Source organism: Heloderma suspectum, chromosome 12, assembly GCF_057233095.1.
Source record: "Heloderma suspectum isolate Gila_16-S chromosome 12, 16-S_ref, whole genome shotgun sequence".
NCBI lineage: Eukaryota > Metazoa > Chordata > Lepidosauria > Squamata > Helodermatidae > Heloderma > Heloderma suspectum.
In genome coordinates, this window is record NC_139469.1 from 35,997,301 (window position 1) to 36,119,196 (window position 121,896).

Consider the following 121,896-nt stretch of genomic DNA (forward strand, 5'->3'; position numbering starts at 1 on the left):
CATGCTTTTATCACCAATGGCGCAATTGTTTCACCTATCTGCTGGACTAACAAGCTGGACCCCTAACAGGAGAAATCCTCGGGGGTGGGGGAATACATAGCAGTGTTTGGTTGTGGGTCCCCACTTGTCATCATTATTGGCCAAAGCTTCAAAATGGCCCAGTTAGCACAAGAGCTACAGCTTAAACAAGCCCCACACACCACTTGCTTAAGCTGTGGTATGTGCCAGGCGCCATTTGCCAGGGGACACAGCCTGTCCTGTCATCCAAACCCAGGTGGCATAGCGTGTTTGAGGGAGAAACGCCCTTCCAAAACCCATGGGCTGCTGTTGAGTTATTGGAGGGTGGTTTTCCCCTCAGACAAGCCATGCTGCCGGGTTAGGCAGATGTCTAAGCCATGGTGATCATGCGAACCGGGTCAGCGGGGTGGCAGAGGTGGGGCCTGGGCACCTTGTCCAAGTGCAAAACCCTCACCTTCTTTGGTTGTGAGGGGGGCAGGGCTATGCCACAGCTGCTATGGGCTACAGAAACTATCGGGGCGAGGCAGTCTTTTAAAGCAGGGAGGGGGGATGTGCCGCACTCTCTTTTGGCAGAGACGATAGGGCAACGCAGAAAACCCCATTCCCTTGGCTTTGGCAACACTCTGACAAGCGCCCACACATCCCTGCCCAGTTAGCCCTGCACTCTGGTTCTGGACAGAGCAGGCAGTGGGCCCTTGTGCTTGCCCTATCGGGCTGAGACGCCCCGCCCCGCGGTCCCTCCGGGAGCATCTATGGTCAAGTCCCACTGTTACCACCACGCACTGTGCAGCTTTGATTCTGCAGCTTTTATCTCGTTCTTTGGAGTCTTCAGTGTTTGACAGACATCATCCCAACAGCAGCTTTGCCCGTAGGCCAGTAACACGCCCATAGTGAGACGGAGGATCGAAGCTGAGAGAGCAGCGGCTTGCTCTGCGGAGCTGTCGCGCGAGCGGGGAACCCCACGTGAAGTCCTCGCAGGGCGGATTGTATGGAAAGGGCCCAACCCCGCAGGGAAGCCCCCCATCCCGCCCGGGCTGCAGCGAGCGGGCGCCTCCGGCCGGCGGGATCTGCAGCAGCGGCTGTCCGCCCGGGCTGCGGAGCCGAGCCAGCCCTCCCGCCGCCAGCCCCGGCCAGCCCCGCCAGCCCCTCCTCCCGCCGCGGGATTGGCGGCGCGCTGCAAGCGCCGGAGGCCGCAGCGCATAAAGCGGCCGGCCGGCCGGCGCCTAGGCTGCGGGCGGGAGGGAGGAGCTGCCCGGCGCGCCGGGGTCCGGCCGCCCCATGGCCCCGCAGCCGGAGGCGCGGGCGCGCCTGGTGTTCCTGGGCGCGGCGGGCGTGGGCAAGACGGCGCTGATCCGCCGGTTCCTGCAGGACGCCTTCGAAGCGCGCCACCGGCGCACCGTCGAGGAGCTGCACGTGCTGGAGCTGGGGCCGCCGGGCCCGGCGCTGCGCCTCCGCCTGGAGCTCCTGGACACCAGCGGCAGCTACAGCTTCCCGGCCATGCGGCGCCTCTGCATCCGCCGCGGCGACGCCTTCGCGCTGGTCTACTCGCCGCACGAGCCGGGCTCGTTCGAGGAGGCGCAGCTGCTGCGCGACGAGATCCTGGCAGCCAAGCCGGGCGCGCCGCCGCTCGTGGTGGTGGCCAACAAGAGCGACTTGGGGGCCGGCCGCGAGGCGGGGGCCGGCCTGGCCGACACGGTGCAGCGCGACTGGGGTGCCCGCTACGTCGAGGCGTCGGCCAAGCAGGGCCACAACGTGGTGGGCCTCTTCCAGGAGCTGCTGAGCCAAGTCGGCGCGCTCCGCGGGCGCCTCAGCCCGGCCCTCCGGCGCCGCTCCAGCCCCGAGCCTCTGGCCGAGGAGCCGCCGCGGCGCCGCCCCGGCAAGAGCCCCAGCTGCGCCGTCTGCTAGGCGGAGCGGCGGCTCGCGGAGGGTTCTGCAGCGGCCGCCACGGAGGCAGCGGACGGGCCGCGGGGGAGCAGGGCCGCTGCCGTCGGGCGGGGGAGCGGAGCCGCGGCGCTCTCCAGAGCAGCAGGCGAGACGAGCGGCGCCGAGGATCGCGAAGGCGCCCCTGCCGTCCAACCGGCGCTTCGCCGCCCGGGGCGCGGCAGAATCCGGCCGGCTCGGCACGCAGCTGAGGGGGATGCGCCCCCCACCCGGCGCCGGGAGGGCATCTCGCGGGGGCGGCAGCCCGCCCAGCCCCCGCCGCGAGCACCGCGCCCCGGCCGGCGCCCGAGAAGGGGCGGCGTGCGCTGGGCCGCAGCCTCTTCCTCGCGCAAGGGCGGCCGCTCGCCCCTCGCCGCCTGCTCGCGGAGGGACTGCCCGGCGCCAGCCTGCGCTCAGCTCGGCCGGGCCCCCGGACTTGTGCCCCGCGAGGCCGAGGGGGGAGGCCGGGCTGCGGCATGAAGGGCGACGGGAGGGGCCCGCCCACCAGCTGGTCGCGCTGCGCCCTCCTCGGTCGGGGTGGGGCGCGGAGGGGCCTGGTCGGGGCTTTGTGCTGCTGCCTTAAAAGACTGTTGTGACCCTGACCGAGTCCCGTGATTTCTCCGTTTCCCCTGCGATGGGGGATCGCACCCAGTGGGGGTGGGCGATGCTGGCGTCTGGGAGCCTGGGCTTGCCCGGCCACTGGGCCTCATGCCAGGGGGTCTCACCAGGCTATCAGTGGGTCACCCATGACGAAGAGCAGCTGCACAAGGAAGGGGCAGGTGGGACTCCTGGAGCTTGGGCCGTGGCACGCTGACCATTGCTTAAAGCTGGGGGAGGCAGTTGCCCTCCAGATGTTTTGGACTGCAACTCCTGTCAGCCCCAGCCATCATGACCAATCACTGGGGGGCTATGGGAGTTCTTGCCCAAAACATCTGGAGAGTGCTGTGTTGCCTGCTGCTTTGAAGGCTGGGAAGGGCAAGACTACACTCCAGTTATGGGAGGGAGGGAGGGAGGAAAGGAAAGCAGTGTAAAAACAGTTGATGCAACTCCCGTGACTGGAAAGCTTGCCAGTGCCCCCCAGTGAGGGGATGTGCTGGTGATTGCACCCCCCTGCCGCCCATACTCAGAAGAGCCAATGAACCCACTGCAGTGGGGGCCTATCCCCAGCACCGCCCACGCCCAAGGATGCCACCGCATCCCCCACTGCAGCCCAGCGGCACAGCCAGCAATGGCCCCTGGAGGGCAAGGCATGGGAGGCTACCCAGCGCAGCACCCGCAGGGTTGCCCGGGCAGGAGCCCTGCGGAGGGAGCACGCGGCCCTCCTGAGCCAGCAGCTCAAGAGCCTCCCGCGAAGGAGAGACCAGACAGCCAAGGAGTGGGGCCAGGGTGGTGGCGGCAGCCTCCAGGCTCATGGCAAGGGTGGGGAAGCAGGAGCCCCACCAGCGGGAAAGAGGCAAACGCACCCACTCACCTCTTGGGGGGGGCAGTCCCATGGGAGACAAGAGGGAGCAGAGGGGCACAGGAGGAGCCCTAGCTGGATGGGACAGGGTATGCCTTATACATAGGGGGCCTGGGTTCACACTCAGAATAGAGCCCCACACTCAGAAAGGGCTCACCCCCAGGCATACCTGACCCACCCAGGAGGAATGCTGCATGAGCTCCGCACAGCCCTTCTGGGCCCCCCTCTGCTTGGCAGCCCGTATGACCAGCCCCCCTGCCCTGCCCTGCCCCACCCCGCCCCCACTTTGCCTGATGGGCCAGCTCTGCTGGACAGCATCCCAGAAATGCTCCGCCCACCTCCCACAACAGGTGGTCTCCTGCACCCTGGCAGCAGCAGCACCACCCCAGTTCTGCTCCCTGAGAGTCCTGGGAACCTGAGTGGGCAGCCAGTGGAGGGGCCACAGCCCACCAAGCTCCCCAGCCCAGTCCCATCACAAGGCTGCCTGAAGCCAGATCAGACGGGAGTGGGGGAGAAGGAATCCCTGTCCATCAAGCCATGGCTCAGAAGCATTGCTCCCAGGCCCTGCCCCTTGCTGTCTGGCTGAGGCAGAAGCCATCCTGAGCCCCATTCTGTGTTGACCGTGAGGGAGGCCCAGCCCATGGCCAGCAGCAGTGGCGGGGTGCTCCCGGCTCTGGCTCCATGGGGCTGACAGCAAGCTTGCTGCAGCAGGCCCCTCCAGCCTCACATGCTCTGTGACAGGCGGCTGTGCAACGGGGTGTTCCTCGCAGGACGCCGCCCCCCCCACCTGTGGAGCCACTGCCAAGCCCCGCTGAGGCAACTGGCTGGCCACCCCAAGCAGGTCACACCCTCTCAGTCAAGTCCAAATCGGCTCCCAATGAGTAATCACGGGTGTAGAGAAAACAGTGGATTAGGAACAGACTTTTACTGGAGGACTAATGAACTTGCACCTCAAGGTCAGCATCACTTGCAGGAAGAAGAGGAGAGAGGGAGGAGACAAGGAAAAGGCAGAAGGACCCCCCAGAGATCCCCCTCCCACCTCACTCCGGTACACGTTAACCCTTCGAGTTCAGGTTAAGTGACTCAATAGTCCTAGTCCCGCCAACACCCCTTCTCGAGGGCAATGGGTCACTGCACTAATCCTGTGCCCATCAGGTGGGCACATCTCCCGCCATTTCTACTTCCATTCAGTCATCTCCTGCTCTACTAAGTCTTATCAGGTGCTGCCTCACGTCAAGGTGCTTCATCTGTGTCTCGGCCTCGGCCTCTTGCTTGATGCCAGCTTCAGGCACCCCGATTGTCCTCATAGAGCACCATGGTTTGCATGTTCTCCTGTCCAACATCGGTGAAAAACTCTGAGCCAAATCACTTCCTGACATGTGCTGGCTGCTGCCACATTCTCTGCCTCTGTGGAAGACAGGGCAACTGCCTGCTTCTTCCTGGCCCAACTGATAGCCCCGCCATTGTATGTGAACAGGTTTCCTGATGTGGACTTGCGGTTCGATTCATCGCCCGCCCAGTCTGCATCCACAAACCCAGTCCATCCTGCGTGTGTGCTGCCTGACAGTTTTGAGCATTGCATGTGCATCAGATGCGCCACTCCATTCCAGGCACACTGAGATGGCTTGGCCACTTTCCTGCTCAGGATGCCCACGGCTGCAGCCATGTCTGGTCTGGTAACTGTTGTGATAAATAACTGCTTACCGATCACCCTTCGATACTGCTGATGATCTGGCAGTGGAACGTCAACTCACCCCTGTGGTCATGGGAGTCTTGACCCCCTTCGCCTCTGCCATTCCAAACTTCAGCAGCATCTCCTCCCTTCTCAACCTGCATACTCAGATAGGGCATTATTGGGCCCAGGTCCTTGACTTCAAAACTGTGCTTCTGTCTGAGCATAATTTCCGTGCCATTGCTTTCCCGATCATAGCACAGGACCGAATCGCCACATCCACCAGTGTGTATGCCCACCTGCCCTGCTTCTGCCTGGTACAGTGGCAGGGGTCTGCTTTCCCCTTGGTGAAGCCCAGGTTTACTAGGGCCCCATTAATTTTCTCATTCCAGGCCCTGGCAGCCTGCTTGAGTCAGGAAATACTTTGGTGCAGTTTGCACGCTTTGCTTGCCCCTTCTGGATCCGCAAACCCTGGCGGTTGCACCATGTACAGGTCTCCCTCCTTGTACAGGTCATCATGTACAGGTCTCTCTCCCCCCCCCCCCCGGCGGTCTCCCTCGTGTACAGGTCTCCCTCTTTCCCATGCAGGAATGCTGTCTGGATGCCTGGCTGCCTACTTGCTCCTCCCTGCTGGCCGCCATGCTCAGCATTGCTCGAATGGTGGTGTGCTTCCCCACTGGGCACGTGCTTCACTGGCGTCCTCCCCACATTTTTGAGAGCGACCCTTCGCGATGATCCTGGTTTTGTAGCGTCGCACTTCACTGTCGGCATTGCACTTCACTTTGAAGGTCCACTTGCAGCCAATTGCCTTGCGACTGGGGGCGGGGGGAGTTCAGTCAGGGTCCAGGTCCCATTTTCGTGTAGTGAGTCCATCTCTTCCTTTGCCACCTTCCACCCGTCTGCCTCATCCTTGGGTGAGAGGGAGATGTCCTCCCACCTCGCTGGCTCTTGGATCTGCTGTGCTCTGGCTGCAAAGTAATAGTAGCCATACCTGGCTGGCAGCACACCTTTGGTGGTCCTCTCCGACCTCCTGGGTTCTTGCTGCTGTGCTGCGTTCAGCTTGGTGTCCGGCGTCATCGGCCTCACTGTTGGGATTAGGTGTGTCAGCTGCCCTCTTCTTCGGGCACTGTGGGCTCTCCTTCTACACTCTCAGGTGTGCTCAGGTTCACCTCTATCAGCTCCATAGTCCTGGGCCTTGTAGTCTCATCAAACTGAACACTTCAGCTGACTATGATGCTGCAGTCTTGGGGAATAAGAATTCTGTAGCATTTATGGTAAGGACTGTATCCTGCCAGAACCCCTTCGATGGCTATCAACCAGCTTGGTCCTTTTCTGTTCTGGGACGTGAGCATAGGCCTTACACCCAAACACTCTCAGATAGCCGACCTTTGTCTTGGCCCCATGCCACAGTTCGAAAGGTGTTTTACTAGTGCCCTTTACTGCAGCCCGGTAAGTAACCACAAGTGTAGACAAAATACACTTGAATAGTGGATTAGGAACAGGCTTTTATTGGAGGTCTAACGAACTCACATCTCAAGGTCAGGTGGCTGAGGTCAGCATCACTTGCAGGAGGAAGAAGGGAGAGGGAGGAGACAAGGAAAAGGCAGAAGGACTTCCCAGAGATCCCCTCCCACCTCACTCGGGTACCTATTAACCATCTGAGTTCAGGTAAAGTGACTCGTGGCTGAGTCCCACCAACACTCAAGACCTCCTCCCTTTCAGATGCTGTTCAATAAAAGCTCCAAGGTTGCTCTAGGTATGGTTGTCTGGGAGTGGGTAGAGAGGGGACCCTTTTCCCCACCCAGAGGAACTGGCTTCAGGATGGGTTCTGGGGGAGAATGGAGTCTGATGATGGCCCCTCCCCTCTGCTTACTCAGGTTTCCAGGATTGTGAGGGGGCAGGCTGCTCAGGGGGCACAGGTGGGGTGGGTGCCGCCTCCAGGGTATACAAGGCCATCGGTTGGGGAGGGGGTGATGGGTAAAAACAATGCGGTCTGCTGGGAGGTCTGGCCTATCAGGCAACATAGGTGTAGGGTGGCCCCATAGGTTGCCAGAAGCAGGGGTGGGGGGCACTGGGCATCTTGTGTGTGGTGATGCGGGGCAGCATGGCCCCTTATTGTGGGTTTATTGCCCCCCACTGTCTGGGTGGTGCTGCTGCTACTGTCCCTGGCTAGGTTGCCAGTGTGTGTGTGCGTGTGTGCACCTGTGTGTGCACACGTGTGCATCCACCCCTTATTTTCTACCTATTTTGGCTCTTACTGGCATGGTGCGCATGCTTGACAGTGCCCTATGCATACAGAAAGCTTTGGGCCAGACATGACTCAGCACCATCTGGTAGAGGTCACACTCCTGATTGTGTGGGCATAGGACTCTGGATGGCCCAAAGCTTATTCCAGGGTGCACAGCACCAGCTCCTTATGTTTTTCTATGTATTTTAGCTATGTTTGGCATTATGCGCCATGCATGACAGTGCCCTGCACATATGGAAAGTCTGGGGCCAGACTGGGCTCAGTGCCCCCGTGCAGAGGACACGCTGCTGAACATGTAGGTGCGTGATCTGGGGTGGCCCACGCTTGCCAGGGGCGCACAGCCGCAGTTTCCTAGCGGCGCTCGCCATCTGGCGCGAGCACACGGCGCTGCGCAAGCGGGGCCGTTCGGGCTCTTTCTCCGTCAGAGGCCGCCTGCCGAGCACGGCGCGCCACGCGCAGCTTCGGGGGCAAGACCGGCGAAGCGCCAGGCGCGCCCCCCGCCCGCCCGCCCGCCCGGGCTCTCTTCGAAGCTGGGAACCAACGGCCGCCTGCGACCAAGGCGGGATGCCAACGCGCGGCGCCGGCGCTCCTCGTCGCCCGGGGCGCCCGCGCGCCTGCTGCGGAAGGGCCGGCTCCCGGCGTGCAGAAGGCGGCCGGGGGGCGCCACCGCCCCGCCGGCAGCCCGCGCCGGCTCCCCCCGGCCCCCTGGGGCGCAGCCCGACGCCTGTTCCGGGGGAGCAAGCCCCCGCCCCGCGGCCCGGCCCGGCCCGGCCCGGCGCCCCGCGAGGCCGCGGCCCGCAAGCGCAGGCGGAGAGGCGCCGCCTGGGCGCGCGCCGGCTCCCGTGCTGCCTCGCGGCGCGGGGCGGGGCGGGCGGGGCGGGGCGGCGTTCAAATCCGCCGGCCAGCCAATGGGCGCGCGCTCGGGCCCGGCAACGCTCGGCGCGCGTTTGAAATCGGCGCCGCGGCCGCCCGCCGACCAGCGCAGCGCGCAGCTCCGGCGGCGGCGGCACTCGCGGGCGGAGGATGAGCGCGGCGGCGCCCGGGCGAGGGCCCCGCGCGGCGGCGGCGCCCGGCGGCGGCGGGAGCGGCCGCGCGGCGGCGAAGGAGAGCAAGGCCGTGCCGGAGGTGCTGCTGGACCCGCGCAGCCGGCGGCGCTACTCGCTGGGGCGCTTCCTGGGCAAGGGCGGCTTCGCCAAGTGCTACGAGATCACGGACCTGGAGAGCCGGGAGGTCTTCGCGGGCAAGGTCGTGCCCAAGGCGCTGCTGCTGAAGGCGCCGCAGAAGGAGAAGATGTCCATGGAGATCGCCATCCACCGCAGCCTCCTGCACCGCCACGTGGTCGGCTTCCACGGCTTCTTCGAGGACAGCAGCTTCGTCTTCGTCGTCCTCGAGCTCTGCCGCCGACGGGTAGGCCGGGCGGAGGGCCTCGGCGCCCTCCTGGGCGGGCGCGTCCGGGGGCGAGGCGGCGAGGACGGCGCCTCTGGGCGGGCTGCGGGGGAGGAGGCCGCCCCTCCTCGGGGCGTTCCTGGTGCCCGCGCCTCTCGGAATGGGGGGAGCTGCCTTCCCCGTTCTGAGTCGACCGCCCGCCCGGCGGCTCCCACCCCGCCAGCCAGGGGTCGGCCGTCTCCGTGCGGCGTGTGGTGGCCCCTCCCTTGTTAGGAAATGCAGCTGCTTCAGGAATGGATGGGCCCATCCGTGGCAGGAGAGATCACGCGGTGCGTGCTCGACGGACTAGTCTGCATGCGTGGAGAAAAGGAATTCTGGCTAAGTGTTATGTAACGAGACACGCTTGGGTTCAACCTAAAAACAACACGATACAAAAAAGGGGAAGAGGGCTCATCCGTAGTGTGCTTTCAGCTGCTACCCCGCCCCATGGAGTGGTACCGCACCGGCAGGCTTACACGCTCCGCTGGCTGTGGAGAGGCACGCACCATCTGCACCGCCTCCCTAAAACCCGGAAAGCCTCAATAGCTTAAAGCCACAAAGTGGAAGTTTGGCTTCTAGCCATGAGAGTGACTCTTCTGGGAAGGTCCCATGGTGATCAAACTGTAGGCCAGGCCTTCTCCAACTTGGTACTCTCCAGGCGTTTAGGACTACAGTTTCCATCATCGTTGACCACTGATTATGCTGGCTGGGGCTGATGAGAGCTATAGTGCAAAACATTTGGAGGGCACCAGATCGAGTCATGCGGCTGCTGGAGGCTTCTGAGACATCTTGTCCCCTGCGAGTCTCCCTTGGTCACATTTGCAAACATTCAACTGAAGAGCAGAAAGGTGTCACCAAGAGAACGTTGGTAGCCAGTGTGCCAAAGCTCAGTGTGGTTGGGAAAATGACTATGCACAGGAGCCATGTGGGTGAGGAGGAGTCCTGGGTGGAGGCCGAGATGGCAGAAAGCATGGTGGGAGAAAGTTGTAGGCAGCGAGAGAAGGTGGGTCTCTGTGTTTGTTAGCCCAACTCTACTCTCCTTGCATTGGTGACTTCTTGAGACGGTGTAGACCAGGACTGGGCAACCTTTACAAGCCCATGGGCACATTTGACAATTTGAAAAAGTGTCCTGGGCGCCACAAATTGCTGTCAGGGTAGCTGATGCTGATTGCAAAATGTTGGGAGCCCCCCCCCCCCCATTGCACAGATCCTATATAATCCAGATCCCGATGCGCAACTAGCAAAAAGAAAGTACCTGCAGATGAAATAGCTGCACATGACTCAAGTGCTCGACCCAAGCTGTGCACTGCAAGGAAAGACTAAAATAGAAAGACTCCTGGCCCATCTGACCCAGGAAATAACTTCCTGCACCCCAAAATAAGGCAACTAGGCAGACGTTGAGCTTCGGTGAAAACCCACCCCCAGGAATGGTCTTTTGTTCTCTCTTTCTCCCTCTGGTTTCAGCCCTTCCTCTGTGCCCCCCACGCACCTTTCCCAATCCCCAAGTATGCCTGCCGGCCCCTCTAGTGCTCCCCTCCGCTCCCCACATCTTCACTCAGGATTTCCTAACACAGCAGGAAGCTGGCAGACTGGAAGGTGAAGGAGCAGCAGGAGTCTCCAGCTTCCTGTGAGGGGCAGGAGTGAACTTGCTGGGGGGGAAGGGAGGCCCCGGGCAGGAGTGGAGGGGGGAGCACAAGGGGTTCCGGCGGGTGCCGCACTGCCAACCGGTGGTGTATGCCGCAGTCAGCAGTGAGCTGAACGAATGGGTTGGAGGGCCGCACCCTCCCAGATTAACCATCGTCCCGGGGTCTGGCTCTTGTGAGCCGCCGCCGAGGAGGAGGAGGCTCCCTCCAGGTCCCGGCTGCCCTCTGGACTGTCCTGAGCAGAGGGGGCTCTCTGGCTGGGGTCCAGGATTCCCCCTCTCACAGCCCCTCTTGCTGCTGTTCCTAGTCCCTTTTGGAGCTGCACAAGCGGCGGAAAGCGCTGACGGAGCCTGAAGCGCGCTACTACCTGCGGCAGATCATCCTGGGCTGCCAGTACCTGCACAGCAACCGAGTCATCCACCGCGACCTCAAGCTAGGCAACCTCTTCCTTAATGAAGACATGGAGGTGAAGATAGGTGAGGGGCTTGCATGGCGCCTGGGCGGCTCCTGCCTCCTTCCCTGGCGCTGGTTGTTCCAGAGTCCCCACTGCCTGGGAGGTAGGGTGAAGAAGCTTCTTCGAGCCTGAAAAGCTCAGGGCTTAGTGGGCCGGGCTCCCTCGTGATCTGGCGCCAGCTGGTTCTGCACACCTTTGGTCTGCTTCATTCCCAGATGTGCACCTAAACTTGGCAGTTCCTAAAACGTGATCATGGCACCTGGGCTCTTAACTGGAATTCAGGCACGGATATTTGCAGTCTATTGTATTTATTCCCAGAGGGTCTGCTGCAAGAAATAAAATGGATCTAGGAATCTAAGTGCTTCTCAGGACCAGGCTTGCAGGCCCCTGGCTGCTCACATCTTAGGAGCCAGTGAAACTCTCCTGAGGCCTGGCCTTGTACACTGTGAGTGGGTCTTCCCTAAACGTGCTGCTTTCCGTGATCCAGAGACTGAACCTGCCAGCAGCACAGGCGCTCTGCCCCTGAGCTGCGGCTGGTAAGGAAGCCAGTAAATGCTTCCCTTGGGGGGTATGTGGACTTGCAGACAAAACCTGCTGAAGTTGAGTCTCTCTTGGTGAGCCTCCCTGTTGATGTCTGTGCAGGCGACTTTGGCTTGGCAACAAAGGTGGAGTATGATGGGGAGCGGAAGAAGACCTTGTGTGGGACACCCAATTACATCGCCCCGGAGGTGCTGGGCAAGAAAGGCCACAGCTTCGAGGTGGATGTCTGGTCCATCGGCTGCATCATGTATGTTTGGTGTCCGTGGGTGGGAGGGCTTCCTGGGCTGGTGGGGGAGCACGCGCACGTGTGTGCATGCGCACACACCCATCCCTGGTGTTGTAGCATAGGCCTGAGTGAAAACACTGAGCTTGGTGATGCTGTCTGGGGGGGTACTCGAAAGAGGTTCTCCCTGGCCCACGTTACTGTTGCTTTGAAACAGGTGGAGGAATCGCTGGGGGAAGGCTATTCAGTGCAGCGGCGGGGAACCAGCGGCCCTCCAGATGTGGTTGGACTTCAACTCTCGTTAGCCCCCGCCAGCACGGTTAATGGTCGGGGATGATGGGGGTTGTATTCCAACAAGACCTGGCGGGCCGCTGCTTCCCCACCCCTGATTTAGTGGCACAACCTGCAGGTTTTTTCCTCCCTCCCTTCGCAGAAATGGTGACTTTTCTTCTCTCCTCAAGAAGCGCCCCAACTCCTTTCCAGGATGTGCCTAATTGTAACACTTGATGGTGGCCCCAGTCTGGGTAGGGCCAGTGGTCCAGGACCAACATCTGGTGCACGCCTAGGCGGAGCGTGTCCCTTGTGCGCACTGTCTGTTTGTTCCCCTCTTGGCTTCAGCACAGGCCATTTTGAGCAGCAGTGCTGCAGGAGAGGGCTGATCTTCTCCCCGCCCTTCCCTGGTCTTTCCCATCTGCTGCTTAGTGGAAGTAGCAGCCGAGCTGGGGAGCTGGTAGGATGTGTTGCTCCACTCCTGTGCAGGTATCCCTGTTCTGGGCACAGGAGGAAGGGACCGGTGTGCGAGGGAAGGGACAAGCAGCGGGTTGTGTTTACAAAGGCAGATAAGTTTGGGTGGTTCCCCAGATATCGCTGAAGATGTTTCTAAATCTTGTAAACGGTGCTGAAACCTTCTAGGAACAGGAGTGCGCTCTCCGTTTCTCGAGCACCATGCTCAGTGCATTCCTGTGCGGCTGTCACAGTGTCACTCTTGCTCTGCGCTCCGGAGTGAGCAGCCTCAAGCTCTAGGATGGACACAGGTACCCTGGGCAGAGGTGGAACAGCTCCTCCACCCCACTGAAAGAGGAGCTGTTCTCAGAGAGCAGATCATGAGTACCAACTATGCGTGTATGTGTTAATAGGGTGGGGTAGACAAAAGTGTCCGTGTAGATCTGGCTTCATACCACTCGAGAGAGGAGGTGGCTAGAATCCTTTGTGAGCTTCTTCAGCTTTCCTGGACAGCTCTGTGGTGAAATGCTCTCTGATGTGTGTCCCTCCTCCTCTTCCTCCCCCCCTCATCCACATGTGATGGGTTCCGTATGGTTTCTCTGGCAGGTACACCCTCCTGGTCGGGAAGCCACCCTTTGAAACTTCCTGTCTGAAAGAAACGTACATTCGGATTAAGAACAACGAGTACAGCATTCCAACGGTATGGCGCTTGCAGGGCATAGAGGTAGCCTGGAATGGCGTTGGGCTGAACACCATTAATTCCTGTAACTGTTGGCGGTGGTGGCTGGCTTTATCACTGGGGCTTGCTTTAAATGTTTAGCTGTTCAAAAAGGTAGTTCTGCTTAGTTGTTTCTGTTACTCTGCTTTAGTTTCTGCTTTACTCTTTTTAAATGTTCTAACTCTAGGCTGACCCTGTTCCTGGACATAAGCTAAAGAGAATACTTCAGTGAAATATTCAGATTTATAAAAACATTACCGGACACTGTTGATCCTCCTAAAGCATTTGTTTTGACGGTATCAAACTTCTGTTGGGGTCCAATGGAATTGAAGACATGACTGATTTCAAAATGACTCCAGTTTAACATTATTTATTATTACATTTATATCCCACCTTTTTTCTTCCTTAAGGAACCCAAGGCGGCTTACTCAATCCTCCTCCATTTTATCCTCGCAACAACCCTGTGAGGTGGGTTGGGCTGAGAGTCTGTGACTGGTGAGGTTCCATGGCCGAGCGGGGACTAGAACCCGGATCTCCCGGCTCCCAGTCCAACACTCTCACCACTACACCACACTGGCTCTAGTGGAATGCAGTACATTAATGGTACTGCATTCCAAAAACGTACTCTTGACAAACCAATGGGTACATTGGACCCTATAATGTTATCTTACATTTTTAATGCAAACTAGGCAATCCTCACTGTACTATTGGGAAGCGCTGGAGGAGAAAGCAAAAACCTAAAATGCCTAGATGGAATACTGGGCCCATAGTAAATGGGGGGCGGTGTCCAGTGTATCCCTATAACTTAATAGGGTGGGGTGTTTTTTTTTAAAGAACACCACAATGAAGAAATCAGTGTTGCAAGTTTTCGCTGTGGAAGTGTTAGTTCTTGTGTCAAGATAAAGCTTGGAGCGGAATTAGTCTCTTAGGGTAAAACGTACTGCTCACTGGATCCTGCAGCACTTTGTAATGGGGTTTTTGTACTTGTTTTTAAAAACAAAATCTTCACCAGTGCTCCTAAAGTGGTATGGCCACACAAAAAATGGAATTCGTGATACAGGCAAAATGCCAAGTTATTTTCCATACCCCATTTTGAAACGTTGCTGGGGATAGACCCTGATTAGCTTAAGCATTTTCTCCTTTCACTTCTCCATTTGTTTACATTTAAAAACACTTGGTCTCCTAATGGAAAAATACTTGAAATCTGCCTGTACTGCGTCTCCGGCTGGGCATCAGCCATGGAGTCCCTTTCTTTGTGCCCCTATTAGGGAGACCGTCTCCTGCACAGGGCCTTGGCTGTTCAAAAACTCAGCCGGTTTCTTTAGGGTTGCTGCCCCCTCAAGCAACAGTGGCTGTTGAAACCCCCATTCTGTGCATGCCAGCGTCCTTAGGGAGAGCCAGCTCTCTGGTCCCAGCCCCATCTGCAATGTGAGCATCTCGAGCTGAGTGGTGGAGCCCCTGGCCTGGCGCAAGAGACAGACGACGCACGGCGACTTGTGCTCCCAGTGGCTGTGGTCAATCCATTCATGCACGTGCACATAAGGAACGATGGCAGCCAGAACTGGGAAGTGGGCAGCTCCCATGAGCAGCCAAGAGGAGTTAGTCCAGAGGGCCTCAAGGTGCTTTGAGGGCTAGGGGTTTGTGGCCAGGGCTGCGTTTGGGGCCTGTCGCTGTTTGGAGCTGGGGCCTGTTCTGCTTGGACCTCTGCTCATTTCTGTTCCTTCCGCCTTCCAGCACATCAACCCCCTTGCAGCTAACCTCATCCAGAAAATGCTACGGTCTGACCCAGCTGCCCGCCCCACCGTTGACGAGCTGCTGAGTGATGAATTCTTCACAACAGGCTACATCCCGTCACGGTTGCCCACCACTTGCCTCACGGTCCCTCCCAGGTTCTCTGTGGCCCCAACTGGGTTTGAGGCCAGTGGGAGAAAACCACTGACAGTGGTTAACAAAGGTGAGTGAAGTTGGCAGCCTAACTTGCACTCAGGGTGAGGGGTGGGAAGAGAAGACGGTGTACAGGTGGCCCAGGAAATGAGCTGTAGCTAATCTGGAGGGACTCTGTAGAGGATAGCCTGTCAATCAGCTGAATATGAGCCAACAATGTGATGTGGCTGCAAAAAAGGCACATGCTATTTTGGGCTGCATTCATAGAAGTATGGCTTCCAAATCCCAGGAAGTTCTAGTCCCCCTCTACTCAGCACTGGTTAGGCCTCATCTGGAGTACTGTGTCCAGTTCTGGGCACCACACTTGAAGAAGGATGCAGACAAGCTGGAAGGGGTTCAGAGGAGAGCAACAAAAATGATCAGGGGACTGGAAACAAAGCCTTGGAGGAGAGACTAAAAGAACTGGGCATGTTTAGCCTTGAGAAGAGAAGACTGGGGGGGAGATAGGATAGTGCTCTTCAAGTACTTGAAAGGTTGTCACAAGGAGGAAGGCCAGTGTTTCTTCTCGATCATCCCAGAGAGCAGGACCCGGAATAATGGGTTCAAGTGACAGGAAGCCAGATTCCGGCTGAACATCAGGAAAAACTTCCTGTTAGAGCAATACGACAATGGAACCCATTCCCTAGGGAGGTGGTGGGCTCTCCCACGCTGGAGGCATTTAAGACGAGGCTGGACAGCCACCTGTCAGGGATGCTCTGACTTGGATTCCTACACTGAGCAGAGGGTTGGACTTGATGGTCTCATAGGCCCCTTCCAACCCTACTATTCTACGATGGAGGCTTTCCTTTCTGTCTCATGCTTCTGGAAGAAGTGTGGGTCTTGCTGAGTCTGCACAGGAAGTGTCTGTAAGCTGCTGAGGTTGGAATGAGTGATTGTGAGGCTGCCCTGCCTCTGATCCTTTCCTGTCCTAGGACCGGAGAGCCCCACGCTAGATAAGGCGCCTGAGAAGGAGGAAGAGGTTGTCCTCCGCAACCCAAGGGAGCTTGTGGACTGCCACTTGGCTGATCTGTTACAGCAGTTGACCCTGGTCAACTCGTCCAAGCCCTCAGAAAGAGCCCCAGTCAGACAAGGTGAGTGGTTCTTTGGGGGAAGGCGCTGGACAAGAGGCCTTTGAGCCATCCTATCTGTTCCACGGGGTAACTGTACTTCTCTTTTGCAGAGGAAGCCGAAGACCCCGCCTGCATTCCCATCTTCTGGGTTAGCAAATGGGTGGACTACTCGGATAAGTATGGCCTAGGTGGGTAGCAGCTGGCACGGTCTGGGCCAGCCGCTGTCCTCTGGAGGGGCTGTGGCTCCGTGGGGAGCCCCTGCTTGGCATGCCAGAGGTCCCCGATTCAGTCCCGGGCATCTCCAGGTAGGGCTGGCACTACTCCTGCCTTCAACCCTGGAGAGCCACCGCTGCTGGTCAGTGTCGACAGTACTGGGCTAATGGAACAAGGGTCTGACGCGGTCTAAGGCAGCTTCCGGTCCTGCCCTTCAGCGTGGTCTGGGCAGGGAAAGCTTCGGGAACACATCTGTTGAATCCAGAAGCAGCCACTGCCCCTGGCTGGTTCTTTTCCTTCCCGTTTCGCTGGCGCTGCTGCCCTTCCTGCTGACCAAATGAAGCAGCACCTGGGTGAAGAGGGGCGGCTTCTGAGGCCCGCTTGTTTTTCAGGCTCACGGCTCAGTCGCAGTCCGTGCGTGGAAAACCGGCGTGTCGGATTCACTGCCACGGGGGCGTCTCTAGCGAGAGACCCGCCCCGGAGAGCTGCCGCCACCCACAGCCGGTGGCCTGACTCGGTATGAAGCAGCCTCAGACGCTCCCATGTCCTCTCCACACAGGCTACCAGCTGTGCGACAACAGCGTGGGGGTTCTCTTCAATGACTCGACGCGTCTTATCATGTACAGCGATGGGGACAACCTGCAGTACATTGAGCAGAATGGTTCCGAGTCGTACTTCCACGAGTGTTCCTGCCCAGACACCTTGATGAAGAAGGTCAGTGCCCCAGAGGCGCGGCGCGTGCAGCGAGGGACGCCTCAGCTGCTGACCCTTCCCCCCCTGCAGAAGAGCCCCAAGCGGCGCCTGCCCCCTGGCGGTGGAGGGCCTCCTTACAGTGATGAGCCCTGCTGCGTCCTGGCTGTTTCCACTTCAGGAGGGGGCAGCAACACGAGGATGAGGATCCAGTATCAAGAAGGGGGCTAATGGCCCTGAGTGGCTCTGAGCGGAAGGCTACTGCTGGGGCCAGCCAAGGGGGAGCGGGTGTGATTACTTGCAAGCCCATCCTGGCAAAAGGCCCAGTGAGTGGAGGGTCCTTGAAAGAAGGTTGGGGTTCCGTGGGTACCAGCCAGGCTCGGGCTGTCTTTTGTTGCCAATAAAGGTTTTTTTGTGAACCGCCCAGAAAGCTTCAGCTATTGGGCGGTATAGAAATGAAATAAATAAAATAAATGGGGGAGCGAGGGAAATCTTGCAGGGTCTTCCCCGGAAGCAGCTTTCTGAGGCCTGTCGCTCTGTTATGAACCGACCTATACACTACGCTCTGTATCTAAGGCCCTCCTCTGGGAGCCTCCTCTGAGGGAGGTTCAGAGGGTGGCAACAAGGGAGAGGGCCTTCTTGCTGGTGGCCCCCCATTTATGGAATAATCTTCCTGACGAGGCCCACCTGATGCCAACATTGTCATCTTTTCAGAACCAGGTTAAAACTGCCCTCTTCTCTCAGGCATTTGGCAGCATATAAGGAGTCTCCTTGCTTGTCTCTGGCTGATTGTTTTAAATTGTTTTAGATATATGTTGTTGTGTATGCTGTTTGTTCTGTGTCATTATGTGAATGGTTTTATAATCTATAATGTAATTTAATGTTTTTTTAATTTTTGTGAACCGCCCAAAGAGCTTCGGCTATGGAGCAGTATAGAAATATAAATGAATAAGTGAATGGAGTGAATGAATTCCGGCTTTCCTCTGCCATGCTGCAGGCTCACTAATGTGACAGGGCACTGTGTGTCTCCTGCAGATCACGCTGCTGCAATATTTCCGGAACTACATGAGCGAGCACTTGCTGAAAGCTGGAGCTAATATCACCCCCCGGGAGGGTGATGAGCTGGCACGGCTCCCTTATCTGTTCACCTGGTTCCGCACACGCAGTGCTATCATCCTGCACCTGAGCAATGGGACAGTGCAGATCAACTTCTTCCAGGTGACATAACGGGGATCCTCTTTGCCTAGCTTGCCTTTTCATAGAGGAGACACATGAAAGGGTTGGGAACTTGCATGATGGGTCTCTTCCTCCACCTGGCTGTGTGTGTTGAGACTAGTTTACAAGAGGCAGAAAGATCCAAAGCTGATACTGGGTAGTTAGGATTATATCACTGGAATTTCTGTGAAATTCTGTTTATCCTCAAAGTTAAACTGATTCATGTATTTTTTACATGAACTGGAACATGCATTTGATTTAACGGTGGCTGTTCTGCTACCCATATGGCATTAATATAATTTGCTGCTGCCCTCCCTTGAAGCAGAGCACGAGACCGATGATGCTAAGCCTCTTGCGTGTTCCCCACCCTCTGCCTGCAGGACCACACCAAGGTCATCCTCTGCCCCTTGATGGCAGCCGTCACCTACATCAACGAGAGGCGGGAGTTCCGCACCTACAAGCTGACCCTGATTGAGGAGTTCGGTTGCTGCAAGGAGCTGGCCAGCCGCCTCCGCTACGCCCGCACCATGGTGGAGAAGCTGCTGAGCTCAAAGTCTGGTGCTGCCTGCGTGAAGCCTCCCAGCTAGGGCCCGGCTGCAAAGGGCCATCTTCCCATTCCAAAACTGTTCAGGGCCCTGCCCTTGCTTTCCAGCCCGGCCAGAGCCACCCTCACCGACGCTGTCCTGGTGGTCGGCACGAGCCCAGGCCCAGCTCTCAGCCGGGGACCAAGGGGCACCTGGGTTAGGAACCATGAGGTTTCCGTTTCAAGGGATTTGCCTTCTCCTGATTTTGGTGGAGAAAAAGCCTCCTGTCTGTCCCTCCCTCCCTCCACCACCACATTCAGGCTTCCAGGGCCATTAGCTGCAGATTCAGGCTTTAGCAGCAGGGTTTGGGCTATCATGGAAGTCATGTGTGCGTGGTCTGTGAGCCTTGTTCTGGGAGCTCTGCTCTCCTTCCTGTAGTTACTATGTCTCACTTATTTGTTCTAAGCAAACAAACTTTTAATATTGATACTAATCTGCATCAAATTAAACTCTTTTGTACATACTCACCTATGAATAAAGAGGATTCTCTCGAAACCAAACAGTGTTGTAAATTACTCGAGTTGAGCGATAAGCCACAGCAAGCGTTCATCATTAAATAATCCGAGGTCAAGAAGCCAAGAGTATCAGTCCAAAGCCAAGGAAAATAAAACCAGATATAGGCATGCACTGAAGAATAGTCAAGAGTCGTTCTGGGCTTGAGAATGATCAGAGCAGGATCCAGGAGCTGGCAGGAATGTTTTCTGCCATGAATGAGCATCAACAGTTGCTTCCAAGACCTGAACTGGGTTTGAGGCTTGTCTTTGATGCAGAGGCTGCTTGATAGGTGAGGCCTGCTGGGTCGAGCTGCAGATGTGTGCCGCCTGCCCAATGTGCTGGCCCTTCCCCTAGCGCACTCTGGCTGAGACATTCTGTGTCATCCCCCATCCCAAACGAAGGCACAACACGGAGGTCCTCGGCACTGGCTTTTGTCCTGCTCAGTAAGGAATCTTCTGCTGGGCTTGAAATCAAAGGCATCTTTATACGTTGCTGAGAGTCTCCGGAGCAGAAAGGCCAGGTCCCACTTGCTGTAGCCCTCTGGAGTGCCTCTTCCTGCCAAGCTGTGGGTTTCCTTTTCTTTGCAAGGGCTGCTTCAGGGAACCATTTCCAGCACAAATTGCCTCCCTGGTACCTTCCCTTTGACTGTAAGAAACTGCATGCCCTCATTGGTGCTGAGCAGTGGCTTCTATGCATGTACACCGAGAGAAGCATTGCAAAATGGGCCCTGCCCGTGGCACATCAAGCTGTAAAGCAGAGGTGGAGACCTTCTTTGCTTTTTTTTTTTTAAAGCAAGAGCCACATTCCCTTGTGGGCAGAAATCAATGGGGAGTTCATATTCGCAGTGGGCAGAGTCACAACTTGAATGTTCAGCTGTCCATCTGCCCAGGAAGTGTACCAGAAAAAGTTTTCCCATACTAGCAGCCCTTTGGGTGGGGAGAACCTCCATGCCCCATCAGGGAGGGGGAGATGCTTTGTCCACTGCCAGAGGCCAGATTCATAGGTGCCTCCATGACTAGAGGATGGGGCTCATAGAGGAGCCCCTACTCTTCCTCCTTCAAAGTCCAAAACTGGCATCTCGGGCTCCTTGTCCCAACTGAGCATGCAAGAGCGTGTGCCCACACTGCCCCTTTCATGCCATTAGGGTAGAGAGGGCACCTGTTGGTGGCAAGATGCACTCCTATTTCCCTGTGCCCCTCTTCAGTTAGCTCTACTTTGCCAGCCCCCACCCCCCCACACACACACACCAAGCAACTCTGGCCGTCAAATCTGTTTGCAATGGGTGGTGGGAGGGGACTGAGTGGAGCTGGCTGTGGATAGCAATGTTTGGGTGGGAAGGTGATCCACAAGGGAATGTTCAACAGACGCCCCATCCTGAAGGTTGCTGGGAGGCAGGCTGCTTTCCTATTGACCTCTCAAAGGCAAGCTGGGTCCTTCAGGTAGGGGCACCATATCCTTGGTGCCAAAGCCCAGTGGCCTCTAGCACGCTGGGCATCCTAAGGCACCTTCACCCGAGTTCTCTCACATCCTCAAGGCTGCGCAGGAAGAGCAGGCAGGCAGGCAGAGCCTACTAGCTTGGTCAAATGGTTTTACACGCTTACAGTTTTTCACCACCATGTCTTAGGAAGTTGTAGCTCATTGAACATCTCTGGCTGACGTGCAGGCTGTGGGCCCATGGCCCATGGCCTGAGGCGGCAGCTTCTCCACCAGGGCTGGGGTGCTAATTTGGGTCTCCCCAGAAGAATTCACGGTGGCAAAGATACTTCCTTCAGTGGACTATAATAAAACTATTTTTTCTGGCTAGTCCCATGAAGGACAGCCAGAACTAGAGATGTTGGAGAAATCTGCCATGGAACCAAATGAGTCTGAATTTTCATGAATCCAAACCATGGATTCTGCAGCAGACTGGCTTCTCCCCTGTCAGGTGGATCCCACAGATTTGCAGACCAGTTTTCTAACTTTCCCAAATTTTGCACAAATTTTGTTGTAGAAAAATATGCAAAATAAAAGCCCAGCCAAAAATGCACATCTCCCCCATAGGCTAAAAGTGTGAAAATGCACATTTGGGGGGAAATTGCTCATTTCCACACCGGTGAATTTGTGCTACTTTGGAAACAGAAAAAGGTCTGATTCCGTTCATGGGCGGATAATGGAATGAAGTGTGCCTGACAATTCACAAGACACAGCAGGATGGGCTTCACACAGTCCGTCCACACAATCCATGCACTCCTAGCTGGAGCTGGCCCGAAGGAGGGGCTGTTTCCAGCAAGGGAGCACCAGATCCATTCGAGGCAGGGAGCGTCACTGTGGCTGCCAGAGGGGCCAGCTCTCCACTTCGGTGGGCAGCAGGAACTCCGAACACAACAGGAGGAGCCAGTAGCTTCTGGCTGGGGTGCTGCATCTTTCCAAGCCCTGAGGACCCATGGGACGTCTCATGGGCAACAGCGGAAGAGATGGTGGAGCTCCTCTGGACAGCCTCAGTCAATGAATGAACAGGCCAGGCGCCCATGTGCAGGCCGAAGGGTTCCCCTAGGCATGGATGGTCCTGTAGCTGCGCCAGCTTGTGGCACTGTGGTTCCACAAGTGGTGGATCAAACTAGCAAAGCCAGCTCATCCCAGGCAAGTCTCCTGAGGCCTCCGCCTTGGCCATTATAGGGGCATCACAAGGTTCTGACAGAAGGGGCTTCAGACGCTTCCACAGACCATGGCACTCAAGAAGGTGGTTGTCTAAAACTGACTGGTTTTCAGTATGTCTGTTGTTCCTCCGTAGTCTTGACTTCAAGGCAAAACATCTGCATTCGCTGAAGAAATTTTACTTCACATATATCCGGCCTTTCCTCCAAGGAGCTCAAGGTGGCATCTCCCCCCCACCCCGCCCTACGTTTTACCCTCACAACAACCCTGACCCTGTGAGACCGGATAGGCTGAGAGTGTGTGTGACTGCCCCAGGGCTACCCAGTGACCTTCACGAGGTGAGAAAGAACCCAGGTCTCTCTGGCCCTAGCCAGACACTCTAAGCACTGCACCACACTGTCTCCTTGGACCTCAGGATACTGAACAGGCCTCTTCCAACCTTATTCAGCTTATTGATCAGGTGCTTCTCCAGGAAAAATTCTCAGCTATTTACTCCATTTTCTTTTTTAAAGAAGTGAACAAGCACGCAAATTCTCAGGACAGCAGCATCAGGATCTCCAGCAAGGGAACTCTTCTGCACAGAAGCATTTGGTCATGATCTCCCTGCTCCACAAGCCCCGCAGGTAACAGCTGTGCTCATAGAAGCCATTGTTACTGCTAAGCTAATTCCATTCCAGCATTCTGCTGCTCCAGAAGTTTTTTCCCCAAGTTGATGGCCTCCTTAAGAGGCCCACCTGCACCTGCAGGAGATTCACACCAACCTATATTCGTCTAATCATTGCATACACAAGCGTATCCAAACAACCCTGAAATGCAGTGCTCATGAATTTCCAGTGAACAAGTAAAAACATGGGTTTTTAAGTCATGCCAAACCAACCTTATCTCCTTTTTTGATACAGTTGCAAGTTTAGTGGATCAAAGGAATTGTGTGGACATAGTAGATTTTGATTTCAGCAAAGCCAAAGGTTTCCTGTGATATCTTGTTGAAAGATGGTAAAATGTGGTTTGGAAGCTAATAGATGGTTCAACCACCCAGAGAGCTTCGGCTATGGGGCAGTATAGAAATATAAATGAATGAATGAAATGACTAGCTGACTGAGTGGCACTATTCAACGAGCGCTCATTAATGGTTCAGCATCCTCCTGTTGGGAGGTCTGGAGTGGAGTGCTGCAGGGCTCTGTTCTAGGCCCTGTGCTGCTCAAAATTTGTATAAATGTCCTGGATGGGGGTGTAATGTCTTACATTTAGGAACACAAAATCAAAGGTTGCTTATCAAATTTGCAAACGACAAGCTAGGAGGGATAGCCAGCCCCACAGAAGACAATATTCAAAAGGACCCTAGCAGGGTGGAACACTGCACAGAACCTAGAAAGATTAAATTTAACATATTAACGTTAAGCTTTACATTCAGGTACACAAAGGTATGAATATAGCAGGGTGGTGGTGGAATCTGGCTTGGCAGCAGTACATGTGAAAAGGGCCTGGGTGTTTTTGTGGATCACAAGCAGCATATGAGGCAGCAGTGTGAGGTGGCTGCTATAAAGCGAATGCAGTCGTGCATGGCCTTAACAGAAGCCGAGTGCCCAGATCATGGGAGGCAACATTTCTGCTCTCCTCCACATTAGTCAGGCTGCATCTGGAGTACTATGTCCAGTGCTGGGTGCCACACTTTTAAAAGGACATTGTTAATCTGGAGTGTGTCCAGAGAAGAGCAACAGGATGGGGAGGGGTCTGGAAACCGGGTCCAATGAGCAGCAGCGGAAAGACCTGGGCATGCTTAGCCTGGAGAAGACCAGATGAAGGGCAGACGTGATAGCGGCCTCCAAAAATCGGCTGTCATGCAGAAAAGGGAGCAGCCTTGCTCTCTCCTGCTCCAGAGGGCAGGACTGGAACCAAGGGGTGGAAATGCAGGGAAGCAGAGTTTGGCTAGAGGTTAGGAGAAGCTTTGTAAAGGCAGGAGCTGTTTGACAGCGGAACAGCCTGCCTCAAGAGGTGGTGGGTCCTCCTCCACTACAGCAGTCTCAGCAGAGGCTGGGCAGCTGTCTCAGGGGTGCTGTGGCTGCAGCCTGCATTGGAGAGCCAGCAACAAGCAGGGGGTGGGACCAGCCGATCTCTGGGGTCCCTTCCAACTCTCTGATCCTATTCTATGAAAACATTTGTCCAGTCCCATGCCCCCTTGACAGGAAAAAGAAAGGGTCCAGATTCCCATCGCGTTGATCGCATATACAGGCCCATCTGTGAGCCTGCACAGCTCATCCTCTTACCCAGATTGCATTGACATTGGCTGTACAACTGACCAGCATAGGTTTCAGTCAGGTGAAGAAACTCCAGGCCTCCTGACTGCTGGTAGTGATCTGTCCTGTGGGCCAGATTTCATTCCAGACCTCGGTAGCTGCTCAGCCAACTTTATCAGTGTCATCTTCATGTACCACCAAACACTGGGTGTGATGAGTGGCTGACTTGAAGATATCTGTCTCAGGGAACCTGCTTCAAGGATATTCCAGACCCAGTTATGAATGGATATACAGTGCCTTGCACTGTATTCAACCCCCTTTGACTTTTCCACATTTTGTTGTGTTAGAACCTGGAATTAAAATGGATTTAATTGGCATTTTTACCATTTGATTTTCACAACATACTTAACAGTTTGAAGGTGCAAAGTATTTTTATTGTGGCATAAAAGTTAAACAAAAACAAATGGGCATTTGTTGATTGCATAAGTATCTCCCCCCGCCCCCCAGTCAACTTGGTAGAAGCACCTTTGGCAGCAATTACAGCTGTGAGTCTTTGGGGCCTCTGCCAGCTCTGCGCATCTGGATCACGTGAGACTTGACTTGCACACAGGTGAACTCCATTCAACTAATTATGTGACTTCCGAAGGCAGCTGGTTGCGCCAGAGCTTATTGGGGGGTGTCACAGCAAAGGGGGTGGATACTTATGCAATCCAGACTTTTCAGTTTTTATTTGTGAATCATTTGGTAAAATAAGATTTTTTCCCCACTTAGACATTATGGACTATTTTGTGTAATCAGCAACAAGAAATCCTAATTAAATCCATTTTAATTCCAGGTTGTAACACAACAAAATGTGTAAACGTCAAAGGGGGTAAATACTTATGCAAGGCACTGCAAGGCATCTTGGGTTGCGGAACCTATCAGATGCTTCCAGACAAGGCTTTTATCACACCATCGCCCTGCTTCATTTACAGGGGGTCCAGACGACGTCATCTTCCACTGGTAACCCTCCCATGTTCCCCACCACTTCTTCCCTTCCCTTTTTTTTCCTTCCACATGCACACACTGTTAATCTGGTACACACAACTCTGTTAAGGAGGAAAAGATGGGAGAGCTGCACGATGCCTTTGGCCGTGCTGTGCCAGGAGCTGTCTCTGGAAGCGCCTCCACTTCCAGCTGTTGCAGTGATGCTGTAGGGTCTGTGCATGTTGGACCCAAGACCCCTGCTGTAGGGAGGGGGCAGCGAGAAGACAGCACCGTGGCCAGCTCGCCTTTCATTAGACACACACACAGCTTCCCAAGAAATCTTTTATTCACACCATTCTGTTGCAAAACCCCTCAGCCAGCAAGACCCACTCCCTGCATACATATAAACCAGTCCTTGTCCTTTGCTCTTCAGTAGAATGCCCTGTGAGAACAGTCATCCTCAGCAATTTATCAGGCGCTCCAAGGGGATAGCCTGGCGGAGGCACCCCAGCTGAGAGCCCCCGGCTGGCTTCAGGCCTCGGCCAACGAATGGCATCTCCTGCAGGGGGACTTCTGGGTGCCCCCCACAGCACCTCTGCAGCAGGGCTGGGCCTCGCCCCAGTAAGAGGGGGTGCTGCCTCCACTGCGGTGCACACCAGCTGGGCCGCTGCGGCGTGAGCAGGCAGAGAGCCCGAGGGCTCACCCTGCCCATCAGCCCAGTGACTTCAGTCTGATGCCTCCGCAGTTCCACTGAGGCAGGGGTTCAAGGGAAGATGACACAGCCCCCTCTTTAAGAAGGGGGCCTATTCTCTCCGACCCGCCTTTCCACCAAGGCCTGCTCTATTCTGCCCTCGGAAGGCACTTTCTGCTGTAGAACCCCCCCCCCCACCTCAGAAAGCACAGAATGCTACTGGGGTGACTGCTGAACAGGGTTCTGCTGGGGTGGGCCACACTCCTCAGCAGGGGGACTCCAGACAGTTCACAGAGCACTCTGGGGGGCACCAACGTAGCTGCGTTCCCTGTTGGGTGTGTGTGTGTGTGTGTGTGTGTGTGTGTGTATGACAGTCACTCCATGGCCAGGAGGGAAGGGATCCACAGCCGTTTCTTTTGAGGTCCCCCCATCTGCGCAACGTGTTCCAGCCAGTTCCAGCCTGAGCGGTCCTGAGTGCTTCATGAGTTGTGGCAGTAATATGTCTGCAACAGCCTCTCGCTGGCACACAGACGCATGGCCTGGTGAGTGTGCAGCAGCAGGCGGGGGAACCGGGTCGTGAAGTACTTCACGAAGTCGTGTGGGGCGGCCCCGAGGGTCTCTCGCACGCTGCTGGGCAGTTCACGGTAATGATGTTTCTAGAGAGAAAGACTGCTCTGACACCGCTGCCCCCAGAGCACGAACCACGGCAGACAGGAGGAAGCAGCTGCAGGAGGAAGGCCAAGGAAGGCGAGCAGGAAGCACCCAAGCGACGGACGAGGGGAGGGCAGAGGTGCGAGAGAGAAAGAGAAAGAGGGCCAGGCGGGAGTCCTTGCCAGTCTTGTTACCTGAGGCCCTTTTAACTTGGACTGAACATGGGGCGGCGCCTATGCACAACATGCTCTCTGAGTAGCGTGGGCTGCAACTCAGCGGTAGTGTGGAGGACTTCACCTCAGCCAAATGTCCAGGGGCTGCAGCTCAGTGGCACAGCACCTCCTTGGCATGCAGAAGGTCCCAGGCAGGGTTAGGGAGAAGCCCTGGAGAGCGGCCGCCAGGCCGTGTGGCAGACCAGGGGTAGGCAGACCTGACACTTCCAGAATCGACTTCATGTCATACTGGAACCCCAAGATCCCCCAGCTGGGCCTGGTGCAAAAGACAGACATGGAATTAAAGTGTTCTGAGCCCAGGAGTTTGCTTTGAGCAGCGGAACTGAATGGAGCTCACAGTCCTTGCACACAAAACCCCCCTCCTGGTCCTCCCCCCACCATGTTTTCTACACGTCAGCAGTAGAATTGGGGGCAGCAGGGAGTCATTTGTTCCTGCTATTATTACAGAACGTGGAGTCAGAAATCCTTGCTGATCCCCTGCAGATCACCCAGAAATGTCCCACTGGATCCAGATCTACCTTCTGCCCACCCCTGCAAAAGACATCATCGAGCTAGAGGGAGCACGGGTCTGATGCAGTACAGGGCAGCTTCTGATGTTCTAAGGTTTTTCTGAGCAAGGCGGACAAAAGCTGCAAATGGCAGGGAGAGCAGGTGGTCGGTCAGGCCAGAAGCGCACGAGCGGGCAGGGAGAGGAGCGAGAACAATGCACGGCATAAAATCCCCACCCCACCCCGCCACTTCCAGCCCCACTCCTGAGGTTCCCCACAAATGCACACCTCTCCACAGACATCAACTGGGGCTAGCAATGGGTTTTTTTACAAGCTGGGGTGGGGAGAGAGAAGCGGGGTTAGATTCTGAACCAGCCAGCCGTGCTCGCAGGGTGGCAGGCCCTGGGAGGTGAGGAATGCACAGACAGGTCCTGGGGAAGTGACTCTCTCAGGCAGGAAGAGCCCTGGATACAGGCTGCGATGATACCTTATTCCTCATGGCCCTCAGGAGGTCGCGCACCGAGCTGCCTTTGTAAGTCCGGAACTTCCTGAGGTCTGCGGAGGGAATGATGAGAGGTGAGCCAGGGCAGCTGCTTTCGCTTGGGACTCGGCAGTTCTGGACGTTGGGCAGAGATTCTTTTCTGCTGCCTGTGGGTCAGAACCGACAGGCGGGGGAGGCCAACCCAACCTAGTGATTTCAGAGAGGGAGCCATGAGCGCCAAGCCTGTACCTGCTTGCAACGGCACAGAGATGTGCATCCGCCAGTTGCCTCTCACCACGGCATGGCCTCCGGCCTCCAGGGCACTGACAATGGGCCCGTCGGCTGGCTCCTTGTCAATACGGTCACTGACGTCCTAAGTGCAGAGCAGAGGGAGGTGGCAGAAGGCCTCTGAGCCCGCAGGCACAGCCAGGCCGAAGGCACTTGCCAGGAGAAACAGCACCAGTTGGATTTCTGCCAGGATTGCAGGCAGTAGAATCCGTCCTAAGCTGGTCTTCCAGGGCACTCACCTGGAAGAACTGCAGTTGCTTCTCCCAATCCCAGAAAAAGGGGTGCACGAGGACCTGCATGGCGGGTGGGCGCAAGTGGGGGTCACTGCTGATCATCGCTTCGACCAGCTCCCGCCCAACAACATTGTCTGGGGTGGCAGACAGAACACGCATGAAAAGCAGCTCATGGTGAGTGGCTAGAAGCATTTCACATACATTCTTAATCACCCTTACAGCACGCTTGCAAGGTAGCCACTATTATCATCCCCGTATTTGACTGGGAGAGAGGGGCTGAGGCTGAGAGAAGTGGCTTTCTTAAGACCACTCGCTGAGTCCACGTAACAGAGGCAAGATCTGAACCAGAGCCGCCACGAAGCCACACACCCTAGGCCACAAAGCGGTAAGAGCCAGGGGCGCTCCGTGGGTCCCCTGCGACACGGGGCCCTCCTCCTCACCGTGCGTCTCCTGCTGAAGCTGCCCCAGCTGGTAGGTCCCAGTGAGGATATTGGCCTGGCGATGGAAGCCGTCTCCAAAGGGATGCTGCCCGCCAGACACCACATAATAGAAGATGCAGCCAGCCGAGAAGATGTCCACCGCACACGTCTGCAAGAGGAAGGAAGGGCCTGGTGGCACTGCCTGCTTCTCTCTGCCAGAACTCCCACAGGCCATGCTGCTGCCGGGTGAGGAGGTGGCCTCTGCAGGCTGAGCAGCTCAGCAAAAACCTGGGCGGCTTCCCCTCGCCTGTGCCACGAAGCAGCCAGGCAGGAACAGACTGGGCCAGCACACTCACAGGGTTCTCCTCTGGGTCCTCTCTCAGCATCTCTGGCGCAATCCACCCCTCGGTGCCAGGAACGCCTGAACGGAGACTGAAGCTGTGGCGCCCCCCATGCAACCTCTTGCACAGGCCGAAGTCCGAGATGACGGCGCGGGGCCGCCCGTGGCTGCTGGGGGCCGAGATGAGGATGTTGCAGGGTTTCAGGTCACGGTGGACTGAAGAAAGGAATGCCCCCCGCACCACACACAAACACACACGCACGCAAAGCCCAGGATTAATGACACGAGGAGGCAGCAGCCTGCTCTCAGACGCCCCCCCACCCATCACCAGCATCTTCGTGCACGGGGGGCGGGGGCAGGTGGGGTTGCCCTTACCTATGCCGAGGGAGTGTAAATGAGCCAATCCAGACATGGTCTGATGCACCAGTGAGACTGGATCCAGACTCTGGTGGCCGAGGGTGGTGCTCTCCACGTACTAGAGGTGGGCAGAAAGGCAGGACAGAATGCACTTGCTGGGAAACCGAGGCAGGAGGCTGCCCACCCTGCACAGTGCTCAGAGCACAATCTGAATCACAAGCAATCATGTGTGGTTTGAAAAATAGTTCTGAAGGAAACTTGCCACAATCAAGAGATGTGGGTGGAGTCTTTAAAAACAAAACTCCAGAGCCAAATCGTGTTTTGGAGGGGACCCCTGCAGCTGGAGTGTTTAAAGCAAGCCACATTCTAATTGATTAATCAATGTTTACTTTCAGGACTAACATACAAACTTGGATTTTTAAATGTGTACCACTTACTTTTAACCTCCACTTTTATCTGAATATTTGAGTTGGTGGAAATATGAGCCAAAGTCTTGATTTTAACATGGCAAGGAAGTAGGGATAACCCCACAACCCCCACGTGCCCCTGACGTGTCTGGGTGGTGGAGGAGGCCCCACACCTGCCCCCTCCCCTCTTAGAGAAGGGGGCACACATTCCCAGGCCCCTGTGCGCAGGGCAGACGTGAAGGAGGCGTCCAGAGGCACGGGCCCCCATCGCAGCCCTGGCCCGCTCTGCAGACATAAGCCAGGAGGGGGGCCCCACTGGCGCCCCCTCTTCTCAGGGCCCCACAGCAGTGGTTCACCTCCTGCAGCGTGTAGGAGCACAACTCAGTGGCAATGTAGTGGAACTGCTGGTCTGTCTCCGTGCAGAAATAGCGCACGACGTTGGGGTGTTCGTCCGACTCACGCAGCAGCTGCACCTCACGATCCACCAGGCGGACGCACTCGGGCAGCAGGCGCTTCACTGCCACGTTGCGCCCATCAAAGCGGCCCCTGGGGGAAGGCAAGAGGCTGCTGATGCCCAGCCCGCCCGAGAGAGCCACCGGCACGCCCCCCGCCTGTACCCCCCTCCCCGGCCCCCTTCCTCTCCTCAGGTTGATTTGGTTATTTGGTCATTTATCCAAAAATGAATATCCCACCCTTCTGGTGTTTACACACCACTCAGGACAAGTAAAACCAACAGTACAATGCAATGACATTCCAACCACCACCACCACATAATAAAAAGAGAGAGAGGTGCATGCAGCAGTTAAAACAGAGGCACTGGATAAAAACACGCCTCTCTGATAAAAGAAACACCTGCCTGTGCGGGTTCCAGTTTCATGAGCAGGCTAACAAGAGCAGATGACTCTTTGCAGAGGCCCACATGGCTCCTTGGAAGGGGTCCTTCACAGGGAAGAACAGACCCTCCAGGGCACGACCACGGCGCAGGCTGCCGCCAGTGAGAGCAGCGCCCTGGGTGCCCTGCTGCACAGCACATTCCCCTGCTGGCCTCGGACGCCTCGACAGCCTTCCGGAGTGTCTTGGGAGGAAGCCACAGCAGTTCTTTGGCACTGGGTGGCATTTGCAGGTGAGCTCCATCGCACTGCCGACACCAAAGCCCTTTCTGAGCAAGGCCTGTGGCACTCTGGCACAAGGGAGCGGGCTCAGGGCAGCACCTGTGAGCTCCTCCCCACACTTGTGTTCCGTAGCAAAGCAGAGCACACCTCGTAGCCACTCCTCACCTGAACACAAAGGTGCCCCCTGACCCACGGCCCAGCACTTCCTTGGGATGGAAGGAGATCTTCCCCACGACGATGGTTTCCAGGTCAGCACCTGTTGTGAGGCAAGAGAGCAGAGAACAATTCGAGACAAGCCCCCACCGGGCTCAGCGTGCCAGACCTTGCCTCCTGAAGACGCCCGTGTGCCCCCCCCCCCCCCCGGACACCTTGCACACTTGGCTGCCCCAGCCAGTCCACACCAACCTCGGCTAGTGCCTTCTGCAAGAGGGCTCTGGCTGGACCCGCTGTTGCCCAATTCTGAAGAGGAGGAGGTGCCCTCGCCCTGCTCTGGCTTCGAGGAGCTACCTGAAGTTGCTCCTGGGGAATCGCTGGAGGCTGCTGGAAGGTGCTCCCCAGAGCTGTGGCCAGGAAGGGGCTGTCCCATCCCTAGCTGCTGCAGGAGCTGCAGTCTCTCCTCCAGCTGCTGCTCTAAGTACTGCTGCTGCTTTCGGTTCTGCTGCTGCATTTGTTGGGGAGGGGGTAAGAACAGGGGGGAGACACCACACGTCTTTAGCACCAGAGCTTCACCATAACGGAAGAGAGGATGGGATGGCCTGAATCCTGTAATCCTGCCATGGCCCACACAAGCTTGGGATTTGACATCTGAGGCAGAATTTCTCATTCTGAGGACCTTTTCAAAGGAGAGCAAGTTTCTAGCCCTCATGGTTGTGAAGATAGCGAGGTTCTTCCCTAAGGAGTGGATAGCAAGTGAAGAGGTTGTTATCAGGGGTCCCCAGCAGGGGCTGAAGAGGGAGACTGCATTGCCTGGAGCTTCACCACTTCCCACAGTAGGCCTCAAAGGGGAGGCTGGCCAAAGCCCACTCACCCAGAGCACGAGGAAAAGGAGCACCCCGCCCCCAAGCACCGTGGCAACTCCAGCCACTGCCAGCTCCCAGCTGCCAAGCTCGGGGTAAACCGCTGTCTGCTCCGTCTCCAAAGGGAGATCCGCCCTGTACCGGCCACCATCAGGGTGTTCTTCCAGGATGCGTGGGGCCAGGAACTGAAACACACACACCAGTGGGGTTTTCTCGCAAGGGTGGGCTGGTGAAGGTGGCCCGAAGCCCGGCTCCAGCCCCAGCATGAGGCTGCCTTGGAGCCTCTGCCACACGAGCCCTTCCTCCTGCCCCAGCATGGATTGTGGTGATTGGGGGTGGGGTGGGGATGGGGAAGAGGCACTTTGTGCATTCTCCTCCCCACGCCCTTTGGGTTGGTTTGCTGGGTGCTGGACCATTTCCCTTCTGCTTCTGTGTGTATTTGCGTGGGATGGCCTGCTTTCTGATTCTATCCATGGTTTTATGTCTTCAGGTGCTTCCAGATGAGGCCTTTAGGATGCCATCACTGCTCTGCCTCATTTCCAGATTTTTACAGGGGCTCCAGACATTGTCATCTCCACACTCGTCTCCCTCCCATGTTTCCCCACCACTTCTTCTGTCTTTTCTCTTAGCCCAGAAAATCCATTAAGGATAAAAAGACGAAATAGCTGCAGAAGGCCTCTGAGGTGCACAAGATTCTTTCCCGCTACCTACATCATCAAAGAGGGTCCGGGAAGGGGAGTTGTGGGGCAGGGCTGCCTCAGGGCTCCTCCGCAGGGTCTCGGGAAAGGCCCTCAGCATGGTCGTGTGGACTACCGGGGGCAGCTCGTGGTGTCCTGCAGGGAAAGAAAGAGGAGAAGGAGCTCAGCACTCCAACAAACCCATGCTGAGCCCACTGTGGGCGTCTGTTCAGGCCCAGTGGGAACGTCGCCATATCGGCAAGGTGGGGGAGGGGGAGGAGTCTCTTCTGAGGTGGCTCCACCCCCAAACTGGGCATGAAGGCCACACATGCCAGAGCTGCACAGACCCATAAGACAGCAGCACGTCTGTCCAAATGTATCTGCTCCAGCTAAGAATGGAAGAATTGCTCTCCTGAATCAGACTGAGGTGGGTCCACCTAGTCCAGCCAGCCCTTTCCAACACTGCCCACCCAGACAGTTCTGGGAAGCAAACCAATGGGGCATCAGGGACAGCAGTGGTCTGTGGATCTGAAGGTGCCACGTGGCTACGATGGCTAAGAGGCATCCTCGAATGGCCTTGTTGGGTGAAGCCAGGGTTTCCAGCCATGGCCACCCTAACAGCTTCTCTGTTTGGCCTTCTGTGTTCTTAGCCTGAGCAAGGCCTCGTGGCACTGGGGACAGGATGAAGGGCTTACAGTCTAGTGTCATCGTATGTCTAGTGAATTTTTCCGCTGCTGTTGTGGCCCAATGGGATTTTTTTTAAAGAAGATGGGTGGTGGTGGTGGGAGGGGAACACGTTTCTGAACCCTCTCCACAATGGAGAGAACTTGCAATGGGGGGCTGCGTCAGATGACAGTGGGGGTGCCGCTGCCCTGGGATGTCTGGCCAGGCTGCCCACATCTCTCCTTAGAAGGAGCAGAACAGACCCCGCAACCGAAAGACACGGAAAAGAGGCAGAACTCAGTCAGAACGGAGGTAACAGTCAAGGGCACCCGATTTGGCTGTTCTCGGCTGTCTGTCTGTCCTTAGAGGGCATCTAAGGTCTGCGTGGGGTGGGCAGTGTGTGCATGCGTGTGAACACATGCGCTAAATTCAGGCTCTCACACAAGCCTGCGGAAAAGAGAAAGAGGGGCAGAGGGCAGGGCTCCGTGGGCAAACCCCGCACACACCTGCATCCATCTGGATTGTGCCCTGGGGAAGTAACTTCCTGCCACTCCGTGTGTTGGGGGGTGGGAGGCAGATTGGCCTATGATGAAGTAGAAGGGGGTGGTGGAGTGGAACACGCCACTTCAGATTGTCGCTAGGGATGCTCCCCCCTGTAAAAACCTCCCTGCAAGTAAAACATTAACACAGTACGTGACTGAAAGGTTGCCTGCACTCATAAAGCCCACTGACAGGGATCCCTTTCTTCTCATCCATGTGGGTACAAATGATACCGCCAAGTGGAGCTATGGAGAAATCACGTCAGACTTTGAAGTTTTGGGAAGGAAACTCAAGAACTCTGGGGCCCAGATAGTTTCCTCATCCATCCTTCCAGTAGTTAGAAGAGGGATAGAAAGGGAAAGAAAACTACCCGGGTGAATGACTGGCTATGAAGGTGGTGCCGACGAGAGAGATTTGGATTCTGGGACCACGGGCTCTACTTCCTGGGAGATGGGCTGTTGGCAAGGGATGGGTTGCACCTCACAAAGGATGGGAAGAATGTGTTTGGCCACAGCATGAAGAACTTCATCAGGAGGGCTTTAAACTGAAACCTACGGGGAAGGGAGATGTAATGTTGGGGGTAACAATGGATGTAGGTGCATGCACTGCAACGGAGAGAACAGCTCTGACAGCGCCCAATAATAGTCTTTAGACACATGTAGGAAGAAAGCCAGACTATGAAGCACATGGTCTTCGATGTCTATATACTAATGCCCAGAGTATGGGAAACAAACAGGACGAACTTGAACTCTTAATACAGGAGGGAAATTATGACTTGATAGGGGTAACTGAGACTTGGTGGGATGACTCTCATGACTGGAATACAGCAATTGAAGGATATAACTTGTTCAAAAAGAACAGGAGGAACAGAAAGGGAGGTGGGGTTGCACTGTATGTGAAAAATACATATGTCTGCACAGAAATACAGGAGGATGAGCTTGGTAGCCCCAGCGAGAGCATCTGGATCAAAATGAATGGAGCAAAGAATAAAAGGAACCTGGTGGTCGGAGTCTACTACCGGCCACCCAATCAAGGAGAAGACGAGGATGAAACTTTTGAAAAGCAAATAGCCAATGTTTTGAGGAAGCATGATGTAATAGTAATGGGGGACTTCAATTTCCCCGATATTTGTTGGGAGACAAAACATGGCCCCTCCAGGAAATTCCTGACTTGTGTGGCGGATAACTTCCTCCTACAGAACGTAGAGGAAGGAACTAGAGGATCGGCTATCCTTGACTTGAGCCTAACCAACAGAGATGACTTAGTGGATAAAGTAGCAGTTACAGGAACTCTGGGAGAAAGCGACCATGTTGTACTTCAGTTCTTGGTTCTAAGGGAAGCAAAAGCCGAGTGTAGTCAAACGCATACCCTGGATTTTAGGAAAGCCGATTTTAATAAACTCAGAACAATGAGCAGTAAGGTCCCATGGCATGCGACGCTAATGAGAAAAGGAGTCCAAGATGGATGGGAGCTTTTAAAAAAAGGAAATTCTCAAGGCACAATTACAAACCATTCCAACAAGAAGAAAAGGTGGAAGACAACAGAAGAAGCCAATGTGACTTCACAAAAAGCTTAGAGATGACCTGAAAACAAAAAAGGACACACACAGGAAGTGGAGAGAAGGCCAAGTAACAAAGGAAGAGTGCAGGCAGGTAGCACAGAATTGCAGGGGTGGCGTCAGGAAGGCTAAAGCTGAGAACCAGCTGAGGTTAGCGAGGGAAGCTAAAAGCAACAAAAAGGCTTTCTTCAGATACGTGCATAGTAAAAGACAGAGGAAAGAAAGGGTGGTTCAGCTATTAAATAAGGATGGCAAAATGATAAGAGATGACAAAGGAAAGGCAGAAGTGCTCAATTCCTACTTTGGCTCAGTCTTGTCCCAAAAGAAGGTCTATGACCCCCCCTGGCAAAGGCGAAGTACAGGCTGAAGGGGCAGGATTGCAGCTTGAGATCAACAGGCATATGGTCAAGGAACACCATATTACTTTGAGTTCAAATCTCCAGGGCCAGATGAACTGCATCCTAGAGTCATAAAGGAACTGGCAGAAGAACTCTCAGAACCACTGTCTATTCTCTTTGAGAAATCATGGAGGACGGAGGAAGTGCCAGATGACTGGAGAAGGGCTAATGTGGTTCCTATCTTCAAAAAGGACAAAAAGGAGGAACCTGGGAACTACAGACCAGTCAGTCTAACAACAATCCCTGGGAAAATTCTGGAGCAGGTGATAAAGCAATCCATCTGTAAGCACCTTGAAAACAATGCCGTGATGACTCCAAGCCAACATGGATTTGTCAAGAACAAATCCTGCCAGACAAATCTGATCTCATGTTTTGATCAAGTAACTTCCCTTGTGGACTGTGTGAATGCTGTAGACATCATATACCTCGACTACAGCAAAGCTTTCGATAAAGTGCCCCATGATCTCCTGATGAGCAAACTAGCTCAAAGTGGGCTAGATGGAACAACAATCCGGTGGATCCACAGTTGGCCACAGAATCGGACTCCAGTGGGACCTTCTCCAGCTGGGGAGAGGTAACGAACAGGGTACCACAGGGCTCAGTCCTGGGCCCAGTGCTCTTCAACCTTTGTATTAATGACTTGGAGGAGGAGGTGCAGGGAATGCTGATCAAATTTGCAGATGACACAAAATGGGGCGGGATAGCTAATACTTTGGAAGACAGAAACAAAATTCAAAGTGATCTGGATAGACTGGAGCGCTGGGCAGAAAACAACTGAATGACATGTAATATGGATAAATGCCAGGTTCTGCACCTAGGAAAAATAAACCAAATGCACAGTTACAAGATGGGGGATACGTGGCTCAACAACACTACAAGTGAGAAGGATCTTGGAATTGTTGTCGATCACAAGCTGAACATCAACAATGTGATGTGGCTGCAAAAAAGGCACATGCTATTTTGGGCTGCATTAATAGAAGTATAGCTTCCAAATCCTGGGAAGTACTAGTTCCCCTCTACTCAGCACTGGTTAGGCCTCATCTGGAGTACTGTGTCCAGTTCTGGGCACCACATTTTAAGAAGGATGCAGACAAACTGGAGAGGGTTCAGAGGAGGGCAACAAAGATGATCAGGGACTGGAAAAGCCCTATGAGGAGAGACTGAAAGAACTGGGCATGTTTAGCCTTGAGAAGAGAAGACTGAGGGGAGATAGGATAGCGCTCTTCAAGTACTTGAAAGGTTGTTCCAGAGAGGAAGGCAGGATCTCTTCTCGATCATCCCAGAGTGCAGGACACGGAATCATGGGCTCAAGTGACAGGAATCCAGATTCCGGCTGAACATCAGGAAAAACGTCCTGTCTGTTAGAGCGATACGACAATGGAACCAATGACCTAGGGAGATGGTGGGCTCTCCCACACTGGAGGCGTTCAAGACGAGGTTGGACAGCCATTTGTCAGGGATGCTCTGACTTGGATTCCTGCATTGAGCAGGGGGTTGGACTCGATGGCCTTGTAGGCCCCATCCAACCCTACCATTCTATGATATGATTCTGTGATATTGACACTGAAGAAGAAAGATTTAGCCCCGCTCTTTTAGTATTGCAAGGCCTGTCTGCGTGTCTTTCTTTTTGATGGAAGAAAGAATTTAGAAAAGTGATTCCACACCTGTCATCTGAAGCGGTACAGACCCCCATGCTATCTCTGGGCTATCCCACTGCATCCCCTCCCCATGCCACGGCCAGTGCAGAGAAGCCGCTGATGAGAGGCCCCTGCCTGGGTCTGTGTGGGGGCAGAGGGAGGCCAGGGACGTACCTTTCAGCAGCCACTGGCTGTGGGGAATGGTGACGCTCCCCTGTGGGTACTTGACGTCCGTGGCGGGCATAATCTCGCACTCGCCAGACTTCTGGAGAGTCACACCCTCGGTGGTGGGGCCATTGCTCCGTGCCAGAGTCACCCCCTGAGGCTGCAGGAGGCACAACAGGCAGCCTGTGAGCACCACAGCCGGCCTCAACCACGCCCTCCACCCAGGGCAACTCGAGGGGGAAGCCGGGTGCTCACCACAAGAGCCACCCCCTCGTGCACCAGGGATGTCACCGCGTAGAATCCTGCAGTGCCTTTGCCCACGTACAGCGTTGGCCTGAAAGAGAGGGCGGGGAGGGGTGAGGGGCCCGGAGACACGCCGCAGGCAATGCTCAAGCTGGGCAGCATGGAGCTGTCTGAACAACAGGAATCTTCCCCTTGCTGTGGAGTAAGTCTGTGGAACTCACTGCTGCAGGGCTGCCAGCTAGGCTCAAAGAGGAGCAGGTGACATCCTAAGGCCAGAGCTGGTCAGCTGCAGAACAGGCGGGGGCGGCTCGCCTTTGTGAGAGGCCGGCACAGCATGGCTGGATGGTCATCTGCCGGGAGTCGGAAGCCGTTGCCTTCGGCATTGTGGACCCGACCTCGCGCCTCTCTGCCCCCAGCCATCCTGGCTGCTTCTGTTTGCCAAGAGAAGGGGAGATAAGGCCCCCCTCCCCCAGCAGCCCCCGTCAGGATCGCTGTCCTGGCCCTGCTGGTCGTGCTGGAGCAGCACCCTCTCCGCAGTCCAGCTGGCCAGCTGGGATGCCTGGGCGGTGCCCTCCTGGGCTCACGCAGGCCACACAGAGAGCAGCCTGCGGCGTCCCCCACAGCCCCTCCCAGCTCTGAAATACTGTGAGTCTGCCTCAAGATGAAAGTCTATCATGTGAACTAGAGGCAGGAGGCACAGCTGAAGACTATTTTCCCTGAAGGCAAAAGGAGTGATTTGTTTGGTAATAACTATCCATCTGGGCCATCCCAGGAGTGGATTATATAGGTCTGGGTTAATAAAGAAGCAGAACAGAACTGTCAGACACCCAACATTTCTGCCCCACCATTTGCTTTCATAAAAAGCAGGCAGCAAGTGGCTAGTCCTCATTGTTGCAGTAAACAGCTCAGAAATGGATGGTCTGTGCCTGCTGCAGCTTTGAGAATCCCACACAGCTCCTTGTCCCACATCCTGCTTCCCATCGCCAGCCCTGCGGGGCCGGCACCTCCCCGTGGTCTCTGCAGCACCATCCTCCTCTGCAGCCCTCCCTGTCAGTCTGCTCTTTGAGGTGCTGCCTGGTGCTTAAAGAGACAGGCACACCTGCAAACGGAACTCGGCATGCCTATGGCCCCTCCTCACTGGAGCTTCCATTTTGCCACCTGGAGCCCCCCCCCCTCTCCCCCCCCAGACAATACCCACAGCAGCCGAGCCTTGGTCATGAAGTCCTTTGTGGACGGGTAGCTCCAGTTGATGAGACGGATGTCCTGGGAGCGCAGGATGAGGTAGCGCAGGCTCTCCTCGGCGATGTTGAGATGGGGTGCCCGTCGCAAGCTGTCCTGGCGCCAGGTGTAGACGCCAACCACGGGGGAGCCATAGTCCTGCATCCAGAGCACCTCTCCACTCTCCACGCCCACTGTCACCAGCAGCCCGTCTCCACTCGAGGCAAAGTGGGCCATTTCTGTGCAGAGGGGCCGAGGAAAGACCGTGAGTGGCATACCTGTGCAATATGATTGAAGGCTGACCCTGCCAGATCAAAAGGAAAATGCTTGGCAGCAGCGTTGCTAAACCTGCGCTGCTAGATAGACCAAGCAAAGAGCTACTGCACAGAGGTGGATAATAAAGGCCCAAAGTCTTACATTTCATGTGTCTGACAAAGTGTTGATAAATGAGTAAACTACTCAGGGTGTTAATTCAGTTTGGCAGGGTACACTGAATATAGCAACAATACCAACAGCTTGGCAATAGGAAGTTCTGGTTTGGGTTTTTTTGCAGAGACTAAAATATCTACATACAGAGGCCAAACTGCAAAAAATATATCCATGACAATTCTGTGCAACGCTTAAGATAAGCAATAAAGGCCTAAATCCTTTTTTAGGGCTTTAGTGCTTATTAGCGGCAGTAACTGGTGATAACACCACCACCTAATTTTAATAGCACAACTGCCAACTGAGGACAATGCACCTGATGCAATAGAGTTTATCCCACAAAAGTGAATGCTACAATCCACCTGTTATTCTTCAAGATGCCACAAGACACTTTGTCTTTAAAACATCTACTATGTTGCCCTGGCTTCAGTCACTCTTGGTGGGTGGGTCCTCCAGGGTCAGGGGCAAAGCCTAAACCTTCCCCTTTGGATTGTTGCCCCCCACCATGATTGCAGGCTCTGTGCCAGCACCAGGTGGGCACCTGGAAACAATGCCCTCATCTCCTTCGAAGCCCAGCTGCTATCACGTTGCCAGGCCTGGTCAGCCCTCGCCCCCCCGTTCCCCAATTACTCACTGTAGTTGTCGCTCTGATCGTGAAACGGGGCAGAGTAGTCCAGGAAAGTGGCATTCCAGCGCAGCTCACGGGATTTGGTGTCATACATGGTGATGACATACTCTGCAGGCAGAGGGTGAGAGTGGTCACAGAAGTCTGTTACAGCCAACACAGGACACAGACTCACACACCTCCCAAGGAGCAAGGTACATTCAGGGCTCATGTTTATTCTGCATCTGCCTGATTTTTATTTGTGTATACCGTGCCTTTCAGGATAAAAAATCCTTCCAAGCAAGACAACAGTACATTAACAAAAGCCACCATTAGAAGTCGCATCTCATAAGGGTCCGTCCCGCCAGGCAGCTGGTGGTCCTGTACCTGTGCGGGGAGGGGCCAGTCCAGCTGGAGCAGGGGCCAGAGGTGATCTTTGCCTGCTCTTCAGTTCTGACTGTGCCAGAACTGGGTATCTGGCATGGAAATTGGCACCCTAAGGGACAAGGTTATACAGAAGATAACCTTGAAAGCAAGTGCTGAGATCCAGAAGCTCCGATTCCCTCCCGCTACAGTTGAAGAACAAACTATTCAAAATAAGCATCTCTGTAGAAATTGATTTGCACTTGTTCTCTAATTCACAGAATTTGGCTCTGAAGGCGTATCATTTGGAATTCTTTCGCTCCGACTACACAGAGCACTGTGTAAGCCCCCTGCCCTGCCCCAGAACTCCAGGGGTGGGCAGCAGCTATCCATGGCAACACAGCCTGTTCATAGAAGATTGCTCTGCTGAAGGCATTACTCATCGTGTAATACCTCCATGTTCAGAGGCAGCCTACCTTTGACTACCAGGCACTGTGGACAGACAACAGGGGGAAGCTCTTCCCCAGCTTTTGGGCTTCATAGCAGCTGGCTGCTGTCAGAAACAGGCTGCTGAGACTAGATGGACCTTCCTTGGCCTGTTCTGACAAGGCACTAATGATGTTCCTATAGAAGTCGTTTGGGGTAAATCCTGCTGGGAAGGTGAGGGGAGCGCAACGGTGCTCTTCTCATCAGCAAGCACCAGGCTTGCTTGGCAGCTCCATCCTGGCCAAATGAGGCCTCAAGCCCCAAAGGGAGAACAGGGAACTGTGACTTACGGGTGCGTCCGATGTACAGCAATGGAGTTGTTGGGCACAACCCATCCGAAGCCTTGGTTGACAGTGTCGTCTGCTTCTGCCCTGACGCCGGATCCACAACAAACCACGTGTCCTCCTTTTTCCCTGGGAAATGGAGGGGACTTTTCACTCTCTGACCCTGGCATCTCTCCTGCCTGAGGCATCACCTCTCTCCCCATCCCCATTGCACAATGGGCCTCACAAGGCCTCAATCCTTCAGTGCTTAATTTCTAAAGTAAGGAATGAGGCTCTGGGGCTCAAATCTCCTTCCAACCTGAAAACTTTGCCCCTCTTAATCTCTGCAGGTGCTCAATGGTGAGGGGAAGGCACTCTGCACATCCTTAGGGGCACTCATAACTTCACATGCAAATTGCCTCAAGACCAAGCCACAATAGCCCTGGCTTGACATTTTTGCTCTGCCATTCTGAAGCTGATTGTCGCTGCTCCAAAGCCATCTCCTTGGCCCCACAGCTCCCCGCCCCCTCCACACATATTCCCCATCTTGTACCCGTGTAGATAATGCCATCGGAGCTTCGGCAAGGAGAAGACTGCACCAGCTCTGGGATGGTGAAAGGCAGCTTCTGAAAGGAAGGAAGGCAGGCAGGCAGGCAGGCAGGGGTTCATACCAGTTCAGGCTGTCAAACCTTCTACCCTTGTGCCCCCTTCCTCCCCCTGTCCACCCTCCCCTGTGTCCATTTGTCTGCAGAAGAGACCCTGTGAAGATTCTGGGCAGGGCTCTAGAGTGCATATTCTGGAGAGCCAGCGTGGTGCAGTGGCAAGAGTGTTGGACTAGGAGCTGGGAGATCCGGGTTCTAGTCCCCACTCAGCCATGGAAGCTCACTGGGTGACTTTGGGCCAGTCACAGACTCTCAGCCCAACCCACCTCACAGGGTTGTTGTTGTGAGGATAAAATGGAGAGAAAGAGGATAATGTAAGCCACCTTCGGTTCCTTGCAAGAGGAAAAAAGGCGGGGTATAAATGCAATCAATCAGTCAATCAATATTCAGGACTTGTGAGGTGTACAAGACTGATGTTGGTCAATACTTCTCACTTCCTTACTCACATGAAAGTTAGACACAGAGCTCAATGGGAAGATTTTAAAAGGAACTGTGATTCATATTTCCCTTCACCCCTTCACTTTGGGTTACCCTGTATCACATAGCACCACATTTCAAGAACTACAAGAATTCTCTCTAGCCAAATTCAGGGTGGTGGTGTGCATTGCTCTTTATTGTGTGAGGCCCCAGATGCTTACAAATAAAGAACTGGGGTGTGCAGGCCCCGAACAAAGCTTGGGAAACATTGGGAGCTCTTGCAGATCTTGGGCAGTTCCTCCAGTCATGGAGACATGTGATATTGGGTAGCCCAAAGTTTATTCTGGAGCGCAGGGATGCAAACATTTCAACTCCTTGTTCAGCTCTGTTTTGGACTGTCATACAAATGCCATCCATCCTGTCTTCTGCACGGCCCTCTTGGAATGAACAGGAGCTGCACAGCAGTGCCACCTTGAGCTCCAAAGGGGATCTGGATCTCCCCAGCATGTCCAGCCCTCTATCCCTCTCACCCCACTCAGAGTTCTGAAGAGCACCCAGTCCTCCCTTGTAGGCCCCTTCCAACCCTACTATTCTATGATTCTCCCCATGGCAGAATCAACCGTGCACAACGAAGGTATGGAGACACATTTTCAAAGGGGCCTAATTTATCCAGGTTGCAGAATTCCACCCCTGAGGACTGAAGGCCTTTTTTAATGCAGTGTCCCAGCCATTTGTGTCTCACCACATCAGGGCCCTGGGTCCTCCGTGGAGGAATTCTGTCTGAGGAAGCCAGCCCATGGAGCTCAGTCTCCCCTAAGGAGCACGGTAGTCAGTCGCACCCTGGGCTGGAGACCCAGCCTCTCCCAGAGCCCACAAAGCTTCCTCCCCCAGACCACTCACCATCAGACCCTCTTTGTGCTTGCCCCCCATGACATACAAGCTGCCATCATTTGGGTCTGGAAGAAATGCTGGCCTGCAGAGAGGACGAGAGAAAGGAAGTGTCTGAGGGGGTGCTCTGTGCAAGATTCCAGCCAAGGCCTCTGTGAGCAAGAAGGCCCAAGAGCCCGTGTCAAAATACTTACATCATATGTAACAAAAGGTTTGACTATGGGAACATCTGACAAAAGTTGTAGCATCTCAAAACTGCCAGTCTTATGTGTAACTGCTGGGGCTTTTAGGGGGTGGCAGAGCCCCAAAGCTCCTTTTCAGGGCCAGTCATTACATCATACAGGACATGGCTGAAACAAGCAGCATCTGTTGGGGAGGAGTGTATATCACTCCAGACCATCAATCTGACTGACTCTGTTGGGGCATGCCCCCTTTCTCACCCCTCCCAAAAGGGCCCCCTAATCATGTCATAAGGTACATGGCTGCACCTGGTACCATTTAGTAGAGGCCACCTTCCTGTATCCTAGAATATCCTGTCTGACTGCTTTATGTGGGAAAGATCCCAAATCAGACCATTTGCTATGATCCATGTCATAACAATTTCCAGTATACTTCATTATGAACTATGTACATCGGTTCTGAAATTATGAACTATTTTAACAATAAAGTCAAAGTATTTTTTTTTTGCTACAATAATACTTCTGTAGTTATTTATTTGTTATGAAAATGCTGAAACAATCAACATGCAACCCCCAGAAAAGCCCAACCTAAGCCCGTTTCCTCCTCGTACGCTGGCCCTGCGGCCCTCGTGAGGACAGAGCAGCCCACGCGCATTCCTTGCCCTCCCTTGAAAGGGCTGCTGCGGAGCAATGCACAGGGGTGAGCCCAATGTATCTGCTGGCTCTCTCACACCTGTGTGCCTCAAATTCTTCTTTGACTGCCAGCCTATTTCCATCCAAACATTTACTTCATCACTTAAGAGTAAATGTTTCTCAGAAGAGCAATCAACCCATCTATGGCTTTGTACGCTGTGACAATGTTACTTGGTGAGGTACATAACACTGAAAGATGATAAATCTCTTGGAAATCTGGCTCTTCGTGGGTACATTCAGAGGAAATCTCTTCACTGCATTGTATACTTCAATGCACAGTATGGAAAACAGAAGTCATTTCTTTTAGGGTTCCATGCAATACCTTGAGAGTGAGAATTATGTAATCATCAGATTTCCACTTTCACTGGAAACGAAGTTACAATTCCTTAGTGTGCCAATGAAATCGGAAGGTTGCCTAATTTCTGCTCCAGAAATTGCATACTGCTGGTCACCGCAGCTAATGGTGGCTCTTCTGTCTCAGTGATTTCACTGATAAAGTAAGTGTCCTGTCCAGCTCTGATATATGCCAGGCAGATGTGAAAACTACTAAGCATTAGGAACAACTTGTCAAACTTAGGAATTTCATCTGCTTTGATTATAAGTGCAAGTTTCATAATAGCCAAATCATATAATAATGTGCCTCTGCTGGCACTCCTCAGCTATTTTGTGGGATCTTTTAATGGTTTCTGACACAACCTGTAACCATGTTGGGTACTGTTGATTTCTGGGAAATACCTGGTTTTCTGCTGGAGAAGGTTATCTGCTAGAACTCTGGAATTCCAGCCTGCCCAGATTGGAGCTCTCTCTGTCTGAAATGCCAGTGACAACATCCACATAGTCTCAAGCACAATGAAATCTTCATAAGTAGCTAGAATCGCAGATCTTTTGCCATCATCAAGTGGTACAAATCTACTTGTTGATAGATCAGTGATGCTTCCAGACAACACTTTTATTGTGAATCACCCTGCATCATTCATGAACATCACAGATATTCAGATGTCATCATCTTCCGTTTGTAACACTCCTGTGCTTTCCTACCACTTCTTCTATCTTTTCTCTTTCCACAATAAATCTACTGAAGTAAAAACACAGAACAGGTGCACGATGTCTTTTGAGTGGTAGTGCTAGGAGCCCTCTGTGTGGAAGCACCATTGGTTTATTCCCGACTCGTTCCAATTCCAGCCAGAAGCTGGGAGAGGCCTTCTCTTCCCTTTTGCTATTGAGGGCTTTGGTAAAATGTTAACTGTTTCTTCTTCTCAGGGTTCCCACGCAACATTTTGAAAACAGATGCCATCTGTGTCATGGAGAGCTCTCTTTCCAATAGCAGTGTTGACATAGGCATCACATCCCAGGCAACTCCTGTTATTAACTGTGGTTATAATTTCATTGCTTCTGAGGTGGCCCTCTGCTCATCAAGTGATGCAAACGTTAATTCAGTCCCTCTTTTTTCAACAGCTGAAAGTGCCCAAGATGTTTAAAAATATCAAGGATTTTCCTGTTGCCAGTGATACTGTTCATTGCAACACCAATTGGAATTTTTTTTTAATGGCTTCACATACCCGTTTGTTACGACATACACAACGTCTTGATGAAACAAAGTTCGGTGTTTCCAGCTTGTGCCTGTTAATGACATCACCCACTAGCAATCTGCTGCAACGGGGTTTCATGGCTCCCTGTCTGGTAATTGCTGGGATTATGCTAGGGATGTCAGAGAATTCCGCCACGGATCTTGGTGAGGCCGAATGCCAGTGCATTCGGCCCCCTGAACTCCGTGGTGGAACGGCCTGCCACCCCCCCGCGGATCCCCCCCGGGACAAGACTTACCTGGGGTGGATGTTCCGGGCGGCAGCGGCTGTGGCAGCGGCTGGTCTTCTGACCGGCTGCCGCCACCGCCATTTGCAGTCTTGTCATGTTTTTTTTTTTTTTTTTAACAAGATGTGATAGGCTATGTAAATATTTACGTAGCCTATCATGGCTGGGTAAAAAAACAAAACAAAACAAAAAAAACCGCTTACGCAAATGGCAGTGGCTACGGCCGCCACAATTTGTGTTCCTTATTTTTGGCCATCTTAGTCTACGTAAATATTTACGTAGACTATGATGGCAAAAATAAAGGGGAACGCAAATAGCGTAGCAGGCGCTATTTGCGTCCCTTTTTGATTCGCCGTTTTAGCCTACGTAAATATTTACGTAGGCTAAAACGGTGAATCAGAAAGGGACACAAATAGCGCCCGCTCCGCTATTTGCGTTCCCCTTTATTTTCGCCGTCATAGTCTACGTAAATATTTACGTAGACTAAGGCGGCCAAAAATAAGGAACGCAAATGGCGGCGGCCATTTGCGTACGGGGTTTTGTTTTTTGTTTTTAACCCAGAGCCCTCCGCAGCCAGAAATCCGGCTGCGGACGGCTCTAGCCTGGGCTTGGCCGGCTGCTCCGCAGAGCTGCCGCAGAGCACAGCCGGCTGTGGAGGATTCTGGGGGGGAGGAACGGATCGCTTCCCCCCCCGCAGAGGATTCCGGGGGGAGGGACAGAACGCCTCCCCCCCCACCATCAACATAATCCGCGGAAAGGTAAGTGACTTTCGTACATCCCTAGATTATGCAGACTCCTTTCCACAGTAAGCCCCCCCCCACCACAAAAAGAACCCCAGACATACCACTACATTTCTGGAGCTGTGATATCAACTACTTACTTTTGTAAGATGCGCAGATAGTCAAACCTTTGTAGCTTATGACTTAAGTATTTTGGACTAAAATGGGTGCTTTTCCACTCTCAGAATCACAATGCAACAGATTTTCCCCCTGCCCCCCTCCTACAGCAAAGAACGACCCTCTGATCCCTCCACCTCCATCCCATCCTGCACTGGGCATCTGGTGCGTATTTAGCACTGAGAGGAGTCGGAATTCATTTCTTAGAAACACTCTCCTAGACCTCATGGAGCTGATCCTTATAACCATTTTTCACTTTCCCCAAGTCTTGGCTCCCCATGTCCAGGAAGGGGCCTTTGCTGCTTGCCTCCGCCCCCCACCATGGGCTGTCACTGCCCTCCAGTTCTTCCTGGCCACCCAAGAGCCATTTCCAAGCCCTCCTGTTGTTCTGCTCTCTCCTGCAACATCCCAGGTGCGCTACAGTAGAACTGCATCGTGGAAACAGGGGAAATGGTGCGACTTACAGAGTCTGGCTTCCTTTAAGGTGGGAATGTTGAACTCTTTCAGCTCTCAGGGGCCACGTTCCAGTGGCAAAAGGGGTGGTACCAAAAATACTCAAGATACCAGCCTGTTGTAGCTTGAAGCTCTTCCTGCCAGTCACTCAGCCTACGGAGAGGCCGCTCAGCCTTTTAGAAGGGGAGGGGGGCTGCACCAAAGCTGGGGAAAGGGGTGGGGCAGGGGAAGGGGCGTGGCCATCTGGGCAGCCCTGGAAGGCCAGATTGGGACCGCAGGAGGGCCAGATGTGGCCGTGGGCCTGAGGTCCCCCAGCTCAGCTGGCAGGCACAGAGCTGGTGTGTTTGGGGCTGTCGTGACCCCTCTGCTGGCTCGGGCCTCGCCAGACCCCTTGCGGGAAGGGAAGCCAGCCACTCCACCCCAGGGGGAGGCGTAGCATCACCCCAGCCAGCCTGGCTTGAGGAGACCATTGCCCGAGCACCCCCTTCCTGCCCCTGGCTCGCTCCCCTCCCTTTGCTGGAGCCAAACCTTTGCTGCCATTCCACCGGGGGCGACACTCACTCTGCCCTGTAAGTCGGAACCTGCAGCGCCGGACCTGAAAGGGGAGAGGGGGGTGCAGCCAGAGAGCCAGTCAGCAGCCTCCCTGGACACCCCCATGTGTGGCACCCAAGAAGAAAGTCCCAGAAAAAATGTCGGGCTGCTGCATAGCACCCCACAGTCATTGAGACGCCAAGGAGATGCGGCAAGTCTCTGACGCTGGGATTGTGGCCCTTGGTGAGGGACGGGAAGCTGCCCCAGGGTGCCCCCCACCTCAGCTCAGACTGACGAGGAGCCCAACGCAGCTCTCCTTCACAAGGAAAGAAATCTGCCCCAGCCCCCTTGTGCTCACCATCCTTCAGGATCCACTCGATGTCACCTGTTGTCTTGCTCACTGCATGGAGGTTCCCATCCAGGGTAGACACAAAGACCAGCATGTCTGGAGCAGTCGCTGGGCTGCCAGCAAGGCACTGGGAAGGTGGGCAGGGGAGAAGTCCGGCATGGAGGAGTTAGGGGTAGAGCCACAGAGACAGAAAGATCAGAAGAGTCGTCAGGCCTCGGCAGCTATCGTGGGGCAGGCCGGCCACCCTGGCAGCCCCAAGGACCAGGCTGCCCAAATCAGGCCAAGCCACAAGCACAACTGCCTCCTCTCCTATGGCTATCCCCCCCCCCCGCCTTCCCGTATGGAACTAGGCAGTGGGGAAAGGCTCCTAACTGCCCATGCGGTGAAATAAGTCCGGGGAAGAGGGTTGGTGGGTTTCTCTCCTCCCCCCTTATGATCCAGTCAGTATAAAAAGTAGACCCCCCAATAGGCGGCCACATGTTTAATTCCCCCCCCCCCCTGGTCTGGTTGGTCCTCACTGAGCCCAGATTGTGTTGGATTTGAACCCCGCTCCAGCTCTTAATCTGCTGGACAGCAACTGTCATGAGGAGAAGAGGCAGAGCACGTGAGTGGGAGCTGCAACAAAATGCCGCAGTGGGGGCTCCTGCTCGGGCTCCAGCCAGCCAGGCCTTCTTCCAGGATACTCCATTCCATTCCGCTTCCGCATTCTGTGGCTGCTGGGCATGCTCGGCCCTCATGCGGCTAGGGTTCTGCGGGGGACCGGGCGGCGGAGAGGTCTCATTTCCGCCCCGAACCTTTGCTGTCCTCCCGCAAACCTTGGAGCCCCCGAACCTGCCTCTTTCCCCGCAGCAGCCCCGTCGTGGGGCCGCCCTGGCTGCCCGCGCCAGCGAAGCTCGCTCCGGGCGGGGCGGGGCGCGGCCTGCCCGGGGCCCAGCCGGCGTCTCTGGCGGGCCGGGCGCTCGTCTGAGGCCCCGCAGCGCCGCCGCCACGGAGCAGCTTCCGCGGCGGCGGGCCGCCGTCCATGGGCCGGGCCGGGCCTCCCCCGCCCCCAGGCCTGGCTGGGCGACCTGCGCTCCGCCGACGCGCGCCCCGCGGCGACTTCCGCGGCGCTGCCCCGAGCCTCGCGCGGAGGAGCGCCGGCCGCACCCGGCGACGTGCCTGGGCGCGGGGACTGCGCCGAGCGTGCGCCTGCGCCGCTCCCCCTTGGCAAACAGCGCGCAGCTCGGCGGCAGCGCGGCCCGCTGGCCCCGGGGAAGCGGCGGGCCGCGGCGGCGGCCCCTCCGCCCTCGCAGCGCCCGGCCGGCCGCCGAGGGCTCGCCGCCCGGGCCCCCCCGCGCCGCCCTCCGCGGCTCACCTGCGCCAGCAGCAGCGCCCCGAGCAGCAGCCAGCGCGGCGGCCGCGCTCGGGCCGGGCGGGCGCCCCGCCGGGGCTTGTCCTCGACGTCGCCCATGGCTGGCCGCGGCGCGGCGCTCCGGCATGCTGCCCCGCTGCCGGGGACGCCCGTCGACGCCGCTAGCCCAGCCGAGAGCTCCGCATGACCGGCGCCGCAGGCTCCGCTCCAGCCGGGCCAGTGCGAGGAGGGAGGGGCCGGACTGGCGACGCCCGGGCCCGCCTGGCGGGGCCTCCGCCCCAGATCCGGCTCCCTGCCCTGCCCTGCCGGAACGCCGCCCGGCGGGGACTGCCCCTCGCCGAGCTCGCCCCGGCCCCCTCGGACGCCCCCCCGCCCCCAGCACGTCTTTTTCGCAAAGGACCTGTCCGGATCTGCTCCCCCGCGACAAGAGTGCACCCTGCACACGCTCAGAGGCCCTTCGATCGTGTCGCATCTTCTCGACCCATGCCACCTCCTGGGCCGGCCGGCAGCTCTCCCGGGGGATCTGCAGCCGACCCCTGCGCGCGGACGGCGCAGGCGCTTCGGCGCACGGTCACTTTAGAGGGGCCGGTGGGGTAAGAGAGCCCCTCGCCCAGCACGCCAGTTACGGCCGGGCGCGGACTCTGTTTCCCGGAGCCTGCTTCCCGCGAGGAGGAAGGCAGTCAACTTGGGCGGACGCTAGGCAGAAAAGGGGCGGGTGGGGAGCGCGACCGACCGCGGAGGGGCCCTCTGCTGCAGCCCGTGTGAAGCACCACTGAGCATGTGCAAAAAGCCTTTCCCGGGTGAGTTATTCCGAGAGACAGGCGCCTTTAAATAGCTGAGACTCAGTCCTCCGCTGGCTTTTCAATGCCGCTGAACAGGCATCTTTTGTGGGGGGGAACCTTCCAAGGAGGTGTCCGCAGGCAGATGGCGTCCACGCCCCTTTTGCGCGAGGCTCGGTCTACTAACCACCGCCTGCCCGCAGATCTTGCTGGCAGGATCTACCCCACATACCTCTGTGCAGCTATGGAAACAAGTTGGACGGGTTCTTGTGTTGCACGTCAGCTGCCCCAGAGGGTCCGCAATGTGAAATTAACACCACAGTCCTCTGTCTACTCAGTGGCAAGTGCCATTGAGGTCAATGGGACTCATGCCCTGGTTACTGGGTGTAGGAGGGAGGCCCGTCCAGATAGCTGCCTCGCATTCCCTCCGTACTGCTATTTTGCCCATTGAGGAACTTGCAGATTTGCATATAAACACCACCACATATGTTGACTGGGTTCACACAACCCCTACTCAAGGTCGACAATTAATGGTTTGTTAACCAAGAACAACCCATGAAGAGAGCCCATGGTTTGTTGTTGGCTTGTGAACTGTGAGTTGGTCATCACGGTTAACAAGCCATAGTTAGCTAGCACAGCTGGGTGTGCTAAGAGGGGGAAGTGGATGGTGCCACAGGGAGGGGCAAGAGCTCCGACAATGTCAAGCTTCCCACTAGAGGAAAGTCCTTGAAATTCATAAGCCTGGCCAGAGGCTGAACATCGCTTGGCTGGGGGGGTGGGGTATGCGGCAGTGAGACTGAGGGAGGGGGGGAGGAGGAAGTGCTAGGGAGAGGGCAGTGAAGACCCCGGCCCTTTTACTCTCCTCTTACACTCTGGCTTTTGCAGGGGAGCAAGCATGGACAAGGCTATTGCTGTGTCTCAGGCACTGCTGGGCTGGATGGATACTTGCTGTGTTCCAGTAGGGCCCTTCTAAAAGGCTTACACATTGATAGCTGAATTCAGGAAGGAGGAGAGCTCTAACAATGCCCATTAGCCATAAAGCTAAATGGACAGAGGCACTCAGCCCCCGCAGAACCAGATGCTGTGGGGGCAGAGGGCCATCCAGTCATGCTGGATCAGACCCAGGGTCCCTCCAGTCCAGCATTCTGTTCACACAGTAGCCAACCAGCTGTCAACAGGGAAACCACAAGCAAGACACAAATGCAACAGCCTCCTCCCGCCCATGTTCCCCAGCAAGGAGTGTACAGAGGCTCCCTGCCTCTGATGCTGGAGGCAGCATAGAGCCATCAGGACTAGTGGCCAAAGAGCCATCATTATCTTCACGCCTTGCTGCCTGTGAGCTTCCTGGAGGCATCTGGGTGGCCATTTTGGGCCACCTTTGGTCTGATCCAGCAGGGTTCTTATGCAGCCAATTCAGCTGCTGGCCTCTGAGGGTCGTCTTGAGGAATGTAAGGGAAGGGGAATCACGCTATTACAGAGAAACTGAACACTTCTGTATGGTTACTACAGATAACATGACAGACTTATTGTATAATTTCATTCATCCAGGGGCTCTTAATCTTTAAACTCCCCCCCCCCCTGCAATATACATTGTCATCACTGAATGCCCCCCAAGCCTCAAGGAAAAAATTAGGATATAATAGCAGCACTCCAGACCATGCAACTTTATTCTGAGATACGTGTATTTATGACATATGCTTTGGCACACAGATCTCAGACATATGCATCCTGACTCTTTAATGTTCAGTTTATTTGGCACTTTTTGGAGAACCAGTTCCTCCCTTGTTTTGGTTACCATTACATTGCCCCTCTGTTTTCTCTCTGGTAATTCATTACACATGCTTCATCTCATTGTAAATAGATGGGATGATTTTTGTTGATTTTGCCCTAAGCAGGGAGAAGACATTCCTGCTTAATTCCTCTTTGCTGTGTGCCGCTTTAAGGACCTGGGGTTTTATCCTCAAGACAAGGTGAGCAGTATACAGCTGTCCTCTGCTGGCTGCCAGAAGCCACTGCTCAAGGGGAGAAGGGGCTGCCTGTAGTCCCAAATGCCCTCCAAATCTGGAGATCACCACCCTGGGGTGGGGGGCATACTGCCCCGGTTAAGAATCACCTATTTAACCCTGCCATAGCTTACATATGCTGCAGTCAGTCATACTGGTTTTATTCAAGTGGCACAAAGAGAAAAGCACCTGCCTGGATTACCTTTCAGGGCAACAATTCAAGGCAAAATCACAATATTAAGGACTTCGTAAAACATAGAAGCATCATCAAAGAGGATTTGGACACACAAATTTTAGGTATAGCAATGGGAGTTTGGGGCCACAGAACCTGTGTGAGAAGGAACCAAAAGGCCATCTAGTCCAACCTTCTGCCCATCTATCTACCCTTGCCCAGCCCAGCTTTAGCCATTCAGACTACGATGCTGCAAGCTCAAACAGATGCTGCAAGAGAAGCCCCCCCCCCCAATCACTAGCTAACGTGCCCCTGGGAAAATTGTTTCCCAACTTCAAATTCAGTGGTTTTCCCAACACTGAGATCTGACAAAACCGAAAAACAAAATTATCCAGGGCAAAGCCCCTCCCAGTGATTGCTTGGCTCTTTCACTTCTGATTCTGGGACTGTCAAAATGAGATACGACATCGAACCCATCCTCCCCCACGAAGCAGAAAGTGCAACACCATCCACAGCAGGTGGCATCTGAGAAACAACTCAAGACAAAGGAGTTCATTATCAAAGTTTAATTGACAAGACTGATTGACCTTACAGAATAGAACAAGGAAGGTAAAATAACTCGACAAGGTTACAGTTAAAAATATTCCAGCCGTGCAAGTCTAAGACTACGTGCTTACTCTGCCTTTTCCCTTCCTCCTCCAAAACTGGCCCCAGAACTGTTGCTCTGCAGAAGAAGTACAGAAACTGTTTGGATACATGCACCACCTGCCTGGCCTCTGGCCACACAAGAACTCTGCCAAAGATTCAGAGAACACAGGCATTTGTCAGGAACTTACACTGGCATGGAGCAACTGTTCATACAAGAAGGGATACTGGGTGAAGTAAAAGATTTCCTGAAACTGAACACCAGGATCCCAGCCCCTGAAAACATCCGTATCAGCATTAAATGGTGTGCCAACCACAACCTGGTGTGCCAACCACAACCTGTCCAGCTGCTTTCAGAGGCTATCAGTGCTTTAATCCTGGATGCCCTGTTTGCATGGCAAACTGCAGTTATGCACATGGGAGAGACTCTGTGGGCATGATGGAGCTGGGAAGGCGTCTCTCACATATTGAACAGCCACAGCCTAGCGCACCGTCCTTCAAAGAGATTAAGTTGGAGGTGGAGTAGAGTAGGAACTAGTGGTGAAAGGTGATCCTGCAACACCAACCAGCCAGCATGTATATTGGGAGGGGGGGGGTGTCCAACCCTTGGCTGCAAGTTAGAATACTATCGGAATATGGCACTTGGATGGAGGAGATATATTGCAAAAGTAACCCTAGTTCTTTGGCCTTGGACCCACTAACACTAAGAAAAAAACCAAGTCCTGTTTCCTGTCTCCTAGCTGAGCAGAGCAGAGGAAGCTGATCCAGCTGGTCTAGGGGTTATACAAGCAAGCAATCTCCCACAGAGCGAGCAAGCAAACAGGGAGAGCAAACGGGAGCTTGGCAGGGGAGTTGCTGTGGAAGAGGAGATAAAGGCAAAGCAGTGAGTGGGCTGGAATAAGCCCACAGGCTTTCCATTCTCAGTTTCCATGTGCTCACCATGTGCTCCTGAGAGCTCCAATTGAATTGAAGGGGCGTGGCCTAATTACTCAGCAGCTGTGTGAGCAGGGAGTTTCAGTCTGTTTCCTGACTCATAGCTGAGCAGAGCAGAGGAAGCTTCCCCAGCTGGTCTAGGAGCTATGCAAGCAAACAAGCTCCCAGAGAGCGAGCGATCAGAGCGCACAAATAGGGAGAGCAAACAGGAGTTTGGCAGAGGAGTTCAGCAGGGGAGGTCAAGGGAGAAGTCCCTAACATTTATTTATTTATTTATTGCATTTATACCCCGCCTTTCTCCCTCTCGCAAGGAACTCAAGGCGGCTTACATTATCCTCCTCCTCACCGTTGTATCCTCACAACAACAACCCTGTGAGGTAGGTTGGGCTGAGAGTCTGTGACTGGCCCAAAGTCACCCAGTGAGCTTCCATGGCCAAGTGGGGACTAGAACCCGGATCTCCCGGCTCCCAGTCCGTCACTCTCACCACTACACTACACTGGCTTGTTCTTGTATCACACACTTCCATACCTGTGGGACTCTGCTGTTAACTTCCAGTGAATAGAGGACAAACCACGGGCTTTCACAGTACAATCAGAAAGCTAGAAACATAAAGGGAAAAGAGGCTATGGAAGGACAAGACTCCAGTGGTGGTGACCTGCCAGGTCTGTACAATGTTTGTTTTCTTGCCTGAGATCAACATGGCCTACACATGCAACAAGTGCAAGTTGATCACGCTGTTGGAAGAAAAAGTAAGAGGACCGGAGCGGCGAGTGTCGACCCTCCATGGAATAAGAGAAGATGAAGAGTTCTTGGACAGAACGGTGGAACTACAGCAGCAAAGCGAAGTACAGAAGCTAGAAGAGCAGCAGCAAGCTGAGGCAGAAGAGGAAAATGCTGAGGCGAGGAAAAAGGCAGTAGAGGAGACTCCTTGGAAAAGGGTGACAGGAGCAGAAGAACTAGGAGCTACTCTGCACCAGTGGAAGCAGTGGAACTACAGAACCATTTCCAGGTACTTGAGGACGAGACTGGTGGACAGTCTGCAGAGGAATAATTAGGAAGAATCACAGGGGAACCTGAATGAGAGTGAGCAAGAAGCTGAAGGTCAGGCAAGCAGAGGCGATGAAACCAAGGCCTACAACAACAAGAAAAGAGTAGTAGTAGTGGGAGACTCCTTGCTGTGTGGGATTGAAACCCAAGTATGTCGCAAAGACCCATGGACTCACCAGATATGCTGTCTCCCAGGGGGACAGATTAGAGATGTGACTGAAGGGTTGCCTACAGTCATAAAGCACACTGACAGGTATCCCTTTCTTCTCATCCATGTGGGAACAAATGATACCGCCAAGCGGAGCTACGAAGAAATCACGTCAGACTTTGAAGCTTTGGGAAGGAAACTCAAGAAATTTGGGCCCAAATAGTTTTCTCATCCATTCTTCAAGTAATTACAAGAGGGATAGAAAGGGAAAGAAAAATAATCAGGGTGAATGACTGGCTACGAAGGTGATGCTGATGCGAGAGATCTGGATTCTGGGACCATGGGCTATACTTCCTAGATGATGGACTGTTGGAAAGGGATGGGTTGCACTTCGCAAAGACTAGCAAGGATGTGTTTGGCCACAGCATGAAGAACTTCATCAGGAGGGCTTTAAAGTGAATCCTACAGGGGAGGGAGACGTAAAGTTGGGGTAACAATGGAGGGAGGCTCATGCACCGCAACAGACACAACAACAGCTCTAATAGCACCCAATAATAGTCTTCAAAAACATGTAGGAGAAAAGCCAGACTATAAAGCACGTGGTCTTCGAGGTCTATGTATATATGCCCAGAGTATGGGAAACAAACAGAACAAACTTTAACTCTTAATTATGACTTAATTATGAGGGAAATTATGACTTGATAGATGTTAACTGAAACTTGGTGGGATGATTCCCATGACAGGAATACAGCAACTGAAGGACAGAACTTGTTCAGAAAGAACAGAAGGAACAGAAAGGGAGGTGGAGTTGCACTATATCTTCTCTCTCTCTCTGCCTGCCTGCACAGAAATACAGGAGGAGGAGCTTGGTAACCCCATCGAGAGCATCTGGGTTAAAATAAATGGAGCAAAGAATAAAAGGAACTTGGTGGTTGGAGTCTACTACCAGCCACCCAATCAAGGAGAAGACGTGGATGAAACTTTTGAAAAGCAAATTGCCAATGTTTCAAGGAAGCATGATGGGGGACATCAATTTCCCTGATATTAGTTGGGAGACAAATTCTGCAAAACATGGCCCCTCAAAGAAATTCCTAACTTGTGTTTCCTACAGAAAGTGGAGGAAGGAACTAGAGGATTGGCTATCCTTGACTTGATCCTAACCAAAAGAGATGACTTATGGATAAAGTAGCAGTTACTGGAACTCTGGGGCAAAGTGACCATGTTATACTTTATTTCTTGGTTCTAAAGGAAGCAAAAGCCAAGTGTAACCAAACACGTACCCTGGATTTTAGGAAAGCCAATTTTAATCAGACCAATGATAAGCAAGGTTCCACAGCGAGCGACTCTAATGAGAAAAGGAGTCCAAGATGGGTGGGAGTTTAAAAAAAAAGAGAGGAAATTCTCAAGGCACAATTACAAACAATTCCAACAAGAAACAAAGGTGGAAAACAGAAGAAGCCAATGTGTCTTCACAAGATGACCTGAAAACAAAGAAGGTCACATCTAGGAAATGGAAGCAAGAGTACAGGCAGGTAGCACAGAATTGGAGGGATGGCGTCAGGAAGGCTAAAGCTGAGAACGACCCAAGGTTAGCGAAGGAAGCTAAAAGCAACAAAAAAGGCTTTCTTCGGATACATGCATAGTAAGACAGAGGAAAGAAATGGGGATTCAGCTATTAAATAAGGATGGCAAAATGATAATAAATGACAACAAAAAGGCAGAAGTGCTCAATTCCTGATCAAAAGATGATCAGGGGACTGGAAACAAAGCCCTATGAGGAGATACTGAAAGAACTGGGCATGTTTAGCCTTGAGAAGAGAAGACTGGGGGGAGAGATGATAGCACTCTTCAAGTCCTTGAAAGGTTGCACAGCGAGGAAGGCCAGGATCTCTTCTCGATCATCCCAGAGAGCAGGACACGGAATAATGGGTTCAAGTGACAGGAAGCCAGATTCCGGCTGAACATCAGGAGAAACTTCCCGACTGTTAGAGCAATACGACAATGGAACCAGTTACCTAGGGAGGTGGTGGGCTCTCCCACACTGGAGGCATTCAAGACGAGGCTGGACAGCCATCTGTCAGGGATGCTCTGACTTGGATTCCTGCATTGAGCAGAGGGTTGGACTCGACGGCCTTGTAGGCCCCTTCCAACCATACTATTCTATGATTCTATGATCCTACTTCAGCTCAGTCTTCTCCTGAAAGAGGGTCTATGAACCCCCTGGCAAAAGCGAAGTACAGGCTGAAGGGGCAGGATTGCAGCTTGAGATCGATAGGCAGATGGTCAAGGAACATCTAATTACTTTGAATGAGTTCAAATCTCCAGGGCCAGATGAACTGCATCCTAGAGTCATAAAGGAACTGGCAGAAGAACTCTCAGAACCGCTGCCTATTATCTTTGAGAAATCATGGAAGACGGGGGAAGTGCCAGATGACTGGAGGAGGGCTAATGTCCCTATCTTCAAAAAGGACAAAAAGGAGGAACCTGGGAACTACAGACCAGTCAGTCTGACATCAATCAAACCATCTGTAAGCACCTTGAAAACAACACAGTGATTACTCGAAGCCAACATGGGTTTGTCAAGAACAAGTCCTGCCAGACGAACCTGATCTCATTTTTTGATCAAGTAACCTTCCTTGTGGATTGGGGGAATGTTGTAGACATAATATACCTCGACTTCAGCAAAGCTTTCGACAAAAGTGCCCCATGATATCCTGATGAGCAAACTAGCTCAAAGTGGGCTAGATGAAACAACGATCTGGTGGATCCAAAGTTGGCTACACAATCTGACTCAAAGAGTGCTTATCAATGGGACCTTCTCCAACTCGGGAGAGGTAACGAGTGGGGTACTGCAGGGCTCAGTCCTGGGCCCAGTGCTCTTCAACATTTGTATTAATGACTTGGAGGAGGAGGTGCAGGGAATGCTCATCAAATCTGCAGATGACACAAAATTGGGCAGGATAGCTAATACTTTGGAAGACAGAAACAAAATTCAAAGTGATCTGGATAGACTGGAGCACTGGGCAGAAAACAACAGAATGACATTTAATAGGGATGAATGCCAAGTTCTGCACCTAGGAAAAAGAAACCAAAGGCACAGTTACAAGATGGGGGATACGTGACTCAACAATACTACAAGCGGGAAGGATCTTGGAATTGTTGTAGATCACAAGCTGAATATGAGCCAACAATGGGATGTGGCTGCAAGAAAGGCACATGCTATTTTGGGCTGCATTAATAGAGGCATAGCTTCCAAATCCCAGGAAGTACTACTTCCCCTCTACTCAGCACTGGTTAGGCCTCATCTGGAGTACTGTGTCCAGTTCTGCGCACCACATTTTAAGAAGGATGCAGACAAGCTGGAGAGGGTTCAGAGGAAGGCAACAAAGATGATCAGAGGACTGGAAACAAAGCCCTATAAGGAGAGACTGAAAGTACTGGGCTTGTTTAGCCTCGAGAAGGCTGAGGGGAGATAGGATGGCGCTCTTCAAGTATTTGAAAGGTTGTCACAGAGAGGAAGGCCAGCATCTCTTCTCGATCATCCCAGAGTGCAGGACACGAAATACTGGGCTCAAGTGACAGGAAGCCAGATTCCGGCTGAACATCAGGAGAAACTTCCTGTTAGAGCAATACGACAATGGAACCAGTTACCTAGGGAGGTGGTGGGCTCTCTCACACTGGAGGCATTCAAGACGAGGCTGGACAGCCATCTGTCAGGGATGCTTTGACCTGGATTCCTGCATTGAGCAGGGGGTTGGACTCGATAGTCTTATAGGCCCCTTCAAACCCTAGTATTCTTTGATTCTAAGTCAGTGGGAACAAGATTAGACTGGGAAAATATTCCCGCTAGTTGCAGTGTCAGTCATAAAATCACAGAATAGTAGGGTTGGAAGGGGCTTACAAGGCCATCGAGTCCAACCCCCTGCGCAATGCAGGAATCCAAGTCAGAGCATCCCTGATCCAAGTCCTTAACCATCAGCACAGCATTTCTAGGCACATGGGATGTTTCCTCCCTCGAATGGGCATATCGTCCACTTTGCGGCTGGATGCTGAGCCCAAGGGACACATTGCACGCACTGTTGTGGGTTTGCTTCTTTTACCCATCTTTAAAAATAAAGTGGAAAACAGCCTCAGGGACTAGAAAACTGAGGGCTGCAGGATGACTCTGCCCGTCCTCACCATTCCTCTGCTCCTGGTGGCAGCTCCCAAGGCTGGTTTTCCATTTTAAAAAATGGTTAGGGAGAAACACACAAAGCTGTGTGACTGCAGAAACTTTGTCCTACTATGCTCCCCAAGCCTCCCATTAGGAAATGACAAGCCTCCCATTAGGAAAAGATGCCTCTCTTGCAGCAAAGGTTACTTCAAGAGGGTACAGAGAAGTAGATGTTTCTGTACAAGGCTGCCTCAAGATTATTAAATACCCAGGCATGATCTGAAGATACACCCCTCTGTAAACACTATGGGTTGGATCCAGACTTAGTCATACTTAGCAGACCCAATGAAGTCACTGCGATTTAAGTTAGCCGTGACTATCTTGTCCCATTGATTTTAATGGATCTACTTCAAATATGCCCAAGTCTGGATCTAATCCTGAATCAGGGAGGTCTTTGGGATGAACAGAAGCTACAGAGACAATCATAGAATAGTAGGGTAGGAAGGGGCCTACAATCATGGAGAAGATATTTCAGTCAGAAAGAAGCAGAGGCAAATTATACTGACTGATATTTCAGTCAGGAGGATGGTATCCAAGGCAGCTGGTAGGCAGGAAATGAAAAGCCACCCGTGAGGTAGTTCGCTCTACTGGGAGCATCCAGCACAACCTTCCGCATTCATGATACAGTCACACTCTTGCACAGATAGTTAGAAGAATCCCAATAAAGAGCAGCATGCTAAAGAAATGCTACAGAAGGTTCAGACCCTCTTCCAAGGATACAGGATGGGCTGTTATAACCATTCGAAAAACCATGAGCAGCACAGGTGTTCAGTATCCTGCTTTCCAGAAATCTTCACTTCTAATCTCAGAAGTCTCCAATAAGAAAAGATACCTACAATCCCAGAGTTAGAATGCACAACAGGGTCCCTAAAATGTTAACAGGAGCCACTCAGGAAGGAGCAAGACCTTTGAGGACAGCCACAGAGTGTTCCACTACACATGGCTGGGTTAAGAGCCATCCTTTGCCAAAGTGCCACTGATATCCTCACAGGCTACAGACAGGGGTCAGTCACGCTGCTATCAACATGTATTCAGCAGAAGGGTCCTACGGGTGAAAGGCATCTGACATGGCCTGAAAAGGATGTACCTGCACGCTGTTGCCAGGAGCACGCAGCTCATTTAAAAAGCCACTTGTTATGAAGGTCAGTACCTGAAGGAGGAAGACTCCAGTTCCTCTCAACTAAAATTGATAAGCAAAACTTTTAAGATTTGTCCTCAGGAGCAAAGAAATAATACCAATTCATGACTGGGTGGAGGTGCATTTTAAATTCCCAAAGGCCAGAATCAAACTCAATCCTGCCTGCAAGATTTACCCCTTCTCACCATGAAATCATGCCCTAAAACCTCACATATCTTTTGGGGGTGGTGGGAGGGAGGAATTTGCTAGGTTAAGGAAAAGGCACTCTGCATATGCCCAGAGGCACTCACTGTGGGGTTTTCCCCCCAGGGCTTTGCCTTGGCATTAAACAGAGGTTCTGGGAGTACATTCGGGGTGGGAGGAAATAACTCAAACCCCATTGCATATGTGCCTAGTTGAGATGTTCTCATGGCTGAGCTAGGAAAAAACTCTGGGCCCTCAGGAATTAATTGGTGGCACTGAGGAAATGTCCAAATATTATTGAGCCTTGAGGAAGGTTTGAACTAAGAATTTGTGGCTAGCTCCTAACAAGGGAACACACAACTCTGCTGGCACCTCGAAGTTATTGTCCCATCCTACACAGAGGTGCCCCCACCCACTGCAGTAATGTCCATCACACATAAGGCAGAAAAGCAACCCAAGGAGTCAGCACAACAGCAGCTCCCTTATAGAAGGGAAGCTGTTCTCAACCATGTTATCTGCACCTGCATACCATTGCAAGCAAGCCCTGCCTCAGCTGTGCATTTTGGAAATTAACAGCACCTTCTCTTCCAGCCTAGGAGTTGCAAGCACATCACCTACTCTGAACAGAATGGCTTTTGGAAAGCGTTTAAGCTGGTTCAGTGCTTATGCTGGAGAGAAATCAGTCTAGCTCATGTCATGGCTGCAGAGAGAGAAAACTCTTAACCTTACTTTTTTTGAGCCATGTTCCAGCAAAACCTTCCCTCCACAGGCTATCTTTATATCACTGACCCAAGAGTCTACAGCTCTTGAGCTTCAATGGCTGCATTCAGACACATAAAGCAGCTTTCAGCTCTCTGGTGCATTTTACTTTTGTGCTGTTCACAATTTGTTCCACACCTTTCTGCCCCGCAATAGCACATCATGCAAGACTATTCCAGAATTCTCTTCTCTACCTTTTACAGAGGATGTTACAGTGCCCACATATAAACAAACTATTTGGAAACTGGAATATATACACATCAAACTCACTTAAACTCCTTGTTACTTTTACCCAGTTCCTTCAGTGGAACAACCCCTGAGAGCGTTTTGACATTTCTTCCCGTTTTGCAGAGTGAGTGGGAGGTAAGGCTCCCCGCAACTGGCTTTGACAAGAAGTCTGCAACCCTCCTCCCAAACCATTTGTTCAGGTGAACATTCCTCTCTCAGCACTTCCCAGAGCACCAGAGAGAGGGGACCTGTTTTTTCTCTAGACAGCAAAGTAAAGGAGAACTCCAGAAGAGCAAGCAGCCTAGAGTATCACTCCATACAGCCCTCCTTGTGGGGAAAAGAGGCAAGGAAGGTGCTTGTGACAATACAGAAGTAGCACACACCTTTCCACATCCTGCCCTCCAGGAGTACCTAGCACCGTTTGCAATTACATGGACACACCCGGTAAAGTCACGTTAATGGAAACAGAACAGTAAGGAATACATATTCGCAGAAGGCAGATGACATTCTTGCATCAGTTCCATAATATTTGGAAATGCTCACAGCAGTCGTCTTCTAATCAAGCAAAGTCTGGCTCAGCCTCACTGTGCAACACAGATGGGGTACCAAAGAGATAAAAGGAATTCAGAAAACCTGAGAGGTGGGCTTTGAACTGAACTGCAGCACCAAGAAACAAAATCCTACGGCTGACAACCTTGCTTCAATGGAGCCTGGATAGAAGGAATACGGTAAATGGCAGACAGCCCCATCAATATTAAGGTCAGTTACTGGTAGAGATGTACAGAAATCAACAGGTTCCCACACCGAGTTACTGGAAAAATTGGACATTTGGGGGAAAAACGGGGAAAAGTGCTATGCAATATTTCCTCTACAAGGATGAGTAAAGTACTTTTATAGTAGCATTTAAAAAATAACATTGTTACAGCCAGTTCACTCCCTACATCCAAGATTCAAAGATAGTATCAGCTTTGCTACTGTGCTTGATTGGATTATTAACCAAGCCAACACCCGTAGGACTTGATGTTGGCAAAGTAATTTGAGAAATTGCAGAATGCAGAGCATCTTGATTGATTTGGTCCAAACTAAAGAGTCTGCCAAACATTTAGCTCCTGAAAGGTGGTGGCAAGGGCTCTGTCCAGTAGTCTCCAATTCTAAGACTCTCATGTGCCTCAGATTTCTTCATCTTCTGCATCGAGTGGAGAACTGATGAATGTTTGAAAATGCACACCATTAAAGAACTACCAACCAAACGGAAGAGTTACACGTCTTTCAGTTCATGCAACAATTCTGTTTCCTGAATTCCATGAAGCTCGAAGCGAATGTTCAGGAATAAGACCCTACAGTCTTGGGGGCCTATGAGGAATAAATGGGGGGCACGTTAAACAATTGGGAAATTCCCTCCCTAGAACATGCATAGTGTTGTACTCTGGGGCTAGCTTAGGAACCTCAGCAGTCCAGTACTATAGCATAATCGGCCTCTAGTCTGACTACTCAGAGCTAAGGTTAAGTAAGCAGAAAGCTGCTCATCTCAGTCCAGACCTGAGTGAGACTCAGTGCGGGAGGGGGTATTTGCAGTCAATTGGCAAGGATTTCCAACTCCCAACTGTTGAACTATAGCAGCAACAAAACGACTCCTCTCCTGCCCTGAATTATGCTACTGGTCCAGAAGTAGATTTTTTTGTGGGAGGACAGTGAAGTCTGTTCAGTTCTGGTACTCAAAAGAATTCTGAGCCTAGGAATTTGTTTTCATTTGAGGTGTATGTCCTGGTAAAAAACAAGATAGATCTTGCAAGCCTGGTTGGCCTACTCCTGCTGAATAGGATGACATGGGGAAGAGAAAATTGGCCTCGTGACATATATCCCCCAACCCCATATTCACCCTCAGTTCTAGGATATTTTAAGCTGTAGGGTAGGTGTACAGGGCCTGGTACCCTCCTGATGTTTTGGACTACAACTCCCATAATTCCTGACAATTGCCCATGCTGGCTGGGACTGATGGGAGTTGCCATCCAAAACACCTGGAGGGCACCAGGTCACCTGCCCCTGCTGTCAGACCTCTGCTACTTTCACAGCTGAGAGAATGGGGTGGGGGTGGGGCGCTACTTGAAGAAGCATTTCCCTTCCAATTCTAATTAATTCCCCTGAATCCTTTATGCTTCAAAGAGGTCAGCACCCTTAAAAGATATTAGCATCCTGGAATCAGGGGAGGATGCATGCCGCCAATTTCCCCTCCCCTCCTACCTGGTGCAGGGCCTAATCAGGCCTATCAACCCACTCCCTGTTTCACTGATCTGCCCTCAGCACTCCATGGCTCTTAGGATGGTAATAGCCTTCATCAGGACATTTTAGGGCTGGCTATATTTCTTATTTTAATATTGCAAACTAGTATTTTTTCCCAGTTTTGCCCAAAAGGCATGGGACCACCATGTTTGCTAATAGAACAGAAGTAATGAGAATGATGGATCTTTCAGATGCTGACTGAAGAAATAAACTTGAGTTATGCTAGTAATTTCAAGGATATATTATTTGGCTGAGATGGAGTGGGATACTGAAAAAAACACATAGCTCTGGATAGCTCATTTTTTGTCTAGAACTATGGGCCCTTTAGCTTGCAAGTCCCACAGAGTCTAACAAGGCTCATTCTCAATTAATTGTGCATCAGATTGCAGCCAGAGTGTGATGAAGACATACTTGGGCTGCAATCCTTTAGGCAATGACCTGGGAGAAAGTCCTACTGAGCATAGTGCAACTTACTTCTAAGCAAACATGCATAGGATTGCATTGTTAGACTTGGACCAGATTGCTTATTGGGTGACCTTGGGCTGTGTTTCCAACCTAACCTGCCTCACAGGTACCCCACCCTGATTCCTTCGTGAAAGGGCAGAATAAAAATGTACCAAGTAATAATAACATACAGTTTGACCAAATATCCAAATTTATTGCCACTCCTTAATTACATTATAGGAATGTTCATTTTCTGAGCCCTTCCTCTAAAAATATGAATTTCATGATAATGCTTAGGTCTATATACAGTTTCTAATCCCAGATGACAAAAACTTCCTTTGTTTACTACAGGGTTATAGTTTTCAATTTTCAGTTCTCATTTTACTTCCCCCTATTTCTCCTACTTGCAAAAATTAGGGTATACTTGCAGTGCAATCCTCTGCATGCCTACTCAGAAGCTAAGTCCTACTGAGTTCAATGAGACTTACTCCCAAGAAAGTGTGAATAGGATTTCAGCCTTAAACATCTTAGGATGCAGCATCTTGAAGTGCCATAACTAACACTAGGTATGCTTTAAATATTGTAGTTTGAATAAAATTAAGGCATTTATGCATTTATTTGTCATTAATATACCAAACAGCATAATTTTATGTGCTGAATTATACAGAATAAATTTCATGATCTTAGGTTAGTAACACAAGTTTAGTTTTGATATGAAATACTGCATATTTAAATTTTCCCCAAATGTCTGTTTTTTCCCCATGGAAAAATGGTTCTTTTCCCTTGGCGTTAAACTTCCTAGAAGTTATAGATCACTAGTCACTTGGTTATGTTCAAATAAGAAGAATGAATCAGCCACTGGTCACTTGCATGCACAAAACTGGTTTGCATCCAAGTTGATACTACCCCACAGTGTGTTTTTTTTTAATTTGCCCCACCACATGACACTAGATGGATACAACAGCAAAAGCAGAAAGCAAGATAGCCAAACTCAGCCTCTAGGCTCTTCTATTTTTTTTAACCCTAAGCGTGCTTTTCCTGAATTAAAACCCCTGGAACAGTCACTCTCTGGCTCTGTTTCCACTTGGACAAATAAGAATTGCCACTCCTTGCTTTTAAGCCACTCCCTTCAAATCACAGACTACATATCTATGCAAGGGACACTTGCTTGGAAGGTCAATTACTTCCTAGAACACTAAGCAGAACACAAAGTCTTAAGCAATTTCTTTATGCTAGATTAATAAACCATGACCATCCTCAGCCACCACCATGTATCAGAGCTCTGGTTTAAATGAACAAAAAGATACTACCCACCACTTAATTCAATGTTAACCACCATTTCTTGTTTCCAAGGAGGTTACAGTGCAACTCACTCTTGTTAAAGGGTACTTCAGAGAGCCACCTTTCTGCTGTAGACTACAGCCCAGTTCCCAGCAGCTTTAGAATGTACATGGGGCCACAAATATTCTCAGACTGCCCAGTCTCTTTAAACATGAGGGGGACCATGCTCGGCACATGGAGAATTCTCCTCAGAGGAAACTGGAGAAGCACAGGTGACATCACCTGCATGCACACATTGGGCCCTGCCAGATGCTGGGATGGTTCTAGGTGAGGAGCCTACTGGCAGGACAGACAATAATTGGCATCTAGACTGGGAAAAAAAATGCCAGATACCAAACCCACAAGTCAGTTGCAGTAGCAACATAGCTGCAAAGTGATCCTGGTGGCCAAGAAACGCTCCTTAAGGCAGTCTAGATCCCCCTAATGATGGCAGCAGAAAGGGGAAAGAGCAAGAATGGCAGAGCACAAAACACAGCAAGCAACAGGTCAACCTGGCTGCAAGTTCCCTTTGTGTTCCCCCTCCTTCCTCTCAGCAACAGACATGAGGAATTTCACCATGGAATTGGTACTGGAATTTTAAAAGGAATCAAGCATCTGATTTGGGTTAAGAGTGAAAGTTGTACCATTTTGCTACCAGAAAAGCTACAAGGAAACTGAAGGACCAGGAAGATATGGCTTCTGAAACCCCAAGTTTGCATACTGTTTAAAAGATTCCTTTTAATATTAAAAGGAGAGAAAATGATTTCTCAAACTCCCAGTCACAAGCGCATAGCTCAAATCATACTGCTTGTAGATGGATTATGAACAAATCTGCCTCTTGTCCAAATCATGTAGAAAATCCACAGTGTTGCATCAATGCCGCAGAAACTAAAAACCAGAAGAGCTACGCTTGGCAGAGTTAAAGTGTATTACACACAGTGGTTTGTGAATTAAGATTTATTGATTTCCATTGTATTTGCTTTTTTAAATATGGTTGAAGCTGGCTGCAGAACAAGGGCTGCTGCTGCACTTTTTAAGTTAAAAATAAACTAATGGCGAGAGATCCCCACCTCTGGCGTCCTCTCAGGCCTCTTTGAGATCGTATTAAGAAGTTCCAGGACAACCCCTGTCCAGGCCTCTCCCAGCAGTGTCCTTAGGTTCATGTCAGTCTCCAATGCCAGAGGTGAGCGTGCCTTCAAAAATACTGCCACTTCCCTAGCACCGTGTCCTTGATTGCATCAACGTATTGAGTAGGTACCCAATAGACCCAGTAGTAAGAGGCTTCTGTAGGACCCAGCTGGAAGGCCTGGAAGATGCAGGAGAAGAACAGGAGGCTTAGAATTAAAACTCTCAAGTGACGGCCAGCTCATTCAATGCAGACTCATTGGTTTCAGTGCCAGCAGCACTTTTCTTTCATATAATACTCGGCATGCATATGGCAATTTAGAGCGTTCAAAGAATTTCATGTACATCATCTCAGCAACTCTTACAGCAGTCCAGTGATGTAGACCTTTATCTGGTGACAGATAAGGTAGCTGAGGCTAATAATGGCTTGCCTCGGGCAATCTGGCTAATTCATAGCAGAGGCGAGATTTGAGCCAGGGACTTCTACTACTGAATACAGACTTTGGCTTGATTCAAACCAATGCCAAACAACAGGAACAACCTCCACAATCATACCCTCACTCCTCCCCCTTAGGTGCTTGGCTCCAGTTACTTATTCTCCTTTTCATGCAAACCACGGTCTGCCAGTGCAGCTGAACTGGTGAGCTAGGATTTGTGCTTGCCCTTCAAACTGGGATTGCAAGCTGAAGCTGGTTTTTAATCCTGGTTTAGGGGGCAAAAGCAAGTCACAGTTTGCTAATTTGGATGCACTGACAGACTATGGTTTGCACTAAAGGCGTCACTAACTGACACGTGAGGGGAGGGAGCGTGCGAGCAAAGGCCTCATTCCTCTCATAGTGCCAAACCATCATTTGGCATTATGTGTGGACCAGCTCTCTGCCATCAAGTCAAAAGCATTTTGAGATCATGTTCTAGGCCCCACTTTCCCATCAACAGACTAGTTCTGTGTTCTTCGCTGCAAGGCCCAAGGGCCAGTAGTGGCTCCCAAGGAGAAGGCACTTCCACTTTCTCTTTGCAGCGGCTGTTCGCTCTCAGTAGAGGCTCTCTAGCTTTATTTAAAGCAGTTTTAACACTTAGAAGTACTTTAGGGTGCAATTCCATGCACATTTAGACAGACAAAAAGTTCTACACCTCCTAGCATTACCCAGCCAACCATGCTGGCTGGAGAATGCTGGGAGTTACAGGACTTTTTTCTGTCTAACCATGCATAGGATTGCATCCTTGAAGTATTTTAAACAACGCTTTGCCTTCTTGTTTGCTTTAGCAGTAGGTGAAAAGTGAAATTTCAGTGAGAAAGAGAGGACGAGCAATGCGGACCTGCATTCGAAGACTTTGCAGCACTGAGCAGAGCAGAGCACTCTTTCAGTGACAAGAGAAAGATCCAGCCCAATCCAAAGACCAAGTGAGCTTGCTGGAATTTGCCTGCCTGGTGACTGATGCCTTGTTTGGATGATGTGGAGAAGGACGGGGAGAAGAGGCCTCAAATGGCCTCCAGCCCACTGTCACCGCTTGACTGAGGTTGGGAGCGGGGAGAGAGAGAAGCCCCTCAGAGCTGGTACCTGGAGTCAAAGTGGCTCCTGTCTGAAAAATAGTGAAGATCACTGGACTTGATGGAGGGCTGCCCAGGAGGTTACAAATCCACAGTGGGAAATGTTAACAATTCTAAGAGGCCCTCAGCTGTGCAACTGTTTCCTGCAAAGGGAGCCTCCAACGCATGGGAAAGTGAAAGCAAAGTGTTCTTGGACAGGAGTTAACTACTAAGAGGAGGTAAGGAGGACTGTAACAGCAAAGTAACAGAAAAGCCTCTAAAAAACAATTTCCTCAGCGTTAAAATGTCAAAATGGTCAACATACATATACTGTGGTTCTGACTTGTTTAAGGACCAAATTCTGCAACTGGTTTGTAACTTCTGTTTTACTGTATTTTAACATGTGTGCTGCTTTGGGGGACAAAAAGCAGCAAATAATAAATAATCAAAACAACAAATTTGCTGCAATACCTGCACCTATTTCAGTTTAACAACTGCTTATTGCTCTATCTCTGGCCCAGTTCTCTTTGAGAGAGAAGTTAAAGAAAGAACAATGAAGGCACAGGAACTCTGCTCAAAAAGCAAATGAATCCCTACATCTAAACTGTTTACATGAATGTTGCAGAAGTAGAATGCCCTCACTTTTCTGCCCGCTGAAAGGAAAAGCCCTTCTTCTCTAGTTAGGTGAGGCAGGGGGGACTCTATGGAGGACATGAGCCCACCTTTAGGCTGAAAAGCAGAGAATGTGCTCCTGTCCTTGACGGGTGCTGTGCAAAGGGCAGAGGAGAAAGGCTCCCCTCTTGAATAACCTCTACAGCCCTCCCTAACATTGGCTGCTTTTGTTCATGGCAAAGGAGCCTTATTCTTCTTTCAAACCGCTGTCTCAACATCTGCAGCATTTTGGACAACAGTATTTATAGAGAGCTGACTGACAGCAGCTGGTGAAGGTCCCTTACCATCATGTGATAATCCTCATGTCCTTCAATAGGTTCGCTCACCACGTTCTTGATGGACCCCATAGGCAACTTTTCTGTTCTTTCTACAGTGACATACAAAATGTCAGTTTAGGCAGGCTAACATCTCACACCTTCCCTCCAAAGCGTCTCCACATCCAAAAAGGGAAGGGAGCAAAGGTTTTAAAAACTGCACCAACGTGGCTCCAAGGCAGACCCACCTCCATGCTCTCCCTGACTGTTCTCTGCATAAGCCAATTCTTGCGACAGAATTTTAGAAAATAGTAACTTTGCACCGGAGACAAAGACAAAAGTAAAGCTTAACTCTCAAAGTTCTTGGTTCATTCACAGGGAAATGGAGTTTGGTGGCTCTTACAGGGGTGGGCAACTTGTGGCCCCCAGATGTTTAGACCCACAACTCCCATCAGTCTTTGACAGCAAAGTCGGTAGTTTATACTCTAATGAATTCAGTGGACATAAAGCACTCAACTCTGGCTAAGTCACAACTACTGCGATCTTTGTAAATATCGATGATGAATATTTTGTTTTATAATACTTAAAACATACTACTTAAAACATTTAATATTAAAAATGTCAAAAATGAAGCAGCCAAATGCACTCTAGCCACCCACGCTTTGGCTCTCCAAGCCTCTCACAAATTTGTACATGCTTCCATACATGGTGCATAAACCACAACCGAGCAACACAAACAGCAGGTTCATCCACAGGTAAATGGTGTTTAGCAGCTCTTACAAGGGTGGGCAACTTATGGTCCTTCCGTTATTTGGCTTAAAACTCCCACCAGCCCTAGCCAGCAGACCCAATGCTGAGGGATTATGGGAGTTGTAGGCCAAAATGTCTGGAGGACCACAAGTTCCCCACCCATACAGTCTACAAGCTTAGAAATGTTCACCCCTTCCAGGTTTCTGATCCGTGAAGCACCAAACGCAGCATATATTTGGCCCGACCCCTTCAGACACCCCAAAGACCAAAGGGCATACACTTTTGGATACCCACCTTTAGTGCCAATCCAGAGCTGATCTTGTTCAAGTTTAAAGGTGAGCCGTACTTTTCCACCTGACTTGTTGTACATGCCCGATAAAGGAACAGTTGGCAGGCGCTCCTAAAAAGGTGGAGGAGAGCGGTCTTCTGTAAACAAGGTTCAAAAAGCTACCCTCTTCTACAGTAGAATGTGGAAGAGAAATAATTTCCAGAGGACCAGCCATGTTAGTCTGCTGTAGCAAAAGCAACGAAGAGTCTTGTGGCGTGGAGGGAGTAATCCTATGGCCACTAGATACTGTCTAGAGGGCCATAGGATTATTTGGTTTATGGGAATCGAGGCAGGAACCAGGGCTCTGACATAAGTTCCCAGAAACCATGCAATCTACCCCCTCCCCCTTGTAACCGGCGCGGTTCTCTCCACGCCTCCTACATCTCCGTGCTCGGAAATGAAGTGCAGGTACAGGGAAAAGGGCGCAGTCCTGGGGGGCAAGAGGAGACTGCAGAAGCTGCTTTACACAGCTTCCTAGTGGGTCTGCTGGCTCCTTCTCTCCACCTTCCCAAAGCCACACCTAGATGGGCAACATTGCCCATCTAGGCAAAAATGCAGGGCAGCCAGAGCACAGAGGAGAGGATCCCCTTCATGCTCCAGCCGCCCTGCATAGGATAGTCGGCAGCCTCCAATTTTAAAGGCTGGCAACTACCCAGATAGGATTGCACTTTAAAGACCAAGACATTTATTATTGTATAAGCTTCTGTGGACGTTGTCCACTTAATCAAATGTATGAAGTGGCAGATGTATACATTATTTGTCCTAAACTTATATTATTGTGTATTTAAATCTGTATTTAAATTTTAAACCATTTTAAGGTTTACACTTCCTGCATCTGATGAAGTAGACAGTATCCACAAAAATTTACGCACAATACATTTGTTAGTCAAATGTGCCATCTGAGGTGCCACAAGACACTGAAGGAACAGCCACTAGTCTTGTCCATCTACTCACTTACTTGGACACCCTTGACAGAAGGCATCACATCTTCGGGTTTTCCTTTATCCAACACTTTTCTGTGTTGCTATAATAAAGCAGAAATCAGAAGTGACTAAAATATGACAGCAGCCTAGGAAGACTTCCCTTCTGCCCACTTGCCAGCATCTTAACAAGAAGTTTACAAGTACCAAAAACCATGCTCCTTGATTTAGAGGTATGTAATTATGTCTCAATCACATAATCTAAAACACAAATACACAGCAATTTAGAAGATTCATGTGACATATTTAGCCTATCAGTACCTCTTCTAGATGGTGCAAGATTCATACACTTTCCCTAACATTTTGGCTCTAATTATACAGAAGTTACGAGCATAACCGTTAGAAACAGTAACCTAGGATGCAAACTGGAAACAAGTCAGGATGATCACAACAGAACACCAAGGAGAAGGAAAAATTCTAAATGCAATGGTGTACAAACAATTTTGATCAAGAGCGGAAAAGACATAACACTGCAAATTAAGGAAATCATGAAAGTGTTTCACAAAAATCCCACCTCAAAATGTGCCAGTAGTTACTAAAGGAATCAAAGGGCACATTCAACAGGACTACTGAAAGGGCAATCAAATTTGACTGTAAAATGTTATTTATTGTTAAGTTATAGTCACAACACAACAGGCTCTGCTAAGAAATTTTAAAAAATATCTTTTCAGTCACGAACATGCTGATATTTTTGAGACAGTATCGTTGTCAGTTCCCCACTTGTAAAAATTTGAATAGCAATCAACAGCACAGAGCTGTTGCAAGAACGATCAAGATAAGGTGGTCTAACTGAACTTGTCGCTGGAGTGGATGCGCTCTAAGGGCAGTCCTTCTGACAGGCCTGTGACCAAGAATTGTTCATGTTACCTGGGAAATCAGACCAAACTATACAGGCTGGCAGCTGCAACTAACCTTTTGTCTGCAGAGGGGCTCTTTTTTGGTCTCTTCTGATTTCACTTCCTGCTGAGTGGAATCTTTTGGTGTGTTTACTGCCAAGACGTCATTGATAGTTGAGCCAACCACCATTATTTTTGCTCCACTGATTACTTTGATTTCTCGTAAAGTTTTCTCCTCTGGTAGAAGTCCTTTGAACATGACCTTTTGCATTGCAGGTGGAAGGCCTAGTAAATAAGGAATCAACAGGGAAGCCTTAATGCAGGAATTTCAAATGCAACGGGAAGCTCAGGTGGCAGCATTACCTTTCCAAAAACCACACAGAAAGCCTCACCTGTGAGTGAGTGGATTTTCTGCTTCAAGTCGGCCCCCGTGCTATCTAGAGGGAACTTCAAGTCGTACTTATTTTTGTTCCAGATAATTTTTAGCTCAACCAGCTCTTTCTCCATCTCAGAATCACCACCGTTGCTGACAGAAGCCTGGGAATCAGATGGATCACTCTGGGGCTCATCTATCTCCAAAGGTTTCTCAGCAGAAAGGGAATCATTTTTACTATCATCCCTACAGCCCAGTAGTGGATTCTGGGCTTCTGCGTCCATGCTGGCATCATCCGAGTCTGCGAAGAAGAGAAACAGGAGGATAGTACCCATAGCAGCAGTGGGGCAGGCAGAGTGTGCTCCTCAAGGAGGGGGAAAGCAGCCACTTGGACAAAGCTGTTCCAAATTAGGCCTCATCCAGCGCTGAAGACAAACCAGGGCAAACCCCTCCATCAGCGCCCAGCAGAAACAGAGGCTGTTTCCTTCCCGCCTGCTGACTCCAACCCTTTCTGCCCCTTGAGCCCAGAGGGTCTCCTCCCAACAGACACCAGCTCCCGCCCCTCTCGGCTTCACCGTCCGAGCGGGGAGTTGCGCCAGGTCCCATGGGCCTCTTTCCCTGGCTGGGCGAGAGCCCGAGCGCCTCGCCGGCCGGGCCGGGGGGGCGCCGCGCCGCAACGCCAGGGAGGCAGGCGGGCGGGCGCGCCCGGGCAGCGCTCCAGTGCGCGGAATGGGCCCTGCCTCGCCGGGGCGACTCCGGCCACGAGCACGGGGCGGGCGCCGAGCAGGGAGCCCCCCGCCCCGCAGCAGCCGCGGCAGCCCCGCGGCCGCCCTCCCTGCCGGGGCCGCCCGCGCCCCCGCGCCCGCTCTCACGCGCACCGGGGGAGGCGGAGGCCATGATGATTGTGTACAAGCCTCCCGCGCGGGGTGCCGGGAAAAGCGCCCGGCTGCCCGATTGGCCCTCGCAGGCCGCCGTAGCCCGCCCCTCCCGCCCCGGGATCGGGCCCCGCGCCCGAGCCGCGCTCCTGCCGGCGCTCCCCTCGGCGGCTGCGACGCCGCCGGAGCCGCCCGAGCGCCGCTCCTCGGACGCCCGCGTCCTCGCCTGCCGAGTCGCTCGCTCGCTCGCTCGCCGGCCCGCCCGCCGCGCGGACAGGCCCGGCCGCCGGGAAGCCGAGGCGCGGCTCCGCCTCCCCGAGGCGGCGCCCTCCGCCCGCGGCCCCCGCCGCCGTGTCGCTCCGCGCCCCTCCGCGCCGCGGCCGGCCGGCGGGGCCCGCGCCTGGGGAGCGGCAGGTCCCGCTCGTCGCGACTTGCTCGGAAGACGCCGGGCGGAAGCGCGCGACAACGGCACGGCTGGCCGGGAGGCGCAGGGCTGCCCGCGCGTCGTCGCCGGCGCCGAGCGAGGAAGCGGCTCCTGGGCTGCTCCTGAGCGGCGCGGCGCTGCGGACGGAGACCAAGCGGCAGCCGCGGGGGGACGCGCTCCTGAGACCCAGCAGCGCCTTATTGAGCAAGGCACGTTGCGCGCGTGTTGCGCTCGGATGCGATGCTGCGCGTTGCTTCGAGTAACAGTAAAGACGGGCCAACAGACTGTTCCCGCGCTAGTTGTCTGCACGAAACCAGAACCGGGTCTACCTGGCGGAGCCGGGCCGCGCTTGGCTGGCCGCGCACCGAGGGGCGACGGGCTGCCGGAGGCCCCCAGGGCTGCCGCTGCCGCTGAGCGCGCCCGCGAGGCCGAGCGCGCCACGGCCGGTCCGCCCGCGGCCGCGAAGGCCCCCGGGCGCCGCAGCGCCGTTCGCGCAGCGCCCGCGCGGGCTCGCCTCTCCTGCCCCAAAGGGGCGCTTCCCCGCGGCCGCGGCGTTCCGCCTCTGGGCGGCGGAGGCAGCGGCCAGGGCGCTCCCGGCCGCGGACAAGCGACGCGGGCCTCGAAGCCGCGCCGGCGGGGCGCGCGGGGAGGGGCGGGCTGCGCCTCGAGGGGCCGCTCCCGAGCTGGCCGCGGCGCAGCCCCGCGTCCGCGCCCCCGCGGAGCCTGGCCCCGCCCCTCGCCGGCCGGGCCGGGGCGGCGCCTGCGGCCCGAGCCTGCTGCGCGCGCGCCGCCGTCCATGGCTGCGGGCGCGGCGGCGGCGGCGGGCTCCGTCCTGCGGGGCGCGGCGCGAGGGGCGCTGCCCGGCGCGGCGCGGGTGCGGTTCGCGCCCAGCCCCACAGGTAACGGCGGCGCGGCTGTCGTGGGGCGGGCCGGGGCCGCTCGCCAGCCTGCGGGGGGCCGCCGCGCGCTGCTTCGGGCGGGCCTTTGCCCTGCCGCGGGACCGCTCGCGCGCGCGGGCCCTTGCGATGGCGGCCCGAACCTCCAGGCGCCTCCGCACTGCAGGACCTTCGTCCCGCTTTCCCGAGAGCGGAGACAACGAGCCATGGAGCGGCAGAGCTTGCGCTCCGCCCGTGGAAAAGGGAAAGGCGCCGGGCCCGCGGAGCCCCGGGAGTGGCGGCAGCGGGAGCCCCGGCCCCCGCGCTTGGAACGGGAGCGGGGAGCCCCGTCTCCAGCGCCGGCCTTGCGCTGGTGCGGCGGCGCGGGAAGCTCGGCGCGCGGCGCCCCCGCCCGCCGAGCCGGCGCAGGGGAGGGGGCGCAGCGGCGGTGCCGAGAGCGGGCTGCGCGGGGGAGGAAGCCGCGGAGAGGCCTCTGGCCCCGCGGGCGGCCTCGCTTGTGCGGGAAGCTCATTGGCCCCGCTGGATTTCTGCCGGCTGCGCCTCCCGGAAATGGCGCCCTGCGCTGCCAAGGGCGGGCCGCGGAGCGCTTTCGGGCAGCTCGGAACCGCTGTCGGCCTTGCGAGCGGAGGACCAGCCCGGCAGAGGCTCCGCCCCCCGCCCGCAGCTGCGTAGGCCGCCTGTTCGTGTTGTCTCCCAGACGCGCCCCCAAACGGGATTGGGCCGGGTGCGGGGTCGCTGTGGCGAGCGGAAATGCTCAGGCTCGATCCTGGCAACTGTTGCCCAAAATGCTAGTTTCGCCCCCTGGAGGCTGGTCCAATTTGCCCCAAAGGGGACAGTCAACTGCAGGCTGGGTCCAACTCGATTTTATTGTATGCAAACAGTTCGACAGAGGAGCTCACGCTCAAAGCAGAGTCGACCCTGGGCGACCCCCGCGCTGCAGTTTTGTCACCTCGGCTTGCATTCCTCAGCCGGCGTGTCACCTTGATTGGTTGCCAGCAGTTTGCCTGGCTACCTTATCTTAGGGTTACTGCTCACTCATTCCAGGCATGCGCAGCTCTTACAATACCGCGTGCGGCTTAAGACACGTACAATGGCTTTTAGGTTACATTTTTACTACACAACCATATGAGCAAATGTGCAGCTACTATGTCGATTTTGTGGTTGGGGAGCGAAAACTGAGAGAGGAGTGGGGGGGTCTTGCCCAAGGTCTCCCGATGATAACCTTTCATTCATTACATTTCTATGCTACCCAATAGCCAAAGCTCTCTGGGCAATTTACAGAGATTAAAAACCTAAAAATGCAATATTACATAGCAGTTTTAATCAATCAACAATAAGAAAAATCCAGGACCCAATTAAAACCTCATATGTTGCCAAATGCTGGAGAGAAGAGGAAGGTCTTAACCGGGTGCTGAAAACATAACAGTGCTGTGCCAGGTGGGCCTTGTTGGGGAGATCATTCCACGATTGGGGAGCCACCACCAAGGAGGCCCTCTCCCTTTTTCCTTCCTTCTGCGCCTCCCTCGGAGGAGGAGGCACCTGGAGGAGAGCCTTAGACAACAGTTGAAGTGCACGGGTAGGTTCATGCCAGCATGACTAAAGGGCCCTGAATGCAGGCCCAAGCCCAAGATGCACTTAGCATAAGAATTGCCCAAAGAGATGGGCCATACCAAATGTCCACCTGTCACTGTTGTCTGCCAGAGAGGCCAAGCAGCAGTTTCCAGGGAGTTTCACAAAGCATTGGTGAAACCTGCCTTTGCTAATCAGAGGTAGGCTGCCCTTTGAACATGGAGTTCCTGACATGGCTGTAATGTGTTTTGAAACATCAACCAACCATGCCTTCACTGCCTCTCGGGCCCCTGCAGAAGAAGCACTTGGTTTAGTCTGACTGACCTTCTGCCTGTCAGTTCAGTCTGCTTCCTCACTTCAAACATTCATAATAAACATCTCGTAAGGAGCTGGAAAGTCTCTCCACATGGTGCTTCTGTTCCCAGCTACAGCAGTTAATCACTGCTGATGAGAGGGCCAGAATGGTGCCTCACATGCCCTATCCCACTTACCTTTCTTGGTGCTTTACAGGATTCCTGCACCTGGGTGGCCTGCGGACTGCTTTGTACAACTACATTTTTGCCAAAAAACACCAAGGCAGCTTTATCCTGAGATTAGAGGACACAGACCAAAGCCGTGTGGTGCCCGGAGCTGCAGAAGGCATAGAAAACATGCTGGAGTGGGCAGGTAATCCCATCCTCCATAGGAATATTGGAAGCCGCAGTCAGACCCTCTGGCCCAGTATTGGTGACACTAACTGGTAGCAGCTCTCCAGGGTTTCAGGCAGGAGTTTTTCCTGCCCTGCCTTCTAGTGGATCAGAAACTGCCAGAGGCAGAGTCAAAATGATGTGTGGAGCTGCATTCCCTGCCAATTCTTTCAGGGCAGTGTTGCAAGATCGCCAGTTTGAAATTGCATCCCAGAGCCTGATCGCTCTTCGTGTTTGAGCACAACAGCCCTCTTGCAGGAGAGGAGAAACATGCCAGTCTTCGCCTACTCTCCACCCCCTAAACTTTCTTTCCCAGCAGCACTATAAGGTGCAGGAAAGGGCAGCCACAGTGATCAAGTGGCTGGGCAAGTCCCCTGTGAGGAAAGATTACAACGTTTGGGGCTCTTTCAGCTTAGGGAAAAGGTGCATAAAGGGAGACATCATCAGAGGTGTACAACATGGTGTGACGTTTTTCTCCCTCACAACTGTAGGCCAGGTCGGTGGGAGATTCAGGGCAGATAAAAGGATGTACTTCTTCACACAGTGCATAGTTAAGCTGTGGAGTTCACTACCACAAGGTGTAGCGATGGCTCAGTGTGGTTACAATATTGGCACGTTTATTTTTGATCCCTTTTCTGTATATGTGAACTTAGAATTTTAGCCCCAATGCGCATCGCTTTACGCTTGCTTACACTGAAATGCATTTGCCATTCGACTCCTGTTCACCCAGTTTGGAGAGATCCATTTGGAGCTTCTCACAATCCCTTTTTATTTTTACCACTCTAAATAAGTTGGCATCATAAGCAAACTTGGCCACCTCATTACTCACCCGTAACTCTAGATCATTTATGAACAACTTAAAAAACATTGGTTCCAGTACAGATTCTTGGGGGATCCTACTGTTTGCATCCCTCCATTGGGAGAATTGGCCATTGATTTCTGTTCTCTGTTCTTTAACAAGTTAAAGATCCATAAGAGGACTGCTAAATATGTTCAGGAGTCTTTGGTAATGGATTCTGTCAAAAGCCCTTTGGAAGTCCGAATGTCTCCCACAGGAGTGGGCAACTTTGCAGATTCCGGGGGCAACTTTCCAACCCCTGGACACCCCTGCCCCCCATGTTTAGCTTGAAAACAAGTGAAATTTGTCCTTTTGAAAGCTCTGTAGCACATTTCGGCAGCAAACTGGTATGGAGGCCAATTTTAGGGACAAGTTACATATTTTTATTAGAAGTTCTTCAGACTCCCATCCTGAAAAAATCAGTTCAGGCACGGGTATCTGCCCTACCTCTTCTGCAGTGGTGACAGGCACAAATAGTTCCCCAGTGCCTATCAGTCCCTTCTCCTGACACCACCATCTCATCCACACGTTGAGACCCATGAACTCCACCTCTCTAGCTGGCTCTGTGGATGGAAGACAGAACAGCATTTCAGAGATGCTACCTCCTACCTTGGAGGTCCTACCTAGCAACCTATGTTTTTCTTGCAGGGCTGCACAGTTGCATTTCCGCAAGTCATTGGTGCCAGCGTGCGCCATGCCTGCCCCTTCTCAAGGCCCTCATTCTCTGTGACAGTGGGGGAGCTGCCACCCGGGAGTGGGATGCTGCTATCCCGTACTCAAGGGCCTCGTCTGCAAACTTCTCTGCCCCTCTTGTCTTCTCTGGTTCAATTACCTTGGCCTGAAGGGACTGCAGTTATGCTCTGAGAGCCAGGAGCCCATTGCACCGAGCATGCACCACGACTTCTGTCCAGCGCTGGATTGGCCCCCACTCCCCTGCGGGCCTTTTTCTGTCATAGCTGTTTTTTGATCATTGGGGTTGCCTATTTGGAAGGCAGGGAAATTGGGTGTGGGGTGTGGACTGCCCTGTTGCTAGGCCTGCACTGGTGCTTAACTCCTGTTTGCTTAATACCTCGATGCTTTGTGGCTGGGCTGAGTTGCTTTGCCAGTTGGGGCTCCCCTCGTAGGCGGATTGAGCTAGGCTCCCTCACCATCCTGTCTGTGGGTGGGAAGGTGGATGGTCCTGTTTTTTCAGGGAGTTCGACTACACCGTTGGCCCCTTGGCCCTTCTGGTGTGTGCTTCATTGCAGCTTGCGTGATCTCCTCTCTTCTGCAGGCATCCCACCTGATGAAAGCCCTCGCCAGGGAGGTCCTGCTGCCCCATACCAACAATCTCAGAGGCTCAACCTGTACAGGGAAGCCACAGAGTTGCTTCTTGAGGAGGGTTCTGCTTACCGGTGTTTTTGCACCCCCCAGCGTCTGGAGCTGCTGAAGAAGGAAGCGCTGCAGAGCCAGCAGCCGCCACGGTGAGGACCTGTCTGTGGTTGGAAGGGGACTGCTTGTTGTGTGGCTGGTCACGTGGTCTTGGCCTCTGGGCCTGATGTGCCCCGGCAGCATTGTGCAAAGTCTCACTGCCCTTGATAGCTTGCTGGCCATTTTGTGATCTTCCAAGGGGAACCCCAATCGGAGAGGGGCTGTAAATCAACATGTGCAGGGCCAGGAAGCAGGGCTTCCCTTGGGCTGTTGGCCTTGACTCGGCTTGCTTGCATTTAGTGACTGCCATAATGGTAGAGACCGCAGTGCTGGCCAAATCACGTGATCAGCTCCAGAGCGCTGCTTCCCAGCCTCCACTGTTGGCCTGCTTCCCTGATACAAAGGAAACGTAACAATGTCTAGTTCCAGTTTTGATTTGTTGCCCCGCCTTGTTCCTGACCTTTTCCCCCGACTCAGGGATGCATTTTTAAAACCACAGCTGCTCCAAAGGTTGCCGGTGAGGCAGTGCCAAGGCGCAATCCAGTTTGACGTGTCTCTCTGTGGACAGCTAAATACATGTTAATTGGGTTTTGCTCCAGCTTTACATTGTTGCTATGAATAAGTACTATGCGTAACATTCAAGTAGCACACTGTAAGAGTTTTCTCAGCAGTGTTTATTACAACCCTGTCAGGCAGGCCAGTATTATTATCCCCAGATTGCGGATGTGGGGCTACGGCTGAGAGAACATGGCCCGGCCTCATGGTTTGCGGCTGAGACGAGATTTGAACTGGGGATTTCCCATCTCACGCTTTGGCCACTAGGCTACTTCGGCTAACCCCTGGGCTTGGGTCCCACAGTAATATGCTGGAGCCCAATATGAGCTGGCTAAGCCAAACATCGCCACCCCCAGGTCCCCTCCTCTTGAGGGAAGGGCTGGTGGGTGCTGGGCTGGGCAGGCCACCGCCGCTTGATGGTGCACCAGGCACCTTTCAGCAGTGGTGCCCATCCTCCTCCCAAGGGCCAGCCCAGTGGGGAGAGCAGCTGGTTGGTTGCTGCCCCGGAAAGCATGCTGGTTGCCTCAGGCAGTGGTGCTACCTTGCCTCCTTTTTTGCGCATTTTGCCCCGCGTGACCAAGGCACCAGCTGCCCCCAAACCCCAGCCTCCTCCCAACTTTGAAGCTGGGAGCTGGCAAGGATTGCCCGCAGATGATCCTCGCCCATCTCTGCAGCTTCAACTTTGAGAAGGTGGCAGGCTATTCATTACCCTTGCCAGAGGGTGGCGCCATGCTCATGGCGAGTGCGGTGAGCGGGAGGGTTGAGGCCTGCATGTCTGAGGCAGCTGTGCAATCTGGGCTGCACACAGCTGTATCTGGCAGTGATCTGAGCAGTACCTTTTCCAGCTTCCAGTCATAGGGATCAAAACATTGTGCAAACTGCTCTTTTGAGTCTAACAGTTGAAGGGCACAAGGGTTTGCTTTTGAATTCTTCAGTGTTTTGGTGTATATCTAAAAACAAGTTATATGACCACACTGTGTGGTGTTTTCAAGTTGCAATACCAGCACTTGGACTGCTGTTCAGGGGCCAATCCATTGGGTTTTCATTCTGAGGAGAAGACAGAGATGCCTTCAGTGGGATGGTCTTGGAGCACTGCAGCTCTCACCATTCTGTGGGTCTTCCAAGGCAGGCTGCAATTCTGGGTTTATAACCAGGTTCTTCTTTTTTCAAAGTCTTGGAGTTTATTGGGAGAAATAGAATTGGAACCTGCAGCCTAGGCTAGAGTTGAAGCATTCTGTAGTCATGATTTTGGAGGTGGTTCTTTCCCCCATTTCTCTCCCTCTAAAGGTACGATAACCGCTGTCGTCATCTGAGCCCCAAGCAGGTGGCTGAAAAAGTATCTCAAGGTGCTGACTACGTTGTGCGCTTTCGTCTGGAGGAGAGTTCTGAGCCATTTTGTGATCTGATCTATGGCTGGAACAGGCACATAGTAGCCAGCGTGGAAGGTGATCCAGTGATCTTGAAGAGTGATGGATTTCCCACCTACCACCTGGCAAATGTGGTGGATGACCATGTGATGGGAATCAGCCATGTTCTGCGTGGAACTGAGTGGCTCATCTCTACCTCCAAGCACCTCCTCCTCTACAGGGCCTTTGGCTGGGACCCACCTTGTTTTGGCCACCTTCCTTTGCTCCTGAACAAAGATGGCAGCAAGCTGTCCAAGAGGCAGGGGGATATTTTTGTGAAGCAGTTTGCTCAGGAAGGCTATTTACCAGAAGCCCTGTTGGATATCGTAACAAACTGCGGCTCTGGGTTTGCAGGTAATGAGGTTGTAGAACCCTCTAAGTTTCCCATCAGAATTACTTCTTCCATTCCTTATTATAAATATTGACCTAATGTATCATTTACCATTAGATATTTAGGGTCATTACGTTAGTTGCGCCTGAGGCAAATTGGTTTTTTACTCTAGAGTGTGCATGGTTGAAACCTGATTCAGGTTGAAACCACTGTGCGCTGGAAGGGAAGGATTTAAACCTTCCCTCACCATTTGCTTTCTTCCCCCCCCCCTGCTTTTTTTTAAGCACAGGGGTTAAAAAAAGAGGAAAAAAATCTTCATTCACATCTTGCTCTGAGTGGCTCCCAATGCCTCAATTCTGACACAGTTTACAGTATTTTTACCCCACTCCTCAGCCAGAAAGGCTCCCAGAACAGCTTATATACAATCAGTAAAACAAAGCAGTCTCTGCTCATAGGTTTACAATCTAAAAAGATATGACACACAAGGAAAAGGGGATGGGGAGGGAAGAGGGAAAAAAGTAAATAGACTTTCAGCAGGGCTGGTAGAATGGCCCCGCCTCTCCTCTCCGCCTGTACAGCCTGCTGGAACAGCTGGTGGTGGTGACAGTTGATATGGGAAGGTTCATGGAGCCAACTTTCACACCCTTGGTTACAGGTTGCTGCCTCTTTCCGCAGCATCCTCTCCGTCATTCTGAGCTTAGGTCGAAGTGTGGGCAAAGCAGCAGAGGCCATGAATAATGTGATAGGAATTATGAGACCCGCATGTTGAAAAGTGTCCTGGGAATCACAGGGAACAGCGAAGAACAAGCGCAGCAGCTTCTTCATCTGTTTTGCAGAGAATCGGGTGGGGAGGACGCTGAAGGAGCTGGTTGAGGAATTTGACGTGGGCAGAATCGAAAGGCACTCGGCCCTGCTGGATCTTGAGAAACTTGCTGAGTTCAACAGGTAGAGAAGTTGAAGGGGGGCATGCATCCCCTGCTACATGGTTGATTTGCAGGCCATTTCCATTTGGCATGGGCCTGCATGTGCTTCGTATCGATGCCTGGCTTGGCTCCCTGTCTTGGAGCCGGGTGTTCCCTAACCTCCCCGACCTGGGTTCTCTTCAGCCCCCTACTTTCCACCTCGAAGCCTCAGCAACTCCCCATCTCTTTGGATTTGGCATCTGTTCCTTCTCCTGTACGGAGACGGAGGAGGGAAGAGCTATTTCTTTGTGCCCCTCTGGGCAGGCGGCTGATACGTGCCAGTGGCCCAACTAGGGCCAAAGAGGGGGCTGAGGGTGAGGGGTCCATTGGACTTGGGACCGTTTGCAGAACATGTTGCCATTGATCCTAGAGGAGGCCTCCTCAGTGTCTCACGGATGCCTGTGGACACTGTAGCATCTGGTTTTTGTGGCTCCTTGAGTCTGCATCTCACCAGGTCTTTTATGCAGGATCCACCTGTCCCAGCAGATTGGGGAGGAGGTGCTGCGGCAAAAGCTGGTGGCAGAGCTGCGGGCTTCTGTGGAGCAGGCCTATGGCGAGCAGCTTGTGGACAGAGAGGTCCTCGAGGCGGAGTACTTGGCACAGGTGCTGCTGCTGAGGAGAGTAAGTCTGCGTGGGTATGAATTGCTGGGCGCTTGCCAGAGACGCGTGTACCCTAGCTGGAGCTCTCCGCAGGTACCTGGAGGCTGCTGCTCCACATCTCCAGGGAGCAGTCAGTTATCCCACAAAAAACGTACATTGGAATATCCGTGGCTCCATTTACGTGAACAGTGTGGAGTCTGCGTGTGCGGGCTTATTCTGACAGTGTATGCAGTCTGGATGAAGGCGACCTTGGGGGATGCTCAGAGTGCCTCTTCCTCCCGCCTGACCGAGTGTCGCACTACCTTTTTCACACCTGGGCTTCTGTATGGGGGTATGACCATGGAGACTTACTATGGGCACTTCCCTACAGTGCTTTTTCATTGTACTCAGGGCACTTAATGGGTAACACCCCCAGAGCAGCAACATCTGGCAGTTCACGCAGGCCAGTCGGGTAGGCGGAATTCTTCAGCTGGAGGGTGAGACCCAGGGGGTCCAGTGCAAGATTGGGTCTGTGCATCAAGGAATCTGTCCCCTGGACTCTGATTCTCAGATGTCCTTCCTCCCCAGGGTCACATTAACCGTCTGAAGGACTTGGTGTCACCTAAATATGCTTTCTTGTGGATCCGGCCCTCTGTGCCTCACGAGGAGCTGCAAACCATTTCAGCAGAGGCAGATGAGATCGGAAGGCTTGTCCTCAGGTAAGTTGGCTTGGGCCTGGATGGCCTTTGCATTGAGGCTGGGCAGGAGCCTCGCCTTGCTGTTCATCCCAGGCATCAGATACTGACAATACTCTGGCCTGGAACGGTCACCCAGCCACCTTTGGATGTTTCTTCACAGGGTTACAGCTGGTGTTCTCCACATGGGCAAACCATTTTTTAGTGGGTCCTCGAATTTACCTGAAATGGTTAATAGTGGTTCTTGCACATGCAAATGGAATACTCTGCCCTGCGAAACAGAGGTGATAAGATCGCCTTGCGGTAACCACGTGAGAACTGAGCCACAGTTTTGAGGAAAATGAGTGTGCTTGTTCTGATCAAGAGCTGCCCACTCTCCCCTACCCTGCAAACTAAACCTTCCTCCTCCATGCCCCCAAATAGAAATGAACATAGAATGGAAAGAGCAAATGGGACTTTCTAAAAGTGGTAAACAAAGCAAAATGGAGCTGCTGTTACTGATGAACTGTGGTTCTTGTGGTGTGTTGGATGCTGATATAGGGATGCCCAAGAGACCATCCTGAATCTACCTCCTTGTTCTGCTGAGCTGAGCCAAAAATAAGTTATCTACCTGATCCCAAGCAGTGTAACTCTGAGGGGCAGAGGGGATGTGTCTCTCTTAGGTTTCTGAGCACTTTAGTTTTCCAACTAAAAGCTAAAGTTCTCAGGGCTCCTTGCAGGATCTGTAACAAGGCTTGAATTTGTACATGTTTTTGCTCCATGAAACATGCTGGATGTAGATTTGGGTGAACTCTGAAGCTGCAGATGGAGAATTACCACCTTGTGAGACAGCACTTCTGCTGACCAAAGCTGCATCCCATGTGAACGCTCTGTGGAGCTGCCACGGTCTTTGTTGCAGAGTTGTCAGCACCTTCACAAAAGAGCAACTTGCAAGGTTCCTTGGGGAAAGCTGTGACAACTGAACACCCCCACCCCGATCTGGGCACATGGTATTCCTTCCTGCCCTGCCTTGACAGGGTCTCTTTCTCCTCCCAAAGGTTGCTGGAACGGCAGGTGGCTGCTCTGACCCCTGAGGAGCTGAGCAAAGACCTGAGGCAGCTGCAGGAGCAGATAAGAGGCACCCCGTACAGCCGCATGATGAAGCTGCTCCGCCTGGCCCTCAGTGGCCAGCAGGTGAGCCCCCGTCCAACCCCCAAACCTTCTGTCCTCTGCTCTGAATTGCCACACTCTGGTTTGGAAGGCGGTGGCTGGCTTGGATCTACAACGGGGCCTTGGTGATGGCTGTGTGATCCATTTTAATTAATTAAAATAGTTGTTCCCCAGATTTTCAGCAAACCAGTCCAAAGAGGCTTACAAAAATAGTAACAACTGAATCAGTAGAAATGACCATCCCTAACAACAGTGAATGAAAAGCAGAAGCAAAAACCAGGACCTAAAATGAAACGGAGCCACCGAAGGCATGCCTAAACAGATAGGTCTTAGTTGGCACCCAGGCACCGACAGTGAAGAGGCCAAACAGGCATTCGCACCGGCTAGTGGCTTTGAAACCAGACTCCCCGTATTAGACTGTTTTAAAATTGGGTAATAAACGACCTGCTCGCTGTGTGACAGCTCCAGCTCAGGCAAAGCTTGGGACATGCAATATCCCAGCCTTGGTTCCCCCATCTGTAAAATGCAAATAATTGTGACTTGCCTCGCTGAGGTGTGGTTGTTGTGTGGCAAGCAATAAAGATTGCGGCTTGCTTAGTAAATGGGATTGCTGTAGAAATGCTGAACAGGTTGCTGCAAATAAAGGGCCAGCCAGCTTCCACTATTCCATAGGGAAAACCACAGAAGCCCCCTGCTCCAGATCCCAGAGTGATGGGCCCCACCCAGTAGGCAAGGGTTCCCCCTCCCTTTGTGCAGTGACAGCCTGTTTGCCTGTTTCAGGAAGGGCCTAGCGTCGCTGAAATGATGGTCTCACTGGGGCCCAGAGAGGCCAGCACACGGATCCAGAGGGCGTTGTGCAGCTAACCTGTTTTCTGGAGACACAGCGCGCGACCAACAAACCATCCATGGCTGTCGAGGGAGATGTGTATTTTGTATGACTGCTATTTCAGAGATGGAACTTTAATGGACCTTGTGTAAAGAAAGACTTCCACAATGCTTGGAAACCCTTGTGTGGAGTGCAGCACATTCCACAAGAAGCAGTAATGTTTAGAAATTTACTCTGTAGTTTCATAGATCAATGCTAGCCTGGCATTGACAGTAACACACCTAGCTTTGCTGACTCAAAGTTAGCGTAATGTGGCATTAATTAAAAAAGTGAAATATTGGCTTGATCAGAGTGCTGGTGTGGTCAGATTCCATGCAGCCGCGGTGCCTCTGTCCTCCCACGGGCATTCCTTAGGGGCTGGTGGGCAGTCTCAGCCCTGCAGGCCACAGGTGGAAAGGTCAAGTCAGTCTCTGAAAGTCCAGACCCTCTGGAGATGTCGCGTAAGATGCTGGGATCTAAGAAGCCTGTATTTTGCCCTCTAGTAGTCAGAAATCACAAGGCCTGCCTGCCTGCCTTCCTGGCAGCATCACTCCTCTCACTTCTCTTGACAACTGAGGACTAAGTTCCCCTAATCGGCAGATGAGTATAAAGCTGTTTCTGAGCCATATCATTTTAGGCTGCAAATGAGGGGTTCCTGTTTTTGAATGCTGTGCCGTAAAACTGAAAACTGACATGCCAAGGAGCAGGCCAGGCTAGAATCCCCCTTCTAGAATTCCTGCATTGAGCAGGGGGTTGGACTCGATGGCCTTGTAGGCCCCTTCCAACCCTACTATTCTATGATTCTATGATTCTTGATATTCTATGTGCAAGGGTTTTTTTTAAATGGAGGAAGAATTTTCCACCATGACAACTCCCTCCTCCAGCCTGAAGTTGTACAGTCTAGAAAGAGTGTTACTACGTGTGTTGCCTCAGCCATGGGCGTTGAACTCTTAATTTAGAGGTGTCAAGATAGTGATAAATCAGACTCAAAGGTTTACTTACAAGGAGACTTTATTGGGTAACTTACAGCACACAGGCATACCCAATGGTTGGATCAGACAGCTTCTCTGAACCCAGAGCCATGGGGACTAATGGGTTTTATACAATACATGTTAGCCGTGAGGCAGCATAACAGCAGCAAGCACCCCCAGCATTCATTCCCAGCATAGACGAACAGCGCTTGGTTCTCAGCACAGACACCTGTAGCTTTAATGTAGACAAACGCTGCTTCTCAGGCACATCAGTGATAAGACATTCTCCTCATTAGCAAGGAATGTTCTGAGAAGGCTGTTATCGGCCCTTCAAATCATCTTCACATGCTCAGAGGCTTACTAGCAAGGGAATTGCAACAATAATGAACTTAAGCAAGCATTAGTGATCTCTAGGCCCCTCTAACACTGCAGGTGACTTAGCTACGCTCCTGGGGCCAATACACTATGTCACGTGCTATGTGATAAGAACAGGCCCAGAACTGCTTTTTAAAAATAAAGCTTCCAGTACTATGAAGTTGTACGGGCAATTTTGGATTTTAAGTGTTGGAATGCTAGAGTGAACATATTTTGCTGCCTCTTTTACAGCTCAGCCCTCCTCCACTTGCTGTCAGGCGACAAGCAGAATGCTCGTGGCTTGTGACATGTATGACATGAACACCAAATGCCTTCTGGCCAATACAGTTTTGCTTTGCTTTTTTTAAAAGGTGTCTTCTCTGTAGCAGTTGGCAACTTGGTGCCTGTGGGCATCAGTCTGCCCCAGGACACCTATCTTGGCATTCACCAGAATGCCCCTCCCCATTTTTTAAAAAAATTAACAAGTGTGGGTTTAAAGGAGTTCATTGGGTTGGTGCTCAGGCCCTGCCTCTGCTGTGTACTTAAGTCTTTGGGGTAGGTTCTTGTCCATGAAATTGCAGACAAGTTGAATGAATTCTTTTCATCCGTCTTCACTGCAGAAGATCTAGGACAGATATCTGTGCCTGAACTGATGTTTTCAGGAAGGGAGTCTGAGGAACTGACACAAATGGTGGTGACAAAAGATGACATCTTCAACCTTATTGATAAACTGAAAGCAAATAAATCACCATGCCCATACGGTATCCATCCTAGAGTTCTGGGGAGAGCAACCCTATGGCCACTAGACAGTGTCTAGAGGGCCAAGGGATTTTCGGTTTCTGGGAACCGAGCTCAGAGCCAGGGCTCTGAACTCAGTTCCCAGAAACCTCGCTCCCCACTCTCTTGTAGGTGGCATGGTTCTCGCCGGTCTCCACGCTTGGAAATGGAGTGCGGAGAGGATGAAAAGGAGGTGTTCCCAAGGGTGGGGAGGGGAGGAGACTGCGGAAGCCTCTTTATGAGGCTTCCTATGCACCGCTCAGCCTTCCCCCATCCCGCTCCGCTGTCCCCTGCTAGATGTGCAAAATCATGCGTCTAGCCGAAAATGCAGGAGCATGGAGGAGAGGATTCCCTGCATTGGAATGTTCACTTCCAATCGCAGAGCACCCTACATTGGACAGACATCAGCTTTTGTAAACCGCCCAGAGAGCTTCGGCTATGGGGCAGTATAGAAATATAAATAATAATAGTAATAACCTCCCGAGCTCAGAGGCTAACGTCTCTCTCCATAGGACTGCACCCTAAAGAACTCACATATGAAATTGCTGATCTTCTAGCTAAAATATGCAGCGTGTCGCTAAGATCAGCCTCTGTAGCAGCGGACTGGAAGATGACAGTGTAACATCAGTTTTTAAAAACGGATCCAGGGAGATCCAGGAAGTTACAGGCCGGTTAGCTTAACGTCTGTTCCAGGTAAATTGGTTGAAAGTATTATTAAAGATAAAATTAGTAAGCATTTAGAAGGACAAGCCATGGTGAAAAAGAATCCATATGGCTTCCGCAAAGGTAAGTCCTGTCTCACTAACCTTTCAGAGTTCTTTGAGAGTGTCAGTAAACATGTAGACAGGGGTGACCAAGTCAACATTGCTTACCTGGACTTCCAGAAGGCTTTTGACAAAGTCCCTCACCAATGACTCCTGAGCAAACTCAGCAGTCATGAAATAAGAGGAGAGGTCCCCTTATGGAACAGTAACTGGTTAAAAACAAAGCAGAGAGTAGGAATACATGGTGAGATGGCTAGAGCGCCGGTGGCGGAAGTCTCGCTCCAAAGACGATCAGACATGGGCTAGAGCTGTATCTTCAGCCTATCACGTGGCGGTGAAGGCAGCAAAAAAGGAATATGCTGCCTCTATCGTGTCTGCAGAGTGCTGTCCCAGGAGGCTGTTCCAAGTGGTCCGGAGCCTGGTCGGTCCAGTTGCTCCAGAACCACTGGAGCATTCCAAGGCCTGTGAGGCCTTGGCAAGGCACTTTGCGGATGAAATTGATCGGATTAGAAGTGTTATTCCGTGCGCCATGGATACAGTTTTAGCAAGCAAGAGGCGGTCCTTGGCAAACCGGTTTTGTGGGATCGGTTCCAGCTTCTTCCTTCTGACGAAGTGGACAAGGTGCTTTCATCTGTAAGGCCGACCACCTGCTTACTTGATCCTTGCCCATCTTGGCTCATTATGAGCTGCAGAGAAAGGCTGGGTGATGGGATTAGGGTGATGGTGAATGTCTCCCTTGAGGAGGGAGTGATGCCATCAGCCCTCAAGGAGGCCATGATAAGACTGCTTTTTAAAAAGCCCTCCTTGGATCCCCAAGTTTTGAACAACTTTTGCCCAGTTTCGAATCCGCCATTTTGGGGCAAGGTGATTGAGCGGGTGGTGGCGATGCAGTTGAAGGCACACTTGGAAGAAGCCGATTATGTAGATCCATTTCAATCAGGCTTCAGGCCTGGGCATGGGACAGAAACGGCCTTGGTCGCCTTGGTAGATGATATGAGGAGGGCTCTGGATAGGGGCGAATGCTCCTTCCTTGTTCTTGACCTCTCAGCGGCTTTTGATACCGTTGACCACGGTATTCTCCTGGACCGCCTTGGGCATTGGAGACACCATATTACAGTGGTTCCAGTCCTCCTTCTCTGGCAGGTACCAGAGGATAGCACTGGGAGAGGAGGTTTCAGACCCGTGGCTGCTCCCTTGTGTGGTGCCACAAGGTTCCATGCTCTCTCCGGTGCTATTTAACATCTATGTGAAGCTGCTGGGGGTATCATCAGGAGGTTTGGGGTGCGGTGTCATCAATATGCCAATGACACGTAGCTCTCTCTCTCTCTCTCTCGTTTCAATCTTCACCAAGGTTGGCCATAGAATCCCTGTCCAAATGTCTGGAAATGGTGAGTGGCTGGATGGGGAGGAATAAGCTGAACCCTGACAAGACTGGGGTACTTTTGGTGGGAGACAAGAGGAGGTTGGGGGATGTTGACCTGGTGTTGAATGAGGTATGGCTATCCTTGCAAGACCAGGTCCGCAGCCTGAGGGTCATTTTAGACTCCCAGCTGTCCATGGAGGCTCAGGTGTCAGCTGTGAGCCGGACAGCGCTGTACCAACTCCATCTGATACGGCGGCTGCACCCCTACCTTCCTGACCATCTGCTCCCATCGGTAGTACATGCCCTGGTCTCCTCTCGTACTGTAATGCGTTCTATGTGGGGTTACCCTTGAAGACGGTTCGAAAGCTGCAGCTGGGACAGAATGCAGCAGCTCGCCTGATTAAAGGCAGCCGTTGGCATGATCACATCACTCCGGTGCTGAAGGAGTTGCACTGGTTACCAGTTGTTTTCCGGGCCAAATTAAAGGTGTTGGTTTTGACCTTAAAAACCCCACATGGTTCCGGCCCAGCCTATCTTAAGGAGCACCTCCAGCAACACCGGGCAGGCTGCTCAACAAGATCAGCCTTGGATGGCCTTCTCTCTGTCCCATCAGCCGGGACAGCTAGGCTGGTGAGGATGAGGGAGAGGGCCTTCTCTGTGGTGGCCCCCACTCTGTGGAACTCCCCCCTAGGGAACTCCGCCATGCCCCCTCTTTAATGAGCTTCTGCCACGCATTAAAAACGTGGTTGTTCAGGCAGGTATTTGGGGTGGGTTAGGGTATTTTTAGAAATACAATGTTTTAATGTAGAATTGTACTGTTTTAAAACTTTGTATCGCTGTACATCGCCCAGAGTGGCCGGGTGACTGGTCAGATGGGCGATTAAGAAATTTAATAATTTTTTTTAATGGTAATTTCTCTCAGCGGAAGGATGTAAATAGTGGGGTCCCACAGAGATATGTATTGGGACCAGTGCTTTTCAACTTGTTCACAAATGATCTGGGATTGGGAGTGAGCAGTGAAATGGCCAAGTTTGTTCATGACACCAAATTGTTTAGGGTGGTTAAAAGAAAAAGGGATTGTGAGGAGCTCCAAAAGGAACTCTCCAAACTGGGAGAATGGGCATCAACATGGCAAATGCAGTTCAATGTGAGCAAGTGTGGTATAGTGGCAAGAGTGTTGGACTGGGAGCTGGGAGATCCGGGTTCTAGTCCCCACTCGGCCATGGAAGCTCACTGGGTGACTTTGGGCCAGTCACAGACTCTCAGCCCAACCCACCTCACAGGGTTGTTGTTGTGAGGATAAAATGGAGAGGAGGAGGATAATGTAAGCCACCTTGGGTTCCTTGCAAGAGGAAAAAAGGTGGGATATAAATGCAATAATAAATAAATATAAATAAGTGTAAAGTGATGCACGTTGGGGCCAAAAATCCCAACCAAATACAGCTTGATGGGATAGCTGTGACCGACCAGGAAAGAGATTGTGGGGGTGTGGTGGACAGCTCGATGAAAATGTCAACCCAGTGTGCGGCCCCTGAAAAAAGGCAAACTCCATTTAGTCAAACTCCATGTTAGGTAAGGGAACTGAAAATAAAACTGCCAATATAATATTGCCCTTATACAAATCTGTGGTGTGGCCAACTTGGAATACTCTGTACAGTTCTGGTCACCACACCTAAAAAATTAGACTGTAGAGCTGGAAAAAGTGCGGAACAGGGCAACTCAAATGTTCAAGGGGCTAGAGCATCTCCCCTATGAGGAAAGGTTAGAACAGCTGGGATTGTTTAGCCTGGAAAAAAGGAGGGTAAGGGGAGACATGATAGAGGTGTACAAACTTATGTATGATGTGGAGAGGGAGACATTTTTCTCCCTCTAACATAATACTAGAACCTGGGTTCATCCCATGAAGCTGATTGGTGGGAGATTCAGGACAGATAAAAGGAAGGGATTCTTCACACAGCGCAGAGTTAAACTATGGAATTTGCTGTCACAGGATGTAGCGATGGCCACCACTTTGGATGGCTTTAAAAGGGGGTTAGACAAATTCCTGGAGGAGGAGATGATCAATGGCTATGAGTCCTGGCACCTCCGTGCTACCTCCAGTACCAGAGGCAGTCGTCCTGTGCACACCAGTTGCTGGGGGACACGGGCAGGAGGGTGCTGTCGCAGTCCGGTCCTGCTTGTGGGCTTCCGTGGGCAGCTGGCTGGCCTCTGCGTGAGCAGTGCTGGACTAGACAGGCCGTGGCCTGACCCGGCAGGGCTCTTCTCATGTTCGTATTGTGACTAGCCGTACGTATGGCAGCTATGTTGTGGCGGTGCCCAGAGCAGTTTTTCGATGCCAAGGAGACCCCAAAAGGTTGCCTATGTTTGCAACGGAGGGGCAACGTAGCGGGAGGGGTCCGTCCTGGAGGAGGCCCCGGCTTTAATAAAAAGACATTCAAGGAAGGCAGGGCTAGTGAGGGCTGTTGTCCAGAATGGCTTCATGAGACCTCCAGGCTCGGGGGGCCGCGCGTCTGAAGCGCCGACTGCCACCTGTGACTGCCGGGAAGGAGCCGCGCCCTGAGACGGCGCCGCCACTGCGGCAAGCGATTATGGAGGTGCTGGAGGTGCCCCCGTTGGGCCACAGCCTGGCCCCGCCGCCCGAAGGGCGTCTCTGGGGCTCCGGCAAGCGGGCGCTGCGAGTCTGCTCTGGCCGGCCCGAAGAGAGGGGGCGGGTCGCTGCTGTGGCCGGGCTGCCTTGCGCTGCGGGGCGCGGGCCCCGCGGCACCGCTTCCGCAGGCGCGGAGGGGGCCTTGCCGCCGTGCCCGGCGCAGCGCCCGCCAGCGCTCCCTGCCGCCGAGCTCGGGCCGGCCGGCCGCTCCCCGCCCGCCCAGCCGCCCCCTTAGCGCTGACGCGCGCGCAGGGCTCCGCGGGAGCCGCCCCGCCGCGCGCCGAGGCCCTCCTCCGGCGCCGCTGAAGGCGCGCCCGGCCGGCGCAGTCCCGCCCCGGGGCCCTTCGAGGGGCGCTCGGCTTGGGGCGGCGGCGGCGGGCGGGCGGCGCTCCGGGCCCCATCTCCGCCCCGCGCGCGCTGGGGCGGCCTTCCGCGCGGTCTCTCTTCGCCGCCTCCAGGGAGGGACGGACCCAGCGCCGACGAGGAAGCGGCGGCGGCGGCCATGGCGCGGGCGGCTCCCCCGGGCGCGCTGGAGCGCTTGCTTCGTGAGTGCGGGCGGAGCGCTTTCCCAGGAGCGCGCGCCCAGGCGGCGGCGCTTCGGCGGGGAGGGTTCGCGGGCCCCGGCGTCGAGCTCCCGCGGGAGGCTTCCGCGCTCCGAGGCGAGAAGCCGGCGGCTGCGCGCGCAGCGCGTGAGAGCGAGTCCGGCCTGGCCCCGCGCTGCGCCGCAGCGAGTTCTGCCCGGGCCTGGCTCCGCGGGCGCGGCCCCGGACGGAATGCGCGTGCGGGGCCCTGCGGGCGGCCAGGGAGCCGCCTCGGGGTGCGAAGCGCGCAGCGAGGGCTTCTCTCCGCGCACGCCGCCGTGCCAGGCTGCACAGCTGCTTCTGCGCGCCTGAGATGCTGGAGCAGTAACCGAAAAACGAGCGTCGTTTGCCGACCCGGGTGGAGCTCTGGACGTGGGCGCGGGCCCTTCCACACTTTAAACTCGCTGGAGCCCTGGAGTTTGCATCCACGCGAAACACATTTGCTTGAAAATAAGCACTGTTTTGTTGTAGGAAAGGATAAGATATTTAAAGGTAAAGATAGTAAAATGAGTGTCCGTAATAAGCCGCGTAGGCTCACCCCCCCCCCCCCGTTTCTAAAAAGAAGGACGAAAGGCTGCGGCCAGGAGCAGCGTCGGGGCGGCCTGCGCCTTTCTGGCTGGTCGTTTGGACGTCCTGCTCCGGGTTGCGCAACTCTGGATTTCGGCCCCAGGCCCCGCCCTCGCAGCGGGCGGCCTGCCGGGCCCTGCCCGAGGGTGGGGAGCAGGGGAGTCGAAGTGGGGCGGCGTGAGGCAAGCAGGGCCCCTTGCTTGAAGCTGGCCCGCTGCTGTGCCCACGCGCGGGCACCGATCCCCACCACAGCACGTGCACACTTTGGAGATAAAATATCCACTTACAGCAGATCAGCAGAACCTTCTGCACAATCAGCACTTCGACCAACTCCTCATCTAGGCGCCCAGAATGGCATCAGCTGCTGGCCCTTGATTGTTGCCAAGATCTCTCGCAAATGTCTGTGGATATTTTGGATTTCTCTCTGTTTAATAAAGATAGTTTTTTCCCCATAACAATAATAACCCAAGAAAATTATTTAACTTGATTTTCATTTTTGGTACATTGGGCTCTGTCCCCAAATAACTACTGAATTAAATCTTGAGCCTCCTTCCTAACATGGGTTTTAATGTTTCCTAACAGTGTTCTGGCAGCCCAATAACCAGAGAGACATCATATTAATTATTTGTGTACCCCAGTAAAGACTGTTTTGTGGGCAGCCCCACCACATGCAGATATATGTCCTTTTTTGTTTCTTAACAGATAAACAATACCTTACAGATAAGAGCATAAATGTCCATATTGTTTTGTAGTGCCAAAGTTACACTAGATAGAGAGAGTTGCACAAGATACATGGTCAACCTTTTTTGAAGCACATCCTTCACAGCAAGTAGCTGTGTGTGCGTGTGCGCGCATGTACGCGCGGTTTGCTTTTTTGCCTACCCTCTGGGAGCTGGATGATGTCAGGGGGTAGGCTCCTCTCTCTCTCTCCTCTCCAAAGCCCTTCCCCTGGCATCACGGAGGTCCCGTCCCTTTCTCCATGCAGAGAGAGGCACGAAGCCTCTCTTTTTTAGCTATGCCTTTCTCTGCCTAGGGAGAAGAGCCCAGCTTTCAGCCATAGAGAAGAGCAGGTTTCCTCCTAAGTGCTGGAGAGGTGGCCTTTCTCTAGTGCTGGGAGAGGGATGGGGCCTGGCTGGGACTTCCATGGGCCAGATTTGGCCTGCAGGCTGGAGGTTCCCACACCAGCTCTAGCCCACCAGCATTAAACCCTCTCATGGAAATAATAGCTGTCAGAGCAGGTATAGGAGGACTCGAATAGGGCTTATGATGTATGTTCCATATTTTCAAAAGCCTGGCAATAAAGTCACAATGCTGCTGTTCAAACCTCTTCTTTTGTCCCCATGACCACAACAGACTTCAGTTGGATCTTGAAATGAGATTGCTCCAGTTCTCTCAACTATGAAATGCCTTCCTGATGAACCCACTGAGTTAATTTGGAGGAATTCATATTAGGCAACTTAAACTGTCTCCTTTTGGGAGACATAAGCCAAGTGGTGATTCTAGGTTGTTTTCTTAGCGAGACAAAACCCAACATTCAGTTCTTCCATTCCTGGAATTTGCACTATAAGGATAACTCAAGACCACCCATTTTGCTGTCTGAGGTAAAGGAGCAAATGGCGCCCCTGCTTCCCCAGTAGAGAGGCCTAGGATCCAAGGAGATGCATGCTGCGTTGGCTCCTGAGACAGAAAATCCCACAAGTATTTCTTCTCTTCCTTCACTGGAAAAAGACAATAATTATATTTGATACCCCACATCAGCTGCCTGAGGCAGCTACCTCACTCTGCCTCATGGTGGGGCTGCCCCTGTTAGACTCTGAAAACAAAATAGTGTTGGCGTCAAACATTTCCTTCACCAAAGCTGTTCTACAGAAGGACAGATCGTACACCTCAAACAACTAGTTTTGCAATGTTCCTTACTCCTGAGGAACTTACAAGGGCTTTCCTAACATGTGAACATGTTGAACTCACTTATGTTGAACTCAACTTATGCTTCTCTCTCTCTGCTTCACATTTTAAATGTTTACTTCCAGTTTTTGTCTGGTCGACTTTGTACCCTGATATTTTTGTAGAATGTTTTCTTCTATCCAAGCAGGCCTTTATTGAGTCATATGGGTTAGTTAGATGACATGTCATCTGCAATGAAAGAAATTTTAAACTCTTTTTACTCTCAAAGCTTTTATTCCTGCACAATTTCCTGTTGTTATTGCCAGTGATTCTGTAGCTTCTGCTTGTGTCTAGTATCCCTTTTGGATAAACACTAGTAACAGAACACTTTCCCAGCCAACGCTGGCTTCAGGGCCACCTTACTGTGTGAGTGCTTCCCTAATTCAAATATCTTCATGACAGAAAGTGGTACTGTTTTTCTACTCTGTCAAAAAAAAAATCTGGTTTGAGGAAAAAGTCAGATTTTTTTCTTTTGACTTGAACCAATCATATTTAATAATTAGATACCATGTGACATTTTCATAGCAGATACAAAAACCCATCTGATCAACATGAACATGTTTATCTCTAACTCTGTCCATTCAATTTGCCAGTATTGTATAAAGTTTTAAAATCCTGATGGAGAGAAGTTGGCCTGTCTGATGTAGGCAATGGCGGATCTCTCCCCCTCTTTAGATATGACTGTTATCCTGACCTGCTTGAAAGAGTTTAGAATTGCCCCCTAACTAAACAAGCCTTTGCCAGCAGTGCAGCCCTATACATGCCTACTCAGAAGTAAGCCCCATAGTGTTCAATGGGGCTTACTCCCAGGTAATATTATATGATTGCAGCCTAAATGTCATAAATAAATAATATCCCTCTGGTGGTCCATCAGTGAAATATTTTTATTTTTGCTCTAACTATTTAGTAATTCAGTTTCCATCATCTGAATAGATTAATTTTATCTTCCAAAGATATTTTAGCCATTTCTAACTTCCAAATTTTTTGCAATTTTCAGAACCCTCTGTGTTATTAATAAATAATACTATATAAATAATAATAATATAAATAATACTAATACTAATAAAGTGTTATTAACAAGATACACATTTCCTTCAAATTTCCATCTGTGTCATAGCAGATGTTTTCCCATTTTTTCTTTTATTAAGTGAAAGGATTTCTTTTTGTTAACTGCCAAAGATAACAGCCTACGTTGTACTCTTTCCGGTGCCCTTTTTATTTTCCCAGGAATTTTAGTATTCTAGTCTTTTAGCTCTGTTGTTTTAAATTTGTTACTGTACAAATTTAAATAAAACCTAGCAGCAACCTCTGCATTGCTGCTAGGTTTTATTCTAGTTGTAATTTATACTGTAGTTTTAAGCTTTTATATTTTATATTGTTTTTCTGCTGTACTTGTGGTTTTAATTTTTGTGAACTGCCCAGAGAGCTTCAGCTATTGGGCAGTATAGAAATGTAATAAGTAAATAAATAAATGCTGCTGTTGTATACATGGATGCATTTATTATAGTATTAAAATCTCCTCTGAATATTATTTCATCCTCCTCAAAAAAACTCTTATTTTGGTTAAGAACTGCTGCTAAAAGGCTGCTGGGTTTTCAAGTGGACTGTTCACCTTACAATGGTTAATTCCATTGTTCCACAACAAAGACAAAGTTATCATCAGTACCTACTAACAATTCTTTCACTCTTGGCCCTAGTTTATTCCCTAAGTAAAGTGCAGCCTCCTTAGATTTGGTGTCCCTAGGGATATTTAGACTGATTCCTGCATGTAAGAACTGCCACTTCCTGCTTCAATCTTTCTACTTTCCCTGTTAGCAGAAATGTGGTTGGGGGTGCCCTGTCTATGCCTGGTTGCTTTGGGGCTTCCATTGCTGCAGGACCAGTGTGACTCTTCACAATCTTATATTCCTTGACAGACAAGGCTACTGATCCCAGTAACCCTGAGGAAAACTGGGAAAGTATCCAGAGGTTTAGCGATCAAATCAATGCAGATGCCAAAGGGTAAGAAGGCTCTCCCAGGTGGCCATCTGCTGGGCCACTTCTGGCTTGGAGTGTGCATGCATGTGTGCGTGTGTGAGTGCGTGTGTGGGGCAATGCCAAAGGTTTTGGCTGTAGTAGTTCTGTACTAGTAGTAGTTGTGAATAACACCCTTTGCCCACGTTCAGAGTCACACTCTTCTAAGACCATGCATTGCAGATCTGATTCTGAGAGTGTCAAATGGACTCTTCCCACAACATGTGGTCCGATTTTGGCCTGTGGTTCTGTTGTTTGTGGATTGCCCATGTTTCCTTTATCTGGATCAGTCTTTCCTCAGCAATCAGCTTTTTGTGGCTCTTTTCCAGAAGCACAGAAAACTTGTGCTAAAATAAATTTGTTAGTCCTTAAGGTTCCACAAGGCCCTTTGTGGGTTTGGGGGGGGGGGGTTGTATCCCCTGAATGTAGCAAAGGGGCAGGACCTGAACGGCTGGCAAATTTCCTTGACCTGGAATAGATGTCAGACAGACACATCTTTCTGCTTGCTGTGTCCTCTTCCTGCTTGGCATTTAGGGATTGCCCAGCATGTCCATGGGCAAGAGTTTTTGAGGAAGATTTTGCTTCTCGTGGGGCCTGTGCATGTTTCTTTTGTCTTGCTGTTACCTCAGGTCAAACAAGTTCTGCGGATTTTCATACTGGTTCAAAAACATGCACATTTTGGCAAGATGCCAAAGTGCAATATAGATATGCAGCACAAGCACTCAGGAGATCCGGGTTCCAGGCCCCACTGGGCCATGAAGTTCACTGGGTGACTTTGGGCCAGTCACTGACTCTCGGCCTAACCTACCTCACAGGGTGGTTGTGAGGATAAAATGGAGAGGAGGAGGGCCATGTGAGCCACCTTGGGTTCCTTGCAAGAGGGAAAAAGGCAGGATATAAATGTAATAATAAATAAAATACATTTTAAAAGCTGGTCTTCCTCCAGGCCTCAGCTACTTTCCTGTAGAGACTGAGCCCTTTTAGAGGAAAAAGATTTGACAGAGCTCAGCCTTAGAACACGTAAAATTATGCAGTTGGGGGTGAGTGCCTCTGGGCATATGTGGAGCATCTTTCAACTGAGTAACCTCAGCTGTCAGCTGTGTTATACTCTGGGACCCTGAGCAGCAGAAGCTGAGACTCCTGGACTTGGGTGCAGGAGTTTACCTCCCCTCCTCCTTTCCACTGGGCAAACTGCACTCTGTCTCAGCCTCAGTTCCCCAGTGATAAAAGAGGAGTATTGGCCCACGTCCTACGGTCAATGCGAAGGCAAACGTTGGATCGGTTCTAATGTATGTTGCATGGCTTGTCCTGTTTCTCAGCCCCACCACAGCTCTGCGGTTGCTGGAACATAAGATCCAATCGCCACAGGAGGCAGAAGCTCTGCGTGCTCTGACCGTAAGTGAGCGTGCAGGAGCGTGCAGGTCAGCTGCCTCGTGCGTGTGTGTCTGCACAGAGGCGTGTGTCACCTCTTTGGAGGTCAGCCTCCTTGTTTCACTTCTCCTTGAGTGGCCAACGGCACCATGAGAGTCTGGGCAATGACCTCTGCTCCCCCTTCTGTGTCCTTGACTCTGCTCTGGGGGGAGGCGCAGCGCGGGAGGCCTGCTTGTCTGCCCTTGTGGCTGCTTAAGCCCCAGCAGTGCCTGCTTTACACAGCCCCATTTCCACAGGTGTCCCAGTCAACTACATCCTGGCTGAGTCCTTCTTATCCTTCCCCCCCCACCCCATATGCTCACTTGGCCTTGCCTTTCACCCAGGCTCACAGAACCCCTTCCTTGCTTAATCTGAATGGCAGTGAATGGGGTGGGGTGGGGAGTGTAGACTTGGAATACGTTCCCCATGCCTGAGCATGGCTCTGGCACATGGGAAGTCATTAAAAATGCGGGGTGCCGGTGCACGTGTGCAGTATTTTTTCCTTCTCCAGAGACTAACTCTGTCCTCCTAGATCTGGATCAGTGAGAAGAGCACCCAGGTCAGTGAGTGTCGTTCCTAGCCAGCCAGTAGTCCCTGTGCCGCCCCTTCTTTTAGAATAGGGGTGGGCAACTTGTGGCCCTCCAGATGTTTCGGCCTACAACTCCCGTCCTTCCTCACCCTTGGCTATGCTGGCTATGGCTGATGGGAGTTGGTCCAAAACATCTGCAGGGCCACAAGTTTCCCTCCCCTGGTTTGGAAAGTAGCCACCTGTGATGAAGGATTAGACTTGAGGAATGAATGCCTTTCCCTGCCCACCCACATGCTGCCTCTGTTCTCCTTGCCCAGTTCTCCTTGCACTTCTGTTCTTCCTGATGTGGCAGCAGCACTGGCTGGGTGGGACAGCCCCCCCTGCTTCATTCACAGAGAGCCCCTCCCAATGGCCACTGCAAGGCTGCCACCGTGGGATCCAGGCCTCTTATGTGGATTTGCCCACATTCAGGGCATAGCTGTATTTGCATCTTTCCTGCAGGTGCTGGAGATGTGTGTGAATAACTGTGGTGAAAACTTTCATCGTGAAATGGGGAAGTTCCGGTTTTTGAATGGGCTCATCAAAGTCCTCTCTCCCAGGGTATGTGCTCAGCCAAGCTGGGGCGGGGAAGGGATGCTGGAAAGGATGCTTTTGCCAGCAGAGATGAAAATGGGGGATCCCCTCAGAAATTACTTCTATGAGTCAGGAGACAATTAGGTTTTCATTAAAGAAAAAAGGGGGTCTCTACCTCAGGCTGGGAGGGCTGTTCACTTGTTGCTGATATGTGGAAGCTTAATGTGATGGTTCATTGCTGAAGAAATAAAGGCACTCTTCATATGCTCAGTAGCCCTTTCTTCAGTTTCAATTCCTTCACATATTCTGAGGCTGAACCTTGGCACAAATTGAGCCCAGGACAAATGCAGGTATTGTGAGAACTGCAGAAGACTGGATAGCAAGGAAGGGAACCCGCTCAGTCCCCCCCACACACACACCCTTTCTCCTGCTCCTGCAAAGGAGAAAGTTCCAGAGGTTCTCTGATAGCAACGTTCTCTGCTTTCGGCTTTTCAGCATCTCGGAGAGTGGTCAACCGACAGAGTCAAATCTCGCGTCATTGAGGTAATGTTCAGTTGGACGGTTTGGTTTCCTCAGGAAGTGAAAATCCGAGATGCTTATCAAATGCTGAAGAAACAAGGTTTCCATCCACATCTTTCTCAGCATTCTCCCCCCCCCCCGTCTCAAGTCACACGGCCTCAGACCACAAGCCTGCTGACCAAATGGTTCTAATGCGCCTTTTCCTTGCAAGGCGTCTTAGCACTTGGTGGGGGGCAGGGGCGGAAGGGCACCCTTCTCTCTTTGGAACACTTACGTTGGGACAATGCTCCAGCAGCCGGCACTGGTTTATCCTGGTGGCTCTTGCAGGGTCTTGCAGCAATATGTTCTGAAGGTTCTGAAATGGAAGCCCATCAGAAACTGGAGTGCTGCCATTAACATATGCACTTTAGCTGGGTGTGCTGAGCCTGTCTGCACAGCATTTTTTCATTTTTGTTTCCACTTTTGTTTTCCTTTTGATGCCCACCAAGAGAGAAAAGCAGAACATGCCAGACATGTTTTGAATCTTGATATTCTGCATCCAGTCAACTCACTTAAATGCTCTTGTGCTGGTTCTGTTGCCTTAAACTTGTCTTCGTGGCATGTGTGTGTTGACCCTTCTTTCAGGAATCCCCCCTCCTCCTTTTGGTTTTGTTGACATTTTACAATAAAAAGTTAATTAGAAACCTTTCTTTCAGGAATTGTAAAACAAGACCCCAAACTAGTAGAGGACAAAATTTTACCACCACCTTCTCCAAGACCATCTAGCTCCATTTTTGATGCTGATGATGAGAACTCAAAGGTAACCTGATCCCGTTTGTGGCCAAGCCCCCACTGCAGGGGACAGCTGCGCCTTTCCATCCTCATCCCTGCTCTAATAATGAACTCAGCTGGTGAGTGCCAGCAGGACTGGAGCCAAAACAGGGCCACTGAGAGACAAGAGGGAGCTCAGGGTTTGCAGAAGTACAAGAAGTCTTTTTTCAAATTAAGGGAGCGAACATCCCCTGCCCAAGTGGCCCAGTAAGGACCAACCATGCTCAATAGCCACAGAATGTTGAGTGTCAGCTGGAAAAGAAAATGGGAAAGCTGGAGGGAGAGGGAATGGGGTGGGGTATCCTGGAGGAGGGCATGGCTGGCTGGCTGGCTGGCAGGGAGACTGAGCAGAAGCACTCCTGTCAAGGGGGAGGAAGTCCTGCGACATCTCATAACTATGTGCTGGCCAGCAGAGCAGCAAAATAAGGGTGCCCACATGTGAGGCTCTGTCGCCCTCCCAGTATGTTTGAGAAATACTGGTTTCCCCCAAAGGGAATGGGAAGATGGAGGGCTGTGCATGTGTGCTGCCCTCTTGTTGCCACGGAATCTGTGTATCACAAACAGAACATTGCAGTAGGGTTGGAAGTGTAGCTTTGGGGGTGTGGTGTCAGCCCTTCCTGCTTTTGCTGCTCTGCTGGTCCAGGCAGGGTGAGGGGGTGCCACAGGCAGGGTGAGGGGGTGCCACAGCCAGGATTCTTACCTCCTGCTCATTGCATTGCCTGCGAGAAACTGGGGTTAGGGTGTGTGCTGTCAAGCGCACATCCTGACCCTAATTGTCCCCTCCTGTCTACAACATTTTTAAGTTGTTTCGGGCTCAGACTACTGTGCAGCTTAAATAGTTCTTGGGAGAGAAGAGTTAATGTTGGGTTGGGAAAAGTACTTTCCCCTCTCATCTCAATTCACCATCTCAGAATAAGGCTTGGGGGCATTCCCCCAAACCCTGCTCACCCTCCGCACCACCATGAAACGTTAGCAGGTGACTTCTCCCCAGCTACTTGCCACCCCTAACCCTCCGACCTGGTGTAGGAAGGAAAGGCTTAACTCTCCCCCCCCCTCCCCCCCGGCCTCAGCTACACCTCAGGTCCAGCTGCAGAGTTTTGCTGTGGATATTTGCTTGTTCCTTCCGGTAATGATGCTCAGTCATTTGCTGATGCTGTGGATGCAGCAGCTTCTGACTTGGGTGCCTCCTCCCTTCTCCTCCAGCCTGTGGGGTGCCTGGGCAGGGATGTTTCGAGGATCAAGAAGTGGAATTGTGAGGCTCAGGATTCGGCAGCTTCCGCCGCACCACTGTCCTCCTTGTTCTGTTTGTGCTGGCAGCACTCCGGTCTTGTTCAGCCTGCGGTATACAGATTAGACTTAAACTGCACAAAAATCCAACGTTTGTGGACTCGAACCATTTTCTTTTTCATATTTTGGTTTAAAGACTATTCAGAGGAATGTTTTTTTTAGAATAAAAAGCCCTAAAGTCCTTTGATAAATGTTCAAAGCAACCATTTTTTAGCACTTGATCCTTTAGAAACTTTACTTAGGCTTTCCCCCCCTAGGCTTTTCAGCTAGCCCCCAAGCTGAAGTGCCCCTCTTTGGCTGCAGTGTGATGTTTCTGGCCCAGTTCTCACCTTCTCGCTTCCTCTCAACAGATTTTAACGAGGCTCCTAAAAAGCAAAAACCCAGAGGACCTGCAAGCAGCCAACAGGCTGATCAAAGGACTGATGAAAGAGGTAGGCATGTTCCCCTCTGTGTCAGGCAGCCGCTGATGTACAGATTGAGGCCGGCAGGCCGGCCCTGGGGTAGCCCTTCTCCCTCTCTCTGGTGTGTTTTCCTGGACTATCGGGTGCTTCTAGACCAGACATAGGGCTCCTAGTGCTACATATCAAAAGGCTTTGGGCAGCTCTTCCATCTTCTTCCTTCATGGATGTTTTCTGGTAGGAAAAACATACAAAAGAAGCAGTGGGAAAACACAAATGGATTACAAATGTCTGGACCTCCTGTGAAATTCTGTGTTTGAGGCAGGGCAATTGCAGGATAAAAGCCTCGTCTGGAAGCACCCTAGGTGATAAGACCTGCGCTGGTGGCTGTGGTGGAGAACGTGAAGCAAGGCTGCTGGTTGCTTAAGGAAGGGCCTTGCAATCTGAATGAGTCAGGCCCCTTGCAGGAGCAGGAGAAATTGGCCAAGGTGTCCAGGCGGATGAATGCCATCAAGGAAGCTCACCGCAGTGCTGATGCCCTGGAAGAGATGCTGAGTGGTTGCAAAGCAAGAGAGGGAGCAGGGATCCCCAAGCTGGCCCTGGAGGTTGTGCAGGTTAGTTCCCCTTTCTTCTCTTCCTGACGCTTTTGGAGCATCTCTGATGTCTGGGCAGGAAAAGTGCAGCAGGGATGCTCCTTCCTTGCAGGGAGTTCAATTCCTGCAGTCTCATATGCCACAGGGCCCCCACCTGCCTGGCCATGGGGGTGCAGATTGGGGAGGGTCTCCCAAGGACCATTGTGGGGCCAGTGCAGCTTGTTCAGCCTGCAATGGTGGACTGAGGTGCCCCCAGGGTCATAAAGGATCTGTTGTTTTCATTGCTTCCCCCAGTTCAGCTTTTGTATGCACTGCGTAGGAATGTAGACTAGGCTTAATCAAGTTCTGGCGCTTGACTTCAGCTTAATTTTGAGTGCCTGCACTCTATCGTAAAACCCATGTCTTAGTTAAATAAACATATTCCTCTGAGCATGTGTGTTGTGCTTTTTGCTCACCTTGACCGCCAGCTGGATGTGTACACTGGGCTGCGTGGCTGAGCCGGGGACGTTGCTTCTCAAGGGCAGCATGGTTTGGCTTCCTCCTTCCACAGGGCGCATGCTCCAAGTGTGAGAAGCTGAAACCGCTGATGTTCCGAGTGGCCAGCGAAACGGTGGAGGATGAGGAGGCTTTGGGTAATGTGTGCACAAAGCAGGGCTGGGGGCGGTGGAGATGCCTGGGAGGAGAGAGGGAACTCCAGAAGGTGGGCTGGTGCATTGGACATAGACCTGGCCATGGTACCGTAGATTTGGCCAGACTGAAAATCTGGTAAAACCTGCCAACGTTTGGCAAACGACTGGATTTTAATGCATTTTTCTTAGATGGTGTTTTATTATGGCAGACCAAAGAATGAGAATGACAGAATTTTAGTTACTGAAGTGCACATCTTAAAATGTGCTTTTTTAAAAAGTATTTTTATTTATAGGTTAAAACACTAGCTACACAGTGTTACAGCACTAGTTATACTAGCTTTACGGTTTTAGTTATGCACGGCATTGTATTCCCCCCTCCTTCCTGCAGTATAGACACTGCTCAAGAAGAAACTATACTGGCCAATCCAGCCTTAATGGTCCTTTTCGTCATTTCCTGCCCCCTTCCTCTCCCATCTCTAGAGCATGGGGAAAAAGGAAAACAGAGATTTTTGGTCCATGAGTAAAAAAAATATCCAAAAACCTCAGTTAGGCACTACCTTTATTGGGACCAATCACAATGCCACAAAAGAGTGTGCATGCCTTTGAGTTCTCCAGAAGTTCAAGGCAGGGGACAGGGAGGAACAGAGCAGTTAAAGAATCTTGTGGCCATGAGGTCTGCATTCTAGGCTCAGTTTTGATTGCAGACTGAATGGCTGAGCCATTGGTGGGGGCTGCAGGTATCTGATAACACCTAGCACTCTGGGGGAGGGAAGCCATGGCTGCCCCTCATTTCTGAAAACATAATGGCTGGCTGAAAAAAAGAAAAGTGTAAATCCGCACATTGGTGGCATGTGAGCTTGTTTTGGGTACATAGAATGCCAAGCTTCATTTCAGGATGTGACTAAACCAGACTCTCGGTGTCCATCTCAGGGAGGCCTCCTGGGAGTGCTGAGGCCACCCTCCGGGGCAGGACTGGCCCTCTCCTGCTCTGCCTGACCCTTCCATTTCAGCTGTTCTTGGGCTCTGCTCTTCCAGGGAGAGATCCCAGGGGCTACATTTGTGCTGGAGGCCAGCCCTGGTTTGTGGGAAGTTGTACTATCAGAAGAAGAGATGAACACTTGAACCTGTTGCTGCCGCTGCCACTGCCACTTCATATCATCTGTGCCTCTTGAGGGCTTTGGGCAGGGCTGCCTGTGGGATTAGGCTGAGAGATGCAGGGGACTGAATTTGGGATCTCTGTGTATCTGTGTTCTTCCTCTGAGCTATGGCCCCTCGCACATGAGAAACTGCACTGAGTCAAGCTGCTGGTATAGAATCATAGAATCATAGGGTTGGAAGGGGCCTACAAGGCCATCGAGTCCAACCCCCTGCTCAATGCAGGAATCTAAGTCAGAGCATCCCTGACAGAGGGCTGTCCAGCCTTGTCTTGAACGCCTCCAGTGTGGGAGAGCCCACCGCCTCCCTAGCGAATGGGTTCCATTGTCATATTGCTCTAAGTCTGGACATTTTTCCTGATGTTCAGCCGGAATCTGGCTTCCTGTCACTTGAGCCCATTCCTCCGTGTCCTGCACTCTGGGATGATCAAGAAGAGATCTTGGCCTTCCTCTCTCTGACACCCTTTCAAGTACTTGAAGAGCGCTATTATATCTCCCCTCAGTCTTCTCTTCTCAAGGCTAAACATGCCCAGTTCTTTCAGTCTCTCTTCATAGGGCTTTATTTCCAGTCCCCTGATCATCTTTGTTGCCCTCCTCTGAACCCTCTCCAGTTTGTCTGCATCCTTCTTAAAGTGTGGTGCCCAGAACTGGACACAGTACTCCAGATGAGGCCTAACCAGTGCTGAGTAGAGGGGAACTAGTACTTCCCGGGATTTGGAAGCTATGTTTCTATTAAAGTAGCCCAAAAGAGCATTTGCCTTTTTGGCAGCCGCATCACATTATTGGCTCATATCGACAACAATTCCAAGATCCTTCTCACTTTACTGTTGTTGAGCCACGTATCCCCCATCTTGCAACTGTGCCTTTGGTTTCTTTTTCCTAGGTGCAGAACTTGGCATTCATCCCTATTAAATGTCATTCTGTTGTTTTCTGCCCAGCGCTCCAGTCTATCCAGATCACTTTGAATTTTGTTTCTGTCTTCCAAGGTATTAGCGCTCCCGCCCAATTTTGTGTCATCTGCAAATTTGATCAGCATTCCCTGCACCTCCTCCTCCAAGTCATTAATAAAAATGTTGAAGAGCACTGGGCCCAGGACTGAGCCCTGCAGTACCCCACTCGTTACCTCTCCCCAGTTTGAGCAGGTCCCATTGATAAGCACTCTTTGAGTCCGATTCTGTAGCCAACTGTGGATCCACCGGATCGTTGTTTCATCTAGCCCACTTTGAGCTAGTTTGCTCATCAGGAGATCATGGGGCACTTTGTCGAAAGCTTTGCTGAAGTCGAAATATATGATGTCTACAGCATTCCCACGGTCTACAAGGGAGGTTACTTGATCAAAAAATGAGATCAGATTCGTCTGGCAGGACTTGTTTTTGACAAATCCATGTTGGCTTCGAGTAATCACTGCATTGTTTGCAAGGTGCTTCCAGATGGATTTCTTTATCATCTGCTGCAGAATTTTCCCAGGGATTGATGTCAGACTGACTGGTCTGTAGTTCCCAGGTTCCTCCTTTTTACCCTTTTTGAAGATAGGGACAACATTAGCTCTCCTCCAGTCATCTGGCACTTCCCCCGTCCTCCATGATTTCTCAAAGAGAATAGACAGCGGTTCTGAGAGTTCTTCTGCCAGTTCCTTTATGATTCTAGGATGCAGTTCATCTGTCCCTGGAGATTTGAACTCATTCCAAGTAATTAGGTGTTCCTTGACCATATGCCTATCGATCTCAAGCTGCAATCCTGCCCCTTCAGCCTGTACTTCGCCTTTGCCAGCGGGGTCATAGACCCTCTTTTGGGACAAGACTGAGCCAAAGTAGGAATTGAGCACCTCTGCCTTTTCTTTGTCATCCGTTATCGTTTTGCCATCCTTATTGAATAGCTGAACAACCATTTCTTTCCTCTGCCTTTTACTATGCACGTAGCTGAGGAAAGCCTTTTTGTTGCTTTTAGTATCCCTCGCTAACCTCAGCTCGTTCTCAGCTTTAGCCTTCCTGACACCATCCCTGCAATTCTGTGCTACCTGCCTGTACTTTTCCTTTGTTACTTGGCCTTCTTTCCACTTCCTATATGTGTCCTTTTTTGTTTTCAGGTCATCCCTAAGCTTTTTGTGAAACCACATTGGCTTCTTCTGTTGTCTTCCTCCTTTTCTTCTTGTTGGAATTGCTTGTAATTGTGCCTTGAGAATTTCCTTTTTTAAAAGCTCCCACCCATCTTGGACTCCTTTTCTCGTTAGCATCGCTTGCCATGGGACCTTCCTGATCATTATTCTGAGTTTATTAAAATCAGCTTTCCTAAAATCCAGGGTACGTGTTTGGCTACACTCGGCTTTTGCTTCCCTTAGAACCAAGAACTCAAGTACAACATGGTCGCTTTCCCCCAGAGTTCCTGTAACTGCTGCTTTATCCACTACATCATCTCTGTTGGTTAGGATCAAGTCAAGGATAGCCGATCCTCTAGTTCCTTCCTCTCCTTTCTGTAGGAGGAAGTTACCCGCCACACAAGTCAGGAATTTCCTGGAGGGGCCATGTTTTGCAGAATTTGTCTCCCGGCAAATATCAGGGAAATTGAAGTCCCCCATTGCTACTACATCATGCTTCCTTAAAACATTGGCTATTTGCTTTTCAAAAGTTTCATCCTTGTCTTCTCCTTGATTGGGTGGCCGGCAGTAGACTCCGATCACCAGGTTCCTTTTATTCTTTGCGCCATTTATTTTGATCCAGATGCTCTCGCTGGGGCTACCAAGCTCATCCTCCTGTATTTCTGTGCAGAGATATGTATTTTTCACATACAGTGCAACCCCACCTCCCTTTCTGTTCCTCCGGTTCTTTTTGAACAAGTTATATCCTTCAATTGCTGTATTCCAGTCATGAGAGTCATCCCACCAAGGCTCAGTTATACCTTGTTGTTGTTGTTCAGTCGTTCAGTCGTGTCCGACTCTTCGTGACCCCATGGACCATAGCACGCCAGGCCTTCCTGTCCTGCGCTCTCTCCCGGAGCGTGCTCAAGTTCATATTCATTGCATCCGTGATGCTATCTAGCCATCTCATCCTCTGCCGTCCCCTTCTCCTTTTGCCTTCAGTCTTTCCCAGCATCAGGGTCTTTTCCAGGGAGTTTTCTCTTCGCATTAGGTGGCCAAAATATTGGAGCTTCAGCTTCATTATCTGTCCTTCCAATGAGCACTCAGGGTTGATTTCCTTTAGGATGGACTGATTTGACCTCCTTGCAGTCCAGGGGACTCGTAAGAGTCTTCTCCAGCACCACAGTTCGAAAGCATCAATTCTTCGGCGCTCAGCCTTCCTTATAGTCCAGCTCTCACAGCCATACATTACTACTGGGAAAACCATAGTTTTGATTAGACGGACCTTTGTCGGCAAGGTGATGTCTCTGCTTCTTACTATGCTGTCTAGTTTGGCCATAGCTTTCCTCCCAAGGAGCAAGCGTCTTTTCATTTCATGGCTACAGTCACCGTCTGCGGTGATCTTGGAGCCCAAGAAAGTAAAATCTGTCACTGCTTCCATTTCTTCCCCTTCTATATGCCAGGAAGTGATGGGGCCAGATGCCATGATCTTCGTTTTTTTAATGTTGAGTTTCAACCCAGCTTTTGCACTCTCCTCTTTCACCCTCAACAAGAGGCTCTTTAGATCCTCTTCGCTTTCTGCCATTAGGGTGGTATCGTCTGCATATCGGAGGTTGTTGATAATTCTCCCAGCAATCTTAATTCCGACCTCTGATTCATCCAACCCGGCATTTCTCATGATGTACTCTGCATATAAGTTAAATAAGCAGGGTGACAATATGCAGCCTTGTCGTACTCCTTTCCCAATTTTGAACCAATCGGTTGTTCCATGTCTGGTTCTTACTGTTGCTTCTTGACCCTCATACAGGTTTCTCAGGAGACAGGTAAGGTGGTCTGGTACTCCCATCACTTTCAGAATTTGCCACAGTTTGTTGTGATCCACACAATCAAAGGCTTTAGCGTAGTCAATGAAGCAGAAATAGACGTTTTTCTGGAATTCTCTTGCTTTCTCCATGATGCAGCGAATGTTGGCGATTTGATCTCTAGTTCCTCTGCCTCTTCGAAACCCAGCTTGTACTTCCGGTAGTTCTCGGTTCGCATACTGCTGAAGCCTAGCTTGTAGGATTTTGAGCATCACCTTGCTGGCATGTGAAATGAGCGCAATTGTGCGGTAGTTTGAACACTCTTTGGCATTGCCCTTCTTTGGAATTGGAATGTAAACTGACCTTTTCCAGTCTTGTGGCCACTGTTGAGTGTTCCAGATTTGTTGGCATATTGAATGCAGCACTTTAACAGCATCATCTTTTAGGATTTTAAATAGCTCGGCTGGAATACTGTCATCTCCGCTAGCTTTGTTGTTACTAATGCTTCCTAAGGCCCACTTGACTTCACTCTCGAGGATGTCCGGCTCAAGTTCAGTGACCGCACTATCATGGCTATCAGGGACATTCAGATCTTTCCTGTGTAGTTCTTCTGTGTATTCTTGCCACCTCTTCTTAATCTCATCTGCTTCTGTTAGGTCCCTGCCTTCTTTGTCCTTGATCATGCCCGTCTTTGCACAAAACGTTCCCTTGAGATCTCCAATTTTCTTGAAGAGATCTCTAGTCTTTCCCATTCTGTTGTTTTCCTCGATTTCTTTGCATTGTTCATTTAAGAAGGCCTTCTTGTCTCTCCTTGCTATTCTCTGGAACTCTGCATTCAGTTGGGTATATCTTCCCCTTTCTCCCTTGCTTTTCGCTTCCCTTCTTTCGTGAGCTACTTGTAAAGCCTCATCAGACAGCCACTTTGCTTTCTTGCATTTCTTTTTCTTTGGGATGGATTGAGTTGCTGCCTCCTGAACAATGTTACGGACCTCCGTCCATAGTTCCTCAGGCACTCTGTCTATCAGGTCTAATCCCTGAAATCTATTCCTCACCTCCACTGTATATTCATCAGGGATATGATTTAGGTCATACCTGAACGGTTTAGTGGTTTTCCCGACGTTCTTTAATTTAAGCCGAAATTTTGCAAGAAGCAGCTCATGATCTGAGCCACAGTCAGCTCCAGGTCTTGTTTTTACTGACTGTATGGAGCTTCTCCATCTTTGGCTGCAAAGGACATAATCAATCTGATTTCGATATTGACCATCTGGTGATGTCCATGTGTAGAGTCGCCTCTTGTGCTGTTGGAAAAGAGTGTTTGCTATGATCAGCATGTTCTCTTGGCAAAACTCTATTAGCTTTTGTCCTGCTTCATTTTGTACACCAAGGCCATGCCTGCCTGTTATCCCGGTGATTTCTTGACTTCCTACTTTAGCATTCCAATCCCCTATGATGAAGAGGACATCTTTTGTTGGTGTTAGTTCTAGAAGGTGTTGTAGGTCTTCATAGAACCGATCAACCTCAGCTTCTTCGGCCTCAGTGGTTGGGGCATAGACTTGAATTACTGTGATGTTGAATGGTTTGCCTTGGATTCGTACTGAGATCATTCTATCATTTTTAAGATTGTACCCCAGTACTGCTTTTCCCACCCTTTTGTTGACTATGAGTGCTACTCCATTTCTTCTCAGGGATTCTTGCCCACAATAGTAGATATGATGGTCACCTGAATTAAATTCGCCCATGCCTGTCCATTTTAGTTCGCTGATTCCCAAGATGTCGATGTTCAATCTTGCCATCTCATGTTTGACCACCTCCAGCTTACCTTGATTCATTGATCTGACATTCCAGGTTCCTAAACAATATTGTTCTTTACAGCATCGGATTTTCTTTTCACCACCAGACACATCCACAGCTGAGTGTCCTTTCGGGTTTGGCCCAGCTGCTTCACTCTTTCTGGCGCTACTTGGAAATACCCTCTGCTCTTCCCCAGTAGCATATTGGACACCGTCCGACCTGAGGGGCTCATCTTCCGGCGTCATCTCTTTTAGCCTTGTGATACGTTCCATGGGGTTTTCTTGGCAAGAATACTGGAGTGGGTTGCCATTTCCTTCTCCAGTGGACCACATTTTGTCAGAACTCTCTGCCATGACCTGTCCGTCTTGGGTGGCCCTGCACGGCATAGCTTATGGCTTCACTGAGTTACGCAAGCCCCTTTGCCACAACAAGGCAGTGATCCATGAAGGGGCAGTTATACCTATCAGGTCATAATATCCCTCCTGTATTAAGAGTTCAAATTCGTTCTGTTTGTTTCCCATACTCTGGGCATTGGTATATAGACATCGAAGACCATGTGCTCCATAGTCTGGCTTTCTTCCTACATGTGTCTGACGAGTATTATTGGGTGCTATCAGAGCTGTTCTCTCCGTTGCAGTGCATGCGCCTACGTCCATTATTACCCCCAACATTACATCTCCCTTCCCTGTAGGATTCAGTTTAAAGCCCTCCTGGAGTTCTCTAGGGTCATATCCAGCCCTGCTGCCTGAACTCCTGTGAATTGGGAGTTGCCAAGATTGAACCTGGGACTTCCCGCATGCCAAGCAGGTGCTCTGTTGCTGAGCACTGGGCCTGCAGGCCTTCTACACCATGTAACACAGCTGGGGTGGGAGGGTGGGGGTTCTAGGCTGGAGGGGATGAGGTTCAGGCAGGGTTTCCCCCCTCCGCCCTCCTCTTAGCATTGTGTGATGTCCGGGGTGGCAAATTCCCTCTCCTGTTTCGGTAGCAGAGGTTCTACAAGCAAATGACCGGCTCGTGCAGGTGCTTCACTTAAGCAAGAAGCTTGTGAGCACCAGCAGGGATTCTGTGGCGAGCTTCAGTGGCACCACCGGTAGGTATGCTGTAAAGGGCTGGTCCTGGGCGGATGGAGCCCAGGAGGGAGGGAGGGGGCAAAACAAGATGGGGTGGTGCCTCTGGTCCTCCATGTTTTTTGGGACAGAAATGAGGAAGGAGAAGGCTTTGCAAGGGACTGGAAGGAGGGTCAGAAGGGTGAGCAGAAAACTGCCCCACTGCACTGTGGTGGACCAAATTGCACATGAAAGGGTAGGCGAATTTGAAAAATCGCTGCTTTGAAGCAAAACAGTAAATTGAAACATCCTCTTCAGGGTCTTCTGTATCCGCTTAGCTGGCTGGCAAAGTAGCTAGTCTGGGAGCATGTTAAGAGAGCAATCCTATGGGGGGAGACAGCCACCTCCGAACTCGGCGGCGACTGCCTGTCCACTGCAGGGCAGGAGGAGTGGTGAGGAGCGCATCTCCTCCGTGCTCCCACTGCCCTGCTGTTGTAGCCAGGCAGCCGACGTCAGCTGTCTAGCGGCAGGACCTCGGAGCGCGGGGTGGGCAGGCCAGACGACACATAGGGAGTGTCGTACCAGCACCTCCGACCTCCCCACTCCCAGGAACGCTGCGTTTCCCCACTCTGCACTGCTCTGACGAGCATGGGGCCGATCGCGCTGCCTGTGAGGTGGCGGGGGAGGGGTGGAGGGCGGTCCTCCGGGAACCAACTGATCCTATGGCCGTCTAGCTGCTGTCTAGCGGCCATAGGATTGCGCCCTAAGAAACGTGGCTTAACCCTTGTCAGCCAGCAAGCAGAGGGTTATTCAGCAGCTGCAACTGACTAAAGCTACCTGAACTGGCAAACGAGCTACTCCCCAAGGAGCGGAACGGCGTTCCAAAATACTTTCCTCTAACTGAGCAAACTTGGCTCAGTTCTTGAACCATTTATCCTACTTGACAGTAACATCACTCAGGAACCCCAGTAAAGGTGAAACGCCACAGAACAGCGGCAGTCGGGCTGGGAGGAAGGAAGGTCAGCCCTAAACCTAGGAGCTGGCATCCCTGCATGTAACAGTCCCTCACTATTGCACTGCAGAGAAAATGTCCGCATGTTCACCAGCATCCTCTTTGGAATGACGGCTGCTCTCTGGAACATTCCTGCTTTCCTTTCAGCAGAGCCTCAGCCCCCTCCAGATGGTGTGAACAGCCTCCCGCTCATCGACTTCTCTGAGCTGGATTCAGTGTTCCAGGCTCCCGTAGAGTTGCAAGGGAATGCAAAGACAGAATCCTTCCAAGGCAGGCTGCACTCCTCCCCCTCCACCCACTCACTAGATGAGGAGCTGGTGTCATTAGGTGAGTGTTGGAGACTGGAGCTCAGGGGCTGTGGTGAGTTTGCACATCTCCCTTGAAGCTCCTGACCTCAAACGGAAGTTGTGGTTCGGTTCTCTGGCTTCTTATTGCTGGAAAGGGTGTGCAGGAGAAGAGAGTTTGAGGAAGCTGATGGGGGTGGTGGTCTCTGTCTCATTACTGTGATCATGCTGTCTCCTTTGTCAAACTCTTTTCAGCAACACCAGACAGGCTGCTTAACAAGATCAGCCTCGGATGGCCTTCTCTCTGTCCCATCAGCCAGGACAGCTAGACTGGTGGGGACGAGGGAGAGGGCCTTTTCTGTGGTGGCCCCCACTCTGTGGAACTCCCTCCCTAGAGAAACCCGGCCGGGCCCCCTCTTTAATGAGCTTCCGTCGTGCATTAAAAACGTGGTTGTTCAGGCAGGCATTTGGGGTGGGTTAGGGTATTTTAGAAAATGTTTTTATTGTAGAATTTTATTGTTTTAAACTGTTTTATTATATGCTTTATACATCGCCCAGAGTGGCTGGGTGACCAGCCAGATGGGCGATTAATAAATCTAATAAATAAAAGCACTATGAACCAATATAATTCCAAGCCAGGAATGAGTTACAATATGGGCAGTGTGTGAATGAGTTCTGCTGTGGCTCCCACTGGCAACTTCCTAGCTGTCTATATGACCCAGGCCAAGCCCATTTGTGGTGGGGGCTTCAGAGCCCACGAGGAGCAGCCAGGACAGAAGATCCTGCCAGGGCGCTTGGAGCTGTCCTGCTTCTCCCTTGCCTGCCCCCTCCTCCCATGAGAATGAGGAGGGAGCTGGGCTGTGTTTACTTGGTTGGCTGCAGATTTCTCTTTCTCCTGGTGCAGGGCAGAATGACAGAAGTAGGAAGGAGGGGAGTGATGCTACTGCAGTCATCTAGGCAAGAGATAAGCAGAGCATGGGTGCAGGTTTGCAGGACAGCATTATGGTTTTACTGGAAAGAAAAACATTACCTCCAGCTGCGTGGCTGTCTCTGCCAGGTTTCCCCAACAGCCCAGTGGCTGGGGCTCCATTCTCCAGTGTGTTCCATGAAGTGACACCTCCATTGCCCTCGTGCCATCTCCCAAGCGGGCACTCCTTGGCCGAGCTATTCATCCCACTGGATTCAATTACTCTGAGTGAGTGTGGGGATCTGGGGTTTCCTTCAAGGCACCATAGCAGGGCAGCCATGATTGCTGCTGCGGCTCTCTTGGTGGCCTGCAGGCTGCACTGGGGCCACGGGGCCTCGCTAGCTGGCCCTTCGTTTGTTCCCCTGTGGCTGTCCTAGCCCCAGGCACCATGTTGTGTTAGGAGAGGGCGCATGGGCATCTGCTTACTGATTCCGCTCACCTACTCTGTTTCTTGTCCCCAACAGGCACGATTCCACCAGTCAACATCTGTGAGCGGAACGGCCTGAAGGCCATGCTCCACTTCTCCAGGGACCCAGTCCCCAGCCACCCAGCCACCAGGGTGCTGGTGCTCTCCCTGCTCAGCACCTGCCCATATCCAGTCCGGCACATTGTGTTTCAGGCTGCTGTGCCCAAGGTGGGAGACCAGGGCTGCCCAAAGAGCCCCTCCCTCTGGGCCTCTGCTCTCATGCTGAATTCAGGATTCCACACACCCTCTAAATGTAACAGGCATCCAGAACTGGGGATCTTGTAATGCAAAAATGCAAATGGTTGTTTTAATTGGGACAGCATGAATATTAGACCCCTCTTGGGAAGTCTGGGTAAAACTGTGACCTAGGGTGGCTCTGTTTTGCCTAGAATTTCCCGAGAGAGGTCTAATACTCATGTTGTCCAAATTAAGACTTCATAACAAAGGGGCTAAAAGGGCCGGGTGCTCCTGAAGGTGGCATCTTTGAGAACTCGGGCTGAGTTCGGAAGCCATCGAGAGTTCGGAAGCCATCGAGCTAAGAGGCTTGGGATCAGGAGACTCCTGGGGGCTGCTTCCTCCTACATGATCCTGCCTGTCCCATTAGGCCGGCCCGTCTGAGCATCCCACCACCACCTCTGTGGCATCACCAGACAGAGGCGCTCATGAGAGTGGCCTGGCCCTATTCTGAATGGCACTTTGGCGCTAGCTGAAGCCTTTTCTGTCCCAGCAGGATGTGGGCAGGGGCGCGGTCACTGCTTGATTTTATCACGCCTGACTCCCCATCTGTGTTGATTGTTTTCTGCTCCTCCTGTTGGTGCTTCCTTTTTTTAACTTGGCCTCCTTGGGCATTTCGGTTTGAAATGGAAAGGTGGGAGAGAGACATTTGAATTGGTAAGAGCCCTTAGGCAATACCTGGCTGGCACGGGCCGTGGGCCTCTCCAGCTGCTCCTCGTGCTTTGCTGGTGTGCAAAGGGAGCTCCTGACTCCTCCTGTCTTTTCTCTTCCTTGCTGGTGAATGGCAGTCGATGGCCATCAAGCTGCAGCCAGCCACGGGCTCAGAGCTGCCTGCCTTCAACCCACTCCTGCCCCCAACTGTGATTTCCCAGGTCTTGCTGCTGGCCAACCCCCACAAGGTACGTGGCTGGGACAGGTGGCGCATGGCCTGTGAGTCTGTGCTGGGACCAGAGGAGGAGGCTGTGCAGCCGGCAGTTGCCAGAGATGCCGCCACAGCCAGGCGCTGGTGACCCTTCTGCTGATGGGGGGGGGCGCTTGTTCAAAATCTAGGGCAGGGCCGGGGAACCTGTGGCCCTCCAGATGATGTTGGACTGGGGTCCAGCATCCCTGACCATTGGCCATACTTGCTGCAGCTGGTGGGAGTTGGAGGTCAGCAACATGTGCAGGGCCAGATGTTCCTCACCCTTGTAATTTCCCCTGGTGGAAGCTTTGGCCCTTTCCTGGGCCATGTTTTCTTACAACTAGAAATGATGGGCAGGGACTGGTTTGTTAGTGGTTCCCAGAGCTTAATTTGAGCTGGGGTGGTTGTGATTGGGACTCATTCCCATGGTGGAACTCTGGCTCTGAGTGTGCCTTGTTCCTCCTCTCCCCACCCAGTGCCTTCAGCCTCCACCACACCAGATGGAAGAGCTTCTGGGACAGAAGTGATTGGGTTCTTGTTCCCCCTTCCAGGAGGGCAAGCCTGCCTACAGCGGGTTGGCAAAAGTGGTTTGGCTGAGAAAGCAGAGGGCCTTAACATCTGTCCTTTTCTTTCTCCCTGCCCCAGGCTCCCCTCCGACTGAGATACCGGTTGCTGTTCAGCCAGGATGATCGGGCTCACAGTGAAGTTGGGGAGGTGGTGGATTTCCCCCATGCAGACTTTTGGGGAGGGAGCTGAAGATGGGAATTGGCCACAGCTTCCCCAGTGTCTTCTGAAGGTGACCCAAAGCCTTCCTTGTGGCCCTTGTGCCCAGACTCCGACGTGGTTGCGTGAAGCTTTTGACCATGACAGCTTCTTCTTTCTGTAAACCAATCAGTATTTTTTTTGATAAAAAAAAAAATTAGCTATCTCTGTATTCATTTGGACTTCAGAAATGGCATTGGATATTTTTTCTCCAATAATGTTGAAGGGACCAATTGATTGCTGACTCATAGTATAAGAATATTTGACTTAAGCTAGAAATATTGCTTTTCACATATTTCGTGATGTGTAAACTAAGAATTGGTTGTTGTCTTCTGCAAAAAAACCCCCACAGCCAACCTGCCCTTCTAGCTATTGGATGAGCTGACATGATGTCATGAACTGTTTGTGACCCACAAAATATGGACATATGCTGCAGTTTCTAAGAGTGGAAGGTCAGCAAGTTGAAAAACCCTCAATTAGGGCCTAAAAACATGAACGGCTGAGCACTGTTGCCAAGAGTGTCTGGGGAGATACTGGGGGAAGCTGAAAAGCTGGGATGGGAGATCGCTCAGGAGACGGAACTATAAGGACAGGGTGGCAGAAAGAAGAGGGGTAGCACAGGGAATTTAATGCAAAAGAGAAACGACTTCTCAGGAATTCTGGAACCACCCGAATCAGGAACTTTGCAGCATATGCATTGGAACACTTTTTATAACTCTCAGCTGTTTATAGATCACCTAATGCATTGAGCCAGCTAAAGATGCAATCATATTCCGATAGTTGGCAGCCTCTGAAGTTGGAGGCTGCTGAGAATCCAATGCAGGGCGACCGTAGACAAAAATGTCTAGCATTTTTGGCTAGACAGCCAATTTTGGCTGTCTAGCCGCAGCTTCGGGGAGGGAAGTAGGCCACACAGCACATAGGAAGCTGCGTAACGTGGCTTCTGCGGTCCTCTCCCCACCCCCGTGCTACGGCCACCCTTTTCCCATTTCTGCACTCCATTTCCGAGCGTGGAGAAGTAGCCAGCGCGGAGAGAACCACGCCAGCTATGAGGGGGCAGGGAGCGTGGTTTTTGGAAACTGCATTCAGACCCTTGGCTCCAACCTCAGTCCCCAGAAACTGAAAAATCCTATGGCCCTCTAGACAATGTCTGGTGGACATAGGATTGTTTCCTCCCTCTATTTTTAGTTTGCAAGTTAGAGCCAGCATAGGGTTGCAGAGTCTTTATGACTGGGTTCGGATGACATAATAACCCATGATGGGTTAAATAAGCCACCATGGTTTATTTAACCCATAATTGGTTATTGTGTCGTCTGTCAGGAATGTTTAAATCCATGATGGCTTATTTGGCCAAAATAAGCCACTCTGATAACCCATAGTCTGCAGTAAGGGTTATTTAACCCACCATGGCTTAGTATGTCATCTGGTGCTCAATGTGGCTTATTCTGATATCCTACAGAGTCACCTGGCAAAGGCAGTCAAACCCGTTGTGGCTGCTCTGCTCCAGCCTGAAGAGCTCATTTTCCAAGATCTGACGAGCAGCCCAGGGACGACCGCAGCCAAAGAAGCACAGCCTTCCCTGATATTGCTCTACAGTTACAAAATGACAGTTTTCCCCAAGTACAATGACAGGCTCGCTTTATCATGCTACCCCGCTACAGCGAAGTTACACAATGACAGGCTTCCCTGATTGCCACTTTGAAATTGCAGAACTTGGAAAATAGGGGAACAGGGGAAATTGGGGAACTGCTCACTTTTCCATGAAGAAGCACAGTTCTGCAATAATCCACTACAGCATCTGGAGGCTCCCCGTGAAGGCACTCCACCTCTACAATTTTGCCCCATTCCAGCAAACTGTCAGGCAGTTAGAGCTGCCACCCCTTTTTGCTTCTCTGGTTACTTTTCCGTGAAGAAGCAAAATGGATATGGGGGAAATGCACAATTGCACTATTGTGCAAATTCGCTTTAGTGCTAAAGCGCTATAGCAAACAGAAGGGGCTCTGCCAGCAATGTTGGGGGGAATGTGAAATGCGCAACTCCACTGTATCGCTAACATGCTATAGCATTTAGCAATTTTGAGATAATAAAGGCTTCATGCCAGCAATGGGTGGGTGGGGTCTTTTGCACAATTTTGCTTTGGAGTTAAAGTGCTTTAACACTATAGGGAACAGAAGCGGCTCTGCTTGCAATGTCTGGGTGGGGGTGAAATGTGCAACTCCCCTTTATTGTTGTTGATTTTGGACAATGAAGGCATCTATGCCAGCAATGGCTATGGGGGGAAATGAGCAGTTGAGGATTTTGTCCCAATCCTGCAAACCCCCAAGGGTTTATTTGTAACACTCCCTTTTTGTTGCACTTGGGATTTTCTCTCCTCTAGGGTAATAGTGCAGGGTTTTGATGGTGCATTGGGTGCCTCCGGCTGCATGTGAAGTTTGGTCCTGATCCTGCAAATGTCCACGGTATCTCGGAAGCTAAGCGGGGTCAGCCCTGGTTAATACTTGGATGGGAGACCACCTGGGAATCAGGCTTCCTGCACTGAGCAGGGTTGGACTTGATGATCTTGTAGGCCCCTTCCAACCCTATGATTCTATTATAGCTGCCCCCTCTTTTTGGTGCACCTGGGATTTTCCTTCCTCTGGGGTAACTGTACAGGGTTTTGATGGTGTTGGGTGCCTCCCAACTCGGGGAACCAGTGTATGAAGTTTGATCCTGATCATGCAAACTTCCAGTGCTTTAGAGCCACCACCCCCTTGTCGGGGAGGGGGATGCTGGAAGTGTTCAATTAAGCCCCTGTACTTCACCCCACACCTCTCCCCTCTCGTGGGATATTGTAGGTTAAAACAGGCTGCTGCGATGTTGTCAATGGGTGAAACAGCACCACTGCTTGGGTGGGGGATTAACTCGGATTACACACAGTAGCTTCATTAGCTACTCATAGTAGCTTCTTAGCCTGGTTCTGTGGTGGGGCATCATGGACTATTTTAAAAATAAGCTATTGTGAGTAGCTTATTAAGCCACCATGGCATAAAGTGATGTCCGAACATGGCCAATATGTACCAGTAACTGAAGCCATTTCTAACTTGGAAAGGCTGCAGACCAGCATAGTCCAAAGTTTGTCCCAGGGTTGCAGTCATTACTATGCATTTGTTTTTGCCTTTGCCTTTTCTCAGGGTGGCATTATTGTGGAATGGCTTAACTGATTAGGGGAGCATAGCCTTCACTCCATCCTATGATCTGTCATAGTGCGTCTTGAGGTTTTCACATGAAAGAAAACAGAGGAACATGTTTTGTGTGTCTGGTTGGGACAAAGGATTTTACGAAGGCCAAAGAAAAGTTCGGTAGGATCCCATGGCTAGAAATTCTGAAGAAGAAAAGAGTTCAAGAGGAACTGAAATACTGAAGGCATACTCACAAGCTGTTCCCATGAGAAGGAAAAGCAGGGGACATTTAAAGCCTGTGTGGCTCTGAAGAGCTGAGACCCAAAAGGGTCTTGAACAGCACATGGAATGGTGGAAATATGACCAAGGAGGAGTACAACTGAGTTGCCCAAACCTGTAAGGGTGGCATCAGAAAGGCCCAGAGTGGGCTGAAGCTGGTGAAGGATGCTAAAAACAACAGAAAGGGCTGCAGACAGGTGAACTGCGTCAAGGCTGGCAACAAGCAAATGTTCCCATCTCCAAAAGGGGGAAAGGTAGATCCAGGAAACCACAGTCTGATGTCAATACTGGGCAAAACTCTGGAACAGATTATTAAGCAGTCAGCCTGTGAGCATCTAGAAAATAGTGCATTGATTCGTAGGAGCCAACATGGGTTTCTCAGGAATAAGTCATGCCAGACCAATGTCCTTTTTTAGTGAGTCATGGGAATATTGTGAACATAGTATATCTTGATTTCAGCACAGTGTTTGATAAGGTTTCCCTTGATATCCTTGTTGACAAGATGGTAAAATGTGGGTTGGATGCTATTGTGGTGGATCAACAGCTGGTTGAGCAACTGCATTCAGCTGGTTTGCATGACCAAGTCACCGTGCATGTGGTGTGTGCCATGGCCTGCTCTGAGGTTATGTGAGGGCTGTTTAATCCTTGCATGACCCTTGCCACCCGGATTCAGATTGCACAACAAGTTGTGGCTTGAATATTCAAAAGTTATCTGGCAGGCCGCAGTGGGCTGCCATGATCATGTGAACCAGGTCAAACAGTGCTATGGCTCAGCATCCTCCTGGAAGGAGATCTCTAGAGAAGTGCTGTTCAGCATTTTTAATAAATGACTTGGATGAGGTTGTAGAGGGGTTGCTTATCAAACTTGCAGATGACACTGTCAAGGTTCTACTTATGACCTGGGCTCCCTGAGCAACCCCTTAAGGATCTCTTGCCTCCTTAAGAGTCCCACCTTCTTTCTTTTAAACTTCCCCTTCCCAGTAACATGGGGCTTAGGCTGTAGATGTGGGGTGACTGACACTCTAAACACAGGGTTTAACCACAGCAGTTTGCTAGTAGATTTAAAGCAAACAAATGACAACTAAAGGTATTATACAATAGAGCTGAGTGACACAAAAGGCATTAAAAGAAAATAAAACGTGCAAAACCCAAGTTCCTCTGCCCTAGCTGTCCTTCAGACTTTTCTAGGTTGCTTCTTCCTGCTCCCTCTTCAGACTCTGCTCTCACCTCAGGCTCTGGCTGCCTCACTCTTGCGCCTTCTGATTCTTACCGGCTCTCTCCCTCTTTATATACCCGCCTCCCTCAAAACTGAGTTTCAAACCTGAAGAAATGAAACTAAGTGGAGAAATTAAACTGACAACCGGAGAAATTAAACTACTCAGGGTTGCCCCCCCCCGCACAGAAAACTCCAGGCCCCCAAGGCTGACCTTTTCCCGCTTTGCCTCTGTAGGCCTCAAACCTCCGCTGACACGCAGCGGGGGGGGCCCGGCGCCCGGAAGGCAGGATCGAGATTCGAGAGGATCTGCACAGGCTGGGACGCTGGGCTGAGACCGACCAGATGAAACTCGGCCGAGACGTGAAGGGCTCGTTTATTTAGGCGCCG

The 121,896-nt window shown here is 51.9% G+C and overlaps 6 protein-coding genes across 21 annotated transcripts; 4 read left to right on the forward strand and 2 right to left on the reverse strand.

The window, feature by feature from the left end:
• The first annotated feature begins 1,296 nt into the window (after window positions 1–1,296).
• Window positions 1,297–2,546, forward strand: LOC146336831 (ras-related protein Rap-1b-like). The gene has a single exon (XM_084819225.1). The coding sequence runs from the start codon at window positions 1,297–1,299 to the stop codon at window positions 1,921–1,923; it is 627 nt and encodes a 208-aa protein (XP_084675351.1). The 3' UTR covers window positions 1,924–2,546.
• Window positions 2,547–8,292: 5,746 nt separating this feature from the next.
• Window positions 8,293–19,235, forward strand: PLK1 (polo like kinase 1). The gene is made up of 10 exons (XM_084819105.1): window positions 8,293–8,724; window positions 10,693–10,861; window positions 11,482–11,626; window positions 12,932–13,025; window positions 14,778–14,997; window positions 15,899–16,057; window positions 16,147–16,224; window positions 16,809–16,963; window positions 17,975–18,157; window positions 18,535–19,235. The coding sequence occupies exons 1-10, from the start codon at window positions 8,341–8,343 to the stop codon at window positions 18,739–18,741; spliced, it is 1,794 nt and encodes a 597-aa protein (XP_084675231.1). The 5' UTR covers window positions 8,293–8,340; the 3' UTR covers window positions 18,742–19,235.
• Window positions 19,236–24,522: 5,287 nt separating this feature from the next.
• On the reverse strand, window positions 24,523–62,332 carry ERN2 (endoplasmic reticulum to nucleus signaling 2). The gene is made up of 27 exons (XM_084817889.1): window positions 62,189–62,332; window positions 60,284–60,376; window positions 54,317–54,387; window positions 52,887–53,002; window positions 50,627–50,801; window positions 49,259–49,829; window positions 47,914–48,031; window positions 47,586–47,619; window positions 43,004–43,076; window positions 41,578–41,650; window positions 41,052–41,174; window positions 39,943–40,044; window positions 38,863–39,121; window positions 37,677–37,755; window positions 37,431–37,581; window positions 32,495–32,616; window positions 31,795–31,968; window positions 31,173–31,428; window positions 30,933–31,023; window positions 30,012–30,201; window positions 29,267–29,366; window positions 28,908–29,107; window positions 28,573–28,720; window positions 28,139–28,266; window positions 27,861–27,984; window positions 27,618–27,685; window positions 24,523–26,414 (listed from the first exon to the last, which is right to left on the reverse strand). Exons 1-27 carry the CDS (start codon window positions 62,330–62,332, stop codon window positions 26,238–26,240), a joined length of 3,960 nt encoding a protein of 1,319 aa, XP_084674015.1. The 3' UTR covers window positions 24,523–26,237.
• Window positions 62,333–64,424: 2,092 nt separating this feature from the next.
• UBFD1 (ubiquitin family domain containing 1) lies at window positions 64,425–74,403 on the reverse strand. 5 transcript variants are annotated; one of them, XM_084819109.1, is made up of 7 exons: window positions 74,023–74,403; window positions 72,414–72,695; window positions 72,098–72,306; window positions 71,164–71,229; window positions 70,172–70,277; window positions 69,158–69,240; window positions 64,425–66,854 (listed from the first exon to the last, which is right to left on the reverse strand). In XM_084819109.1, the coding sequence occupies exons 2-7, from the start codon at window positions 72,676–72,678 to the stop codon at window positions 66,744–66,746; spliced, it is 840 nt and encodes a 279-aa protein (XP_084675235.1). In that variant the 5' UTR covers window positions 72,679–72,695; window positions 74,023–74,403; the 3' UTR covers window positions 64,425–66,743. The 5 variants fall into 5 exon arrangements, with proteins under 5 accessions (XP_084675235.1, XP_084675237.1, XP_084675234.1 ...); XM_084819111.1 differs by lacking the exon at window positions 74,023–74,403 and adding an exon at window positions 73,496–73,981; XM_084819108.1 differs by lacking the exon at window positions 74,023–74,403 and adding an exon at window positions 73,273–73,304.
• Window positions 73,909–85,946, forward strand: EARS2 (glutamyl-tRNA synthetase 2, mitochondrial). The gene is made up of 9 exons (XM_084819143.1): window positions 73,909–74,592; window positions 76,669–76,824; window positions 78,956–79,145; window positions 80,935–81,407; window positions 82,221–82,329; window positions 82,814–82,967; window positions 83,514–83,644; window positions 84,658–84,793; window positions 85,550–85,946. The coding sequence occupies exons 1-9, from the start codon at window positions 73,929–73,931 to the stop codon at window positions 85,631–85,633; spliced, it is 2,097 nt and encodes a 698-aa protein (XP_084675269.1). The 5' UTR covers window positions 73,909–73,928; the 3' UTR covers window positions 85,634–85,946.
• A 2,405-nt stretch (window positions 85,947–88,351) lies between these two features.
• On the forward strand, window positions 88,352–118,958 carry GGA2 (golgi associated, gamma adaptin ear containing, ARF binding protein 2). Of its 12 annotated transcripts, XM_084819134.1 has the most exons (16): window positions 88,352–88,429; window positions 89,852–89,888; window positions 97,519–97,603; window positions 98,935–99,010; window positions 100,056–100,154; window positions 100,623–100,746; window positions 101,342–101,445; window positions 103,094–103,174; window positions 103,609–103,755; window positions 104,285–104,366; window positions 112,170–112,274; window positions 113,390–113,569; window positions 114,584–114,721; window positions 114,958–115,127; window positions 115,982–116,092; window positions 116,740–118,958. In XM_084819134.1, the coding sequence occupies exons 2-16, from the start codon at window positions 89,876–89,878 to the stop codon at window positions 116,848–116,850; spliced, it is 1,626 nt and encodes a 541-aa protein (XP_084675260.1). In that variant the 5' UTR covers window positions 88,352–88,429; window positions 89,852–89,875; the 3' UTR covers window positions 116,851–118,958. The 12 variants fall into 12 exon arrangements, 11 of the variants coding, with proteins under 11 accessions (XP_084675260.1, XP_084675250.1, XP_084675253.1 ...); XR_014785631.1 differs by lacking the exons at window positions 88,352–88,429; window positions 89,852–89,888 and adding an exon at window positions 92,849–93,583 and having other exon boundaries at window positions 112,170–112,278; XM_084819124.1 differs by lacking the exons at window positions 88,352–88,429; window positions 89,852–89,888 and adding an exon at window positions 92,849–93,583.
• Window positions 118,959–121,896: the final 2,938 nt, after the last annotated feature.

What these genes read in the sequence shown, in the direction of transcription:
- PLK1 (XM_084819105.1), top strand. Translation starts at nt 8,341, where the DNA reads ATGAGCGCGGCGGCGCCCGGGCGAGGGCCCCGCGCGGCGGCGGCGCCC. An exon ending in AGACATGGAGGTGAAGATAG is followed by an intron (nt 10,862 to 11,481) that starts GTGAGGGGCTTG and finishes ATGTCTGTGCAG; the next exon opens with GCGACTTTGGCTTGGCAACA. An exon ending in TGCAGATCAACTTCTTCCAG is followed by an intron (nt 18,158 to 18,534) that starts GTGACATAACGG and finishes CTCTGCCTGCAG; the next exon opens with GACCACACCAAGGTCATCCT.
- ERN2 (XM_084817889.1), bottom strand. Translation starts at nt 62,332, where the DNA reads ATGTCCAATTTTTCCAGTAACTCGGTGTGGGAACCTGTTGATTTCTGT. An exon ending in ATGACCAAGGCTCGGCTGCT is followed by an intron (nt 37,756 to 38,862) that starts GTGGGTATTGTC and finishes CCTCTCTTTCAG; the next exon opens with GCCAACGCTGTACGTGGGCA. An exon ending in CCCGGACCCTCTTTGATGAT is followed by an intron (nt 31,969 to 32,494) that starts GTAGGTAGCGGG and finishes TGTGTGTTTCAG; the next exon opens with TTCCTGGCCCCACGCATCCT.
- LOC146336831 (XM_084819225.1), top strand. Translation starts at nt 1,297, where the DNA reads ATGGCCCCGCAGCCGGAGGCGCGGGCGCGCCTGGTGTTCCTGGGCGCG.
- EARS2 (XM_084819143.1), top strand. Translation starts at nt 73,929, where the DNA reads ATGCGATGCTGCGCGTTGCTTCGAGTAACAGTAAAGACGGGCCAACAG. An exon ending in CAGAGCCAGCAGCCGCCACG is followed by an intron (nt 79,146 to 80,934) that starts GTGAGGACCTGT and finishes CTCCCTCTAAAG; the next exon opens with GTACGATAACCGCTGTCGTC. An exon ending in AGGTGCTGCTGCTGAGGAGA is followed by an intron (nt 82,968 to 83,513) that starts GTAAGTCTGCGT and finishes CTTCCTCCCCAG; the next exon opens with GGTCACATTAACCGTCTGAA.
- UBFD1 (XM_084819106.1), bottom strand. Translation starts at nt 73,291, where the DNA reads ATGGCCTCCGCCTCCCCCGGTGCGCGTGAGAGCGGGCGCGGGGGCGCG. An exon ending in CGCAACTCCCCGCTCGGACG is followed by an intron (nt 72,696 to 72,969) that starts GTGAAGCCGAGA and finishes TCTTCTTCGCAG; the next exon opens with ACTCGGATGATGCCAGCATG. An exon ending in CTTCTGTCAAGGGTGTCCAA is followed by an intron (nt 70,278 to 71,163) that starts GTAAGTGAGTAG and finishes CCACCTTTTTAG; the next exon opens with GAGCGCCTGCCAACTGTTCC.
- GGA2 (XM_084819124.1), top strand. Translation starts at nt 93,013, where the DNA reads ATGGCGCGGGCGGCTCCCCCGGGCGCGCTGGAGCGCTTGCTTCGTGAG. An exon ending in TGGCCCTGGAGGTTGTGCAG is followed by an intron (nt 103,756 to 104,284) that starts GTTAGTTCCCCT and finishes CTCCTTCCACAG; the next exon opens with GGCGCATGCTCCAAGTGTGA. An exon ending in TGCTGGCCAACCCCCACAAG is followed by an intron (nt 116,093 to 116,739) that starts GTACGTGGCTGG and finishes TCCCTGCCCCAG; the next exon opens with GCTCCCCTCCGACTGAGATA.